The following is a 117,626-nucleotide window of genomic DNA, read 5'->3' as shown; positions in this document are numbered from 1 at the left end:
CTCGTGTCTTGAGACATTCGAGTGGGTTCCTAACGTATCTTTAGCTAATAAATCTGTTACATTGTTGTCATTGGGGATTAGTGACTCAACATTACAGGTGTCAAACTGATATCATGAAAATGACTTAAAAATTAAATATTTTGTTATTATTCTTATTATATTATTTTTCTCTTTATTTTATACCTGTTCTCATTCTTTTATATAGCTTCAATTATTTTATAATAAGCGTTTAAGGTACACATAGTAAGAAATATAATATATATTTTTATTTTTTATATAATAATTTTGATGTTTTTTATTATGCCTTTTTTTATTTTTGTTTTATAATAAATATATACTAATTATCTTGTAAATTAATTAAAAGTTAAAATTAAAGGTATAATTGATAATGTAGGAATTAATGTTATCTTGAAACTTAAAAATAACAAGTATATAAAGATAATTTTATTAAAAATCTGCAAATAAAAAGGAACAGAGGGAGTATCTATTTTTCAAAATTTATAAGACTTTTTACATGTTAAAATGTTGTTTTAAAATCTCAATTTAATACACTCTTTTTTATTGTAATCTAATAAATTTTGAAAGAAAGTAGTGGATGAATTACTATTTTGACTATAAAATTAATTTGATAAATTAGAGCTAATTTATTATTATTATATTTTTGTAATAGATGGATTTTAATAAAATTACTTATTGATGATGTATAAGTAAATTAATTTTTCACCTCTGTTCAGCATGTCACATTTTTCAAAAGAATCTTGCAAATGTCACGTTTCATTATGCGTGTGTAAATACATTAAACTCCCGATTTTTTAAATTAAAAATACTTAAAAATATATTAATGTAAAATCTATGAATGTGGTGATTTATAGGCTCCAAAAAAAAATAATGTAAAATCTTTTTTCACAGTTGTTAAATGTCCTTGTTTTGGTATTGGGTCGGGTATCCTCCAATGTTGTATTTCTCTCAAAATTGCTTTCAGAAATGCTAATTGAAAAGAAATTATCATTAAAAATGTCCTTAGACAAATGAAGCCTGGTAATTCAGGAGAGAGGCTTATCAAGAGCCACAAATATACTGAACACGAATTTTCCTTTGATAGGAATTACCAATGTGGTGATTCTTATGTTGCAGTTACTTACAATTATAATTTTATGTTTTGCAAAATATAATATGAAGTGAGGATGAACAGTCACAGGAGTATGGGTAGGGAAGATTGTGGATGTAGATGGTTATAGTGGATTTTGACTTTTAAAAAAATTATTTATTTAAAACAGTTGGACTTAAATTTAAAAAAAATCTGTTAAATTTGATAACTCAACTTATTTATTTATATGATATAATTAAAAATAATATATATATATATATTATTAACAATATAGTAAAATAAATAAATTTATAATAAAAAATGTTTTACTTAAATATTTTATATGTTCTTTTCTTTCATCTTTATGTTTGATTATTTAAAATATTTTAAATAAGATATGAAATATTTAGAAAAATTTTTCTTTTGAATAAAATTGTGCATGGATGTACATTAATATATATATATATAGAGGTATGTATAAGTTGTTTTTTTCTTACTTTAGTTTTAATTTTTTATTTTAAATTCTAATTTTTAATTATAACAATAATAATATATAAAAAAATATCATAAATTTAAAAAGTTTCACACACGTAAATAATTTTGTTTATTTAGTTAAAAGAAAGTTTATTTACTTATTTAACATTTTAATGTAAAATTTGTTTTAAACGTCCCTTAAAAAAATAGGCTAATTAATTAAATTTATACTTTAATTTTATAAAATACATCGACTTATATATTTAAAATCTAACTTAGTCATTTTCATCTTTTAAGTAAAGAGAGGTACTTTTTACCACTTGAATTATTTTAATTATGTATTTTATAATTTAAAAATAAAATAAAATAATTCAACATTATTTCAACAAGATACAAATTAATGTGATGATGCAAAAATATCTGTTTATATAACAAACTTTCTTTTATACTATATTCTTTTTCAAGAACTCATTTTTATATTGTAAATTTTATTTATAAATATTTGATAAAAATTATTTTGACATATCATTTATCATTCAAAATTAATAAAATATATCATTTTAAAATTTTAAAAAAGATATGTAATTTTATTAACATTTTATCATTGTTTAATTTTGACAAAATTTACATCTAATTGTAATTCAATAATTAAATTAATAAAATTTAATAATTGATAGAATAATTAGTTGAGTTTAGGTTAAATCGTTTGAACATGGACTAAATTCAATCTTTGACAAATATAATTTTTAGTCAAAATTTTACTTACTTTTTTTTATCGAGATAGATTAGTTTAATTAATTACTATATAATTTAATATTTTAACATCATTAAATGTCATATATATTAAATGTTGAAAAATTTATGAAATATTAATGATTAGACCAATTTAACACATAATTTTAACATGTGTTAAAAAAAATAGATTTAATTTTTTTGCTGATATGACTTAAATGTTAGAGAATAATGCAAAAGATATTCAAAAGATTTTTTTATAATTTTTTTTTTATGAAAGGAAAAAATAGGGAAAAAAAAAAAGATTTTACCTTACTCAATTTTGACAGGCATCCAATGAAGAAATTTGGAGAAGAGAAAAACTTTTACATTAATTAAATTAATAAATTAATTATTATTAAATCTATTTATTTTCCCTTTTCTCTTGTTTCCTTTATCAAATTTTTTTAATTAAAAAAAACATTGCGATAATATAGAGTAGTTGTACGCTGACAACCAATTAATATAATATGTGATCAGTTCAGAGAAAATATAAAATATGTGTTGTATAAAATAATAATAAAAAAATAATGTAGATCCAAAAGGAAAGCAAAGTAGGGTTGGAGGAGGGCGTCTTTGAAGTGGCAAAGTCTTTTGTGACAATTAGCCGTTGCGTTGTTACCTTGTGTGTCCCTTCTCTTCTAACGTTCATATTATTTAAATCATTCAGCAATTTGAGTTGTTGATTTCCTCAACGGCTAGCACAACCTTTTAAGTCACACTTTTTCTCATTCTCATTCACCATTCTTCTTCTTCTCCACCTTTTGCAAAGAAGGAAGATTAAGATTAAAGATCACTTCCTTCTTCACATTCTCTCTGAAAATCAAATTTTTTTAATCATACCACATGGCCACCACTAATACCATTAATGGGAACACTACTGAAACTGCTCAACCCAATATCATTGCTTCCACAAAGCAGCCTCTCCCTCCTGCCAAGACTGTTGATTCTCAATCTGTTCTCAGAAGGTTTTTAATTCTTATAATCACATAGTTTTCTCTCTTTTATGATTTTTTTTTCATGTCTAATTCGTTTTTTGTTTTGTGTTGTTAAACAGGTTGCAATCTGAATTGATGGCTTTGATGGTAATTAAGAAAGATATACAATTGGCTTTAGCATATTCATTTCAATGAATGATTTAATTTGTTTTGTCTAATTGTAAGAAAAAAATTCATTTTTTTTAATTATTTTTTTTGTTTTGTGGGTTGATATTTAGATGAGTGGAGATTCTGGAATATCTGCATTTCCTGAGGAGGACAACATATTCTTCTGGAAAGGAACAATAACAGGAAGCAAAGATACAGTGTTTGAAGGCACAGAGTATAAGCTGTCCCTCTCATTTCCCAATGATTACCCTTTTAAGTCTCCAAAAGTCAAGTTTGAAACAACATGCTTCCACCCCAATGTGGATGTGCATGGCAATATATGCTTGGACATACTCCAGGTAATGTGATGTGATGTGACATTTTTATTTTGTTGATCATATATTAATTAATTTTGTTTTTAGTTCTTACATTGCCACACTGTAATATTCTGATATTAGGGATTTTCGTTTATTTATAGGATAAATGGTCATCTGCTTATGATGTCAGAACAATTCTTCTATCTATCCAAAGTCTGCTTGGAGGTAATAACTTGAAAATTCTCTTTATGAATAATGTTCTCCCCTGTTATTTTTTTGTTCTCACTTTTTTTTTTCTCTTCATAATTTAGAGCCAAACATTAGTTCACCACTAAATCCACAAGCAGCACAGCTTTGGAGCAATCAAGAAGGTAACACACATTAATACATGCTTCATCTTTAAAATATAATTGGTGAGGATTTTGAATTCTTAAAGGGCTAAAACTAATATAGGTTTGTGATGTGTTGTACAGAGTACAGGAAGATGGTGGAGAAGTTGTACAAATCTGCAAATTGATGAATGTTGAGAGAGATAAGGTCCATTCCTGTCTGCTTCGGAGAAGAGAAAGGATTGAAGCCATACTTATTTTTAGGTGTCCTTTTATGATGGGCCTGCTTTATTTTTTCTTACAATTACGAACCATTGTTTATCTTCTTTACAAATCAAAGTGAAAGTTAAAGGATTTGTTTTTCAGTCAATTCTCTTTGTGAATTTATGTTATTAATTTTCGTTCATCAGCCCAAACCAACTAGGTCTCTACCGGGTATAGGAGGGGTATTAAACATGAGTTTAACAATCATAAAAAAATACATAATTATTTATTTTCATAGAAGTTGTAAAATTATTTTCATAAACTATCATGAAAAACTTATTTAAAAATGCTAAAATTCTTTTACAATTACAAGCGATAATTGTAAAACTTTACTCATGACTATTAAACTATTACGATTTTCAAATTAAAAATCCTTCCAAAACTTGTTATAAGTTTATCTCAACCTTTGTACGATTTTTTTTTATTCATGGGAAGGTATTCACTAAATTGTCGTTGTATGTTTGAAAAGTTTTAAAACAGGAATAATTAAAAGTTTAAAACTTAAAATAGGATTTTTCTGTCATTTGCATATCCTCCAGTCTCCACGTTGTTGCCTAAATTAAATAGCTTCATTATCTTTTTTTATTCATACCATATTTCTTAATTATCATTTCTATTAACTTAACGTTATAATCTTTTCCCTCCTATTATTTTCACCCATGAATTCACTTTTTTCTATTAACTCAGAATTGACTTAGATTTTGTGAGCAACACTCTAAAATCATGAAAAGACCAGCACACTAAATTTTAGAGCAAAATTCAAAAGATAGCTATATGTATCATTAAAAGAAAGTTTAGAAAAATAAGGTCATAAAAAAATAAAAAACAGCTTTTTTTTGAAAATTCGAGCGTGGCCAATAGACTCTATTAATTGGCAGGCACACTGAAAAAATTGCGAGGCCATTGCCATTGCTTGCACCACCAAACGCATCAAGCATTAATATTATACAATCACATTCTAGGAGAAATTATTCTAAAAAGTCACATTCTATGACAAACATGACGGTTTCAAAAAATTAATTGAAAAAGTAGAAGAAAATGATGTTTTTTAGGCTTAAAACATGAATGGATCTTCCTCAGTATGTGCTGAGAGGATATTTAGAAAAATGCGATATATTTTCTAACAAATTATTATTAGTTAAAATTCATGAAAAATTACATAATTATGTAAGTTTTAGTGATATAAATTTCAACTAATAATAATATAAAAATGTTATTAGAACTAAGGTCAGATTAATGGTAGAAATCACGTAATTTTAGGTTCAAATTTTGATACGGTTAATATGATTTTGATGAATAAAAAAATACCTTTAAAATTTAACTAAAATTGTGGATGCAGATATACTTAATGAAATAATAAGTATGAAGAGATACTAAATCAAAAGAGAAAAAATAATTGAGAACAAAAATTAATAAAAGGCTAAAAATTAAAGAAACTCTTACATATAATTAATTATGGTTTTTATATTAATAATTAATTACTGACGGATTTTAGCTCAGAAGATAATTTGATTACGATTTTTTAAAGATTACACGTCCAATATATAAACCAATTATTTGTTATTAAAAATTAATTAACCAAACTAAATTAACTAAAATGTTTTGCAATATTACATTAATCAGAAATATAGTTAATGCCCTCGTAACTAAGCTAGTTTTGAAGTTAAATTCGGCCAAACTCTAATATGATACGATATAGCCTATTAGTTCCTAGACATGAGTTTTTCTTATTGTGTAAAACATGATATGATGGGGATGTTGTAGACATCAATGCATGCAAAATAGATTTTCATTCAAGTAAAAGTGCATGTTATGTTTGGTAACTTGCAGAATAGATTTTTAAAGCAATAATTAATTGTTTTTGAGTTGATTTCACCATTATTTGCACTCGCTGTAATCTTTTACCTCTGATCCAAATAATGTAATAATCTACTATCATTCAATGTGTCCCTTATTTCGTGTCAAACTCAAATTCAGCTGTTTATCTTGTTTCGAAAATCGAATCGAGTTTCATTTCCATAATGGAGAGACAAACATGCTGTTGGAATTTGTTTATTGGAAGAATTTCTCAAGTCAATGCATTTTCTCTTGAAAATTTGACGAAAATGGTGGCAATGGGAGAGGATCCATTTTCGAAAAATAGATGAAAGGAAAACGATCCAAAGTTCAAACATTACCTTTCGTAGCATGCAGATAAAAATGAACACAAGGTCAGATGGACTAACTAGGATGGTTATGTTCGTGTCACAAAAAATTGATTCATATTCTTATTCAAAAAATGGATCAAAAAATCATTTTAAAATACATTATAAGTACTATATTATTTTGATCAATTTTTAATTTTCAAAATATAAACAAATTTTTTTCACCAGTCTCATTATTTTTTTTTTTAAGAAGATAATGCACACTACTTAAAGAATAATAATTACACAAAGTACTGTAATAAATAATTTTCTTTAACCAAATTAAAGATTTCTTAATCCAATTGTGTCATGTCCAAACTTGACAAGAAATTAATACATTGAAGACTTCCTAATACTATTCAGTGAATAAAAAAATTGACAAGAATAATATTAATATTAATGATCTTAACAAAGAATAGACAACCTCCTTTATACAGAATACAGATATTGAAAAGAGGGAAATATTCCTTTCTGATTTACAGGATTATACGTATACATATAAAATATATATATACTTATAGCATCTTTGCTGTATCCACATTATAAGATGAATGCGAGGCAGCAAGCAGTGCTGCTCCAATGCCCGATCCATCTTCAGTGACCTTAAGTATCACATGCTTAGCAATATCTTCCCCCAATATTTCATTCAAAGCTTCATGCAAGTACTCTCTAAACAATGTGTAGCCAGAATATAAACCTCCTTCAACTGCCACAACTGTTCTTTTCATTTTCACATCACTTCGACGTCCACCACCTGTAATGCCACCACTTCCATCCCTACCAATCTTCTTCAAGATGCCAACAATACCAGCAGCTGCCAATCGCGCAGCTCTGCGAGTCACCACGTCACACACCTTCACCACAACTTTTCTTAACTTCAAAGGAACTTGAGGAATCTGAGACAGCACAAGCCAAACATAAGGGATGGTTGTTAGACTTAACAGGCATTTGAGGACAAAAGATATGGGGTCAGACTTTTTTTACCTCAAGGATGTCTTTAAGGATCCTTGCTACTTCTCTCAAGTCAGGAGAATCATCCTCGTGCATGGCTGCCATCATAGGAGTCCTGAAATATGACACAAGGAAATAATTGATCAACCATGTATGAGGCACTAAAATTGGTTATAAATAAATGAAATCCTAACTTCTAATAGAAAATCAAAATAGGATTCATTTATAATCAGCATAGTTGATCAAACAAAGATGGATATCCATAGCAATGTTGAATAATATATACATTCCTGTTCGGCTGTTAGTCTGTCTACATATTCACAGTGCATGACTGAGATTCAGTACACACCTCAGTATGAAAGGCATTGAAAGCTTGGAAGAAATAGGTCCAAGAATATCTGACTCTAGCAACATCCTGAGAATGACTCTCCTCACAATGTCACCAAGATACATTCCTGATATCATTTTCTCAAAACCCTACATCAAGATCTCCAAAATCTGAGTCATCTTAAATCAAGCAACAGGATTAATGAACAGCAGAACCTAACCTGATCATTTGGATTAGGGCTTTCGGAATCTAAATCAATATCATAGGATGTTCTTGGCAAATGAGACGACCAAAAGTTTCCCCATTCCATATTTACAACCTAATAAACAGGAGTTATAATCAGTTCTCAACAATAGACAATAACTAAAAGTGAAAAGAAAAAACAGGAGCAATACCATGTATCCTGAGGTTGTAAGAAGACCTTGACACTTGATGATACCATCAACCCTTTCCAAATAGCAAGCATTGGTACCAGTGCCAATTATTACAGAAGCAACAGTATCTGAGTCATGATAGTGGCCGAGAGCTAATGTTCCAACAGTGTCATTGACCTGATTAAAATTATCATAAAATCATGTTTTAAGCAATGCAATGAAACCTAAAGGATTTATTATACATGACAGTACTCTCTGTTCCTAATATAAAATTAGGGACTTAAAAATCATATCCTCTAAATTAAAACAGAATGCTTGGTGTTTAGAAAAAAAAGAGTGGTGTTTAGGAAGAAAAAAAAGAGTAAATGCAACAATAGAAAGCAGTACAATAACGACAATAACAACTTTGAGATGCAATAATATATAATTTCCTCATCACTAAACAAAGTCATGCAGGAATAGTTAGTAAAACTTCCAGAAGAGAGGCAGCATGGAGATAAACATAATGGTAACAGTTTGCAAAATTCTGACATTCTATAAGAATATATCATAGAACAATCTAAATTATTAAAGGAAGAATGATATGGGAAATTGACCCCACTTGCATGACAATGACAACAAATAGAAGCATAAATTTTGATGGTAACAAAGCAGAAAAATGCAAAATGAATCATAGCCTTAAGACAAAGAAAGAACGTCCTTACCAGGGCAGCCACCCTCATGTCTAGTCCTTTTCGTGCCAATGCTTCCTGCAAACATGCAGGAACATCTATTCCTTCCTGACAACAAACAGTTTTTGCACTCAATATTTGTCATATTATTCAAATATATACCTTTGCTATTTACTTCACTGATACCGAAAGACCAAATGCAACTTGAATAATTTTTTTCCTATTTATGTTGTAACTTATGGAAGGAATAGATACACAAGTAACAATTTTTAAAGAGTAATGGAGCTAGGAGAATTTACCCTAAATCAATAACTAATTGCTACCACTTAAAAAATTGAGTATTTTGAACCTAGAAAATAAATACAAGAATATATATATATATATATATATATATATATATATATATATATATATAAAGTAAAAAAAGATACTAATTCAAGATCAAGCCCACAAATCACCATACAAGTTCGTGACCGAGATCGATCATGAAAAATATACAAGAATTGTTTCTTATACACAAGATCCATATGAATAGAACTTTTCATAATGAAAGTGCTCGAAAGCCAACTGACTAACCATATCTACAATTGAAAACCCTTTCGTCCATTTTATTAAAATGCCCGAGGAAACAGACATTTGTTTCACAGGGAAAGAAAATGTGAATCCCAGTTCCCTTCTTCTGTCCGGTGAAAGCTCAGAACCATTGCCTTCTTTCTCAATGAATTCCTTTAATGAAGAAGCAATGAAATCAAAGAGATCCTGCAAGCAGCAAAATCAATTATATTCTACTGCACTAAAAGAAGACACACACACACAAAAGAGAGAGAGCAAGTCACCTTGCTTGTGCTGGTCATGAGATGTTGGGGAATAGGCTGTTGCTCTACTTCATGTTCCAAGACAGAAGATTGTTGACCATGTAAATGAACCCGCAAAGCCCTAAAATCTGTACTCCCAAGATGAAGTGCATAATATGTTCCTTTCTCAGTCCTAATCAAAGAATAATACGTACATAGTACATTAGTATTTAATCCATGCAGCCATCAAACGTGTACGTGGATACAAACAAATCAACCAGATTCCTTAATCAGTTAAAAAGGCATGCTAAAACATGTTGATAAGATGCAAACATTTCCTTCATTTAACTAAATGCTCATACAGTCATACTTATAGCAGCATATCTCTAGATTCCACCGGGTGAATCTTGACCCAGATTCCCAGTAAAGCACAAGAACTTAGGAACCATTTCTAAAGTTTTAAAACTATCTGGTATATTATATGAACTATGCGTCACATGTCAAATTCTCAAAACAGTACAGTACTAAACCATACATATGGTGTCGAATACAGAGAATGTTCTGTTTAAAAACAAAAAATCCCAGTAGACCAATCAATTCTAACTAAGAATGAATACCCAAGGAATAATGCCAAAAAAAAAAAAAACGGTCAGAATATACGAACAATGTCAAAGGATACTCGAAAGCTTCCACACAAACAACAAAAGGATACACGAAACACATAAAGTCAAAGGAACAAATTGACAAATGTTAAATATTTCAAAACAATATAACAACGAAACATAATAGGACCGGAAACAGAAAAAAAACAAATATATTTTTTAAAAAATATACTTTTAGTCGCTGAAAATATCATAACTCTTTAATTTAGTCCCTAAAGATATTCATTTTCAATTTCTATTTCTATATTTAACAATTAGTCATTACACATGTTTTTAGTCCTAAGGAGAGGGATTATTAAAACTGTATTGTTTCTTTAAAATACAAAGACCAAAAATAAAATCAAAAATTAGAAAAACATTTTTTACAGGCAAAAAAACGAAAATTTTATTTAACTTAAAAATAAGTAATTATGCTATAATATATATATTCTTCCATCGTATACAAAAAAAAAAAAAAAAGAGAGAATACGCAGTGGCTTTGGTGATCATATATTTTAATTCTATTTTATCTATGTAATCATTTATATTTTTCGATTAAAATCACTGACTATTATTAAATATCTATTATTTCTATTTTGGAATTTTATTTTTTAAAAAAAATATTTAGTTAATTATTAATATTAACTAATAAAAAGGTACGCGAAAGGAAGCCGAAAACATTATACTATTGTAGAAATCTAAATGCTCCAATCAAAGATTGACAAGTTAGCAAAATCCCAGTGGCAAGAAAGAAAAGACGAGTGAATGAGTGTGTAAGAATGATTAAACGGCAACGAAGAAAAGAAAGGATTAAAATGAATTAGATTACCCATTAGGGAGAGTATGAACATATGTGAGAAGCATTTTGAGCTTAGAACCACCTTCAGAAGCCAACCCTGCGTGCATCTCAACAGCCATAGCATCCACCACCTGCCTCAGCCTCCCAACCGAACCCTCGCACCCTTCCTCAACTTCCCTCAACACTCTCGCCACTCTCTTCCACTTCCCCCTGCTCCTTATTCTCCGCCCCACTGCCACCGCCGCCACCGCGCACGCCACCGCCGCCACCCCCACCGCCACTCCCACCGCCGCTCTCCCCATTCCCCCCGACCGATCCAACCAGCCAAAACTACATCCCACCGCGCCGCAATCGATGCGAAGGAAGCTCCGCAGATGATAGCATTACGCGCCGGTGACGGTTACCGGAAAAGTGGAGAATGAAAAAAAAAAAAAAAAAGAGAAGAGAGACGCGGCGGCTTCGCAGCAGTATTTAAGCACTTGGAATGAAGCGATGTGGAGATGAAAAGACGGATATGTCCCCGACAGCTTGCAAAATTTCGGATTTCTCCTCCTTTCTCTTTACCGTTTGTTTGCGACTTCCAACTTTGACTTCCGCTCTCTCTCTTCTTTCTTTCTATTTCTAACCTCTTTTTTATTTATTTATTTATTTTTATTTATATATATATACTAATAATAATGACATTAACCATGTAGTTATATTTAATTTTGAAAGACAAAGTTAACTTCAATAGGAGTACAATGCTAATGTAATGATAGTAATTAATAACCACTCAAAATAAATAATAAATATTCACACGATAAATAATAAATTACATTTAAGAATTACTACTCCATGCTATAACCAACAATTGACTTTTAGTATGCATTTTTATTTATATTAATATATAAAGAGGTATCCTTTTTGGTAATTATTTTGATCTTTACTTTTTTTTTGTCTATTATACCCTTTTATTTTAAAAATATTTTAAAAATATTTTTTAATCAATTTTAAGAACTTGAAACTAATAAATATATACTAATATATAAAGAAGATACCACTTTTAATAATTATTTTTGTTTTTCATTTTTACATGAACCATTTTATCCTTTATTTATTTTTTAATAATTATTTTTTATGAGTAATTTCTTATTTTTCTTTTTTTTTTATTTATTTATTTTAATATAATGCAGGTACTAAGTACCTTTTTCTTGTTAATAATTTATAATATTTCTAACATTTCTAATCAGTTGTTTTGACACACTAAGTTTACTTTTTAAAACTAAATTATGTATGCTATTGCTATATATATATATATATATATATATATATATATATATATATATATATATATATATTACTTAAACATTTGTGAATTAAATAGATGTAGTAGAATAATATTTCACGGAATTTATTGATTATATTCTTTTCTTCTTAGATGGAAAATAAAAATAGATATCACTATCACACATTTCTTAATTTTTTTTATTTTTATATGTTTTTCCTTCGCCAATTTAAGCGTAGAAATAAAATCGTTCATGTTTTATTAAATGATGCCAGACACAAATAAAAACGATAATAATAATTTATTTACCCCTTTCTTTCCTTTTAATTAATTTTTCTCCCTTTCCTTTTATAGTTATGTTATTGTTCCATGTTCCAAGTACCAAGAAGAGCCTTTGACGGAAAATGATCGTCAACCAACGTTCAAAAGAAAAGGAAGTCTGAAGGGTAAGACTGTAAATCCAGAACGATATTAGGGCATTTGGGTCTGCGTAGTGCATTAGTACACTCGTGTTATGGTTCCATGTATGGGGTACCAAACCAAACCATTAATTTATAATTTGGTTAAATTCGATTTTTCCCATTTTAAAAATTTGTTATTTAAAAATTATTTTAAAATATATAATATTACCTTTTTTATTTAGGAATATATATTGAAAAATAAAATAAAAATATATAAATATTAAAATATTTCAATGTAAGTATTCAATACTAATATTTATCTTATTATTTTAATAAAAATATTTATTTAATACAATTTAGTTATTACAATAAGTATTTTTTCATATATAGAATTTATCACTTAAAAATCTACTTTTAAACATTATAAATAAATCATAATTTACTATTCTAGAATTCAGTTAAATAACTTATATTTTATAAAATATTTTTTAAATAATATTACGTAAATTTGGAGAGAAAAACAATTCTAACTATTTGCAATTTTATAAAATACTTTTTATTATATGTTTAAATTTTGTATATATATTGTGCATTTAGGAAAAAAAATATTTACAAAAAAGTATAATTTGATATGATTTTAAATTTTAATTAAAAAGCTGAATCAAATCATACAGTTTTAGAAATTTAAAAATTATACCGAATCACTAATTTACAATTTTTTTTTATCAATTTACAATTCTTTTTTGATGAATTTTATTCAATTTTAAATATCTTAGTTTTAATATCGAAGAGGAGAGATTTAATGGCCTTATTTAAAAAAGAATGTAAAAAAACAGAAGAAGTATTAGTGTGTATTTAGTTAAAATTTTGAACATGATTTATTACGTTAAAATAAAAATTATTAATTATAACTTTTATATTTTAAATATATATATTTTTTTTTTTACGAATCACGTTTTGGACGTGATATTGAACACTTAATTAATCGGTTAGTAGAGTACATAAGATTGAGAAAGATGTGGTTGTGTATTTGAAAAGGAAAAGATGAATTCCGTATTTGGATTCGTACGTGCCAGCTGGCCTCTGCTAAGTCCAGCTGTGTTGCTCAGCTGTCAGTGTTCACTGACGCACAACTACACGCACCGTACCCTCCACCCTACCTTTTTCTTTTTTTCTTTTTCTTCTCATTTTATTAATAAAAAAAACAGTAACATTATTGTCACGAATTTTTTACCTAAATATTATTTTTTTTTAAAAAAAATACCCAAATAACTACTGTGCAGGTTTATTTATTCTGAGCTTGAACAGTGAATAGTTCTATCTGTGTAAATAAACTTGCACAGTGGTTATTTGGGTTTTTTTTTTTTTAAATAATAATATTTAGGTAAAAAATTCTTATTGTCACTTCTGTCATATACTTTGTTTCTCAATCGATAATCATTATTAATTAGATTATATGTGAACAAATATCCTTTTGATCAGTAAGAAATAAATTCACATCTTAAAAAGAAAAATATTTTCAAACTTAAATTTTTTAACTAATAACTAATCATTTATATATATATATAAAAAAATCCTTTAACAAACATGGACTTAAATGAATTGGGTCTGAAAAAACGTAATTAGAAAAGGAGAATTTCGTTAAAGCTAACTAGTCGGATTCTCTTACATAAATTAGTCATAGACAAAATTATTAGATACATGATTAAAATAAATTGAAGCGGGTATAACTGTATAAGTGTATATTAATTCGGGAATTCAATGAACATAAATCTATTCGATCTAATAGGGTTGCTTCGGATCACTTTGTTGGTTCGTAAATTTAAATAGACCTCACCAAAAATATTTAGTTATAGTGTCAAGATTCGTGTACCAAATTAGTAAACCCAAACCCAATGGAGCATGTATCCGTGACTTATTTGAATCATGTTTTATTATCAACTAATGTATTCCAAATTCGTAGTTTTGATTTCCACCTGCATTCATTGTTTCTTTCATTCTTATAATTATTGTAGATCTAATGTCAACATCTCATGTTATCCGTTTGGTTGTTTGTCATCTCTTTTTTTCTTTTTTTTTTTTCCCTTACTTTTCTCAGCATGCTCAGCGGCATATGTTCTTTTCTTCTTTTTTTTTTTAATACAAAATGTATATATCATCCAATAGTTTCGAGTATTTTCTTTAATTTATATTACCTTTCTTTTAAAAATAAATTATAATATTATTAGTACGAAATATTTCTTGATTTTATTGATAATTAATATTTGTTAAAAAATTTATAATTAATCATCTTTAATAAAAAAAATTATTTCAACTACATTTTTTTCATCACAAAATAAATTTAATAAATGATAATTCTTCGCTCAATTATGTTTTTCTCACAAAATAATAGATTTAGAAAAATATATATCCCAAATCATATCTTTTCAATTTATTTTTTCCTTAAAATCAACGAAACTAATATTTATTATATTGTCTTCTCTATCATTTTATTGTTAAATAAATCAAATTCATCTAAGTTATAATTGGCTTATTCATTGAACAACTTCATTTATATTACACAATTATATCACTTATCTTATCTACGACATCCATCTCACTTGTAGTCATCTCCACACTTGGATCACTGGCTTGTTCACTAACATTAGATTGCACAATTGGATCACTAGTCTCATTTGACTCATCTTTCTCGTATGGATCAGGTTCCACACTATTCATCAACCTAAGTCTACTCGTGTGTGTCACCATACACATTTACTTCATCAAGTGGTCCATTAAAAATTACAAAATACTTATGAATTTGATCCAAAACAACCATGTGTTCCTTTTCCAATGTTCCTATTAGTCTTTGCCAAATCAACTGTATGCATTGCTCTCTTATCATCAACCAACAACATAAGTCCCTAGCTCAAGTCTAGCAACTCATGTGATTCACTTGGATCATGGTATCAAATGCTATAACTTCAATATAGCTTATTCCTTTTAAAAAGTCTGAAATTTCATAATAACTTCACCTATATAGGTCACATTTCCATGTTCTCACAATTCATAAGTAGTCTAAGGTCTCTTTGTAAACAAGTTTTATTCCATGATAACATAAAAGAAGTTAACAATTACAACAAATAGTCTATTTCCAAATTATTATAATGAGTTCAACACATTAAGACTAAAATACTAAAATAATCCCTAACACACATAGATTAAATTCACAATCCCTAAACCAATCACAATCAATTAACACATCAAGGTCAACATACTTAAAAACTTCATAAGCAAGTTGCATTAATAAAAATAAAAAACTTAATCCATATCAAACAATTTAATTAAAGATAGTATGTTCATAAAATTTGGGGTACGAATGAGTGGAATCAAAATTAATTAGATCAATTTGTGGGTTTTGTGGGTTTTGCTTTACAAAAACATTGTTAGGATAGGAGGAAAAATAAAACCCATTAATTTTGTTTCAGGTCAAAATAGTCATATAGAAATAAATCATGAAAAAATTAGTGAGTTATTATTTATGAATACAAATATATTGCTTTAAACACACGTGATAAAAAATAAAAGAAATGACAAAAAAATAATAACATGCAAAACATGACAACAATAAAAAATGCAAATTCTAGCTCAAAGACAATCTCAAACGCCACAATATGCCCAAGAATATTGATATAACTCTAATCACGTACCAGACACAACTATGTCATGAAACCACAATAAAAACAAAACAAATGTACCATTTTTACCCACCGTGTGCAAGGCCACAAACTTAAACACCAGTATCAAATACGATAACAATGTCTGAGTACAAATCCTAAAACATTAGAATATAATATAAATAAAAATCTTACCTTTAAAAGTTATAACTTTGATCATAAATAGTTGTTGTTTTATTAAGGCTCAACACTCATAATCCTTAATTTTATAAGATTTAATGATAACAAATCTTATATTTAATAAAATTTAACAATTATAACCTTAATAATTCTATTTTATTATTTACATAAAACAAAATTGTTTTGATCGACTAAAATAACATCATTTTAAAATTATAAGACATGTGGACACTATTAATGAAATTATGCTTCATGTCATTCTTATAAGAAATTTCCATCTATTTTCATATATAAGAGTTCATAATTAAAAGACATACATTCTATTCAATAAATTATTTAAAAAACCATTTTACAACTTTTAATAATTAGAAAACTAAGAAGAAACCTTAAATTAAATTAAGTACCAAAGATATATTTTAACCTCAATAATATTATAGTTTATAATTAAAAAAATCTAACGAAATCTTTTGGTGTAATAATTATAAAATCTCTTTAAAAAAAAAAAAACTGAAAAAATTCAATGATGGTTGAGAAATTGGGAACGGCGAAGAGACGACACCGTTTTTGAACTGTGATAGTCATACGCATTGGTTTTGTAACGTTCTCTGCCCTTCCTGGTGAAGGCATTAGAGGGACACAGGGAAGAGGAAGCAGAAGGGCGCAAATTGAGAGAAGAATATGAGTAGGAACGATTCCAAGTACTTCTCTACCACCAAGAAGGGTGAAATCCCCGAGCTCAAAGAGGAGCTCAATTCTCAGTACAAGGTTTCCTTTCCATCCCCCAGATCCATACACATTCTCCTTTTCTCATTTCTCGATCCCAACATTCTCTCTTTTCATTATCAGACAATTCGCCAATGCCTAAATAATAACTGAACGAATAAGAATATCCCGATTTATACGACGGTCGATTGAGATTTTAATTTTAATCGCCTTATCTTATGCTTTCATTTTGATCCCCGCGGATTTAGTGCCTCAATCTCAACTTGGAACTTTCACTATCGTGATATTCACTTAATGACCTATGGAGCCCTCTGCAATGTTCCCGTTTTCGTTTTACTAATTTGATTGTTAGCGTGAGTGAATTTTGTATCATTCTATAGGTTGATGTCACTGAGCAGGCGATTGTTTATTACATTACTGTGTTGATAGGATTTGTTGATGTTCTGATTAACAACTCACCATATGGGAATTGCTGTTTCACTGTTTTTGAATTGGTGGACATCTTTTCTTGGACGTCTTTGTCTTGCATTTTATTGCCATTGTCGAAAACAGAAATGCCAAGTTGAGAATTGGATGCTAGAAGGCATGGGATGAGAATCTCACTTCTCTATTTTCATGTTTTGCAGGATAAAAGAAAAGATGCTGTAAAAAAAGTGATTGCCGCTATGACTGTTGGGAAGGACGTCTCGTCATTGTTCACAGATGTCGTGAATTGCATGCAAACAGAAAATTTGGAGCTGAAGAAGTTGGTTTACTTATACCTGATAAATTATGCTAAGAGCCAGCCTGATCTTGCAATACTTGCTGTAAATACATTTGTGAAGGTAAAAGCTGGAAGTAACATTATTTTTGTTTGTTTTCCATTCTTTTGTTCCTAATGTATTGGTTCTTCTGTTATTCTTTTGTACTTCTATTTACTATTTTATTTGTTTCCTGGCTTATCTTCACTATATATTCCCTTCCCCCTCCCCACCTTGTGCTCCCAACTTTTATATTGTAATAATTTAATCAAATTTTTATTCATTAACCCTCAGGGGCAGTTCCCCTTCCCCCCATAGAGATGTTTATCTGAAGACTGAAATCATAAATTAATACTCATGAACTGAATATTGTTCCCTGATGGAAGGGAATCTGAATTTGAATGTTGCATTTTTTTTTTAAACGATGCACAGGATTCACAAGATCCAAATCCTTTAATTCGCGCCTTAGCCGTACGGACAATGGGCTGCATTCGTGTTGATAAAATTACTGAGTATCTATGTGATCCCCTTCAAAGATGCCTAAAGGTACTCAAATTTTGCATGTGTCTAATATTAAGTTTGAAAATGACACTACTTTAAATTTTTTAGCGGCCACCTATTTGTAACTCTTACTTGTATGTGATATGTTGACAGGATGATGATCCATATGTTCGTAAGACAGCAGCCATTTGTGTTGCAAAGCTTTATGATATAAACGCAGAGTTAGTTGAGGACAGGGGCTTTTTGGATTCTCTGAAGGACTTGATATCTGATAATAATCCAATGGTTGTAGCTAATGCAGTAGCAGCACTTGCTGAAATTCAGGAAAGTAGTAGCAGACCCATCTTTGAGATCACTAGCAGCATACTCGCAAAGCTCCTCACTGCTTTAAATGAATGTACAGAGTAAGTTTATATTTTATATGTTTGATATTGTAATTGAAATTGAAATTTTTTTGATTTTAGCTATCTCTTCCTCTAAGATAAAAGATGCAATAATAGTTGGTAGATTCCGATGCTATCTTGAGCAGCTGATTAAGTTATGATTTTGTTGCTTCAGGGCAATATATGTTAATAAACCATCCGCTGTAGAGATTATAATTAATAGTAAACGGGGTGACAGTCTGGAGGAAGTCGCTAGGGAGTCTATTCATAAGACCAAAAAGTCTCACTGCATTATTTTGTCTAGTTGATTACTTGATTGTGCAATTTATTAGTAATTGCTTTCATCTTTGAATTTTGATCACATATTGCTCCATTCAATAAAAAATAACTTGCTTTTACTTAATGTACCAGATGGGGCCAAGTTTTTATACTGGATGCTCTTTCTAGATACAAGGCAGCTGATGCTCGTGAGGCAGAAAACATAGTAGAAAGAGTTACACCGCGGCTACAGCATGCCAACTGTGCAGTTGTACTATCAGCTGTTAAGGTGATTTTTTTTTCTGCAACTTTTTATGTTACCATGTGTTGGTGTTAATGCTTGAGGAACAATTTTGCATTTTGCCTGGTTTGCTAACCACAATATATAATAACATGTAGATGATCCTTCAACAAATGGAGCTCATCATCAGTACTGATGTGGTTCGGAATCTTTGCAAAAAGATGGCTCCTCCTCTTGTGACATTACTCTCAGCAGAACCTGAGATACAATATGTTGCTCTGCGGAATATCAATCTTATAGTACAAAGAAGACCAACAATTCTTGCACATGAAATTAAGGTAGCGGTCTAAATTTTAGTTTGTGAACTTGTCAGTTGTCACCGAGTTATAAATTTATAATATAATACACTTGGGCACTTGTGAAGAACTTTTGTACTCCATTGCAAAAGATAGAGTGATTATGGATCTTTTATTCTGTCAGGTGTTCTTCTGCAAGTACAATGATCCCATCTATGTGAAAATGGAAAAGTTAGAAATTATGATAAAACTTGCTTCAGACCGAAATATAGATCAGGCAAGCTTTACTTTCTTTCAGTTCGTATTTCCTTTCCCCTCCGCATTTTTTTTATATGGTAAAAACTGATTTTAGCTTAAACTGCACAAAATGTGTTTGACCAAAGACGTCTTAACCATTTTATCCTATTCCATGGAAAGGACTTATCCTTTAGCCATTTTAGCTCTTTTTTTTGTTATGGTTCTGTTTTCTAGGATAATTTATCCTTGTACTTTTTCTCTGCTCTCTAATGAAATTTCTTCGTCTATTGAAAAAAAGTTATCCTATTACATGAATGAAACTCACATTTCTTTTATTCATTTGATACAGAATCGCAGCTTTATCATTTGCATATCCATTTAATATAGTAGAACATTTTTTCCCTTCTAAAACTTTTGGTCCCTGCAACTTCACTCTATTTTGTATATTAAGTATGGGGTCAGTTTTGATTTTTGTTGACCTCTTGATTATGATATTGGCAGGTTTTATTGGAGTTTAAGGAATATGCTACTGAAGTTGATGTAGAGTTTGTTAGAAAAGCTGTTCGTGCAATTGGTCGTTGTGCCATCAAATTAGAAAGAGCGGCTGAAAGATGTATTAGTGTTTTGCTTGAATTGATCAAGATAAAAGTAAATTATGTGGTTCAAGAGGCAATCATTGTTATCAAAGATATATTTAGAAGATACCCCAACACGTACTATATTCTCTTATCTTTTATTTTTTTTTGGGGGGGTGGGGGACAAAAGATTGCTTAGTTTGTTTATTATCATATTCAAACTTTATTTGAACCTTTGTTTCACTTTTGCAGATACGAGTCCATAATTGCAACACTTTGTGAGAGCTTAGACACCTTAGACGAGCCTGAAGCCAAGGTATCAGTTTCTCTGTATGTCCTTGTAATTGTCATTTTGCATTAGTATGAATGCTTACCTTTTCATTCCCTTTCCTCTGTGGCCAGGCATCAATGATATGGATAATTGGAGAATATGCGGAAAGAATTGACAATGCTGATGAGCTTCTTGAAAGTTTCTTGGAAAGTTTCCCTGAAGAACCTGCACAAGTCCAATTGCAATTGTTGACAGCTACTGTAAAACTTTTCCTTAAGAAGCCAACTGAAGGCCCACAGCAGATGATTCAGGTCCAGCCACATAAATCATGTTTTATTCACACTTGTGTGTGGCTTGTTTTCTTGTATTTTTCAATTCAAAGGATATCTTTGGCATTTTTTCTGTTAGTATTTCTCTACCTTGAATTTCCTCAAACACCCATCTGTGAATTATAGATAGGGTTAACATGCGAGATGGTACTGATCTTTCTCTAGCAAAATCAAGTTGGAATACCCTTTACTAAGCATGCAAATCTATTCACTCCTTTCCTTCTTGCTTAGGATTTTTTTTAACAGAAATACGAGTCCTAGCATTACTTGAGAGTGAATATTTGAGATTTATATCTAAAACAATTCCCAAAATTATTGTAACAAATCCATAAGACAAATCCGCCATTCTATCATCACTCATCTAAGTTGGTTTTAAGAGTCTCCTTTATATTGTTCCTTAAAAATGGTGGAAGTTATTTCATGTTCATTCTTCATATGCTGCTATACTAAGTTTCACTTTATAGTTAATCATCACAGGTTGTTTTGAACAATGCTACTGTGGAAACAGATAATCCTGATTTGCGAGACCGGGCATACATATATTGGCGTCTCCTCTCAACTGATCCCGAGGTTTGATTGCTTGAATTAGAATTTTCTTCTTTGTCTGTGATCTTCTCCAAAATGTGGTCAATCTGTTGAGGTGCATACCCGACTGAAGATTGGATAGTCATGATGAACTTTTTTTTTTATCAACTATAAACTCTTTACAGAGAAGTTATTCATTTGTTTTATCATTCTATGCTAAGGATTAGGTGTACACACCATGACTGACCATTTGTAATTAATTAGAATTTAGTGCCTAACCGCATGCAAATGATAGTTTTTCCCCTCAGATTATTATTTTTTAATTTCCTTTTTGGACACCAATTTCGAGTTTTAGATTTGATGTACATGTACCTTGTTTATCTTCCCCAGGCAGCTAAGGATGTGGTGTTAGCCGAGAAGCCTGTTATAACTGATGACTCAAACCAACTCGATCCTTCTCTACTTGACGAGCTTCTGGTCAACATTGCTACAGTATCTTCTGTTTATCACAAGCCGCCAGATGCATTTGTAACCCGAACACTCTCGTCTGCCCAGAAAACCGAAGATGATGACTATCCTGAGGGAAGTGAAATAGGGTATTCTGAGTCACCTGCAAACCCTGCTAATGGTTTCACTTCACCACCAAGTGCCAGCTTTACAGCACGTGCATCTGTTGCACCAGCTTCACCACCACCTACTCCACCTGTTCCAGATTTACTTGGCGATTTGATGGGCACGGATAATGGTTCTATTGTTCCCGTTGATCAGCCAGCTACTCCTACCGGGTGAGTGAAACTAGGAAGTAAATTGTGGTTTACTTGTATGAAATTTCCGACTGTAATCTGCTATGCCCTTTAGAAGTGTTGCATTTAATTTTTTTTAAAGATTTTTCTTTTTAATAGAAATAGAGATTAATGACAATTTTTGCAATGCCACATTTTATTATTAAATATTAAAACTATTTCACTTGAATTTGGGAAATCCTATCAACACTCGTAATGGTTGAGCTGTTTCTAAAACCTTCATTACTTTGCATTTAATGAAATTATGCTTAATTAGTTTTTCTGCCCGGCATGCAGACCTCCATTGCCTATTGTACTTCCTGCTTCAACTGGTCAGGGTTTACAAATCAGTGCCCAGCTGACCAGGCAAGATGGTCAAATATTTTACAGTATGTTGTTTGAGAACAACACTCAAGTTCCACTTGATGGCTTCATGATTCAATTTAACAAGAACACGTTTGGTCTAGCAGCTGCTGGAACCCTCCAGGTTATTATTACACGTATGGTTTTATTTGGAGATATCTATCAAAATAAGTTCTAATAGATGGCTAGTTGCTTTTCAGGTCCCACAAGTGCAACCTGGAACATCAGTCAGGACACTCCTTCCTATGGTTATGTTCCAGAATATGTCCCAAGGTCCTCCCAGCTCAGTTTTGCAGGTGGCTGTAAAAAACAGCCAACAGCCTGTGTGGTATTTTAACGATAAAATCTCATTCCATGTATTTTTCACCGAGGACGGTAGAATGGAACGTCCCACTTTCTTAGAGGTATACTTTTTCATTCGTTTTATCCTTTTACACTGCAATAAAGTTTGATTCTTTGATGTGTAAAATTTCCAAGTTTTTCTTCAGTGAGCCTATTTTTATACATGTTACAAAGAAGGCTGAGGACAATGAGAAATTTATACAAATTCAATAACTTTGCCCCCTTTTATGATCAATACTTGAATGCAGAAATTGAAAACTGATCATTATCTGTGTTACAGACTTGGAGGTCCCTACCTGATTCAAACGAGGTTTCCAGGGACTTCCCAGGCATTGTGATTGGCAGTGTGGACGCGACACTGGACCGACTAGCTGCAGCAAACGTGTTCTTTATTGCAAAGCGCAAGAATGCGAACCAGGATGTGTTTTACCTCTCAGCTAAGATCCCTCGAGGGATACCATTATTAATTGAACTAACCACAGTGGTCGGAAGTCCTGGTGTCAAATGTGCAATCAAGACCCCAAGCTCTGAACTGTCACCATTTTTCTTTGAAGCCATCGAGACTCTTCTCAGGAGCTAATATTATGATGATTATTATTATTATTTATGTTGTTATTTTTTCATTTAATTTTGTTTATACATTGTTTTCATTAGCATCTTTGATAGATATTTTTCATTATTTTGGACACGGGTGGTATCTTCGAAATTTTTTTTACCCGCTTATATATAGCTGTGGGGTCTTGTGGACAGCGTTTGTTACAAGGTTGGATGGTTTGTAATATTCTGCTTTATTTGTAAAAACAATGATTACCTGGATGCTATTAACATTTTGTATCAAATTTTAGGTTCTTTACATAATCATCTCATTATAAAATTAGCTTGATCAAGAGGTGGAAACTGGTAACAAATTCATGTTAACAAATATAGTGTAAACTATAATCTCTTGCTTAAATTACATTGCTCTCCATTTTCATTTTAAAATCTTTTATTTTATCTTTCAAGGTCAAAGTTGATAATAAATATTTAAAATCAGCTACTAATTATGTTGAGAATTACCATAAAAGAAAAATTAAATTAAACGCTTATGCATTAAAATGATTTAAATATTAACGTTTTTAATTAAAGATTTAACATATATTGATATTTAGAAGAGAATAAAGGAGTAAATATTAGGCATCTCTCAAATGAAGGGAATGTAATATACTCATAAATATAATGAGTATTTTTGTGATGGGAAATTACTAAATCAACATTTATTAGTCTGACGGACATGAATAATTTTGTCATGGGAAACTAATAAATCAACATTTTCGTAGTCGAGGGTATAAGATATTGCTAAAATTTAATGAATTACGTTGAGATTTAGGGGTTAGTCATTTGAAATTAATTACTATTTTTTAGATGGGTTGGGTCACACTTATGAATGTAAGACATGGGTATCTGTGTGTTGATTACATCATGGAAATAAGACATGTACTGTTTGAATTAGTGGTTTATTCTTTGCATAATTTTGATTTTAGCTATTGTTTGTGATAATTTTTAAATAATATAACTTTTTTCCACACATAATCTTATTTAGAGACAATTATATTCAAAACATGATCAAACACTAAATGTAAACACTTATTTCAACAACCAAGATTCAAATCTTGGTTTGTTTTATTATGAGAGATTAATTTCTTCTATTAAATCTAACTTCTATTGATTTTTTATTCTTTATTTTCATATTAAATGAAGTTAATGTTTTTTTTGTTGCACAATGAAGTTAATTTTTACTTTTTTTATTCTTTATTTTCATATCAAATGAAGTTAATTTTTACTTTTGAATGTGATACATGGACTCATAATTTTCTACTTTTGCATTTTTATTAATTTGTTTTGGGGTTAAAATTTAAAATTAAATTTACTTGGGTTAGACCTTGCAAGCTTTAAGTTGTGTTGGTTTCCAAATCTAAGACGTGAAGTTGATTTATTTACTTGAAATAGATCAAGACTTGATTTGTTCCTTTAAAGTTTAAATAGTCTTACTTAATTTTAAGTTTTAACTTGACTATTTATTATTTAATGTCTTAGATATGATGAACGTTTTTTTTTTTTTTTTTTTTTTTTTTACTGGGAGATACGATGAAAGTTATTAGACGGTAAGGTTGCATTGAGTAAGCAAGCCAATTTTTATCTTTGACGATTAGAACATTTTTTTTGGTATATTTTAATATTTTATTATAAAAATCAAAATTAATTATAGTTTTTAGTGTGTTTGTTCTTATTAAATTAAAAATTTATACCGATTTCATTAATAGAAGTGAATTTAGATTATTTAATAAAAAGAATACATACTTGGTATGGAGTTATGGACGTATGTGGTATCGTTACTTCCTCATTTCTTTCTTAGGAAAGTATATAATTAATTTAGATATTTTAAAATATGCTGTGGTTGTGGCGTGGATTTTGCCAAGTATTGAGCAGAACAGGGATAAAGTGTGTTGTGATAACGGACGCACCGCGCGCGAAGTGTTGTAGAAAGAGAAAGAAGAGGAAACTCAATTGAATTCAATGCCGCCACTTTCACTGCCTCTGAATTTGAAATGGACGCCGTTGAATATCAAAGCCACCGCCACCGCTCCCGCCACCAGCAAGGTCCCTGAGCTGCCGCTGCCGGAGAAGATCCGAAACTCCAGAATATTGGTCCTCGGAGGAACGGGTCGGGTCGGAGGATCCACCGCCGTTGCACTCTCCAACTTCTGTCCCGACCTTCAAATCCTCGTCGCCGGCCGAAACAGGTCAGTCACGGCGAACGTGCGTCCTCTAAAATTGCGTTTGCGAGTTATTCTACATTTCTAATTCGTTGCACGTGCGACAGGGAGAAAGCCGAAGCTCTCACTGCAAAACTTGGCGGTAATTCAAGTTTTGCTCGTGTTGACATCGACGACGTGAATTCGCTGGAAACCGCGTTGAAGAGTAAAATTGCACTCGCTTCCAATCACCGTTCGTTGTCTTATGCTTGTGAATTGAAATCGATTGTTAATATTGTGAATGCGATCTGTGCAGGTGTAGATCTCGTAGTTCATGCCGCTGGACCCTTCCAATGTGCAGAGAGGTGTAGCGTGCTTGAAGCTGCAATAAATACTAAGGTTACTATTATTTTCAATCATCGTTTCTGAATTATTTTGTTTATGCTATGTGTGCATGCATCTTCACTTATACGCATGCATATATTTAATGTATATTTTTCCGCAGACAGCGTATGTTGATGTTTGTGATGACACAAGCTATTCATGTCGTGCGAAGTCCTTGATGAATAGAGCGATAGCTGCAAATGTTCCGGCTATAACAACTGGAGGAATATACCCTGGAGTTAGCAATGGTGCTTTTACCTATCTATCTTCATTGTTCTTTCGTTTCCAAATCAGAATCGGAATTAATGTGAAAATTATTTGATCATCAATTTATGTTAAACTGACGTGGATAGTACTTGATTATCAAAAGTAACACAGCTGTTCAGATGAGTATGAAAAATTGTATAACTGTTGATTCTAGTTTTATTCTTATCCGTACTCAATGTGAGGTAAAACATGTGTTTGGAATTTTGATTGACTGACTGATCCATGCTGTTTATATGGTGTGACTCAGTTCATAATTATTGGATTTCTTCTAGTATTCATGACTAAAGTTTCAAAAATATTTGAGGTGCATAGGTTAATTTCAACTTATGAGAGTAATTTGATTCAAATTGACCATATGTTGCTGAATATACAAGACAAAAAGTTCATGCAGATTGACAGTAATTTTGTTTGTAGATTAGTGTGAAGTTAGGGCAGATCACGATTTAGGGTGAACCGATCTTTTCTGTGTCTGCTGTATTTTGGTAGCTAACATTTCCTACAATTTTGTCAGTCATGGCAGCAGAGCTAGTCCGTGCTGCAAACGAAAGTAACGATAAGCCAGAGAGGCTAAGGTTGGTGGATCCTTTCATATAATTCCAAAGTTTATGATTCCTTTTTTTAAATGTAAATGTATTTTGGTTGATATGTCATTACTTATCTTACCGGTTGGATTTGTCATCGTATGTTGAATTCCTCGACATATTATGCCTAGACATTTAAGATAATTGAGAATGTAATGTAACATAGTGCACATCAAATGCATCCTTAAAGTCCTTCTATGTTATTAAATTTTACATTATCTTCTGAGGTGAAATAAGCATAGCAGAAAAATGACAAAAAAAATAATCCAAAAAGGACATGGGGAATATTCTTGTTTATTTATTTTCTGAGTTTCATGTTGATTTAGCAACTTATAAGCTACTATCGCCAACTCAGATTCTACTACTACACAGCTGGAACTGGTGGTGCTGGCCCAACCATATTAGCTACAAGCTTCTTTCTGTTGGGAGAGGAAGTAGTTGCATATAACAAAGGTTGTTTTCTAAGAGTTTATACAAGTTATTTATTTTATCTAGATTAAATTACCATTTTGTTTGTAGGATTAAATGATGATGCTGGAATGTTCAACTAGGAGAAAAGATCAGAATGAAGCCATATAGTGGAATGCTCAACGTCGACTTTGGAAAAGGAATTGGCAAAAGAGATGTTTATCTATTGTAAGTTTGTCGATATATAGAAACTTAGAAAGCATTGCAAGTCAGAATACCCCTTGCAACCTGATTCAAAACCAAAATAAAAAATACAAAATCTTCATTGAATCTGGTACTGTTTCAGTCATATCTCATATGATATCCAGTCCACAACAAATTGATTTAATTACCCCTATATATTTGCTTTCTTCAGAAATTAGGATCCCACTTCAATACATGGTTTTCAGGAATTTACCAGAGGTTAGAAGTGCTCATGAGATTCTAGGAGTGCCAACTGTAAGTGCTCGATTCGGAACAGCACCATTTTTCTGGAATTGGGGAATGGAAGCTATGACAAACCTTCTTCCTCCGGTATGCTCTTGAATCACTTGGAATGACTTGGTTGCAGATAAGTGCAATTGCTAATAATATGCATGGAAATATTATATCAAATACAATATTGACTTTAATAGGTTACTCGCTATATTATGAAATGTTACAGCAAATTTCTGCGTATCAAATCAGATAGCAAGTATTTCCTTTATACTTATTATGACATCCACGATGTCGTAAAATCCGATGTTATGATGCAAACAAGTAGGATAAGTAATAACAAAGTCAAGAATTAGTTTTGTAGGTTATATGAGCATTATACTAACCTTAGTTGATCTTTGGAAGGTTTGATTCAATTAATGAGCTGCATCTGATCTCGCACCTCCTTTGGTAATACACTAATTAATATTTTTGAGCCTATGCTTCGCAAATACGAACTTCTTACTATAATATGAATTTTACTAATATTTAGGTTTTGTAAATAATAAAATGAAAAAGGATGTTAGATTTTTTTCTTTTGAGTGTTTTGGTTTTTAAAATTAGGTTTAAATATGATTTTAGTCCCTTAAATTAAGGATGAATTTATTTTTGATTCCTCAAATTTAAAACAATTGTTTTTAGTTCTAAATATTTTTAATTCTCTAACAAAATTTGAATATAAAGACTAAAATCAGATTTTTTTTAAAATTATAGGAATTAAAAAGACCAGTTTTAAATTTGAGAGATTAAAAATAAATTTATCTTAAATTTGAGAAACTAAATACATTTTTAAACCTTAAAATTATATTGCAAAATCTTTTTTAGAAGGAAATCTTTTTTTTGAAAATTTGATTTTAAACTTTTATTGGAATGGCTTAGAAGAAAACTGAAAATAAAAAATTGGAACGGTCTAGAGTTTTTAATTTTAATAACTTAAAAAGAGATTGTTTTTAAAAATAGATTTCAAAATTTACTTCGATCAAGCATTTTTTTATTTATAAAACAAACAATTTTTTAAAAACAAGAAACAAACTAACCCTAATATTCTCACGTGATTTGTTTTAAAGATTTTATTTTAAAAATTGAATTTGTGCATGCTAAATTCTTTGACAATGATATCTGAAGAGCTATAACGGCATAACCCGAAATATCAATGTACAATATTTCATCTCTCCCTACCAATAGTAATTTATATAGGATTGTTATTTACTTTCATGAAAAGGGAAATTAAAGTATATATAGTTGATTATTCTGCCAATGATCTGTGACTAAACATGCAGGAGTTTCTGAGAGACAGAAACAGAGTCCGAAGTTTGGTTCAGTTGTTTGATCCTTTTGTTAGAGCAATTGATGGGATTGCTGGAGAACGCGTATCAATGAGGGTGAGGGGAGTGGAAAGGGTTAAACTAGTACTGGTTTAGCTATTTCTTTCTTCTAGAAGTTACTAGTTGTTATGATGTTTGTAAAGTGCGTAAATAAACTAATTATTTACGTAAAAAAAAAATCTTTTTCTTATCTAATGGACAGGTTGATTTGGATTGCGCAAGTGGACGCAACACTGTTGGTATATTCAGTCATAGGAGACTTTCAGTGTAAGTTTTCCTTTTCTCTAATTTTTGGGTGAAATTTTGAGTAAGTTTTAACCATGCTTTTATTAGGCTAGCTTTTGTTGCCTAAATTATCAAAAACAAAATGTATTTGTCACTAAATTTAAGGGTTAATTTTTTTTAAATACATAATATCAAATCATTAAATATATATATATATATAGTGACAAAACTTGGATAAAAAATTTAGAGGTACTAAATTAATTTTCTTATATATAAATTAAATTTTTTATTAATTAAAAATAAATAGAACTTCTCATTTTTTTACTTAATTTTTAATTTTATTATAATTAATAATATAATAATATACAAATATGATATTAATATATATATATATATATATATATATGAGTATATATAAAAAAAAATTTAATTTTTAATAAGTATTAATTTTATATTAATTGTGAATTATGTAAATTCTTACTTGCCAAATTCTTACTGCCTTTTTATTTGATAAATAGTAAAGGGTAAAAGGTTTTTACACATTCATCTAATTATAAACTGCAACCGTGTGTAAAATATATTTATTGATTTTTATAATGATCATCTTAAAAATTATACCAAGATTTTTAACTGATTGACAGTTTAAAAACTTTTACATGCCTTTTAAAATTTATTTATTTTGGTCTACCGCATTTCTACAATTTTACCGCACGAACAACTAACTGTCAGGAGAACTAGACACTTTAGCTTAACTGACCAAACGAAGACGAAATTGTGGAAACGCAGACGTGATGTAGGCTAACAACGGGGAAACCACACAATTTAGCATTTTTGCCAATAAATTGTGCATGCTATGAGATATTAATTTGATAAAGCCGGAATATAGTTGCTTTTTATTAGTAATGACGATTGACGAATGCAGTGGGCACGTTTTTCAGATCTGTAGGAATTGCAACAGCTGCTTTTGCACTTGCAGTTCTTGAAGGAAACACGCAGCCAGGAGTTTGGTTTCCGGAAGAGGTAAGTGTATCCAATTCACATTTTTTATGCAATTTTAAAGTGTAATGTTGAACATTTCGCAAACAAATTTTGCTTTCTGCTATATAATAATTTCATCGAATTCTAAATGCAGCCCCAAGGACTTCCAATTGAAGCCAGAGAAGTTCTTCTAAGGCGTGCTAGCCAGGGAACGTTTAACTTTGTGATGAACAGGTTAACTTTCTAATCTTAGTGCTGGTGTTCTGTATTATTGGCGACTTATTTTGGAAATTTATGACCATGTTTTTCTTTGTTTTATCGTCTTTCTTTCTGAAAATAAACAGGTCACCATGGATGGTTGAAACAGATCCAAAGGAGTTTGGGTTAGGAATATACCTTTAAGTCTTTCCGTACCAAAGCAAAAGTGAAATTCGGTAAAATTCTTTCTATTGTACTTCAAGGCTGTGTATAGTTCAGTTCTTGAGACAGCGTTCATTTTCATTCATGTACGGGCTTAATCGATGAGATGCTCATAAGAACAAGGCACTGTGCCTATCTATTTGGATTTGCTTAATGAAAATGAGCTATATCTTTCTCCGGTAGAAGAAAAACAAAAATCACATAATTTTGTTATTTGTGATTAGGATTTTGTAAGAGTTTCTTAAGTTGCTTCTAAAATTTCCTTCTTTTTTTTTTTTTTTTTCATAGAAAGCAACCCAAGTAATGTAAATGTTTTTTTTTTAAACTGCTATAACAATAAACTTAAGGTGAAAAATAGGGAATCTTAACTATTAATTAAAAGATCAAAGTTAAAATCTACTAATTATTTTTTTTCAGTTAAGGGTTATATATTATATTCTTAATTTGAAGCAAAGCTGTTATGAAACAAGTACATTTTGGATGATAAAAAAAATAAACTAGTACTTTTTGTACTACCACAGGTTATGAAACTAATATAAAATGTGTAGACACATATTCAACATAATAATATTATTGTTATTAATTTATGGATTACTTAATTTTTTAATCTTATAATTTCATAAGCTTTACACATTAGTTCCTATTTAAAAAAAATTAATTTTTATAATTTCATAAACTTTACACATTAGTTTCCATTTTTTTCGGTCTTTATGGTTACATAAGCTCTCTTTTATTTCTTATAGTTGTATAATTTTTCTTTAGTCCTTGCAGTTATATATATTTTTTTCTTTTATTTCTTATAAAAATAAACGACAAAAATTAAAGAACAAAAATAATAAATATAAAAATTAAAATAAGATATTTTTAGCTATAAGAATTAAAGAGCAAAATTTATAAAATTATAAAGACTAAAAGAATAATTAAACCTTAATTTACTTATTTATTTTTAGGACTGGTTCAATTAATTGCCTAAATTTATGTTGAAGTTTTGTTTGTTTTTAGTCCCAAGTTTCCCAGATGACATAGGTTGGATTACTTCTAGCTCGCAAGTGCCAAGTTGGCTTAGTTATGACTCGTCAAAAAATGAATTATTTTTACACAAGCCCAACTGTGTTTTGTTAATTACAATCGTTGTGGTATAGCAATTTAATTTCGTCTGTACATCTCAACATCAACTTATGTCGATAAACTTTACATATCTAAAAAAATCAGAGCCCTCACTCAACCACTGCAAAATTTTCAAGCTTCTTTTTCCTGTGCTGGGTTTTAGCAGCCAAGTTAAAACACCAAGTCCTCGCTCAAAGTCGTGGTCAGCTGTAAAAGAAGACAAAATTCTTATGCAGTCTTTCTCTTGCCAAGAGAAAAATTCTAACTGGATGCATTGACCAGCTAAGCTTCTTCTCCAACCGCTATGTCATCAGTTGCAGAATTGTGTACCTGTTGGACCTCTCCTAACTCGAAGGATGGAAGCCGCGTAACAGCTGGATCAATGCAGCACCGAACTCAGCATAATGCCGAAATTCAGAAGGCCAATTGCAGCGGATAACTTAAAAGGCACCATCTAACTAGGCCACATTTAAAGAGTCAAACAGGATTAACATTTCATGCAGATTTTCTTATTTCCTACTTGATCGGCCAGGTTCAGAACCTCGATATGATGGATTACCATATGATCTATAAACCTCTCTCCACTGTCTTCTGCTGCTTTGTTCAAACGGGTAATAATACTGAGCATCCACATTATTTCTAGCCATAGGTCCATACCGTTTCTTTTGGGAATTCCTCATTTCTTCTTCTGCATCATAACGTGCCCGCTGCATAAATGGAATAATGACCAAATGAATACGCAGCATAATATGCTTAAGCTTAAAAATTTAAACGACTTCCCAGAAGCATGGTTGTTTGGCTAAACACCGCAAGAAGTAAAAAGCTCACAAGCATTGTTAAATCCTGCTGCTTTACATAGCGACTCTTCTCTAAATGGAGCAGCAAAGAAGTCCTTTTTTTATTTTTATTTTTATTTTTATTTTTTTATTTTATTGCAAGATTTTCTCATTTACTGCTATTATTGATGCACATTTATTATTTGACAATTTCACGGCTCTAGTATTGTACTATCCACAACATCCAGCATCAAGTTTTATTAAGCAATATGGTCTTTGGCTAGAAATTAAATAAAAAGTGAAGTAATTTGGTATTAGTGAACAAGGAAGGAAACACATCAAAATTTATACCATTGATACTTTGCTAAGTGTTTAAAACACTAGTAAAAATTTGGTTTCCGACTAAGGAAAGAAACTTTTCTAATTCCCGTATGCTAGATATAAGCTACTGACCATTTGTAGTTGTTACTTCCCTTATTTTAAGACAAAGGAACTTCGGACATTACATGTTAATTGTCAATAACAAATCCTTATCCCACTAGGTGGGCTTCGACTACATGGTTAACTGACATGCCATCGGAGTCCACAAAAAACCAATTTTCCTACAGCAAGCCTTTCAGCAACATTGATTAGTTGAAAATATAGAAAATACCTTGTCAGGGTCTGACAGGATGGCATATGCCTCCCCAATTATTTTGAAAAGCCTATCAGCATCTCTGTGTGCTTCTTCAGCAATAACCTTCCATATCTGATCATCTCCATTGTCACTTCTGGTCAACGACTGGCCAGCCTACAGAATAAGATAAAATGTTAACAGTGATTACTGTTGGTATGAGCATCAAACCAAGTGCCCAATCAAACAACCTTGTCTGGATGGTGTCTAAGTGCAGCTTTCCGATAGGCCTTCTTGATTTCAGATATCGAAACAGATGGTTCAACTCCCCTGCCATCATAATGTCAGTTAGTTGATAGTCCTAAATGAATGATAATATCTCCCTCGAATAACAACAAACAGGTATTTTAGCCGCATTAAACACAACTTGCACACAGAATGATGACAATTATAAAAGAACTTGAGTCTCTTTCTTGCATAGCATTTTTTTTATTCTGGACACATTTTTAAAGAATTAATACCTAGATGCATTCTTTAAATGGTTATAAATCTATTCTTCTGTGTAAGCCTGTATTCCTCGGGATTCAGGATACATTATTGTTATCTATCTATCCTCATTCAGTTGCAAATCATAAATGAATTTTATTTATTTTCTAATTCTGGATACTGACAATTGGATCTCTAAAGCTATTATTTCATACGAAGAAGGAAGATTCTAAAATCTTCCCTTTATGTCTAGAATTTTCCCATTTCATCCTCGTAAATGGAATGATATATCTCGTAGCTTTGACTTGAAAAACATGCAAAAGTAGAAGTTATGTTTTCTTTAGAAAGGTGATTTAGACTACAAGAAAAATGGAGTTAATTAAATTAAGGTTTAAATATGTTTTTAGTCTCTCAATTTTAAGACAAATTTATTTTTGGTGCCTCAAATTTAAAACTGTTGTTTTTAGTTCTTGTAATTTTCAAAAATCTTGTTTTAGTTCCTCAGATCACTAATAACATATATGAAAGTGACAAATTAAGACGGTTATACAATAACAATTGAATTTAATCACTATCAGGGATACCAATAAGTAGATTTTATGCAATAATATTTAATAAATTTCTTAACAAAATTTGAATATAAGGACTAAAACAAGATTTTTTGAAATTATAGAGACTAAAACAACAATTTTAAATTTGAAGGATCAAAAATAAATTTACTATAAATTTGAGAGACTAAAAACATATTTAAGCTTTAAACTAATATCAATGATATGATGAAGAAGTGTCGATTATTAGTAAATAACTTACAAAATGAGGTACATATCAAGAGGGATCTCCTTTCTGGCTTCTTCTTCCATATCAGAAAGACGAATGCGATTTTGCTTCAAATCATAAGCATAATTAATTGATTTATCAGTTATTCCAAGTTTATTGTCCTCCACATCCTTGCTGAGAAGAGAGACAAGCCTCCTAAGATCACTGGCTGCTTGAGCATAATCTCTGATCATCTCGTACAGAGTTGCACGTCTAGAAAGTGCCTGCAAGTGTATGAAAGCATTTTTGTCATACTATCATATAAATTGAAATCCTAAATAAATTCCTTTAAAAAGTTAAAAATAGATATATATTTGAAAATGCAAAAAATCAATGCACGTTACAGTCGTTACTACTCTATAGCATGTCGTAACACCAAAGTTATCGTTAATGATAGCGGTCTATGGTGGTGAGCCAAAAATCCGTTATAAGCATATGACGGACAAAAATAATAATAATATACATATACCAAAAAAACTGCAAAAAATAAATTGCAAACAGCAAAAATTAATTAAAAACAAAATATCAACTTAAATAGTTTAATATAAAATTAAAAATTAAAAAAACAAACAAACAAACAAAGCATAATAAAGGATAAGGAACAAAATATAATTTTCAATATTTGAACAAACTAGGAACTCAAACTAGACCCAACATGAAGGAGATGAATATTAGATGAAGAGGAATAGAAGAATAAAATATGAATAACACGAACTCAAACAAAACAAAATAGATGAAAAATCATTGGATAGAAGAGGAAGAAGTAGAAAAAAAACACTAAAATACAGAATTTGTTTTGAACCACACTCCAAGGTTCGTTGGAGTGAGGGACCGCTTCCATTAAGGTCGCCAGAGTTAAATGAAGGTTTAGAGAACCCTAGGGTGGCATCAACGTTTAGGGTTGGCAGCAACAACTTCCACATTTGGGACATAAGTGTTTTGGATTTTTCTTTAGAATGGGTTGAGCTTGGGTCAGAAACTGTAAAATGGGGTTTTTTATAGTAAAAAAGCGCCATATCTGCCATGACCATTATAAACCTTTAGTCCTTTACGGCATGACGGCCATGGCAGGTGCCATGGCAGATATGGCGGACGCTGTCATATAACACCAAATAACGGATGGTGAATGAAGATTTGGCAGGAGACCTTTATGCTATTTCGTATAACGGTTATTTGATAATATTGCGTAACACCCACTAAGACTTTGACAGAAACTCATTCAGGCTTTCTAATATAATTATACAACTACAACACATACGAAAGCTACACAGATAGGAAAATTGTAATGCCACGTTTAAATTGCTTCATTTTCTCTCCTATGGGTTAAACAATTCAAAATTATTATTATTGGTGACCCATTTCAAATAGTTTGGTTCTTGTGTTCATGTTTGGATGTAAAGAATAACAAATAACTTAAATGCTACAGGTTTTTAACTGATTAATCCCTATGGTTATGATCCACAGGAAAAAGGAGGTCAATTATATGTTGGATTTCTGTTTGGGCTATTGAAGATTATACAACCGTAGCCTGGGCAACATAACAGTTTTTTATGTTATAATTTTTTGTTTTTGTATCTTTTACTTAATTTTTATTCAAGTTAGTTTACATGGATAACATTAGGATATTTTTACGGTTAGGATTTTTAAGCTATAAAAAGGGGTATAAATATAATGGTTATAACAAGGATACCTCATTTTTCCTGAATAACAAAAGTTTTCTTCTAGTTGTCAAAGAGAATAAAGCTCTGTATTGGCTATTTGGCTGCGTGCCAGATCCTTTCACTACTTGACCCATTCCTTCTCCCTGTATTTCTCATGTGCTATAATTTACCCTAGGTGTTTTTATCATATGTCAGGTTAACCTCCCTTCTGATTATTAAATTATAACAATTCCAAGAAAAAAAAATGAAGTTACAGCTGAAGAGAGAAACCTTCAAATAATTTCCATCAAGAGCTATAGATAGACTGCAATCTGCAATAGCATCGGTAATTTGACCTAAAGCTTTATATGCAGTGGCACGATTACAATAACAGACAGCTGCAAATGGACGAGACTCCACATTATATGACAAAGCAGTTGTATAGTGTTCAACAGCTTCTGCATGCCTTCCAGACTGAAATGCTGAATTTCCTGCAGTCTACAAATGAATAGATTTATACCAATCCTAATCAAAAGCAATTTTCTTGTCACAGGAAAAGGACAGAAGGATTTAAACTAATAGAAACTAATTAGAATACAACATCAGTGTGGCACTTAAATTGTTTTCTTCAGTCATTTAATGTTGGAAGAATTGTATTAGAGAAGAGCATAGAAACACAAACAAAGAGGATAAATTATCAAGTTAAAGGAAATTAGGGCAGTGTCCGTGCATGTGATGGGTATTCAGATGGGCTTGCACAAAATATAGGTGGACTATAGTTGTGTTAATCCACATTCCACAGTATATGAACATAAATACGCACACAGGGAGCCTAAGGGTCTGTTTGTGGTCTTAGAATTTGGATCTTACAAAACTGACGTGTAAGATGCAAACTATGCAAGCCTTGTATCTATGATGCTTAATTCAACCTTTCTGGTCAGCTCCTCTGTAGGAAGCCCCTTTCTGGCCTAGGGGTGGCCGCAATTGAGGTGGTTTTCCAACATGTGTGTCTGTGCTTTAAATAAAAGACACAAAAATCTTAAATAAAGCAGTTTTTATGCTTTCCTTAAAATGTGAAAAAAAAAATTGATATCATAATAGCACTTTTATCAAAGCTTATCCAAATGCACCCTAAATCAATCTAGTGTCTTGGTGATTTCCATTCTATAATATAGAGCAATTTTCACCCTTTTTTATTTCTTTCTATAAATAAAAACAAGAACATGTGCAGAATGAGTCAACGACTGTCACCTTGGGCAACAGCAAGCACAATTAGTGGAACTGTAGAAATAAATGATTGCAGATAAAAGGATTTACACTGATAAATGCTAATCCAAAAGTTCATTTTAAAAGCTCAAAATATTGTTCAAAGAAAGTATATTAGAAACAAAATAATATAGTCAAATCAAATAGCTAAAATAACAATTAGCTCCCAGGACCAAAAAAACAATAGGTGTTACTTTGAAACAGTGAAAATGTTCTAGGAAATCAAGGTATTTATTATTTAACAAACAATATCAATAATAATATAAATAATCAACATAACGATATAATGAAACACAGCATAAGCTAACCTTATGATGCAAGAGCTCACGTATGATGGCAGCCAGTGGTATGAGTGAATCCAAAACCTTGCTTCCGCTCCTGCAGGAACAGAATCTAAGCTGATGATAAAAAGGATCATAGCTTTCAAATATTCACATTTCACTTTGCCCTTTTCTTTTCTGTTTACACTTGAGGAGGGGCAGAGTAGGGTGGATGAGCCAGAGGTTAGTAATACTTACTTGTTTATGCCAGACACCTTTTCCACTAATTGCTCCAGCAAAGAAAGACCTTCTTCAAATTTCCCTAGGTAAAAGTGGGCTTTAAGCATCATTGAGCATCGCCACACTCTGAAGTAGAAGCCTTTTGAGAGTTGTGAATTATCCAGATCTGTGATTTGGCAACCAGCATCCAATGGACAGGCATTCTTCTCAGCAGAATCAAGGGTCTTGTCACACAGCTGAATCACCTCCTCATATCTACAAAGCTGATATGTGTGGCAAAAGTTATCCAACAGACATAAATTATTGTACAAATAGACTTAAAGCTGAATTTTGAGATAGTCATAAATCATGATCTAAGCTTTAGTGAAATTCCAGTATATTATAAGAAAGAGCACTAACCATAAGCAGAGCCTCCGCTTTCATTTCAAGCAATTTTTCAGAGTATGAACTTATCATTAACGCCTCATTAATATGTTCTAATGCTCTCTCTGCATCAGAGGATGTTCTTCTTTGCAAAAGTTGAGCAGAATGATTGATGACATCTGATACTTTCTGTTAAATCCATTGAAAACTAGTCAGTTCAGGAAGTTGGGGACACACCTTCACACCACAGCCACTTAGAGAAATATAAATTCAAAAACACTGGGATCTTATTAAAGAGAATGGAAACAAAATGCAAAATTTGCAATCCATAAAGTGGCAGAATATAATTGAACAAAACAACGGTAACATACAATCTGTCTTCTTTACCATCTATTTCTACATGTCTAGTCATCACCACTTTACAAAAAATATTTTAATATTTAAATCATTAACAAAAGGTTTAAATATCTTTTTGGTCCCTATACATATTCCCTTTTTTATTTGATCCCCACATGAAAAATTAGTAAACAAGTTCCTTGATGAAAAAATGTTTTCAAAATGGTCCCTGCCATTTTCTCAGGTTCTACTGCTGTTAGAGCAAGTCTGATGTGGCTAACAGATTTCTGACATAGTTTATGATGTGTGAGAAAGCTTTACACAATTTTTTCCTTGTACATAACACATTTTGTCATCTTGGTCCCCCTATATGAAAAAAAAAATAAAAATAGTCCCTATTTCCTGTACATACCAAAGCATAATGTGAAGGCAAAGAAAAAGAGCAATACAACAAAACAAAAACAAACAACCCATTACAATTATACATAAAAATTATGAACAAATTTGACCATGTGTTTCGGACTAAGAAGGAACACAGCTAAAGAGAGGCTTTCCACTACTCTCCAACAACAAAAAAATAATAATGGCTTAGGTCCACAAAAGTCAGACCACATTCACTCCTTTCGATCCTCCATAATGAGCAAAACATTACCCAACTCTCAAACACCATCTTCTCGTCACAATCTCCATACCCACCTCAAGCTACAACAACCTTGTTCAAAGTCTGTACACTAGCTTTTGGTTGTCAAAGCCATTAATTTCTGTGTATGTGCGTGTTGGGGAGAGTAGTGAAAGCTCTCTTAAGTTATGCTCCTTCACTTAATAAGCTCTCTCTTAAGGTCAAATTTCCTCAAGACTTTTGATATACAATTGTACTTTTTTTTGGTTGCGTTGTGCTTTATATTTGCCTTTGCATTGTATGACACGTATATGTATATGTATGTATAGAGGCTAATTTAAAAAACATTTTCATACAGGGATCAAGATGAAAAAATGTGTTATGTACAAGGACCAAAATAAATGTGTAAAGTGTCCTCACATGCCGCTAGAAGCCATGTCAGAAATTCTTGTGCACTATGTCAGACTTACTCTAAATGTTATAACTATATAATGACAGGGACCATTTAAAATATTTTTTTATTTTTCATCAAGGGACTCCCTTACAAACTATTTTGGCCCAAATAAAACAATGGGTTTTGTATAGGGATCAAAAATGTATTTAAACCTTAACAAAATATTTCTAAATTCTAAAAAATATATCAGATACATGTTCTGTAGAAGGGCAATATAGTACAATGTCAAACCAGTTCAGTGTAAGAAGCTTTTAATGTAAACTCATTGCATGTGCAGCCTGTAGCAAATTAAAAATCTTAAACCAAAAGGAAAATCTTTAAAATATTGTAATTTTTTGCCTGCCTTCACATTATATATATACACACACATATATATAGGGATTGATTTGAAAAATTCCATCTTTTTATTTAGGTGCCAAAATGAAAAGATATGTTTATATATAGGGAGCAAAACAAAGAAATGTGTACAGATTTCTCACACGTCAAAAGCTACCTCATAAATTCTTTAACCATGTCAAACTTGTTCTAACGGCCTTATAATGTCAGATAACAGCAGGGACCATTTTAAAAATATATTTTGTCAAGATTGACTTGTTTACAAACTTTTTTTTTTATGTAGGAATCAAATATAAAAAATGAGTTTTGTATAGGTATCAAAAAGGTATTCCAACAAAATATTTATAATTCTAAAAACATATATATCAGATAGATGTTTCAAAAGTAATAGTAACCCTCAAAATGTCCAATTAATTATCTCTTCAAAAGCCAACATCCAAATAAATATTGGAAGAAAAAAAAACTTGTATTGAATTTATTATATGCACTTTAAACCCTTGGAATGAAGTCTACCCCTAGAAGGGTAATATAGTAAAATATCAAAACAGTTCAGAGTGAGAGCCTAAGAGACTTCTATTTAACTCATTTACACGTACAGCCTGTAGCTAATTAAAAATCTTTAACCAAAAGGAAATGCTAATAACCAAAGCCTCCACAATATATCAAGTTATCTATAAAATATTATAAATAATCAAACCTGTGCCTTTTGTAAGCCATCAGAGGCTTCCACGGCAATTTTTCGATCCACACAAACATCAGTTCCTGATTGCAAGCACCTTTTAAAATATTGTGATGCGCCTTCAACTTCTCCCAGAGCAAGGCAACAACTTAAACAAGAATGAAAAACAAAAGGACTTGAGGGACACAATCAACTATCTCGACACTTGCAACTTTAGACATGAAGCACAAGCATGCATGGTGCTAGACACTTTTATATTTCCATGTTATTAACTAAATGTGTTTCCAAACTTTAAATAACAATCAAGCATTTGGTACTAAATACTAAGGGGCTGTTTGGTTTTGAGAAACATTCTTTGTTATCACTTTTATTTACAAAAATACTGCCTTGATTTAACTTGTTTCCTGTTTTCAATAATTTGCATAGGAAAGAATGAAAACAATTTTTTATCGTTTTAAAAACAGGAAATAAAGTGAAAACATTTTGTAATTAAAAGTGAAAATAAAAAGCATTTTCTCAAACCAAATGTCACATTAATGTACTTGCACTTTCATAGGGTTCCCTCATTAGATCCATTCTTTTTACATCATGAATCATTACTCCCACTAGATGTATCCTGAGGTTTCATTCATCTGACATGAAACTTAAAATTCATACAACTTAAATCATACAGTACAAAGTGATTAAGAAGAAACAATGGTAACTTACTTTGCAGCTCTAAGTTGCACCCTTAGGAAATTTTGATCTATTTCAGCAGCCATCTTACAATCTTCTAGTGCATCTCTCATCCTACCAAGAGACATGTGTGTGGCAGCAAGGTTGCTGTAACATAGCAGCAAAGCCCTGAGACAGGTACGGGATGCTTCTTCTTTAGATACACAACTAAGTCCTTGTTTGTAACAATTCTCAGCCGTAGACAGATCCCCATTTTTATAGGCTTGGTTTCCTCTGATATAAAGCATATTCAGTCAGTATTGTGAATAATGGTTGCAATGTTGGTAAAGTATGATGCCAAAATCAAAGGAACCATTTCAAAGTTACTTAGCAAAATCTATTTGTCTGTGTTTAAAATAAACACTGATATATTGTATTCTATTTCAATATACAAATCAGAAGCAGTCGTAGAAAGCCAGGCTTTGTATCCAGAATAACAAAAATAAATATATTACAAGCAAGTGACTGGATATTAATAGAACTATCAAATATATACATATACTCACCGGAGCCTCCACTTTTCACATGCTTCCTGAACAGCAATGGTTGTAACAGAAATAGAAGCAGAAGCCTTCTTTGCCCCCTGCTCCTCATTCTCATCAAAATCCCTTGTTTTGGGTTGAGAAGATACCTTGGGTTTTAAACCTTGCCCTGATGTGAAAAGAGATGGAGTTCCAGAAAACGGAGAAAATGCCACAGACGATGACGAACAAGGAACCTTTATGCTTGGTAAGTGGTTATAAGAATCGTGACCAACATTTGCCCAGTTTTTCTTTTTGTGAGGACGTTTTGGACTACATGATTGAGCCTCAGCCGAAGAAGAAGCAGCAAATGTGAAGGCAGACCCACTTACGTTTGTTGAACTCAAAGCACTACCAAGATGCAACATTCCATCACTGCTATGTGCTTCAGTTTCTACTGATACACCAGCCGCATCACTAGTTATGTCCACTTCATCATTGGCAGACTTAAAGCTTTCAGTTTCAACCCCAGAAATCGACTCATCCTTTGGGTCTTCAACACAAGTATTTTCACGTATTTGATACTCTAAACTTTCCTCCTTTGTGTCTCTGCTTGCACCATCACCCCCATTTATATTCAAGCTCTCTGCCGCAGTAATCAAATCTTCATCAATGGGATCAATAGAAGTGGTCGGTACCGAATCATTAACTACAGGGTTGTTATCAACACTGAATGACTCATTGGATGTCAAAGAACTTTCCCTTGACCTTTCATTTTCAGCCAGTTTTTCCCGATAGGGAGACACATCCATTGGTGAAAAACTCTCAAAAGAACCCTGCGGTTCCTCTTGCGAAACGCTTCCTTTAAAAATAAAACCCTGTCCACGCCATGGCTGGGCCGAGGTATAATGCTTCAGTTTTTCCCTACTTTTACTCGTTCTCATTTTGCTACCTTTTTCCTTAAGTTTCCCTTCTTTGCCAATTTTTGGTGCAGGTGTTTTAAACTCAACAAAAGATGAACCTGAACTATCTTGTTTACCAGTGAACACAAATTCCTCCCTCTTGCCAACTCCAACAGGTTGAAAGAACACAGAGGATGAAGCTGATGCAGCACTTTGCGACATTCCAATGTCTTCAGAAACTCGAGCGGAATCTCCACTCGCATCTCTTCGGTGAATTCCCTCTCTAAAAGGATTGCACAAATTCGGCTCAACACAATCCTCCTTCTTCTCCTTAACTAGGTTTAACTTCTCCAACTTCCTCAACAAAATTCCCTCCGCTTCCGTTTCACATTTTCCAAACAGAGTCGCGTTACCTTCACTCTTAGAGGCATTACTACCGATAGAGTCATTCACATTCAGATTCTTCATTTGGTATATAAAATCATTCGCCGAGCTCTCAGCAACTGCATTGCTACCTCCTCCTTCTTTAATACTCAATTTCTTCTTCAGCTCATCGCGTAGGTCCGATACGTTAAAACCTGTTCCGTCTTCGGTTGCAATCTTCAATTTGTTCATCTGTTGGGAGACCGAGTTTTCGTCAACACGGGAAGAAGCAGAGGACGTAAATACGAACTCGGCGTGGCGTGTGGCGTCGAAAGGCTCACCGATATTGAGATTCCCGAATCGATCGGCGATTTCAGGTTCGGGATGCGGAGGAGCGAATGCGGCATTGGCAGCGGCACCGTTGCGATATGGATTGAAAGCGGGGGCGTTGTTGGGCTTGCGAACCTTGACGAATCTGGGCCTGGACAGGCCCGAAACGGAAGGGGAGCTGAAAGTGAAGGTTGAGGTTGAGGTCGTGGCGGTTGCGTTTGGATTCGAAAACCTATCGTCACTAGTGGCGCCGGGAGTGGGAGGTTCCATGTGTCGTTTTTTGAATTTTCGACAAGCTGAATCGAAGGAGAGAGGCGACGGAGCTACAGCGACTAGCGACGCCGGAGACGCGGAGGAATCATCGGAGTGGTGATTGAATCAACGATTGTTCTTTGGGTTTCTGCAATCATTGGAAACCAACGCAACAGAATGCAACTATTACAAGGATGTGATTTTAGTTTTACTTTTACTTCACTTTTTTTTCTCTCTCTCTTTTTTTTTTTTTTTTTTTTTTTTTTTTTTTTTAGTTTTTAGTTTTTACGACTTTCTAAAGCCTTCATTTTTTTTTTCAAATTATTTTAAATACAAACTTTTTATTAGATAAAATATATTTTTAGTTATTTGTTTTAATATTAATTTTAGTTTTTACGATTTTTTTTCATTTTATTCAAATCATAAAATTTATATATTAAATTTTATTAAAAAATATATAATTAACTAATATTAAAAAAAACTCATAAACATTATAAAAATTACATGAAAATTGAATTTTGTATGCAACTAAAAAATTGTAGAATCTAATATTATATTTTTTTTCAATGCTCACTTTTTGTGAAATTTTCACAATAATTATGATGTTTTTTTATATCATCACTAGTTGAATTTTATAATTTTTATTTAATAAATTTAATCAATCAAATTTTACGCTTTAAATATTTATGTCCTAAAATTGAATATGATCATTAGTTTAGAGGAATAACATTAACTTAAAATTGAATGTTAAAGGACTAAAATAATTTTTTTAAAAATAAAATATTAAAATAAATTTTAATAATAAAATAAAGGATAAAAGCATTTTTTAGATTTTTTAATAAAATTTATTAAAAATTAAAAACATAAAATTTTGTTACTGTTATTTCTTGTTTAATAAGTCTCTCATGATTTAAAAATTTATAAATAAAAAAAATAAAACAAAATAAAAAAAACTATAAAGTGTGTGTTACATGAAGTAATATAACGTAGGCTACATTTAGAGTCCAAGCTTAGTTTTTGGAGAGTAAACTCAATTTTATTATATGTTTAGATACCTACGGAAATATATTTGCAAACTTATATTTTGACTGGAAATTTGGTTTCATAAAAACAAGATCAAGGTTTATTTTGCAAACTCAATTTGCAAAAATGAAAAACTACTCAAACTTAGGTCAGCAAACTTTAACCCAGACACATGCACATAGTGTTTGGATGGAATAATCGGACAGGAGGGGCAGGAACGAATTTTTATATACTTTTATTATTTTATTTAATTTTATCTCTGTCCAATATTATTGGGGTTGGAGAGAAAGAAAAAAAGATTTTAAATATTGAGTATAATGTCTAAAATATTTTGACTTATATTTTTAATTTTAAAATTATAAAAATATAAGGGTAAATTTATTTTTAACATGTCATCTTCCTTTGTGAACGGAGCAAGAAAAGTTTAGAGGTTGTGTCATTTTACGTACATTTACCAGGCACTCACAAAGATTTCACAAGGAGCATACACGCGTTTAAGGTGATTGCAAAAATTTGTATGAGGTACGCATTCGGGACAAACATTTAAAATATGCGATAAGAGTTTTTCTTATGCATTTGGTGGGTCCCACCATCTTTGGTGACAAGAGTGACACATGTGCTAATGTAGCCTTCTTGAACCTCTAAATGTGTGACATGTATGCATGGGGTGTATTTGTCTTAGTATATATGTACAAGCACCTTGATGATGCTAGTATACAACTTGCGTGTTAGATATAAGAGGTATAATTCTTCTATAGATATTAAAGTTTGTATTTACTCATGTTAATTTAATTAATTATGTTAATGTTATTACAAACATCTATATTTATATGCATCTTTAGCCATTAACTCTCAATTAATGCTAAGAGAATTTTCAGTGGGAGTTGCTTATAAGTAACTCCTTGTGTCACATCATGTCACATCAACACTTTTTTATTTTATGGATTGCTTAAATTTTAGCACTTGTAATTTTTAACTAAAAATTAGAATTCAATTTTTAATTTAAATGTATAAATTACAATCGAAAAATTTGACAAAAACAATACCAAGCTAAGGGTGTCAATACGATGATAAATTAATGAGAGTTGTTACGGTACCCATGAAAATTGAAGAGTTTTGGTACATTAAATTATGTGAACAAATAAATTTTAAAAAATAAATTCAAAATAACACAAATTTTAGATTAAAAATTTGTATAAGATGAATCAATCAAAAAGACTAATTTTAAAAAAAATAATTAAAAGGTCAATTTTCATAACAAATTTTGTTTATATATGATAAAATTAAAAAATTAAAAACAAAAAATTATAATAATATTATAAAAACATTAAAATAAAAAAAACAAATAATACAATTGAAAAACTAATTTATACTATAAATTCAAAAAAATTATCACAAAAAAAAACTAAAACATATTAACAAAATATTAATATTAAATTTTTTAATTATAATAGATACTACATTAAGATATAAATTAAAAAAATAAAAAAATAATATAAAGATATAAAAAAATTTATACAGATAAATTATTAAAAATATTAAATTAAAATAAAAATAAAACAAGTAATTACAATAAAAAAAATAAAAATAAAATAATTGTTCCGATACTCCCATAATTATAGTGGTTATCGTAAAATTTTTCTAAATTAATAAGGGAATTGCTATGGTACCCATGATAATTGAAAAGTTTTGGTACCTCAAACTATGTGAATAAATAAATTTTAAAAAATAAATTTAAAATAACATAAATTTTAGATAAAAAATTTGTAAAAGATGAATCAATCAAAAAGACTAATTCAAAAAAAAATAATCAAAAGTTAATTTTCATAACAAATTTTATTTATATGTAAAAATTAAAAAATTAAAAACAAAAAATATAATAATATTATAAAAATATTAAAATAAGAAAAATAATAAATAATATAATTGAAAAACTAATTTATACTATAAATTAAAAAAATTAACACTAAAAAAAATTAAAACGTATTAACAAAATATTAATATTAAATTATTTAATTATAATAGATGTTACATTAAGATAAAATTTAAAAAATATAAAAATAATTTAAAGATATAAAAAATTTTATAAAGATAAATGATTAAAAATAATAAATAAAAATAAAAATAAAACAAATAATTACAATAAAAAAAATATTATATATATATGCGACTGTTCCGGTACTCATGGTACCGTATTGTTTTCCAATTAATAATACTTACATAACAGAGGCTAGGTACGTGGCTTCAACACAAGTGCTATGCGCGTATGCTACTTTAGCTGATAACATACGCATGCGACTATTCAACGACGTCGTGCATTAACAGTATGAATCATGATGAATGCAAAGTGTTCTGGTAAGGAAGCAACAAAGCGAGTGACGTTTGTTTGGGGTATATAGGAACGTTTCCGGCACGTTAGGGTGCATGGCTTAGTGGACTTCTCAGACTCTTGACTCTTGAGGTTGTCGTTTCTTATTCAAAGCCATCGCCAACTCGGTCTAGTTATAATTATAATATCCATCTTACAGGAAATTGAACTGAATCAATGAACATTATTCAAGCTGAACGACAAATTATTGTGTATACTGTGGAGTGATTGACGGACGAAGGGGCCAAAAAAGTCTTTGCAATCTACTAATCCTAGTCTTGCCCACTCTCCACCACTTGGCCTAATTAAATAGGTGATGATTGTGTGGAGAAAAATATAGATACCACGTACTTACCAGTTGGTGTTATAGTTCTGTTCTGTATAATCAATATGATCTTCTCAAGAGGCAACACTGCCATGTCTGCCATATTGCTGCTTCTTGGAATATTATCTTCCATTGTAATAGGTCTGTACATATTACTCTCTCTCTCTCTCTCCCAATCAATTCAATGATATATACATGACACTCTCTCTTTATTGCTCTATGTCCCATTTAATTTCCTTTAGTTCAATTCATATGCTCAGTTACTTACATGCAGGTGCACAATCCGTGGGTGTGTGTTATGGAGGAAATGGAAACAATCTACCTACAAAGCAAGGAGTGGTGGATCTATACAAATCAAACAGAATTGGCAAAATCCGCTTATACTATCCAGATGAAGGAGCCCTTCAAGCCCTCAGAGGTTCAAACATAGAAGTGATCCTTGGGGTCCCTAATGACCAACTTCAATCTCTCACCAACGCTGCAGCTGCAACGAATTGGGTCAACAAGTACGTCAAACCCTACTCTCAAGCCGTCAAATTCAAGTACATCGCAGTTGGTAACGAAGTTCACCCTGGTGATGCTGCATCAGGCTCTGTCCTTCCCGCACTTCAAAACATTCATAACGCAATTTCTTCTGCCAACTTAGGCCAAATCAAGGCCTCAACCGCAATAGACACAACTCTACTAGGCAAGTCTTACCCACCCAAAGATGGCGTTTTCAGCGACAGTGCAAGTCCATATATAAGGCCAATTATCGACTTTTTAAACAAAAACGGAGCCCCACTTCTTGCAAACGTGTACCCATACTTCGCCTACGCTAACGACCAACAAAACATTAAACTTGACTATGCCTTGTTCACGAAACAAGGTAAAAACGAGGTTGGCTACCAAAACCTGTTTGATGCATTGTTGGATTCCCTATACGCTGCTCTCGAGAAAGTTGGGGCACCCAATGTGAAAGTTGTCGTGTCGGAGAGTGGGTGGCCATCTCAAGGTGGAGTTGGCGCCACTGTTGAAAACGCAGGAACGTATTATCGCAATTTGATTGCTCACGCCAAAGGTGGCACTCCCAAGAGGCCTAATGGACCCATAGAGACTTACCTCTTTGCCATGTTCGATGAAAATCAGAAGCAGGGTCCAGAAATTGAGCGACACTTTGGTCTCTTCAGGCCTGACAAATCACCTAAGTACCAACTCAGTTACGTTTGAAATTCCAAACAGTGTGTTGATCATGTATAAGTTCGGTGTCGCTAAGAATAAGGGCCTGGGCCTGTGGTTTTAGTTTAAGGTGCACCGAGATAATGTACTAGTATGCATGTGATGCTAGCTTCTAAATTTATAATTAATAAATGCATCTCCAGTCTCTACCACTACCACTTTCTATCTAAAATTAAATGTTTTAATTCAATTCCTTGCGTGTTTTCTTTGTCATCAACATCGTAAATGCATGAGAGAACGACAATAGACGGTGATCATAGAGTTGGTCAACGGTTAAGTCGGGGATGGGTGGAATGGAATTAGATTTTTAAGTAAGTTACTGTGAATGGAAACTGTTCCGGCTAAAGGGTGTACTAGGGTTTTTTCCTAGGTCAAGCCTCAAAGCCAGAGCATTCAAAAGTGTAATTTGCCTCCTCAACTCTAGGGTTTTGGGTTTTATGGTACCTCGTTCATGGGCCTCTTGGGCCCCGAGAATGATGGGATTTCCTTAATCGTTGTTATCACGAGGGTGGAGGGTGAGTGAGGACAAGTCGAGTCGGGTTCTGACCGACTGGGTTATCACGAGGGTGCAGGGTGAGTGAGGACAAGTCGAGTCGGGTTCTGACCGACTTGGTTATCACGAGGGTGCAGGGTGAGTGAGGACAAGTCGAGTCGAGTTCTGGCCGATTAGACCCGCACTGAGGGTGCAGGGTGAGTGAGGACAAGTCGAGTCGGGTTCTGGCCGATTAGACCCGCACTGAGGGTCCAGTCGGGTGAATGCCGAGAAGCCCCCCCTTTATAGGCGAGAGGAAGTCGAGTTACGACCGAGTAGAGGGTCAAGGTCGCCCTACTGCCGTTAGGAAGATCAGGTCGGATTACGACCTGGACGATACACTTGCCTTCCAGCCCTGAGCCTATACGGCGAGAGGGCTTTGGGCCTGGCAACCTAGTCGGGTATTGGCCGAGTAGAGGGTCATGGTCTCCCTATTGCCAATAAGGAGATCAGGTCGGATTACGACCTGGACGGTACATTTGCCTTCCAGCCCTGAGCCTATAAGGCGAGAGGGCTTTGGGCCTAGCAACCTAGTCGGGTATTGACCAAGTAGAGGGTCATGGTCTCCCTATTGCCGATAAGGAGATCAGGTCGGATTACGACCTGGACGGTACAGAAACATAAAGTTAAGAATTAAAAAAAAATCAGAGAAAATTTCTACTTATTTAGATAAATGAAAAAGTAGCAAATTTGTTCCGGCCAAAGGGTGGACTAGGGTTTTTTCCTAGATCGTGCCTTAGAGCCAGAATATTCAAAAGTGTAATCTACCCTCTCAACTCTAGGGTTTTGGGGTTTTATAGTTTCTTGTTCACGGGCTTTATGGGCCCCGAGAATGTAGGGATCTCTTTAGCCGTTCCAATCTGGAAATACTTGGTGAGTGAAGGTGGGACCTCTCCATTGCCGAGTGTCCAATCAGATAATGACCGAGTAGGCCTTTGTGGGTGAGTGAGATCAGTATCTGGTTGACGTGGCCCAAATTGGTTATATGCCGATTGACTCTAAGAGGGTGAGTTGGCCAAGGTTACAGTCGGGTGATCAAATGAGGGGAGATCAGGTCGTGAATCGACCTGGGCAGTGCTCGGGTTTATAGTCGACCTCACATGCATAGTAGCCCTTATAGTCCGAGATACCAATCGGCCTACGGCCGAGTCAGCGATACCAATCGGCCTGCGGCCGAGACAGTCCACTTGCCTTCCAGCCTTGAGCCTATAAGGCGAAAAGGCTTAAGGTGTAGTCTTTATAGTCGATGATACCAATCGGCCTACGGCCAAGTCGGTGATACCAATCGGCCTACGGCCGAGACGATCCACTTGTCTTCCAGCCTTGAGCCTATAAGGCGAAAAGGCTTAAGGTGTAGTCTTTGGGGCGTCTGTCGCTTCGATTCTTGATCCCTCGAGACTTGACAAGAGATGTCCTTTCGTTTTAGCAATCATCTATTTACCGATCAGAATGACGTGACATTAACTTAGTAAAGGATGAAAGATTTTCTAAGTTAAACCTTTAAGTTTTGACAATCAAATCGCCCCAATTCCGATTTAAAGAAAGAGATAATACCGAGCGCACTTGATCCATGAGAAAAATTCTAAGTTATGAAACTTGAGGATTTTTTGAAGACCATTTAGTCGCCTAAACACCGAGCTCGAATGGCCAGTGGGAAGAATTCTAAGTTACAAGCTTAATTGTTTTCGAAAACCGTTGTTTAGTTGCCCAAATACCGAGAGCACACGACAAATAGAAAAAATTCTAAGTTAAAAATGGGGATTTTTAAACCAAAGATAATCATTTAATTTCCGATTGCAATGACCAATGACCCCAAAATATATTGTAACATTTGAGGTTTTCAAACAAAAAGTGATCACCACAATTCCGGGTTACGCAATGAAAATCTTCCAAGTTTTAAAACGTATTTTTCCCAAATACAATTGGCCATATGCCGATTTTTAAACAAAATTTTTCTAAGTTTAAAAACTAAGTTTTCCATAGACAATCGGTCAAACACCGAGTTCTGTACTCAAAATTGTATTAGTTTTCCAAGTAAACTCGGCCAAATGCCGAGTCCCGTACTTGCAGTCGCTCGAATCCCGATTCCGTTTTGGTGAGAAAATTCATCTTTGATTGCTAGGACTCCGACTCAAGGACGTAAATGCACTATTCCAAGTTAAAATCAATAACGTAGGAGGCGCCCAATTTCCAATTCATTTTGGTAATAAAAATTCTCCTTTGATCATCCAAATTCCGACTTAAACAAGATAAGGGAAAAATTCAAGCATAAAATCAATTAAATGAATTCGTCCAAAATCCGACTGAATTAAGCAACAAGTTTCATATTTAGTCGCCAAAATACCGACTTGAAAGAGGTAAAGAAAATCATCTAAGTTTAAAAATCAATCATATGAGAGGGTCGTCCGATATCTGACTGTGTATGAGTAACCAAGTTCATATTTTGTCGTCAATATACCGATTGAAAGGGTTGAATGGGGACAAGCCGACCCTCCAGATTTATACCCACCAAGTCGGCATTTTACCGATCAATCGCGAGTTTTGTCTGTCTTCGAGTTATTTATACTTGCCCAGTCGGATTTTTACCGATCAATCACGAGTTTGGTCTTTGAGTTATTTACTCGCCCAGTCGAATTTTTACCGATCAATCACAAGTTTGGTCTTCAAGTTATTTATACTCGCCCAGTCGGATTTTTACCGATCAATAACGAGTTTGGTCTTCGAGTTATTTATACTCGCCCAGTCGGATTTTTACCGATCAATCACGAGTTTGGTCTTCGAGTTATTTATACTCGCCCATTCGGATTTTTACCGATCAATTACGAGTTTGGTCTTCGAGTTATTTATACTCGCCCAGTCGGATTTTTACCGATCAATCACGAGTTTGGTCTTCGAGTTATTTATACTCGCCCAGTCAGTATTTTGCCGACAATCACGAGTTTGGTCTTCGAGTTATTTATACTCGCCCAGTCGGACTTTTGACGACAATCACGAGTTTGGTCTTCGAGTTATTTATACTCGCCCAGTCGGACTTTTGCCGACAATCACGAGTTTGGTGCCTTTAAATAACACACCTGTCGATCATGGAAAGATAAAAGAGATGGTATTTAATAAAGTTGGAATTATTGGTTAGTGGTGCCTCGTTAAAAACCTTATAGGCAAAAAACCTTTTCACATTTTTATATGGAATAAAAATCTCTTGGGACGACCCCAGCTTCTCGGCTTTCAGCTGCCCTTTTGTTGATTTGTCCCTCCTCCGTCTTGATGTGACTCAGGGCGAAAGCTCTCACCTTTGACATCGTTTGACAATTCACTTTCTCCAGCGCGATGTCGAAAGCTCCAGACCTTAAGCCCTTCTGGAACGCGATGACTGCCATCCTTTCCTCCAAGGACGCTATCCTCAAGGCGACCTCATTAAACCTTTGCAGAAAGTCCTTCAACGACTCCTCCCGCTGCTGTTTGAGATCGAACAAGTACGATGTGATCGGTGGCTTCTTCTTGTTAGCGGCGAACTGTGTCATGAAGAGCCGACTAAAGACATCAAAGTCGGTGATTGATCGGTCAGGGAGACCACTAAACCAATCCAGTGCTATTTTTTTGAGTGTACCCATGAATAGTTTGTAGTGGACTTCCATACTTCCTCCACAAATCAACATTTGAGCGCGGAAATTCGTCAAGTGCTGACTGGGATCCTGAGTTTCATCAAAAGGTTCGACTTAAGGAATCCAATGATCCCTCGGGATGGTCTCGGCCTCTATGGCCTCCGAAAAAGGTTAAAAATCCATGGGGACTTCCATCATGACATCTTCCTCCACCGTCCTGGCGTTGGCCGTTATCATAGCTTGCATCTCGTCCGCCCGCCTCCTAATCTCCTCGTTTTCTCGTTGAATAGCCTCCTCTCTCTCTCTGGATCGCGCATTCTCCTCCCTCAAACCGTTGATCAATGCCATCATCTCCTCCATGGTAGGGTGTTGTGAGTCGCTGTTGGATGTGCCGCCTCTCGCCATGGTAAAGTGCGGGTTCTCCTGTGTTACTTGGGGCGTAGGAAAAGTTTCACCGTAGCCCCACGGTGGGCGCCAAAATGTTCCGGCCAAAGGGTGGACTAGGGTTTTTTCCTAGATCGTGCCTTAGAGCCAGAGCATTCAAAAATGTAATCTGCCCTCTCAACTCTAGGGTTTTTGGGTTTTATAGTTTCTTGTTCACGGGCCTTATGGGCCCCGAGAATGTAGGGATCTCTTTAGCCGTTCCAATATGGAAATACTTGGTGAGTGAAGGTTGGACCTCTCCATTGCCGAGTGTCCAATCGGATAATGACTGAGTAGGCCTTTATGGGTGAGTGAGATCAGTATCTGGTTGACGTGGCCCAAATTGGTTATATGCCGATTGACTCTAAGAGGGTGAGTCGACCAAGGTTACAATCGGGTGATCAAATGAGGGGAGATCAGGTCGTGAATCGACCTGGGCAGTGCACAGGTTTATAGTCGACCTCACATGCATAGTAACCCTTATAGTCTGAGATACCAATCGGCCTACAGCCGAGTTGGCGATACCAATCGGCCTACGGCCGAGTCGGCGATACCAATCGGTCTGCGGCCGAGTCGGTGATCTCATTTGGTTTATTTTACTTAATTTTTTGTCCCTTCAAGCATCGGTCGATAGCCCTTGTGTTCAGTTCCGCGCGCCCTCTAGCTAGGGCAGCACCATGTCCATGATGCAACTTCTTATTCCCTTCTACAATGCTTTAATTTGCAACTCAAAAATCCCATCAGAGAAAGTAACTAGCTAACGGAGCTTCGCATGCTAGAAAAAAAATGGAAAAAAATAACAACTCAAGGGGCTAAACAAATATCCATGCAACCTGGAATGGCCAAAATTGCAATAAAAAATTTTAGGAATCAAAAGCGTACAATTTTATAACTATAAGGACCAAGAGTCTATATATTAATACACAAACTTGGTACCCCTCCATGTATGGATATAATAATTTTTATTATATTTATTTTATAATATTATATAATAAAACCAAAACGTGCCACTAAAATCAAAGGATACATCTTAGATTCAACTAACTGCCGTATCGGTTACCCTTGGACACCAAGGCACTTGATGCTCAGTACAGAAGGTCGTCAACGGATGGGATTGCAGGTTCAAGCTGGCCACATTAGTAGGCCCTAGATTGGATTAGAGGTTGATCTCAAGTCATCTAGTCGTGCTAAGGGTTAACTTTGAACAATCAAATTGACTTAGTCGACCTTAAATCATCGGAGGATACAATATTTAATTGAAATTTTTTATGACTTATTGTCTTATTTTATTAAAAAAAATACAAAAAATAATGAAATTAATATTTTTGAAACGATTTTTGTGTAATTTTTTAGTAGAACTTATAAATATCTCACTCAACTTCTTCGGACTTTTCTACTCATTCCTCTTTCTTTTCTTTTTTTCTGCTGTTACTTTTCTTTCTTCCATAGTTCCATCGCACATGAGTCCTTCTCTTTTCATTAAATGCAGAATACATTGGTACAATAGTTGGTCATTTATTTCTTTTTTAATCTACGCGCCTTCTCTACAACTAAGTGAGAGGCCTAATAAAGGACCCATAAAGACTTACCTCTGCCATATAATCTTTGATGAAAACAGGTCCAGGAATTAAGCCACACGTTGGTCGCTTTAGATACCAGACAAATCACCAAGTACTAACTCAATATCAATTGAAAAGGAAGTATTATATAATTTTTAAATATCTTTCAAAAATAGACTTAATTTATATATTAAGAATTTTAAATTTAATGATTGGATTATTGAAATTTAATGTAAATATGAGTTATTAGGTAGAACAAATTTATTAAAATTTATTTTTGGAATAAATATATTGTTCATATTTGTACGGATGATATCAAATGATATTGATATAACTTTCTATATATATATATAAGAAGGGATCAAATGACATAGATATAACTTTTACTAACTATTATACCGTTTTATAACTTTATATTAAATGTGAATTTTTTTTCTTATTATTATATTGCAAATATCTTACAAATCATATATACAAAATTTTATATTAATTCAAGATGATTTGATACCTCATTCATATAAATTAAAATTAACATAATATATTATATATTTCAAAACATTCAAAAATATAAAGTTATTAAGTAGCCTTGTAAAAAAATATAAAGTTATTAAGTGATGTAATGATTGATAAAAGTTACATCGATGTCATTTGATTTCCTACACACATATATGAAAAGGAATCTACTTTTTCCAAGAGTAAGTCTTTGTAAACTTACTTTACTCAATAATTCACGTTCTACATCAAATTTCATTAATCCAATCGTTAAATTAAAAGTTCTTAATACATAAATAAAGTTAATAAATTTTTAAAAATTTTGAAAACTATTTGATATTTCATTTCTTTAATTCAAATTGACGAAATAAAACATTTTATTTGTTAATTTGAATTAATTAAATGGAGTATCAAATAGTTTCAAAAAAAATTTTAAGTTTTGATAAATTTTCCTCACCCAATAACTTATATATATTCTACATTAAATTTAAATGATTCAATCATTATGATACTTAAGTATTAGTTAAAATATTTATACGTACTACCAATCAATAAAAAATATCACAAATACGACTTTTAAAATAATTGTTTTAAAATTTAATAATTATACCTTAAATGACAATTAATTCTTGATAATGCAATATTTAAAAACTTAATTTTATCCTTTCAATGATCTTTCAAACTAAATTCATATTTTTTTATATATACAAACGGATTCTACAAAATTATTTTTTAATAAATTGTATTCTGAAATTAAAATTGATCACATATGTACTCCATAGGACCATAGGTACTATAGTTTTTCAGAATGGTTCTTTTTTTTTTGTAGCCGCCATTATGAATAATAAGTAGAGATACGATTTTAAAAGAAATTAAAAATTGGTGACGCTTGTGTGGTGCATATAAGTTTGAAGGAGTCTCGGACTCTTGGGATGCCAAACAAGTGGGTAACGAACTTCTGTTCTGACTTATCAACAAAGGTTCAACTAATGTTCGAATTTGTAAAAGTGTTCACAACTTCATATATGTATTTAGTGTCTCATTGTAAGAAAATCTACATATTCGAAAGAAAAAAAATCTTCTCACTCTAACCTGTTGCAAAATGGTATGAATTCAGATTTGAGTCAGTTTAGTTGCATAGACTTTTCATGAGAATGTACTTAATATATGTGACGTATTATACAGGTTTAAACTTTCCTTCACATTACTTAGGCCATGGATGAATATTCTATGCTCCTTCACCGAAATATGCGGTTGGAACTGAGTGTTGGAATTCAAATTCAAAATTATTAACTCCTAATAGTGATTGACGGGGCAAAAATCAAAGTCTTTGTTTTCGAAGATGTACCGTGCTTGCTATGCAAAACATATGAGGATCTTTCTGCATATAAATAGAGGTTAGCTGCATGAGTAAAAAATATAAGATCCAGTTTTAAGTTGAAGATTTAACGATATGTTTGTCAAAAATAGCACTGCAATGTCTGCCATATTGTTCTTTGTTGGAATATTATCTTCCATTACAGGTATATATATAGTTCTCTTCCTTTTTAAGTAATGCACATATTTTTTTTTTTCATAGCCTTCGCTTCTTATGTTAACATTTGAGTCACTTTATTGGATATATTTACATTATATTGGGATGTATATTAAACAATTGTGAGAAATTATTTCTCACAAGGATATTCCTGCCTTTACATTTATAACTTATAAAAAAATTGGAGTAGAAATTTTTTCATATATGATAATTATAATTTCTAATAATTACAAATTCCGATAATCATAATTTTTAGTGATAATTAAAATTTATTTAATTACTCATCAAAGTTTTTGAAAATATCGATATAAATTTCCTGAAAAATAAATATTTTTATGTTTAGTTACAATATTATTTTATTAACTATATAAATATTTTTTCTAGAATTATTTTTTACCAAAAAAAAATTTGAGTTTCTCCTTCCTTATAGTGTATAATCTTACCATAATATCTAATATAAAAAAATTATCATATTTAGCTTAAAATAACAAATCAATAATTTACATATGATTAACTATACATAAATTAAATCACAATAAATCAAAGTATAGAATATGGTTTTTATGATTTATCATAATAAGAAAATAAATTAAATTAATAATTAAAATTAAAATATAAGTAAACTAGAAAATAAATAAATATATATAGTGTTATTTTGCTTAAATAATTTATTAAATTTGGAAGCTAAAAATTGTAATAAAAAGTTAGTAATTAAGTTTTACAATTTATAAACTTTAAATAATTATAAAATATCATATCTTAAGAAAATTACATAATTATTATAATTTTTATTATTAGATTAACGAGAAAAGTGATTAAAAAACAAATAGTTCCTATCAACAATAAAATATTTTGTAATAAAAAAAATGCAATAAAGTAATTTATTAGAAATTTATACATGAAACATTGGATTTTTTTTCTTAGAAAGTAATATTATATTTTTAAAAGGGATAAAAATAATATGTCTAATAAATTATTTAACAATTTATATTTTAATTATTTAATAAAATTATTATATTTTCGTGTTTTTTATTCAAATGATAATGGATAAAAAAATATTACTTAATTTTTATATTTTAAAAAGATGCTGTAATATTTTTATATACATAAAATTTTCTCATTAACTAAAAAAAGTTGTGATATAAATTTATTTTTAATTATTTATAATTATTATTTCAGTATATATAATATATATAATTATTTATTTTATACGACAAAAGTTTATAATAAATATATATTTTTGAATATATAATTTATCTTACAATTAATAATCATAATAAATAAATATTTTTAAAATATAAAATATATTTAAAATTTATAATAAATAATTTATATTATGAAAAAATATTAACTATTGATAATTTTTTAAAAATTTAATTTAGAAATGACGAAGAAAAATGATATATTAAGATAGATAAAAAATAAAGAAAAGTCTCTAAAAACTTTATCGTCGAATAAATGTCTTTAAAAGCAGTAATAGTATTTAAAAGTACTTGAACATAAAATAATTATTTTAGAGTTTTTTTAATTAAAATTAATTTTAATTTTAAAATAAAGATTAAAAAGTTAAATCGAAAATTTATGAGTGGGTGAGAAAATCCTTAAAAAACTCTCGTTAAAAATCGAGTTATTTATACATACAAAAATTTATTAATATATTCATTTTTACTTTCACGCGATGAAGCTGCTCTCAATTAAATGGTCATACACGTATTTAACTTTATAATATATTTTATCCTTTGTAAAATTAATGTCTTTATTGTTAGAAAATCCACTCAATATATAGAATTACTTGCATGCCTAAGGATTTCAAATGGAACGCATGCACACTAGGGTGAGTCGTATGTCTTGGTTCTATATAGAGTTAAATTATAATATAAAATTAAAATATATCATTATGCTAATTTTAAAAAAGGAAATAAAAATAAAACAATTTGATAAAATATGTAAATTGAATAATATTTTAAAGATTACAAACTCTTAAAATAATTGATCCTCTCCATTTATTTTGATATTTGAATTGCTTTGACAGTGTTTATATATCCCAACATAATTACTTAAATATTTATAAATTTGATGTAGTTGCACAATCGATCGGAGTTTGCTATGGTGTAATTGGTGGAAATCTACCATCAAGGCAAGAAGTTGTGGATTTATATAAAACGAATGGCATAGGTAGAATGCGTATATACTACCCAGATGAAGAAGCACTACAGGCCCTTAAAGGTTCAAACATTGAGTTGATCATGGACGTGGCTAAGGAAACCCTCCAATCTCTAGCAGACTCCAATGTCGCCAAAGATTGGGTCAATAAGTATGTGATACCTTATTCACAAGATGTCAAATTCAAGTACATCGCTGTTGGAAATGAGATTCACCCCAATGACAATGAGGCCCAGTACATACTAAGTGCCATGACCAACGTTCAAAACGCAATTTCATCAGCCAATTTACAAGGTCAAATCAAGGTGTCAACAGCAATAAAGTTCGATTTGATTATGAACTCGTATCCACCCAATGATGGTGCTTTCACTGACGAGGCAAAGTCATACATAACACCAATTATCAACTTCCTAGTGAGCAATGGGGCCCCACTTCTTGCCAACGTGTACCCGTATTTTGCTTACGCTGGTGACCAAAGCATTCCACTTGCCTATGCTCTTTTTACTCAACAAGGAAACAACGATGTTGGGTACCAAAACCTTTTTGATGCTATGTTGGATGCAGTATATGCTGCTCTTGAGAAACTTGGTGCCTCCAATTTGCAAGTAGTTGTTTCTGAGAGTGGGTGGCCATCAGAAGGAGGGAATGGGGCCACTACTGATAATGCAGCCACTTATTATGGTAATTTGATTAGCCATGCCTCTAGTGGGAGTGGAACTCCAAAGAGACCTGGTGGACCTATAGAGACTTACTTGTTTGCTATGTTTGACGAAAATCAAAAGACTGGTGAAGATTCTGAGCGTCATTTTGGTCTCTTCACTCCTGATAAATCACCCAAATACCAACTCACTTTCAATTAATTCAATTCAAACTTATGCTATTTCAATTAAATAAGTGTGCGTGCTGCTGCTGCTTCTGCTTCTGCCCACCCATCAAAAACTTATATTACAATAATTATGGAACATCTTACGTTTTATTTTGTAATATTTTCACCTTGTTTCAATAAATACAAACCAACTTTCTATTACATTAATTATTTACTCTCGGATTGATGCCTTATTTACTCATTTTATAATATGGTTTAAGTTATGCAAATATGACTTTTCCATTCATGGCTTACGTACGGTGGTGATGTATAGACATGTTTCTTGTGCCTAATTTAGTTCATCCCCAGATGAGTGAGAAAGAAAGAGTGTAAAGAGAAGAGAAAAAATAAATTTGATCGAGTCATTGATTAAAAGCAAAAAAAAAAAAAAAAATCTAATCGTGTAAATATTAATATAATTCCGATGGAGGAGACATGTTATTAAGCTCTCCCACTATAACCCCTACTCTTACATATTTTTATTTCTTTATATCAAAATGTATATTTTTTTGGTTGAAGGTAAGTTTAAACTGATAATTATTTACTTACAATTCGTCGTTTCTTGTTCAAACTTTCAAAGCCATCGCAGACTCAGCCCTGTTATAATTGTAGTATGGAAACTGGATCAATGAAGGAATGAATAACTTCCAAAGGGAACGACACATTATCGAATGTTTTTTTGTAGAGTGATTGACGGAGCCAAAAAGTCTTTATTGTCATGTACTAATCCTAGTCTTGCTGACTCTTTACTATGGATGTGCATGGTTCAGTTTTTTTTTTTTTTATTTTATTTTAAATCATATTGAATTATATTATACTATTTTGATGAACTAAATTAATTTATGAATCATTTGAATCAAATTAATAAATTAGTTTAAAACTAAATATTTTTATACACAGATTTATAATAGATTTCATAACCAAATCAATTTTAAATTGATTTTAAGAACCGAATCAATTTTAAACTATTTATAATCAGATTTAAACAAAGTCACTGGTCTGCACTCTAGATTTTGAGTATGAATTAAATCTAGACTATGTTACTTGATTTGAGTTTAAATCACAAAATTTAGTATAAATTGGATTTTCTTTTTGTTTGAAACTTATTTTATGAGGCTTGAATTGATTTTTATTTTATTTTATCACAATTGTTATAACCCCTAATCGATTCAACTCAAACCCATTGGCTTAAATGTTAGGACTTGTACAAATGAAATTTGAGTTTTTCTTCAATCCTATAATTTATGTTTAGCAAGAAAAAAGCTCATGTAAAATTAAACTTGCTTGTATTGTATTTTTAATCTCTTTATTTATTTTAAAATTTAATTTAATCTTATTATTTTAAAAAGGTTCGAGTCAATTATTTAATTTTTAAAGAATATTTAATGTTGTCCTTTCATCTAAATTGACACTAATAACATTGGTTAAATTAGATGAAAAGATAATATTAAACATGTTTTGTAAATTGAAGGATCAAATTAAACATTTAAAAAATAATGAAACCAAATTGGATATTTTAAAAATAGTAAAATCAAATCAAATAAAAATATATTTAACATTTTTTGTCCAAATAAATTTGAATTTTCTTTTACATACTTAATATGATCATGAATGATAACAAATTGAGTATTTTAAATTAAAAAAATTCACAAAATGAAGAAGTTGTCTAATAAAATAAGTTATTAAATAGGTAAAAAAAAATTTAAATTTATCTAGACAAAACAAATGTTAGATAAATTTTATTCAATTTAATCTCTCTATTTTTAAAATGTTCAATGTGATTTTACTATTTTTAAATAATTTAATTTGGTCATAATTTTCAAAAGATATTTAATATTACACTTTTGTCCAATTTCATTAACACTATTAGTACTAATTTATATGAAAGGATAACATTAAACATTTTTTTTAAAAAAAATTAAAGTATCAAATTGAATCATTAAAAGATCGTAAGACCAAATTAAATTTTGAAAAATAAATAAAAAAGATTTAAAAATAATAATTTAACCATTAAACTTTTATTGAATTTTAACCTCGTTTTAGAAGTTTAAAATTATTTTGAGCTTTTGAACTTGAACTCGTGAATAGCCCAACCAAATATCCCTAATTTTTATAATTTATAATTTTATATTCCTAATATTTGATTTAACATTTTTTCTTCTTTTTCACACCTCCTTTTCTCATCTTTTCAATTTTTACATGCACATCTTTATCTTTCCTTCACCTCCACCTATTTTAGTAGGTAGTTTTAATTATTTCAATTTTACATTACTTTCTTCCCCTCTCATCATTTAATTTTCTCACTATTATATTATCTCTTTCCTCTTTTAGTTTTTACATGTACCAAAACGTATAACTATTTTTCCAGTATCGAAAGTGTCAAACCAAATGTACATTTTTTATTTAAATACTTTCCCCATTTATACATCTAAAAAATACAATTTCAAATAATTTCAACATTTTAGAAAGTACTTTTTTGAAATAGTAAAATTAGTGTCACTAAAAGCATTTTTTGAAATTGGATTATACTTCTGGAAAGTGCATTCTTAAATTATGTAAAACAAATACTTTCGAAAAGGACTTTCTAGAACATTAATTTTACTATTATAGAATGTACTTTTCGAAAGTGTATTATTTTACATAATTTTTGAAAGGTTTTTGCAGAATAATAAATTTAACATTCCGAAAAATACTTTCCATAAGTGTGTTATTTTCCATACTTCTAAATAGTACTTTATGAACACTAAATTTATTATTCTATAAAGTACTTTTTAGAAATATATAAAAAAAATACACTCTGAATAATGGTTTTTTGAAACACTATCAGAAAGTACTTCAGAATAGTAAAATTAATGTTCCAAAAATGTCCTTTTTATAAAACTAAATTTAATGTTAAGATTTTTTTGGAGAAGTTAAAGGAGAGGAAGGGATAGAAGAAAAAAAAAGTGTATCTAGTTCGACAGAAACTATCGAGAAAGTCGCACATTTCTAAAATGTTGTCACATATCAGTTCTACGGTCTTAGTGCATGTGAAAAAAGTGGAGGTAAAAGGAAAAGAGAGTAATGCAAAAATTGAGAACTAAAATTACATATTAAAATAAGTGAAAATTTGGAAAAAAGAAAAAAAAATGTTTGTGAAAAATAAAAAGAAAACAATAAATTAAAAATTCAAGGTGTAAAATTTAAAAATAAGAAATATAAATATTTTAGAAATTATATAATAATAATAAATAAATAAAAAAAGATGTATACATAATGAGCCAATAATAAATTCATAAAATTTTAATAAAAATAAATAAATTCATAAAATCCGGCCCAACCCAATTCTATTTCACCTAGTTGGATTCAATGCACGCTCCATTCGAGAAGTGGGAGCGTCGAAATTGAATGTAATCCTTGAGGCCTGGTGGGCCTATAGAAACTTTTATGTTTGCCTTATTTGATGAAAATCACAAGCGCCTGGTGCAAAAATAGAAAAACATCCTGGTCTCTTCAATCACGATATATGGGATTCAAATAACCTGTTTCCTCCTTGTATTTCATTTGGTATCTCATCAATTAAAAAAATAAAATTAAAACGCTATTTAAAATATTTACTTATATTTTTATTTTTTAATATTATTTTATTTATCCTTATTTTATCTCTAAATTAAGAGAAGAAAACAAGAAATAGTAATGATTATATTTAAAATAATTAAATTACTCTAATTTGAAATTTCATCAAAAAAGATGTTTACTCTTTTTCAGTGAGATTTTAAGCTTCAATTTATCTATTTTTTGTTCACTCAAATCAAGTTGCATCCCAGTAATTTCTTTTATCTTTTCATATCTATCCACAAATATATCACTCCACAATTATGACAAGTAATATACATGTTTATAAACAAAAACTCAGGACACAGATGAAAAGAATGACTAACCAAATTTTATCAAGATAGACAAAAACATGAAACAATACATTTTATATAAATAACTGACAATTTTTTTTTTTTTTGTTAATTGATTCGAGTTCCTTAAATTATTCTTGACACTTCTATCACAGAGATGAACAATAACTTGAAATTAAGTCAAAGAAGATTTTAATGAAATTGATACATTTAAAAAAAAAAAAGATATTCCTTCATATGTGATAAAAAAAATAAATACAAATAAAATAATGTAAAAAGTGATGAAAATATAAGTATATTTTAAATAACATTAAATTTTTTTTATCGGTGGAACGTCAATTAAGACATAATGAGAAAACTGCAAATTTGAATCCGTCAGACACCACCGAGATCTAATTAATTAAAAACTCCTAAATCTTATTTACTTCGAATCAGTTTGCTGAGTCTATTAAAAGCTTATTTCTGGAAATTAAAAATATGGAAGAACAAATTAATTAGTTTTGTAATATTTCCACTTTGAAGTCAATACAAACCAGTTTTCAAAATCTGGGACAAAAATATCTATGATAATATCTCTTATTAAAATTATATTTATATCAATACATAATAAAAGAGTAATAATTATTAAAAATATATCTTAAAAGTTTCACCTAATATACCTAAATAAAATATATGTGCCGAAACTTAAGTTTAATTTCCGTTACTTTGCTTATAATATTTTTTATTGATAAAAAAAAGTTTAATTATATTTTTAGTCTCTTAGATTTGAGATATATATTTTAGTTTCTCACATTTAAAGTAATTTTTTTTTCAAATTAAAAATTTATCTTTCTAGTCTTCATAACTAAAAACGTTTTTTCACACAGATTTCGCTAATAAAAACATGGCTCTCGCTTAATTGTATATTTATTAATGATCAATCTATTGGTGTGGCTCAAGTTTGACTGCAATTTTAAGTACTCCATACTAATCATCTGATTATGTTTTTATGTCAAGGGAGAACTGTCCCTCTTTTCTTGAAACAGAAAATACAAGTGACATTGAAAAACAATACTAAAAAACTTGGATTTATTCATAATCATAGTTTTGATTAGATATATCCGAAACTAATAGGCCTAATAATTTGAAAGTTACTTTGATTCCCTTAATTTCTCAGCTAACATTGCATTGTATTCCTCTCTCAGGCTGTTGTATTTCTTGCTTAGGGTATTGAAACCTCCCATTTGCTCCTCTGTCAACTCTTTCTTTTTCTTTTCCAACCGATGCTTTGTCAATTCAATCTGCTTCTTCAGCTCTTGAATTTTCATATTTTTCTCTTCATGCTCTTTCTGTAACACTTCCAGCTCTGACGCTGTCCTTCCTAATTAATTTTCCAATAGAATCACACATTTTCATTTCACCACACACTGCCATACCATGTCATGCTAAAATGATACTAACTTACTACATTTTAATGTATAGTTTTCTGAAAGAGAATTTATATTTGTATTGTAAAATTCGTCTAATTTTTTAAAATGGTATTGTGCCAATCACAAAACTTGCTTTCTATTTTTTGGTTCACACATGAAGATTTATCTTAAACAAATGCTACAGGTAATGACAAACAAATGTCACCACAAGAAACCATTCACTGCAAAAGGTGATACAATTTGTCAAAACTATGCCTGTGAATATGCCTTGGTTAGCTATTTAACTTTTCGAGTGTTTCTCTTTTACTTCATATACATAATACATATCATGTGAAAGATTTTTAATCTTCTCGCCTTTAAGAAAACATATTCAAGAGAGTAAAAACATTGTAGTAGATTATTTGTTTGTGTGTATGTGTCAATATATATATATATATAGAAACTTATAAAAAATCAAAAGAAATGAATACCTGTAGCTGTACTATTCCATCTACCACCTTCCATGGCTTCCCTGCTGCATATTAGAACATCAATTTCATTGTATATATGTTGCATTATTCTATCTAGAATAAGGGTGGGCTAATAGTGACCAAGAATAACAGTTAACATAAAGTGTTTAAACTGAAACCCAGTGACTCTGCCTCCAAGTCATCCATAATCAAAGACTAATATGCTAAACATGACAAACTTCGAAGTTTGTATAGTGTATAAATAAATGATGTGTCAAATGTAGACTGAGACGTGTGTATCTCCCTTAGACTTTTCTCAACTTTCTCTTCCACGTGGAGACAAACCAACCCAGAATTGTTTTTCAAGAGATCACAAGGAAACAATGAAGAACAAGGGAGCAAATTAATCACAGTAAAGGAACAAAGATAAAACATGAAACTGCACCGGTGAGAGTTCTGTTCTGTCTTAAAATTGATCCATCAATTGCATGCATAAAGGCTCTAATTCATTTCGTTTTCTTTCCAGAAAAAGAAGAGACTTTCGAGATTTTGGACAAACATTTGCACCAGTGAGAGTTCTGTCTTAAAATTGATCCATCAATTACATGCATAAGGGGTCTAATTCATTTCATCTTCTTTCCAAAATAGAAGAAAAGACTTTCGAGACTTTGGACAAGCATTTTTCTCTCTATGATGAGGATAGAAACCGGAAATTAAACCATGAAAATGGATGAAGCAGTAAAATGAATCTCACCAAGAAGCAGATAAATAAACCAGGTTTACCTTTATGCACTTAGGCTTCCAAGGACTTCACTTTATCTTCAGTTCACACACTAAAATGAGTCTTTTTTTCTCTGTGGCCCCTTCACTTGAATCTGCTTGTGACTCATGGTTTTTGCAACTATATATAATTACAAAATACAAAGCAATGACGGTACCCTTGCCCCTTTAACTCTTGTCTTGAACTGCTGACTCGCCAACTTTAAACACACTTTCATTTATTTCTATGAAACAAAACAAGGTGTGATGGCCATTTGGCTGGTGTAAGCTTACACATTCTTTAAAAGGGCCTTTTGAATGATAGGTGTGGATGGTGGAGGCACATGACTTGCAGGTATCTAGCCAGCAATGTCACTATTCTGGATGGCCATCATTTGGACCATCTTCCTTTCAGGGAAACTAAATCTGCAAGATTAAGTAAAGTACAGAGATTTGCTGAACCATTGATGTGAAACTTTCTGTTTGTACTTACCTTGGGAATCAGATTATCTGTCTAGAGTGCTTACATACAAAAACCAAAGTTTCTACCATTCCATCTTTGTCTACTTTGACTTTGCAAGAAATAGAGGCCTCATGCGCCCACATTGGAAGGTACAAAGGGAAAAAGAATCCTTTCTTTGGACCGATCGTAGTGTAAAGTATCATGCAAATTCAATGGGGCATGTTATTTCAGATTTTCTATATCTGTGTAAAGTAATTTTATACGGTTAATTAATCAGAAATTATCATTAATATGATTTTTAAAATAATTGTTAAAAAATTAATAAATTTATAATACATATAACTAGTGATTAGATGTTATATTGATAGTGCATAGTCTATTGTTTTAAATAAAGTTGACAATTTTGCTTAGCATGCAGTTTATTATAATTTTTTTATTTGGTTGTCAAATTATGTAGGGTCACACATGACTTGGGAAAATTATGATCTTACCTTTCGAGTAATATGTTTTTCCTGATTAGGATTTCATTTAAGAATTGTGGGGATTTTTTTTTTCTTTCCAAAATGGACATTCATTGAAGGTAAAGAAGAGATGCCCGAAGTAGCAAAAACCAGTGTAATGCTTGTTACTTGAGCTTAACTTTATGAGGGTGGTTGGGTTGGGTTTGATACAGTTGGGGTTCAATTTTCAATATCAACATAGAAAAATAAATAAATAAAAAAAGACTTTCCCGTTTCCAATACACCTCAGAATTTTTGCGTATGCTGTTGGGGTTTCCTTTGTCTCCTTTGACTTAATGGTTGCTAAGTTCAATTAAGATTTACTATGATCCAACGGTGTAAAATGGTTCTGTCGGACCATCTTGCTAATGTTTGTAAAAAGTGGGTTGTCATGCTCTGCCATTAATTTCTTATGGTCACTTATTACGTGGCCTCATCCGTAGGCCGGGACAAATCAGCTACTCCTCTCTATTTTCTATTATAATTAAAAAAGAATAATTTTATGTATACTAAAAAATCAGTTATTTGTATTAAATTTGATTAGTTTTATAATATTTTTCTTAACTTATCATTATTAAAAAAATAATATTTTTAGGAGAATAAAATTAATTGAGATAAAAGTAATTGAAATTTATTTATATTTAAACAAAAGATATGTGTACTTTTTTTTGTTTATAATAAAAATATATATATTTTTTCTTTAAATTTTAAAAAAGTAATAAATAATACTCACTAAATTTACAAACAAATTTCTTTTTGGATTACTATTTTTAGAGTATGGCTTGATCAGTGGGTTGAATCTTATTTTTACTACCCAAGTAGCTTATAAATAATAAAGTGTATAAACGCTTTTTACAATAATAGAATTTATTACATCTTTTTAATTTGGATATATATTTTTTAAATCACATTTGGCAGAATATTTTCACTTTTAAATTTATTGTGATTTAACATCTATCAAATAAATATTGACGAATTTTAATTTTCTAGTAGTGTCAAAGAAAATTTTTCATGTAATAGTTACACAAATATTAAGCATAAGGATAAAAAGTTAACAACGGAATGAGATTCTGTCACGTAAAGGAGTGGTATAAGGTCTACTTTGGATCTTGTTTGTTATTTTTTTTAAAATTATACAATTGTGTTATAACTTTTATATTATTTTAAAAAAATCATCATCTTTAATAAATATATTTTTTTATATTAAAATAAAAAATGATACAATTACAATGTCTTATTATCTATATTGTTAATTTTCATCTTGTACTTACTGGAAATCTGCTGTAGAGCTGATCTGCCAGGTAAGATCGGTGAGCCTCCTTCACGGGTACGCTGATGCTCCAAGATGGGGGTGGTACCTGCAAAAGAGACTCTGATGTTAAAGTTAGGGTTTGCATGAGTAGTAGTCTCGTATATGTAATGCACGTACCTTGTTGTGATTTAGGGTTACTTTGGGCCTTGGGCCTGAGATGAAGTGTAACATGATTAGATAACGGATCTTATCTGGGACGAGATCCTCGGGGATCAGTTATGATTGGCTTAAATACCGAGCCGATGTTACCCGGTGCGTGTCCGAGGTCGGTTCGCGTTGTGACGTCGAGCTCGGAGCTCAGCTACGCAGTACGGATAGTACACATCTATTACATTTATAAAAGGGTAAAATATATTTTTGATCTTTCTAATTTTTTTAAGTTTATTTATATAATCTCTCAATTTATTTTTGTCCTTCTAATTTGAAGATGATTACTTTTGATCCTTAAAGTTATTTATATAATATTTTGTAATAAATGATAGCATAAAAGCAAATTGAATGAAAAATATAATATGTCTATTCTAGATTTGTTAACATTGTTATTTTTTAATGTAATAAAATATTTTTTTTTAATTGAAGTTTTAATACATTGTTTGTTTTATGAACCTTTTGAAAATTTTAATTAAGTCTCTAAACTAAAAAAAAATTGTAATCAAGTCATTCTTTTTTTTTTGGTAATTTACTCTTTAGGATTAGAAATTTGTTTACATTTCATGAAATGTTTTTTTTTACATCTTTATACCGTAGAGTTACTTTAAATTATTGTTTCATATATCATCGTATATGTCTAGGAAACTTTAATTTATCTATAAAAAAAATTATAATCTCCATAATTATAACAATTATAGAATAGTAAGAAATTTTAACCAATAAATTTTAAAATTTAATTCACATAAATATGGTGACATTGAATAGTTATTTAATATAATTATCTGAACATAAAAAAATATAAAATATTATATCAAATTAAAATATTATAATTATAAATGAATCTCTAACCGTAATAAGTAAATTATAAAAAAGATGAAAGACTAAATTATTATTATTATTTTTAGTTTAAGACCTAATTAAAAATTATTATAAAATTATAAATCAAATGATATATTAAATCTTAATTAAATTATGTATTTATTTTTATATTATAAATGTTTATATTTAAAATTATCTATACATATAATAAGAGTCTTTACGTAATATTTTATCTAAAATCCATAAAATCTCAAGACTGTAATAACATAAATTGGTATAAACTTACAATGGATAACAAGTTAAAAAATTCATGCAACTTCATAATTTAAGTATCTAATTGATTATAAGTCAAGAAAAAGATGCAAGTCATTTTGGATTTGACTATTCTAATAAAGTGAACTTTAAAGAATAAAATACAATAATAACTATTAATTAAAAAATAAACGATGAAAAATTATAATAAAAATAATTATATAAATATATATATATATAAATTAAAATTAACTATAATATTTAATATTAATTTTTTAATCACTAGTATTATCACACTTTGTTTTTTAATGTAAAATCTCCTCGTCTTATAAGAGTCAAATTCCACCACTTTAAAGTATTTTTTAAGTAGTTTCAACGTATTATTCACAATTTAACGGAAATTTATGGTGAAACATTCATAATAAAAGTCGATCCAAACACACACCAAGTTCATGGTAGGACACGAGGTTATATTACTATCTTTAAAACAAAACAATTGCTCTCTTGTAATGCCAGTACAAAAGAACAATACAAGACAATATCATAATTTAATTTGTTGACGGTTAAATTTAATTTCATAACTGGCTAACAATGAATCCGAACAAGGACAAAACTGGTCATGTCCCACAACCACAAATGAAAAATGCTCCTGAATCCTCGAAGACATAGGCATAGCTCAACGCATGGAAGAGTACTCAAGTGTCCAACATTCCTCGTAGATTTACAAAGAAAATAGTTTCAAACTACTTAGGCATGTTGCATTATTACATATGAATCTGTTTATTTTACACATGAAATCAATTCCTTCCCTCGAATGCATCTTTCCACAAAAATTCTGATTAAGATTTATTTAACAGAAATCTCAAATAACAATGACCAAATCAACTTTGGTTCAAGAGAAAGTTTTCCTATCCTCAAAAGAGGAAAGCAAATTGGAAATTTATGATTGGTAAAATAGACAAATACATGTGTACATTACAGTGACTAAAATCCACCTTCTGTATGTTTAGTTGTTTACATAAATCTACATAAAAACATACTAGCAAAAGCAGAAAATTTCTAAAAGAGGCACTAATTTAGTAGACCATATATAAAAAATTCTGAGATGATTTTTTACTTGTAAAGAAATTTTAAAGGAAAAGGAAAAATTACCCTTGAAATATCCCCCAATCCCCTGTCCCCACCTCTACTTCTATTGCCTACGGTTCAAACTATAAACATGCAGAGGCTGAAAACCGGACCAGGATCATCTACAGTCTCAAAAGAAACTGCATAAGGTGCAGTTTTAAATCACACCGTTAAATTTAATAAATTTAATTTCAAATTTTAATCTATGATGTAGTAAAAAAAACTGTTAACAGGCCAGATTCGTGCAGTTTCATGATTTCATCCATAACTACAGAGGATCAAAATCCCTGAAAACCATACTTCAATTGTCACCTCAACAATACTATGGCAGTGAAGTACAGCGTACAACTGCAATTGGTACGTAGTACCTTTGAATCTTGATATCAAACAAAATTAATGAGAAGTTATGTCATTAGAAGTGCTAACTTGTTGAGAGATGCCAAACATATTCTGTCCTCTGCCAATATACAGAAGAGAGACCAATTATCTCCAACAACTTTAATTTGATGACAAAGCAAAGAGCTTATCAGTAAGGGTCTCCTTAAATTTTGATTGTTAATCATGTAATTTTTTTTATACACATTGTATATCTATTAAATAATATTTATCTAACAAAAATCTATTAATATAATATTACGACTTTATATCAATGATATATACTTCAATGACATACATCAATTTTTACACCAAACAAATAAATATATAAATACGATTTAAATATGTTGAGATGTGATGTTTATCTATAAAAAAAAATGGTTCAATTAATTTTACTGAGTTTGTTGCTACTCGAATATAGTTCAGTTAAAATCAGAGTCAATGTAAAATGCCAAGGCTGCAGCTTGACAGATACAAAAAATAATTATTTAATTTAGCTTCTCTTTTATTAAAAAGGTATAATTTAGTTGTTTGATTTTCTAAAATGATGCAATCGATCTTTCTATTCATTTGAGATTAACGATGTTACATTTTCATATGTTATTCTTTTTTATTTTGCCATATTCATTTGAGATTAACGATGTTACATTTTCATATGTTATTCTTTTTTATTTTGCCATATGAGCTGAGTGATCAATTTGGAGTAATTTCTAAAATTATTTACGTAAATGGAACTGTTTTCAAATTATTTATATCTTTGGAGCAGTTTACTACAGTGTTATTATGGGTCATAGCGACACCAGTGTCACGTGTATTTTTTTTTTTATAACCGCAAACAGCTTAAATTTAGTCAATAAAAGTCGTTATAGGCTATAGTGATTTTTGCAGAGTCGTTATGAATCCTCATTTTAAAAATATAATAAATATATATTTTATTATTAAAAACATATATTATCTAAAGGCGCTAAGGCCCATAGCGACACAATGTCACTATGGGCCATAACGACCTTATTTAGTATTTTATTTTTTATTTTTTATATTTTTATTTACAATTAAATTAAAAATATTTATTTGCGTTGTTATTTTTTTACTTTAATTAAATATGGAAAATTAAAGATTAAATTATTTATTTTTGTACTTTTAATTATTTTTTTAAAGTTTTTTCAGATTTTTTATATATTAATTTAAAAAAAAACTGACCAAAAAAAGAAGTTTTAAAAATTAATTTTACACATAGTCGCTATGGCTCATAATGCCTTTAAGTCGCTATGGTTCATATCAACAATTTTTTTTATTTTAAACTTTTTAATTTTTAACATTTAAATTATCATTTTTTAACAATATTTATTTATTTTACTTCTTTTATTATTTCTGTTATTTATATAAAGTTTTCCTTCACATAATTTTTTCTTTTTTATTATATATATTTTTAAAATTACATTTATATTTTTTTTTAATGTACAACAGAGGCGCTATGGCCCATAGCGACAGTGTGACGCTATGGCCCATAGCGACCTCATTTTTTTAATTTTTTTTTCAAAAATTATTTTATCAATTTTGTTAAATATTTTTTCTTTATCCTTCTTTTTTTTCTCTCGTTTTTTTACACTTTTTTTCGTTCACTTATTTTTATCTTTTATATTTTTCCTGTTTTTTCCTTCTCAACATCTATTTTTCTCCACATTTATTTTATCAGTTTTCAAAAATTTTTTTTAATAAAAGTAAATTAAATTGTGTCGCTATAGGCTATAACAACTTTATTTGAAGTCGTTTGTGTCGCTATATATTAGATTATATAATTGTATTTATGCTGTAAATATATATTTTAGTTAGTTTTATTTTTCGGTTAGTCATTGCTTAGTTTGTTAGTCAATTCTCTTTAGTCTCATGTATTTAAGGGGTAGCCTAGTATTTTCATTATCAGGTTTTTCTCATTCTCTAGATAAAATTGCAACAGTATTTTGTTTTCTCTCTTCTTCATTAGCTTGGTCAATAGTATAGGCTATAGCGACTTTATTTGAAGCGATACCGGCTACAGCGACTTTAGTAATATAACGTTCATGGCTTGTAGAAAAAAGAAAATTTACACGTATCACCGGTGTCGTTATGGTCCATAGCGAAACCTTTGTAAACAGCCCCAAAGATGTAAATAGTTTCAAAACAGCCCTATTTACGTAAAATATTTTAAAAACGACACTACAATGACCAATCACCCTACCATATGTATAAAAGGTTAATGTTATTTATTTCGATTTTAAACAAAAATACCACGCTGCATTGTTTTAAGAATTCAAACATGAATTATGTTTTTACCATCATCAACATCGCCATACCTACACTAGTTTCTGTAATACCCATTTTATTATTATGACATTTTCGTAAATTTTCAAAGGTATAGGGGTATTTTTGTAATCTTACTATTGGATGGCATTTTAGTAATTATCGGTGGCATTTTCGTAATTTTTATTAAAATTTTTGGGGCATTTTCGGATTTTGGAACGGGCTGTTCCAAAAGCGGAACGGGCCGTTCCAAAAGAGAAAAATACGTGTTCTGGATTTGTGCAGAACAGGGCCGGAACGGGCCGTTCTCCAAAGGAGAACGGGCCGTTCTGCTTGGAGAACGGGGCGTTCCCCTTGCAGAACGGGCCGTTCTACTTGGAGAACAGGGCGTTCTCCTTGCAGAACGGGCCGTTCCGAAAGGAGAACGGGCCGTTCTGCTGGGTTTCGAAACGGGCCGTTCCGGGGCCGTTCCAGTCGAAAATTTTACGTTGTTCTGAAGGATTCAGAACGGGCGTTCCGTTTTCGGAACGGGCCGTTCTGGTTAGGTGGCGAAAATTTGCTATAAATAGGGGCCTTGGGGTGTTGGGAATGTATGCCTTGAGAGAGAAAATTCCTAGAGAGAGAAAGGGAGAAAGAGAGAGGAAAGAGAGGAAGAGGAATCCAGTAGAGGAGATTCTGCCCGAGTTTCGGTTCCTGTTTAAGGAGAGAGGTGGAGGTTCTGCCCGAGTTTCAGTTCAGGATTATCCAAGTAAGGGTGGCATTTATAAAATTAATCTAGTATGCTAAGTAAGGGTAGTGCTTATAAGACTTAATCTAGTATACATGAGCATGATAGGAGTAGTATAACTTTTAATATGCTATTTTGTTTGTATGAAGGTTGTTATTTATTTAAATTGATGGTTGTTATTTATTCAAGTTGGTGATTGTTTTGGATATTTAATTTGGCATGGTTATGATTATGTTTATATATATAATTATGAAGTATGTGTATGTGGTTTGGAAAAGTAAATAGGACTTAAAGGAGTAAGGTTATGGCATGGATTAGATCTCTTGGTGAGATCAGGATATAATCTTTGGAAAAATATGATATTGGGAATCCCATGGTGAGGATTCCAATGTGGAACTTTTCCAAAGGTTATATGATAAACCACTTCAGATGTTAGGTGGATTCTGAAGTACTCCTTTAAGTATTCTATTTGCTACCGGTATGGGGGCCAGGCCGAGTCATACCGATGGATGAAGTGGCCATGATCACCAGGGTTACGTGACGACGTAATCCAGCTGTATATTTTCCATGAGAGGTCAGGTGTGATTCCTGGGTTGCTGATATGTTTCAGCGTGCGTGTCAACACTTGGTGGATGGTGTTGAGGCCAACATTGTGAGTATATGTTGGTGTGAGATCATGGAATAATTATACAGTGGTGTGACTTTGTTTCTGGATGTGGAATATGTATACAAATGGTGTGGATTGTATGCATTGGATTTTAGATTTGATTTATATTTGGCATGGAAATAACTATTTATAAGGTTTATTTCCTTAGTGCGGATATATATATATATATTATGGATAAATATCTGTTTAATGATATTTCATTTTATTGTACTATGGTTGGTTTTATATGTGCTAACCCTTGCATGTTTTCCATGTGGTTTGGACTGTGATGATCTCACTTTGTGGGGGAGCAGATCAGGTGTGAGGCTTGGGATAGCAAGAAGTCTTCTGATAGCTGCTTTGAGTAGTAGCAAGGTTTAGAGCTTGACCAGCACCTAGGGTGTCTATATTATATTATCTTTTGGATTACTGTATGACTTTACTAAGGATGATGACTCTGCTATAGCAGATTATATTATATATTTTGGAAACAATTCATATGTTATTGTATAATTACACTCTAGCGTAGCTGGCTTTTGCTCTATTTTCTTTATTTTATATATTTTATTTTGGTTGGTTATTGATGTGACGGCCTAGGGTGGGTCGTTACAATTTTGGTATCAGAGCTGGTCAAGTCTCTTTAGGGTTTGTGGGAAATGGTCTTGTTGCATTTCCGTTGTGTGGAAATGAAAGGAACTTCATGAGTAACTCATGAGTTTCTTAATCTTGATTAGGAATTTCTTATTGAGTTTCGTGTAAACTCATAAAGTTCTTTGACCTTTTTAGGATGGCTGGTAGGGGAAATCATTCTAATTCTTCTTCAAGCATGGATGGGCGGCAAATTGCTCAAGCTATGGAGTTAATTGCTGCTGCTATTGGACAACAGAATACCTTGTTGGCTCAGATGGAGACTAACCGGGCTGCAGCTGAAGCAGCTAGGACTGAAGTACCTGATGAATATAGGGGCTTGTCAGAATTCAGAAAAGGGAATCCTCCTCAATTTACAGGTGTTAATGGACCTGAAGTTGCTGATCAATGGATTGAGGAGATGGAGAAAATTTTCATGGTGATGCAGTGTCCCGAGGAGAGGAAGCTAGTTTATGCTGTTTATATGTTGGTGGGTGAGGCTAGCTTCTGGTGGAAGGGTGCTCAAGCTATGATGGAGGCTAGAGGTGAAGCGGTAAATTGGGATAACTTTAAAAAGGTGTTTCTGGAGAAATATTTTCCAGATAGTGCTAGGTATGCTAAAGAAGCTGAATTTTTGAGACTGCAACAAGGAAATATGTCAGTACAAGAGTATGTGGTCAAGTTTGAACACTTGGCTAGGTATTATTCTCAAGCTATCACTGAAGCCTGGAGATGCAGGAAGTTTAGTGAGGGTTTAAGATTTGAGCTGAAAAAGACTATTGTCCCTATGGAAATTATGGAGTTCCCAGTTCTAGTTGAAAAGGCAAAAACAGTTGAGAGATTTGAAGGAGGAAATAAAATGGCAAAGGGTCCAGAGGGATCATCTGGATTTGGTAGGGGGAAACATCTTCAAAAGAGACCGTCTCAGTTTCAAATTGGGAATGCTAATAAGAAACCAATGGGGACTACTACAGGAGCTGTTAGATGTTATAGATGTGGAGGCCCACATATGATAAGGGATTGTCCTACAAAGAATTATGCTTGTTTTAAATGTGGCAAGGTGGGTCACATGGCTAAAGATTGCAATGTCAAAAATATTCCAGCTAGAGAGAACCAGAAAGTGGATCGGCCTACTGCAGCAGGTCGTGTCTTTGCTTTAACAGGTGCTGAAGCTGAAACGACATCTGAACTGGTAAAAGGAAAGGGCAAAGCTGATGGTAATGATATTTCTATTTTATTTGATTCTGGTGCTTCACATTCTTTTATTTCTTATGAATGCGTGGCAAGGTTAAATTTAGTAGTGAGTTCCTTGTGTGTGGATCTAGTTGTTTCTACCCCAGCTTCAGGGTCTGTTTTAACTTCTGAAGTTTGTTTGAGATGTCCAGTGGAGGTGGAAGGGCGTTGTTATAAAGTGAATTTGTTTTGTTTACCTCTATCCGATTTGGATGTGATTTTAGGGATGGATTGGCTTTCTGCCAATAGGGTTTTGATAGATTGTTCAGAGAAGAAATTAATCTTTCCTACTGATGAACAGGAGAGATTTATTTCTAATAGACAGGTGGATGGGTTGTTGAAGAATGGAGCTCTTGGGTTTATGATCTTATCTTTTATTAGTATAGAGAATGAAAAGTTGTTGAATGATATTGATGTTGTTAGAGAATTTCCAGAGGTTTTTCCGGATGATGTTCCGGGATTACCACCAAAGCAAGAGTTAGAGTTTAGTATTGATCTTATACCAGGGGCGGGACCAGTGTCCATTTCTCCTTATAGAATGGCACCAGCGGAGTTGTTTGAATTGAAAAAGCAGGTTGAGGAGCTTTTGGAGAAGCAGATGATCAGACCTAGTGTATCTCCGTGGGGAGCACCAGTGTTATTGGTAAAGAAGAAGGATGGTGGTGTGAGGTTATGTGTGGATTACAGGCAGTTAAATAAATTGACAATCAAGAATAAGTATCCTTTGCCAAGGATAGATGATTTGATGGACCAATTGAGGGGAGCTTCTGTTTTCTCCAAGATTGATTTGAGATCTGGGTATCACCAGATTCGGGTAAAGGAAGAGGACATACCAAAGACTGCTTTCAGGACTCGATATGGCCATTATGAGTATGTTGTCATGCCTTTTGGAGTGACGAATGCTCCAGCTATTTTCATGGATTATATGAACAGGATTTTCAGACCCTTTCTGGATAAGTTTGTGGTGGTGTTCATTGATGATATCCTGGTTTATTCTAAATCTATGGAAGAACATAGAGAACATCTGAGGATAGTTTTGCAGGTATTGAAGGAGAAACAGTTATTTGCAAAGTTGTCAAAATGTGAGTTTTGGTTATCTGAAGTTAAGTTCTTGGGTCATGTGATTTCTGCACAAGGAATTGCAGTTGATCCTACTAAGGTGGAAGCGATTTTGAGGTGGGAGCGTCCAAAGTCAGTTACTGAAATTAGAGGTTTTGTGGGATTGGCTGGCTATTATAGAAGATTTATAGAAGGATTTTCTAAAATAGTTATGCCTTTGACACAGCTGACCAGGAAGGATCATCCTTTTATATGGACGGAGGAGTGTGAAAGGAGTTTTCAAGAGTTAAAGGAAAAGTTGACTTCGTCTCCAGTGTTGATTCTGCCAGATCCTAATAAATCTTTTGAGGTTTATTGTGATGCATCTCATCAAGGTTTAGGATGTGTTCTTATGCAAGATAGGCAGGTTGTGGCCTATGCATCTAGGCAGTTAAAGACTCATGAACGAAATTATCCTACGCATGATCTAGAGTTGGCTGCGGTGGTTTTTGCTTTGAAGATTTGGAGACATTATCTCTATGGAGCAAAGTTTGATGTGTTCAGTGATCATAAGAGTTTGAAATATTTGTTTGATCAGAAAGAGTTAAATATGAGGCAAAGGAGGTGGATTGAATTTTTGAAAGATTATGATTTTCAGTTAATGTACCATCCAGGTAAAGCAAATGTGGTGGCAGATGCTTTGAGTAGAAAATCTCTTCATATGTCTTACATGATGGTTAAAGAGATGGAGTTAGTAGAGAAATTCAGGGATATGGATCTTAATGTTGTGATTGCCTCAAATTTTATTAGTTGTGGTATGACTACCATTACTAGTGATTTCTTAGAGATGGTGAAACAAAAACAAGTTCAGGATGCGAGTTTGAACAAGGTTAAGGAGTTGATGAGTTCTGGGAAAGCTGAAGGATTTGAACAAGATATGGATGGAATCTTGAGGTATAAGGGTAGAATTTGTATTCCACAAGATGAGGAGTTGAAGAAGTTGATACTTGAGGAAGGTCATAAAAGTAAGTTGAGTGTACATCCGGGTATGACAAAAATGTATCAAGATTTGAAGAAAATGTTCTGGTGGAATGGTATGAAGAGGGAGATAGCTGAGTATGTTGCATCTTGCATTGTGTGTCAAAAAGCTAAAGTGGAACATCAAAAACCAGGAGGTTTGTTACAAATGATGGAGATCCCAGAATGGAAATGGGATAGTATAACCATGGATTTTGTTGTTGGATTACCAAGGTCTGCTAAGAATTGTGATTCTATTTGGGTGATCGTGGATAGATTAACTAAGTGTGCTCATTTTCTTCCGGTGAATATAAAGTGGTCCTTAGAAAAGTTAACTCAATTGTATATTAAGGAGATTGTTAGATTACATGGTGTGCCCTCCAGTATCATCTCTGATAGGGATCCTCGTTTTACATCCCGATTTTGGCAAAGTTTGCATCAAGCGTTAGGGACTAAGTTGAGGCTGAGTTCTGCTTATCACCCACAAACTGATGGGCAGTCTGAGAGGACTATTCAATCTTTGGAGGACTTGTTGAGGGCTTGTATTTTGGATCATCTAGGGAATTGGGAAGAGATGTTGCCTTTGGTCGAGTTCACTTATAATAACAGTTTTCATGCAAGTATAGGAATGGCACCGTTTGAGGCTCTGTATGGGAGGAAATGTCGAACACCTTTGTGTTGGTTTAAAGAGGGAGAATCAATGATGGTAGGGCCAGAGATCATCTTACAGACTACTGAAAAGGTGAAACAAATTCAGGAAAGAATGAGAGCTGCTCAGAATCGGCAAAAGTCTTATGCAGACAAAAGGAGGAAACCTTTGGAGTTTTCAGAAGGAGAACATGTGTTTTTGAAAGTAACTCCTACCACAGGTGTGGGAAGAGCTATCAAAGCTAAGAAGTTGAATCCTAAGTTTATTGGACCGTATCAAATTCTCAAGAGGATTGGACCAGTGGCATATCAGATTGCATTACCTCCATTCCTTTCTAATCTACATGATGTGTTCCATGTTTCACAACTGAGGAAATATATTCACGATCCAAGTCATGTCTTGGAATTAGAGGCAGTACAAGTTAAGGAAAATTTAACTTTTGAGAAACAGCCAGTTTCAGTGGCAGATAAGAAAGTTAAACAGTTGCGAGGTAAATCTATCAATTTGGTGAAAGTTATTTGGGATGAGATTACTAATGAAGCTACTTGGGAGTTGGAGGAAAGGATGAAGGATCAATACCCATATCTCTTTTAGAGTAAGTGAATTTTCGAGGACGAAAATTTTTGTTGTTGGAGAGAATTGTAATACCCATTTTATTATTATGGCATTTTCGTAAATTTTCAAAGGTATAGGGGTATTTTTGTAATCTTACTATTGGATGGCATTTTAGTAATTATCGGTGGCATTTTCGTAATTTTTATTAAAATTTTTGGGGCATTTTCGGATTTTGGAACGGGCTGTTCCAAAAGCGGAACGGGCCGTTCCAAAAGAGAAAAATACGTGTTCTGGATTTGTGCAGAACAGGGCCGGAACGGGCCGTTCTCCAAAGGAGAACGGGCCGTTCTGCTTGGAGAACGGGGCGTTCCCCTTGCAGAACGGGCCGTTCTACTTGGAGAACAGGGCGTTCTCCTTGCAGAACGGGCCGTTCCGAAAGGAGAACGGGCCGTTCTGCTGGGTTTCGAAACGGGCCGTTCCGGGGCCGTTCCAGTCGAAAATTTTACGTTGTTCTGAAGGATTCAGAACGGGCGTTCCGTTTTCGGAACGGGCCGTTCTGGTTAGGTGGCGAAAATTTGCTATAAATAGGGGCCTTGGGGTGTTGGGAATGTATGCCTTGAGAGAGAAAATTCCTAGAGAGAGAAAGGGAGAAAGAGAGAGGAAAGAGAGGAAGAGGAATCCAGTAGAGGAGATTCTGCCCGAGTTTCGGTTCCTGTTTAAGGAGAGAGGTGGAGGTTCTGCCCGAGTTTCAGTTCAGGATTATCCAAGTAAGGGTGGCATTTATAAAATTAATCTAGTATGCTAAGTAAGGGTAGTGCTTATAAGACTTAATCTAGTATACATGAGCATGATAGGAGTAGTATAACTTTTAATATGCTATTTTGTTTGTATGAAGGTTGTTATTTATTTAAATTGATGGTTGTTATTTATTCAAGTTGGTGATTGTTTTGGATATTTAATTTGGCATGGTTATGATTATGTTTATATATATAATTATGAAGTATGTGTATGTGGTTTGGAAAAGTAAATAGGACTTAAAGGAGTAAGGTTATGGCATGGATTAGATCTCTTGGTGAGATCAGGATATAATCTTTGGAAAAATATGATATTGGGAATCCCATGGTGAGGATTCCAATGTGGAACTTTTCCAAAGGTTATATGATAAACCACTTCAGATGTTAGGTGGATTCTGAAGTACTCCTTTAAGTATTCTATTTGCTACCGGTATGGGGGCCAGGCCGAGTCATACCGATGGATGAAGTGGCCATGATCACCAGGGTTACGTGACGACGTAATCCAGCTGTATATTTTCCATGAGAGGTCAGGTGTGATTCCTGGGTTGCTGATATGTTTCAGCGTGCGTGTCAACACTTGGTGGATGGTGTTGAGGCCAACATTGTGAGTATATGTTGGTGTGAGATCATGGAATAATTATACAGTGGTGTGACTTTGTTTCTGGATGTGGAATATGTATACAAATGGTGTGGATTGTATGCATTGGATTTTAGATTTGATTTATATTTGGCATGGAAATAACTATTTATAAGGTTTATTTCCTTAGTGCGGATATATATATATATTATGGATAAATATCTGTTTAATGATATTTCATTTTATTGTACTATGGTTGGTTTTATATGTGCTAACCCTTGCATGTTTTCCATGTGGTTTGGACTGTGATGATCTCACTTTGTGGGGGAGCAGATCAGGTGTGAGGCTTGGGATAGCAAGAAGTCTTCTGATAGCTGCTTTGAGTAGTAGCAAGGTTTAGAGCTTGACCAGCACCTAGGGTGTCTATATTATATTATCTTTTGGATTACTGTATGACTTTACTAAGGATGATGACTCTGCTATAGCAGATTATATTATATATTTTGGAAACAATTCATATGTTATTGTATAATTACACTCTAGCGTAGCTGGCTTTTGCTCTATTTTCTTTATTTTATATATTTTATTTTGGTTGGTTATTGATGTGACGGCCTAGGGTGGGTCGTTACAGTTTCCCTCTCTCAACACCTCTCGAAAACAACCCAACATCTAACTTTTTTTTTAATTTTCTGTAATTCTTTATATGTGCATGAATTACAACTATTCATAGTTTAAAAAATCGGACCGATCATCGAACCGGTTAAGGTACTGGATCAGTGAATCAGTGGGTCAAAAGTTAAATTGACGGGTCAAAGGTTGAACCGACAGGTCACTAATTAAACTGCATGACTCGATTTTTATTTATTTTTATTAAAAATATTCATATTAAATATATTTTATGTATCTAACATGATATTCTTTAATAGAAATAAAAAATATGTCATATCTTATTTTAAACTTAAAAAAGAAAAATTAGACTTAACTTATAAAAAGCTTAATATGTTTGATAAGCCAACATATTTATATATAATCTATTAAAAAGTAAAAAAAATAAAATGATCATTGTCATCCATAATCATTTTGATAATTTTTATTTTATTTTTAAATGTAAGCCTCGGAAGCGACACAACACAACAGTTAGACATTTATTTAATTTAATGTGTCATTTCTCATTTATCCCATTACTAGTATATGACGAATAGAATTAAATTAATTTGGGTAGGGTAGGACCGTATCATCATATCTTATAGATCATGAAATCACATCGCATTGAAGTTGAAGTTGATTGTATGTGTTGTGTGCGCGCGAGAAATGGAGTCCCTCTGCTTCTCTGCGTTGGCGTTCCCATCTTTGACTGTCAGAACTTCACCTTTCTCCAAATGTCGCATCAGGGCTTCGCTTGCCGTTGAGCAACAAACATCGCCGACCAAGGTTGCTCTTCTCAGAATTGGTACCAGAGGAAGGTTCTCCACTCTTCTTATTCGCATTTTCTTTTTAAGTTTAAAGGAATTTTTCTATATCATACAATAACTAGTCATTCAAATTATTCAGTCCCCAAAACTTGCCCTCGCATGTTCATTTAACTTTAAAAATGCTTGTATTGTGACATAAATGATGGCAGATCCTGTTCCTTGATGTAAATTTCTGATTGCCGTAATTCAAATGGGCTTTGTTTTAGAGCAGGATTGTTCAGAATCACTTTTAATTATCGGGTAATGTGATTTTAGGTAAATATGTTTTCAGGTTGAGGAAGTAAGTGTTGGTTCAAAATTGAGTTGAAACTACTTTATATAGCTTTTATGTTGCACACAAAATTATACCGAGTTTTATCTCCGTTTGCAAAACTGATTTTAATTAAAATTATTTTTGAAGTAGCGCGATTTATCTTTTGGTGTTTTTATTCTGAAAACAACTCAAAATTAATTCTTTAATATGGAAATAAAATGTGGAGACATGTACTTCAAATTATGTTAGGTGATATTTCAATGTGATTCTAGATAGTCTAATATGAATTCAAACACACATAAATTACTTCACTTCAAGATTGTCACACTATCCTTGATTACACCTTTCCTGAAAAGAGAATTTCAGAAAAAAGATTTAGTGATCAAAATGCTTGTAGTCCTCTCGGTAGATTTAAGTGGACTTCATGCCCATTTAAACTCCAGAGATTGAATTAGATTGTTTGAAAGGAAGGCAATCTCATCTTTGTTTCCTCTGCAATGATTTTTTTTTTATCATTACTAACCCAATTATTACTAGCTACTTGATTCTGCATGCTTCCATGACTGGTTTGACAAATGGTCTTGGACTCCCTTGTTTATTTGGGTTTATTTATAATTTTGGTTATATTTAGAGCAGTCCACTAGCTCTGGCTCAGGCATACGAGACCAGAGACAAACTCATGGCATCACATCCAGAGCTAGCGGAAGAAGGGGCTATTCAGATTGTGATAATAAAAACAACTGGTGACAAAATACTATCACAACCGCTTGCAGACATTGGTGGGAAGGGCCTGTTCACAAAAGAAATAGACGAGGCACTCATAAACGGTGACGTTGACATTGCCGTCCACTCAATGAAAGATGTTCCTACTTACTTACCTGATAAAACAATTCTACCATGCAATCTTCCACGTGAGGATGTCAGAGATGCATTTATATCCTTGACTGCAGCTTCACTGGCTGATCTACCCTCTGGAAGTGTTGTTGGTACTGCTTCACTCAGACGAAAGTCACAGATACTTCACAGATATCCATCTCTAAATGTAACCTTGCATTATCATGATTTTTTCCCCTATATAATGTTTCCATTCATATTAAACTCAGTTCTCTCTAGTCTCTTGACATTATCTTTTATTTTTCTCATTATTATCATTAGGGCCTGAAACACAATTATGATTTCCAATGCCTTTTCCTAGTGACTACTGACTAGTGAGAGAATGGGTAGTAATATCACCAACTTATTATCATTGCTGTTTCTTTGTGAGATGGCTTCTAGCTCTAGAGCATCTGTTTGGTGACTTTAGTACTTTACATATTTGAGGTCATCTATTGGAGGCATTCAATTTTTTATCTGGGGAGGGGGATGGTTAATATTTTGATTATAACCAATTGTAATTTAGATAAATTGTCGTGGATCTGGGATTCTGTATGTTACTTATGGTTAAAAATCATCCCTAGATTGGATGGTTTCTTTCTAAGGATCATACAATGGTAGCCTTGGTGTGTGTACAGAACGGAATGGCATGGTTTTGTTCTATTCTGCCTTTTCGGTTCCACTTCTTAACTGAACTCCTTTTTAGCCTCATTTTTGTTCTTTAAAATACATCAAACATAGAACAAAATTCATGTTATGTTCCACCAATCCATCCTATTTTAACATGTCTACCAAGTGCTATCAATGGATTTCTGAAGACATGAAATGGGACTGGTCCTGATTCATACCATTATGGTTTAATTATAGGTGGCTTCGATTATGGTAAAAGCATTTAATACAATCATACATGAATGTTTGGTTCCGGAGAAATCAGCAGACATTAGTTAGTATACCCTTGTTACCTTTAACAGCAAGATAAGGGCAATAAGTGTAAAGTAATAGACAGTGTCATGGTTGAGACTCTTATTCTAGGATAAGGAACATTACCTATGTCATCTTAAAAGTATAGCCTTCTTATATGATTTCCATATGTATGAACGTTGTGTTTCTTCAATATTTCCTATTTCTGGTTTGTCATTGAATTGTTCTCAAGTTACTTCTTTAGCGACAATTCAGTTTTCTGGACCACTAAAAGATTCTTAGATTTTTATTTACCTATAATTTTAATCTCAGGTAGAGGAAAATTTCCGTGGCAATGTCCAAACAAGGCTGAGAAAACTCAGTGAGGGCATTGTCCAAGCTACCCTATTGGCATTAGCTGGACTCAAGCGATTAAATATGACAGAAAATGTGTCTTCAATCCTATCAATCGATGATATGCTTCCAGCTGTTGCCCAAGGTGCAATTGGAATAGCTTGCAGAAGTAATGATGATAAAATGGTGAGTATTTAACTATAGTGCATTATTTGCTCGATCTTGCCTCTTGGACCTGCTTAAAAGATGTTTCCTTAGATGATAGCAAGTTAATGTTAGATTATATTTTGTAAGCTATAGTATCATGCCTTCTGGGTACATTTATGGTTTTTGTCTGCTGTCAATCAAGTGAGAAACTATATCAGAGATAAAAACTTGTGTTTTCATCTAATAGCATACATTTGAAGAAATAATACTTGATAGTTTCTGGCCAATAATTGGGATAATATGGCTTGTGGATGTAGACCTATCTTGTGAGAAACTATATCAGCTGATTCAGCTAGTTGAGACTTAAAAAGTACTTGGGGAATAGCTCAAAATAGCTGTCACAACGATGACATTTGATGAACTTCGGTTCTGATGTAATTATTGAATTATAGTGCTTAGGTAGGGATGGAAGCAAAGAAAGAATAGACTTTGAATAATAGGACGTTAGATTGATATATGTATAATGATGTCATACAAAATTCTAATAAATCCTGCTCAAACATAAAATGACCGCCTCCCCTCCCCCCTCCCCCAATCTTTTTCCAGTCCCCCTTGTCCTATATAAGAGAATTTATAGTGAGGGTTGAAGAACTCTTTCATCATAAATAGTGAAATACTTCAAGGAGAAAAGATTTTGTGCTGGAAACAATTGCGTAGTTAGTTTCTGTAAATGTGGTTGGCTGATTTATGCAGTCAGAATACATTGCTTCACTGAATCATGAAGAAACAAGACTAGCAGTTTCCTGCGAAAGAGCCTTCCTTGAAACTTTGGAAGGGTCTTGCCGCACTCCTATTGCAGGCTATGCTTGCAGAAAAGAGGATGGCAATTGCTTGTTTAGAGGATTAGTTGCTTCCCCTGATGGAACCCGTGGTATGAACTTCAATTATATGACTATTGAGACTTCTAGCTTAGTTACTATTCTCTAAGTTTGTCTTTAACTCCGTTTAAGCAGTGCTTGAAACTTCCAGAATTGGTCCATATACTGTTGAAGATATGATAAAGATGGGTAAAGATGCTGGGGAGGAGCTTCTTTCTCGAGCTGGACCTGGCTTTTTCAGTCGTTGACAACCCAAATTAGAGGCCCAACAACACAATACCTGATCAGGGTACGTAGCTATGGGAGGTGGGAGGTCGTATGGTCAGCATTTTTAGTTTACTACATCCCAGGTTCGTCTAGCCTTCAACCGTGTTGTAAACTTGTAAAGACTAAAATATTCAGCTGAGTTAGAAAAGTGTTAGTGAGCCATTCATCCTGGTCAAATTATTGTATCTTTTGGTGATTAGAAAGCCAATTTTTTTATAGTGTAGTGTGTATTATTCCCACAATAGTGTAATGGGAGAGTTTGGTGGAGTGATTGTTTTGTCCTTTCTTCCCGGAATGGAAATCTTTACATTACACGGGGTAATATTCACATCTAAAATTAATTTTCAGCTATTTTGGGTGACTTTTGCCATTGCTGTTGAAATGTAGCTACTTTCTACCTCAGTGGCGACGGCGTTAATGGGGGTATAGCCTATTAACTTTTCCTCATGTTTGGCGTTAATGGGGGTATAGCCTATTAACTTTTCCTCATGTTTATCTTTGCTTGCTATTTTAATTATTCTTCCTCATGTATTCTTTCACAGAATAAAATAAAATACTATTAATATGTATTCATAAATAAAGTTCTTAATTAAAAATTTAAAAATATTAAAGTTAAAAAAAATAAAAATTTATTAATATAATTTTTTGGAAATTTAATTTAGAATTTAAATTTGATCTAATCCAGTATAAAATAGGTTTTGTAGGATTGATTTCTAATTTATTTTTTTTACAAATTTTTTTTTTGAAGTTTTAAGATTTGTTTAAAAAGTACTCATTTCTGCACCTAAGCTTGACAATTGAACTCATAATCACATATTTTTAAGGATAAAATCACCTGATAATCATGTCACATTATGTTGATTCTCATGTATATTCCATGTTTAACGTTATAAGAATTTATTTTTTTAATTTGATTGTTGTTTTATAATATCAATAACATTAAATAATTTTTCTATTATATCATTAACTATTATTAATTTCCTTCTTTAATTGTTGGTAGAAATTCAAAAAGTTTAAGAGTATATTAGAAAATTATATCATTTAATTTATGAAATCAGATATATTAATTGTATTTCTTAAGTCATGTACCAAAATCTTAAATGTCAAATATAATGGAACAAAGAAAGTAATTCCTAATAATAGAAGTGAGAATAGGTCAAACTTTAAACTAAAATATGTATAAAAATTAAAAATAATATTTACAAATTTAACAAAAACAAGTATTTTAATTTGTGCAATGCACAAACTAAATACTTAATATATATAATAAATTTTATAATAAATAAAATATATAAATAAATATTATGTTTAGATATATAAATTATATTTAAATTTGTATAAATAGATAATTTTAAATATATAAATTATATTTAAGATTTATGATAAATAATTTATATTATACCATATATTATTTTTTATTTATTGATAATTTATTTTAAAAATATTAAAATCTAATTCATAAATAATTAAAATAAATAAAAATAGAATTAGATAATAAATTTATTTTTTTTAAATTCTCTCGTCAAAGAAAAATCCTCTTAAAATGTCTTAGAGCTTCATGTTTAATATATAAGAGTTGTTTAAAATTTATAATAAATTATATATATATATATAAATATTATCTTTGAATATATAAATTATATTTAAAATTAAATATATAAATAAATATAATTTTTTTTATAACTTTTTAAAATTATTATATTTAATTTATAAATAATTATGATAAATAAAAATTAAATTAGATGAGAAGTTAAATTTTTTTCTAAAAATCCTCTAGTTAAAGAAAAGATCATAAAAATACTATTATATAAAATATAAATTCATGTTTAATATACAGAAGTTAATTATATTATATAAACTATAAAGGTCGAGGTATTTTGTGTCTCTTATAGTTATATACAAATAAATTTAAAAATTATAAAAGATATAATAATTTTTTTTACATCCAAGAATATAAAGGTCCACTAAAAAGTGGAGATCAAAATGATGATTAGTAAAATGTTCCTTTATAATATGTATAGATATTATTAAAAATAATATTTATAAATTTTATAAATACTAAATATGTTTTATAAAAACTAAAAGTAATATTTACAAATTTTTAAAATATGAAAAATAAAGAAGAATTTTGAGACTTGCATCAAAACTCGCTATATATTACATGTACTTAAATAGACATTTAAGTCTATATTTTATCTAGGCTAAAAACTCATTTTGGTCTCTTATAATAATTGTTTTAATTTAGTCCCACTTTTATTTTTGGTTTCAATTTGGTCCCAAATTAATTAATTGGTTTCAATTTGGTCTCAAATAAATTAATTGGTTTCAATTTGAGACTTCTGTCCAAATTATTTAAACGGAGTTAACTGTTGGTCACGTGAATGCCACGTAGATGCATAAGTGGAGGCCACGTAGATGCCACGTGGATGCCAATTTTTTTCAAAACACTTTGAACCAGAACTTCCCGCTCTAAAACCAGAACAGACCGTTCTGGTTGCACTTTTGGTATGTTAATTTTGCATCCAGAACGGCCCGTTCCAGGTGCAAAATTAACACACTAAAAGTGAAACTAGAACGGGCCATTTTGGTTCCAGACTGCTAAACATAAACTATCAATGATTATAGTTCACGGTTGTGAATCATCATGGAAGGAAAAAGACCCAAGGTACAAAGCATTTCAAACATTACCCCCACTAACCATATGCAGGGACAGATCTAAGTTAATCATAGTGGGGGCACTTGCCTCAACTAAAATTTTTTTCATTCTTTTTTTATATATAAAATATTAATAATTTTATAAAATATATATTATTAATTATATTTTAATTATGTTGTTATATCTAATATAATAAATATATTAATATTTTTTTATATTTTATTTTATTATTTAATTGTTTTTTATTTTATGGTAAAATTATCTTTATTTTTAATGAAGAAAAAATTTACTTACTTCAAGAATAAGTCTTGATAGATTTATTTTATTTAATAATTAATGTTCTATATCAAATTTTTAAGAATTTAATTGTTAAATTAAAAAGTTTTTCATGTATAGATCAAATTTATAAAATTTTTAAAAAAATTAAAAATCATATGATATTTCGTTAAATTAATTTAAATTAACATATAAAATATTTTTTGTTTTAAATGAATGTAAAAATTTAGAGGACACTAAAAGAAAATAAATTAATAATTTTTTTATTATGATTCAGGTATTTTCACAAAATTTGGCGTCCACGTGATATCCACATATGCATTTACATGACATCCACGTGGCCAACAGTTAATTCCGATTAAATAATTTGGACGGAAGTCCTAAATTGAAACCAATTAATTTATGTAGGACCAAATTGAAACCAATTAATTAATTTAAAATTAAATTGAAACTAAAAATAAAAATAAGATTAAATTAAAATAAATAATTATTATAAGGGACTAAAATAAGTTTTTAACCTTTTATATATTAGTTGTTGAGCAGCCAAATGCCCAATTTCTGTTGGAAAAAAAAAAAAATACAGCATTCACACACATTCAAAAGCATAGAGTTGTGTTGTGGGTTCGTCTTCCTTCTCCAAATCCGCATTCTTCAAATGACGATTGCGTGGTTATGGAACCTGTGGCCCTTCAGAGTGGACGAGTTGAGAGGCTCGAAGCAATTGGTGAGCAAACTGAATTTACCCGAAGACACCAAGCAATTCGTCTTGGTTCTCCGCGACCCCCAAACCCAATCCCTAATTTACATTCTCTCCTCTCTCAACCTATCGGAGCGATCGGCCTCTGATGCCGAGTGCCTCATCCGGGAGATCAAACCCGACGCTGTTTTGGTGCAGGCAGCAGTTTCCGCCTTCTCCGAGGAAGAAGACTCCCTTCCGTTGCCGACTTCTTCTTTCGGGGTAATCAAACGCTGTTTTCTTGATAAAATTGGCAGGGACGTGTATGAGAGTGTTGCAGGTAACTTGGTGCTGAGGGAGATTTTCGGGACCAGTTTTCATGGCCCCTTGTTGGCTGCTAAGAGAGCTGCTGAGGATGTTGGATCATCGTTTCTTGTTATTGAATCTCCCTCTAGTTGGGGTGATAGTAATAGTAATAGTAGTGGTGATGATAATTGTGGTGTGATTGATAGGAGTAGTAGTTTTCGAAGTCTTGTTCATAGTTTGGTTCCTCAGCAGCAGCAGCATGCTGCATCTTTGGCCCCTCCGGCTTTGAAGAGGTTTTCTCTTGATAAGGAACTTAGGGTGATGTTGGCTAGGGCTTTATCTGGTTATTTGGATCCACTTTTGCTTAGTGGTAACAATGGTGGTGTTAGTTCTGTTTTGGAGATTCAGCCATCAACTAGTTTTGAGACTCCGGGTTTTGCTAGGTCGATTTATCCGTTGCTTGAGGATTTGTATGAAATATTTGGCGATCTTCCGTCGATTGGGAAGGCGCTTGCGCATGTGCAGAAGATGTTGTTGGATGTGAATAGAGGGGAGGTTCTTGACAAAAGAACTGTTTCTGAGGTGTATACTTTCCGAATTGCTGTTGAGGGACTTAGAATTGCTCTGAATAATAAGGGGTTAAGGCCGATTAACAGGAAGGGTGGTGCCAAGTCAGATAAGGTCGAGTTCTCGGAGCTTCCGGCTGATGACAAGTTGCATGCGCTCTTTGCTCACGCTATCCGGAGCCAGACTGAGAAGTTTACGACAATTGTGGCGGTGGTAGATGCTAGTGCCTTGGCTGGTATTAGGAAATACTGGGATACTCCTCTTCCTGTTGAAGTTAAAGAGCTGGTTGGACAACTGATCACGAATTCTGAAGGTAAAGGGGTTATGTTAAATCATGGTGACAAGAAAAGGTTGTTAACGGATAAACCTATGGTGGCAGTTGGGGCTGGAGCGACAGCAGTTTTAGGAGCTTCATCACTGACCAAAGTGGTCCCTGCATCAACACTGGTGAAGGTTCTTTCTTTCAAAACTCCAGCTTCGCTCAAATTCGGTCTAAGCCAGATACAGAAAGTGCTGGCTTTTGCCTTAGGCCCTTCTAAAGTTGTTGCTCCAGGGGTTGCAACTTCAGGAGCCAAAACGTCGGGCATCATGAAGGTGGCAGTATCTGCTGAAAAAATTCGAGCTGTTACTCACAGTGTTATAGCTTCTGCTGAAAAAACCAGTATTTCAGTCATGAGAACAGCTTTCTATGAAATAATGAGGAAGCGAAAGTTGCGGCCTGTTGGGTTCTTGCCTTGGGCTACATTTGCTGGCAGTATTGGAACTTGTTCAGGCCTGCTTTTATATGGTGATGGAATTGAGTGCGCTGTTGAGTCTCTCCCTGCAGCTCCCTCAATTGCCAGTTTGGGTCGTGGAATTCAACATCTACGGGAGGCGTCTGAAGCAGTGATGCGAACAGAAGGAAGTAGAATCCAAACATCAATAGAATCTCTAATAAAAAGAATAAAGAACGCAAAGGATTGATAGAGATAATATAGTATTTTTTTTGCTGTACAGTTGTGATTTTCTTCATAAAGTGATGAAAAATTGATTGGTAAGAGTTCAAGAAATTCTTCTGTATATATTTTTCTCTTTATAGAAAAGATCGTATTTTAGACTGCTTAAAATACTGCTTAGTTTTGTATATATGATAAAGCATATATACATTTTTTTTTCATTTAGAGTGGACAATGGACATTACTAAACTAATTTTATTTATCTTTTCCAACATTTATATTGCATATCGTATTTTATTTATCTTTCTTGTTTTCTGAAAAAAAAAAAAAAAAAAAAAAAGAATCACGCATCTTGTTGCTCATGTGGTGCTATGTTTTTTCTTGAATGGAGAATCCTTCTCATGTTGACAAAAGAAGCCAGGAGCACTCGCTTTTGTATGGGTGTGTGTCGAAGGATACTCTAGGAAGATAGACCAACTTCAACCAGATCCTTGAATATGTGAAAGACATAAGGTAATGCGACATCATTTTATTTGTCAGATTTATCAAGTAGTACTGTCGAGTCTTAGGAAGATAAGTCTTCTTATTCAGATTTGTTTGCTAAATATAATAATACATAATAAAAGGTTGGTGGTGAGTGAAAAATACGCTGAATGTTTTATTTATTACCTTTCAAATGAAACAAGTATAACTCTTCGGTAAAAATGAGAACACTTATAGTGTGTTTGTAGGGATATAGGGATGGAGGTTTTTTGCACCCTCAGAAACAGTGTTGAATTCAAGAAGGCAGGTCTCACTGCCTATAATCACAACCTAGACACTTTTGAAGGGAATATTATCCCAACATCATCACAACAAAGACTTATGATGAGGGCCTAAAAACCCTTGAGTTTGTTTGTAATGCAGGGATCGATGTTTGTTTTGGTAATTATATTAACTTAAAATACAATGAAACTTATTAGTAATTTGCTATGGCTCATAGTCAGTCAAGTTCATCAAGATGAATATAATATAGCTTATGTAAAATATTTTCTAGATTAGAAGCTCGTCCATGTTATTCATCAGCAGTTATTATTTCTTTATTTCACTGATTTTCTTTGCTTTGGACAGAGTTTGCGTGTCACATGTAGGAGATCTTGGCCTCTATGATCATAAAGTGATTAAGGAATGTTTGGGCATAGCCAGTCTGCATATGGATATTTACTTAATATTTTGAAGAAATAATTGAAATTTTGAGTGGGAAATATGTGGCGTTTTATTATTATCCTTTAAGATCAAAGGCTTGTTCCAAGATGTTAAGACATGTAGTGATTGTTGAGAAACAATGCAGGCTGAGTTATTTATTTTAAGGCTTTCTCAAAATAGTGGTGTGCTTGGACTTGCAGGCATGCCTTTCACCTCCCAGATTTTCCCTACATATATGCATTCCAACCGCAAAATTCAAGCACACCAGGGAATCCTTCTTGTGCAGCCTCTTTTGGAATTTTCAAAGGAGGATATGTACAAGGTTTGTGCTAGATATTTTATTTATGCATTGTTCCTTCTTTTTCTCCTTTGCCTTCCATCTGAGTTCTTGGTAATTTTGATCATTTCTTTTCATCTGTACAGATATGCCTAGGAGGTAGTGAGGATTGGGTAGAAGACCCAACAAATCAAAGCCAATTATATGCACATAATAGGATACGACTGGTGCTTAATAATTTGTCATCTTGTAAGTTGTGATAATGAGATTCATGATTATTATTCTGAGAAATTGTTAAGTTCTTCTAGCCATCATTTATTTTGGGTTGAAAACATTCATTCTGGTTCATCTCAAACTCATTGAATTGTTTGTAAACATGGTTCTTATACAATATAGTGCACATGCAATTGAAAAAAAAAATTAAATAAGTGGAGTAAAGGGAAGAAACTGGTTTTGGTTATCATCCTTAGACTTTAACTAACCTTAAAAATAAGATGACGTCCATAAATTACTATTCCAATATCTTGTTATGACTTTAATAGAACTGGTTCAAAATAAATAAGAAAAATTTGAAAATATATTAAAGATAAACCTCAGACTCTAACTCAATATCAGATTGATATATGAACCAAGATAGAGATGATGAATACAGAAAAATAGGAAGTATCCCTCCCAGCTATTTGAGAGACCTGGACTCTCCTGCCACTGAAATTTCCAATCCAAATTTGAAGTACCTCACTAACTCTCCTTCCTTTCTATTTATGTAAGTTCCCCCCTTATAATAATTTATTGCCTTATAGACAATTACAATCTCTGCCCCTTCCCTATTGATTCTTGCCCCCCACTATCTCAATTAATTATCCACCGTGTAACCACTATTATTAACAACTTCGGGTGGTCATAATATTCTGTTACAGTACTCTTCCCCTACCACTTTTTATGGTGGTACACCAACAAACTCCTTTCAATAGGGGTTTTTTCGGCTTTGGTTGGTGGGAACTAATTTCTTAAAGGATTATTTTAGATAGATTCGCTGTCTTCACTGTTCATACATTTAAAGCCTCCTGCCATGTCTTGGGGCAAGCACAACATTTTCTATTTCTGAGAAGTTATCCTCTGCATTGTGTGCTAAAAATTGAGTTGGTGTTTATATATCATAGAAACTTTCAGTAACATTTTGTATGGTCTTGAAGATCAGGTGGTATAGTCATGATTTATGTATGGTCTTCTGCTGTAATGATGACCGTGGTTTGCCTTTAAAGATGGAATCTTTTGAGTCGCACCCTTATGGACAACAAGGGAATTTTGTTGCCAAAGAGTTAGAAAAAAGTATAGAGGATGAGAACTCATACGCAAATCACTTGGTTCCAAATGCAACAGTTGTCCACTTTTTGGATGTGAATCCTGAGTAGTTTTGACTGAAGCCAAAAGGCTTAATATAATTGGTGAATGAACCTACAATAGCATTATTGTATTGCAAAAGCAAGAAACCACTCGCTTCAGGTCTAAAACCGAGGCCATTTCTGACTCTGGTTCAAAGCATGGAGTTGAAATGTTACACCTATTGGCAAATCACTTCAGCCAGGATAGTTCTGATACTTCATGGATAGATTCACCCTCACATGGAAGTTGAACAATAAAATTGATAAAGATGCACTTTCTGATTTAGTTGATTACGACATGGATTTATTATATCTCTAGCATTAGTTTATTCTTTACAAAAATATTTTTATTAAATACATTCATTGAGATAAAAAAAAAAAAAAAAAAAAAAGTTAGTGAAATTCATTTAAGTGAAGTACAAATAATCTCATTTTTTGTATTGGAATACAAAAACTTTAAAAACATATATTAGGTGTATTATTAATTTAGGGATAATTTTGGAAAGAATAAAAAATTTAAGTCATACTTATTGATCTTAACTAATAAAACAATTTTTCTTAATCTTGATGAATTAGTTATTTGAGTCCAGCACGGGAGAGTAAAATTAAATATTATAAGGTACTATCTTGGTAGTCCATAGGCTACTTATAAGGTACTAGTTGACTTTGGTTGATTGGGTCATAATTAAATTTTCTTTTCTTATTTTGGTTAATTGAATTTCTGCCTTAATTGGTAGGTAATGTATTTCTTGTATTTCTATCATTTTCTCATTTTCATTATAAAAATTATTTTTTGCCATTCCATATTTATCAACTAATTTAAAAAAAAATTCAATTCAACAAGGTAAATTTATAATTTCTCATTTTCAACTCCTAATTTATAAGTTTTCACTTTGTTTTTAAGTTTTTAATTAGTTTATAAGTTAATGTTCTTGTGTTAGGATATACACTTCACTTATTCTTGTTGTAGCGGGTCTGATCCTAGGTCTCAGTTTTCTCGTTCCTATCCAGGTAGTTTGATGTGAGAGGGGGTGTGCCTGCAAAAACACTCCAACGCTCAAGTAAGTGCTCGGCGTAATAAATGTGGTAGTTGAAAGTTAGTTACGTACCTCGCTAGGGTCCTATTTATAGTGATTCTTATTGGGCCGCGATTAAGAACTGGGCTCCGGGAAATTAGGGGGCTAATCCGGTGCATTACATAAATTAACCTCTCCATAATTATCCTGACATAAATCCGTGACTTGGCCGAGCACACCGACAGGTTCCGTTCAGATTGTGAGTGGTCGGTGGGCTCGGGTATTCGACATGGTCGTCCACGAACTCGGGTATTCGACCTAGTCGGCCACGAACTCAGGTATTCGGCCTAGTTGGCCATGAACTCGGGTATTCGGCCTAGTCGGCCACGAACTCGGGTATTCGGTCTAGTCAACCACCATACGGTATAGTTAATATTGCAGCATTGCCAAATACACCCCATATTTATAATAATAAAAAATTAATTTATGTGCATTAATATTAAAGGATTGAAGATTTGAATTGGAAGAATAAATAAAATTAAAAGAAAAAAGTATCTTAAATACATGGTGTGAAGGAATTATTGTTGCCACTTGGCAATTTAATGACTCAGCGTCCTGGGCAACTAAACATTTGTTATGCAGTGAATATAATTAATGATTTATCAAAATTTTACAAGGACTCATTGCCAATTAATTGACTAGGCCGACCTAGTAATAGGGCGTTTATGAATTATCATGTTACATTAATTTGGGTTGTCTTCAACTTAATTTGCCCAAGGAATTTAAGAATTAAGATCCAATGAAGCTTGGAAATACGATTTTTTCAGATATTAAAAAAAAAAATATTGCGAAATTAAATATAAATAAATCGTAACTATTTTTACTTTATCTAATAATGTTATTTATTTAATTAAAATTTTATTTTTAATGACATTTTTATATTTTTTATATCAAGTTTTAATGAAGGGTAGTAGAGTAAAAAAAAAAAATTTAAAATTGAGATTTAACAAAATTAAATGATATTAACTAATTTTTTTTAATTAACATATAATTTTGTTTATAATTGAATATGGAAGGAGTATATATTTATATATATTTTTTAAAAAATACTCTATATTTATTTTTATAAGAATTAATTGCCAAATTTATTAGGATTAAAAAATTAATTTATTTAATTAATAACATTAAGTTTGTGTTAAATATATATATTTTTTTAAAATTACTCTTAATATTAATTACACTGTTAAGTTACCATTTACTCCATTTCTTCTCCATCCATCTGTTCTCCATTATAAGGAAAAATTTTGATTTTATGTATATTAAAGAAATTAGTTTTATATATTAAATTTTATAACATTTTTCTTAAATTAATCTTGTTATAAATGAAAAAAAGTAGTATAATCAAAAGAATGTGAATTAAATGAGAGATATTTTAAAAGAGATCATTAAATGAAGTAGAAGTAGTTAAAATTTACTTATATTTAAAATAATTTTTTTAATAAAGAACAGAAGGAATAGTTAGTAAGAGCAACTTAGTTGTTTGACCATTTTTTAATGAAAATCAATCTAAAATGTCTCTTGCATGAATTATTTTTAATTAAAGTTATTTTTTTAATTGAATTAGTATTTAGTGGAGTAAGTATTTTATTAATACTAGGGATAATTTTGTTAATATATATATATATATATATAATTTAATTTTGATGAATTAAGTAATTTAATTTTATAAGATAAAAAAATTTATCCTGTAAAATACAGGTTATAAAATATTAGTTATAACAAAAATCGATTTTCAATCTCTAAAAACATTTCGATCAAAAGACATATCTAGGAATCAGAATTTGACACTAGAATGTTACGGGAAAGAAGACATGGCAATTAAATCAATTTCACAGATATTAATCCGTTCGCAACCCAATTTTGACGGGAATTGTTTGCTCAAAGCATATTATAAGTTACTTATTTTTGTGTTTTTATTTTTATATCTATTAAAAACTTAAATTAATTATTTTAATATTTGAATAATTTTATTATAATAATAATTAAATAATAAACTTAAAATTATACATTTAACTAAAAGATAGTTGTTATTTATTAATTTTTATACATTGCGTAAATTGAAATGTAATTAATGAATTATAGTTCATTTAATATTATAGAATAAAATTAAATTTTAAAAAATATGACAGTTTCCTGAACTATATAATTTGACAAAGATGGACATGAATTAAAATTTTTAGACTTGCCTTTCGTAAGCTCATTACACTGTAGGATAAGAGAGTCAAATTCCACCATGTTATCATGCATACCCAACAATGATTTAGAAATTAAGATGTAAGGAAAATATTTATACATATAATCTTTTGGCTTAAATAATATTTTTAGTCTTTCAAATTTAAAATAAATTTATTTTTGATTTCTTAAATTTAAAATTATTATTTTTAATTTATGTAATTTTAAAAAATCTTATTTTACCTCCTCATATTACCAATGATATATCTGAAAGTGATAGATTGAGATAGTTATGCAATATTAATTAAGTTTAAAATGATATTTTTATTAATAAAAATACCAGAAGATAAATTTTATATAATAATATTCGATAGATTCTCTAACAAAATTTGAGTATAACGACCAACACAAGATTTTTTAAAAATTTCAAAGACTAAAAATATTATTTTTAAATATAAGAAATTAAAAACAAATTTAGCTTAAGTTTAAGAAACTAAAAATATATTTATTTAATTTTTTTTAACTATCTGAATTATAATGAAAATCAATGTTATTAGAATAAGGCTAATCATCGCTTCGGTTAGAATATTGAGTTAGTAAATGACTAGTTGAATGCTACTTGTTAAAGTGCATATTTATTAAATATATTAAAGCTTATACTAATATTATAATAGAAAAAAATAATGATAATAATAAAAGGGTTTAATTGAGATTCGAGAAAATGAGAATAATGAGTAAATTTACGTAGGCAGACAGTAAGACTTTATGTATTCCGACCCCCAATAGATCATAGTGATTATGGAATTAAATTATAGAGAAAATTATCTATATGCTAAATTTTTTTTACATTTGCAACTAATTATATTTTTTAATTATGTCAAAGTAAATGTGTTTACAGTAACATGACATAATTAAAATATATAATTAGTTGTCATTGCCAATGTAAAAAAATTTTATACCGGTAATATATAAGGTGATTAACTCTAAATTATAAATAAATTGATTATTTACCATATTTTAAGTTATAAAGACAATTTATAAATTATATATATATATATAATATTTAAAAATATTAAAAATACTTGTCCTTGTGAAAGTCTACTGGAAAAGGTAGTTCTTAAGAGCTTGTATGGTTTAAAAGAAAACAGAAAGAGAAAAATTCCAATGAAAGGGAAGAGAAGGAAATCAAAAAGGGGAAGAGAGAGATTATAAAATTTTATTTGATTAAGAAAATGTCAGTAAAAATGTTTTAATGAAAAGGAGGAAATGTAACTTTATTGTTGTTTGGTTTATAAGGGAGAAATTTTAAAAATCACTACTTATAATTTTGAATTTAAAAATAGAAGTACACGTTACTCTGGAAATGTTTTAAAATATTTTAGTTCTCCTCAAATTTCCAAATATAAAAAATCTGAACAAAACAAAAAAATAATAATAATAAAAATTCTCCTCTCACTTCTATTTATCTCTAACTAAAAAATATGTAAGTGAACAAGTTATAGCCCTCGTTTTTATAGCATGTTTGGTATTGCTTCGTTTCTGTGTAAGCCCGTCTTCGCATCCAAAAATTAAATTGACGTGCTTTTATTAGTGAGACGCGCGTATTGGATGCAATTCCATCCAAACAAAGTATAAGTTGAGGATAAACAATTATTAGCACGTTTTCTTGCAAAAGGAAAAGATAAAGGGTGGGGTCCATGTGGCTGCGGGAATCTCAAATTCCTCACATATTATATTATACAATCTCTATTGCTTTTTTTTTTATTTTTGAGTAAATAGTGTCTACACTATTTAGTATTTACTCAAAAAAAAAACTATTGAATATATGAATATTTTTATTTTGCACCCTCTTTATTGTATAAATAATTGCACATGTAATAGTGCTGGAATTACGTACGCAATAGGCAACAAGTACTTGAGCATCGTTCTCGACAGCTTGACTATATTTTTTAATAAAATTTATGAGGAGTTATGAATAATAATATGGTGTTACGTTCAGTTGAGTTCAGTTTTGAGCATGATTAAGCACAATTATTTTTTTTCTACCTAAGAGTAAATTCATGGGTACAATATGTAGATTAGTAAATGGCTTAGTTAGGCCAACCACTTCCAGCTGCTGATGTGTTCAACGTCCCTTTCATCACTAAATGTCTTCAAAAGAAAATCAATGGTATCTGAGGTCATCCATGTATCTCTCGCTCTCATAAACCCGTGTGATACGAAACTTGCAAGATTTTCTAATGACATAGTCAAAGTGCAAAAGAATATCAGAGCCATTGGTTGGTTGGTAGGCTTCTGATGATCGTGATCCAATGACAGTTACCACATATCATGATGTTCACAAGTAGTTGCAGCATCCATGTCTCGGTAGGGGAATCTGTATTCCTAGTCGTAAAAGTCGACGCTAGAATCTTTATAACGTTTCTTTACAAACACAAACCAACAATTGTTCAAGACCTGTCCGTGAATATCACTGTAATGATAAAATCAAGGGCGGGAAGTAAAATATCCTAGGATTGTTGTTTTGCTTATTGAGTTAGCTGCTATCGAACCAACAGCAGAGGTGTCTCCTTACATCGAGTGATGATATGAAAAAAATAAATGCTTGAGATGGCCTGTGTCGAAGATGTCTCACATACCATTGATATGGTTAAAATAAAGTATATAATTAAGGGTATTTCTCACCTAGGTTGAGTTAGGCCAAAGAGTCAGATAAAGCAGCTACTTAGAACCAACGAGGATTCAACAACTTACCTTTATGATGCAGAAGCCAAGTAAATCGGTAGTTAAACTGGTGCGTGAAAAACAGGTTGTTTCATTTGATTTTATCTAATAATATTTAACTTCAAAGTTGACGAAAAAAGAAGCCATCTGAGGTAGTTATTAGTCTGAGAATCAATACCTGCTGCTACCACATGGTAGGTACCCCACAAAACCTGCCCTTCTTTTCATCACTATATTCATATCTACAATAGTGAATTCCCTTTTACTTGGAGGCTGTGAAAAAACCGTTTATCCAATAAATTTGAGATCTTTGATCAGATGATCGCAGCCTTTATATCCATGGTGGGGTACCCTCATACGGCACACACCTACCTGTCCTTAGAATAACTTACAAATTCTCAATTTTTGGAGTTTCTGTTTTATCTGGCTCCCCATGCCACCATGTCAATGTTTCATTTGATATGTGGCCTCTGGGGGCTCTTGTCTCTGAGCTTTTGTGAAGTTGTGGGGTGTGCTTCATGCTGTCCATACCAGTTTTTTCAGCAAAGCAATCGAACGTTTGAGCAGAAAACTGATAGGTTTTGGAAGTTCAGTGAAGAAGCTGATAGGTGGGTTGAAGTGCAACTTCCTTGTGATCTGATATCCGGTGGTGATAGTGATTGTGGTAAAATGAACAAAAGGGAAGAAAGCATGGATCAAGAACATGGATTTGATGACAAAAAGATGAAGGTGGGTAGAAAGGAGGGTAAAATTAGAGTAGTGGAGCCCTTGGATGTGGTTTTGATGCCTCTGAGAAAGAGAATTTCATTGACCAAAATGTCTGAGACATCTGTGTGGGTCACTGGTGAAAGTGGGTCTATCTATGAGAGGTTTTGGAATGGACTAGAATGGGTGACTGCCCCTCATGACTTGCCAATATCAGCAGGACGTGCAGTTGCAGTTTTTATCATCAATCACATGATTCTTGCTCTATCTGAAGCAGGAAATCTATATCAGGTCATACATATTACTTCTCTAAATTCCATTTCATTCAAAATATCCACTCTTCAATTCAGATACTATTGAAAAAAAACATAAATTTCACATCAACTATATATAAGAACAAGATAGAATATACAAGTGGAGACTAATATATTTTATTTTGACCTTTATCTTTGTTCAACGTTGTAGTTGGATTTTTCCCAATAGATACATGTTAAACAATACATGCATATACCTTGGCAGAGTTAGCATGTAATTTAAATCAACTAATATGATTTGATTCTGCACTTGATTGGTATTGTGCAAGTTTTTACTGATTATGTTTTTCTTAGCAGATGCATCTGCAACTTGGAGAAACTCAACAACCTATTTGGGTTGAATTCTCACCTACACTCAATCAAATCACAGATAATGATCAGGAGAACAATCCTTTGATATTAATGAAGTCTGGCGTGGTGTCAGATGATGGCCAGTGAGTACACATTTAAATTTTAGTTTCTGAGATGAAACATGTATGATATATAACACAAGGGTATATTTGAGTTCCATGATTACTCAAACCTATCAAGATCTCTTAATGCCTCGTCTGTGTTGTTGAATTGTCCCCAGAAGAGGTTACTTCTGTACAAAGAATGGAACACTGGTAGAACTTGCTGTGGTTGAGTCTCCAAGGTAAAACTCAAGTTTTGGAGCACATATTCGTATTTAAGAAGTTCAATCCTAAGCAAATATTACTAATTTCGGTCATATTTTGCCAATATATATAGAACAGATGGACAAATCATGGCCAACCAGCTGGAGCAAATGTTGCAGCAATAGCTGCTGTTGCTTCTACACGAGAAGTAGTATACACCATAAGGTGTGTGATATGTATTTTGCTTCAAACACGTTGATCGCCAATAAAACACTAAAGAAAGCATACAAAACAAGGTTAAAATGTATTTTTTCTTCACCTTCTTATAGTCTAACAAGTTCAAGTTATGATGTGATGATGTAGTTCTGCTGGAGATCTTTATGAATATGATCGAAAATCTAAACCGTCGTGGAAGAGGCACATATGGAAAGAAAAAAAAGCACAAGTTGCACCTTTGGTACCATCTAAAGGGTGCATTTTACATGGATTAAGTGGTGATCATTCTGAATCTCTGTTTCTTTTAACCAAGGTATGTAAATAAAAGTATCTTAATTTTTATAAGCATATCTACCATTGTCATAATGAGTGCAAATCTTTTTTAGCTCAGTAAGGGTAGTAATTAGGAAGCTAGTGGTGAATGATAACTCTCAAGTTGATGATCCAATGAAATGATGTCAAAGGAGAAAGTGATTGAGGGAGAAACTAGTTTTTTTTTAATAAACCATGGTTCCAATCAACTTTGTAAAACACTTGAGCTTGTGTAACTTGGCAAAGGCTGTTTCAGAAATTATTCTTGTCTTGGAAATCACATTTTTCAAAATTATTTGATACAGCACTCGTATGCTTTTAGCCGGAATATTATTAAAAATGGGAGCATATGAGTTGCTTATACAGGAAGGCACTTTGGTTGAAAGAAGATTACATCAAAGGAAGTGGAAATGGGTAGTTCATGGAAGTCCTGAACATCAAAATTTGACGTCTACTACACCTGCTTTGCAAGATGAATCAAGTGAAACATTCATTTCTTTATTCTTTACTACTTCAGCTGGATCTGTTTTTGAATATCAAATGCCCAAACAATTAGGTCAGTCATCCAATTGTGCTAAATATATTTAACTTTATCAATTATTGTTATTTGCTTTTAGCCTTTTATGATGTTATGAATATCTTGCTTTCACTGCATATGAACTTTACCATTACGAATTTTCAGTTTCGTTCTTTATCTATCAATACATAATAAGAGTTTGTGAGACATAATGTTCTAATTTTGTCCTACATGCATGCCCTCTTTACTAGGAAGCATCTTAAATATTTATTACTCATAACAGTACATTACTTTCCAAAAAGTTATATAACTAAGGACTAACATTTTATCGAACTGAAATGTTATTTATGTATGATCAAAGTGAAAAACTGAAATGTCACGACTCACGAGTTAGTAAAAGCAAAAGTGTAGATTAGTGAAAGACTGTTTCTCCTTTTACTAAATACAAATACACAATTATCATTTCCTGCCATCTTTAATAGTGTCTCTTACGCTACGCTCCTGTTGTTTGATAATTAAGAACCAAGAGTAATAAATTAATAGTTAACTCTTATCATAATTCTTAATCTGTCAATAAAATGAAAGATTATTCCAGGATATACACAAGCAGCTCAAAAGACTAACGAGATTATTTGTGGATCAGATTCTTTACTTGAACATCAGTAAACACTATTCTTGATATTTCCTACTCACAAGAATAACTAGTATTTGCAATTATATTCTCTCATTGAAAGCCATATATGTAATTGTAGAATAAAGTGATAATAGAGAATAAGATATAGAATACTATTTCTATATGACTCAAACTATTCATGTACCAAGTACTTGCCAACAATAGAGTTCTCAATCTGAATACTCCATTCTAGACATTGAATTCTCACATGAAAACAGGCACTGTTCCGAATAATCAGTTTCCAGGAGCATGGGGAAGTCATGAGAATCCCTTACATGCAAAAGCAGCAAGAGGTGTAGCTGGCTTACCATTACAAGTTGGGAGGATACTGTTTGCACTAGACGATGGTAGACTGGCAGAATTGCATCTAGTAGGACTAGGTGGTGAAAGTTCAGGACCAACAGCACCACAAAACTTCAGAAGGAAAGCATCAACTAAATATGTTTGGACTATATTAGATGTTCCAGAGAGTGAAGGATGGAATGCAGAATATTGCACAGAAGAACGCGGCCCCCGGAATTGCATGACAGGCACAAAAGATGACTCAACTGATTCAGGAATAAGTTCAGCAACAGGTAGGAGAAAGCAAAGCCAAGCACAGCATTATTACTTGTCTCTAGGCACAGGTGGTGAACTGAACAAGTCTTCAGAAGAATATAATATGCCAGATGACTGGATTAGTAGAAACTTCCGCTTACGGTTGATGTATGAAGGCAAGTCACTTTTCTTAATAAACGATGATGGTTTGGTTTTTGAATACGTTTGTATTGAGAGTGTATGGGTATGGTTGAGGCATGATAGCTCCACTGCTATGAATGGTATAGTGGGGAACTATAATGGAAGTTTATTCATGGTTAATACATTTGGGAGTTTGCTCCTTAGAGAATGGAGTGATAATGAGATAGCATGGAGGAATTGTACTGCTATGAGGAAAGGAAGAAACATTGTTGCAGGTCAGCCATGGGATAGATTACCAGGTAAAGCAAAGAGGGTTACAACCGAAGACTCAATCTTCTTTGTGAGCCAAAGTGGCAGATTAATGCAGTTCATGGTAGGTATAACCTATCTACTTTTTAGTTGCTTAGAAGTTAGAATACTTAAGAGACAAGGCTTGCTAAAAATGTGAAGGAATAACACATCAAAACGCTTAAGGTGTTAGGTAAAGACACATCAATGATTTTATGCCTCTTAACAAATAGATGATAATACTTCCTTAATTTCTGAAGTTTGTGTCTTAACATTGGTAATTCTGTCCTTTGAACCTTTGAGAATTTGTCCTTTAGAAACTTATCACTTTACAAAAGAAAGCAACAAACATAAATGAAATAGTTACTTAAATTAAGTGACATTCATCTCATCATCAACTTCATGTATTCATATATATTTAGTTGAATATAATGTTTTATTTACCAAACGCACATGCATACAATATGAATAAACTATTTAGACATCAACTACTGCTACACGAGCTAAGATATGATGTAAATATTTACATGTTCCACCCAGGTGTACATGAGGAAGTTTAAATGGAAAGATTGCAAAAATCCTCAAAATGTTAAAGTTGCAAGTATAGTTGACCAGGAATTGTTCAGGGAAAATATAGTCTTCGTCACTGGAAGAAATGGTCGACTATACCAGTATAACAAAGTGACTGATTTGTGGCATGAGCATTACCAGTCTCAACATTTGATTTTATCACAGTTTCCTGGAACAATTATAAGGCCATCAACAAAGTCACTCTCAGGCTCTCTCTTCATGCTATCAACAGAAGGTGGCCTTGTTGAGTACCAGTGGAATACTTGGTACGGATGGAACTGGATAGAACATGGAACACCCTATAAAGGTGTAACACTGGTTGGTTCACCTGGTCCTAGCTTTGAAGGCAATCAACTACTTTTGATTGGTTCAGATGGAAAAGTATACCTGAGATACATGGACAAAAATGCATGGAAGTGGAAGGACTGTGGTTTCCCCTCTATGGGAGAAAAAAATGTTGAAACACATAGTGAAGGCAATGTGGAGAAAGCAGTTCAGATTGATGAAAATTGTGCATCTGGCTTGAATAAGGACCAAGATAACCTTGCTGACCATCACTTAAATTGTGAAACAAAGGTAAATATTAGTCTATAGTAACTGGTTGGTTAAAAATGACATAATTGTACTTGGAAAACAAAAAATAAATGACATAGAATTCACTTTGAATCTTATACAACACAGGTGGCATCCACGAGACCAATTCCATTTTCTGAAGGTTCTGTAATATTTGAGCTCAGAGATGGAAGGGTAAGTACCTTAGCTCACTGACATTTCCAATTATCTGATGGAAAACTTATTATATATATAACCACATGAACCATTCTTTTAAAAGTAATAAGAATCTTTGTTTAGAAGAAAAACTTGGAGGAAGGATGTGATCATTTGGATCCAATCCAGATGTAAAATATTAAATCTTATACTTGATCTGGAGTAAGCTGAAATTTAATTAAATACTACATTCGTTCTTATTTATATGAACTAACTTAGAATAATTGTTTTATATAAGATTTAATTCATATTATCTCATATATTAATTATTTTTATATTAAAATATTTTTAATTAAAGTGTGTTATCTTAATTTGATAAAATATATTAATTATAAATTATTTAAAGAGTATGCATTCTAATTAGTTAAAAAAAATAAATATTAAATAAGAGAAAGAAATAGTATGAGCCTCTAATTAGTTAAAAGATATTTGAATGTTAATTAAAAAAAATAGTATAAGAGTAATTTTAGAAGAAAAAAAATATAAATAAGATAAATTTATTATTATCAACTAAATTAATTATTTTTTTAATCTTAATGAAGTAGGTGATTGAATTTTGTATACAGGAATAAAGATACTATTTCTTACTGAACACTAAAACACCATTCCGTCAGTGCTACAAAGATTCAGTTAGGTCTATGCATTTTAAGTTAACATTTGTCAAACTTCTTTCATCACTGTCTGCTGGAAACTTGTAGCATACAATATAACTGGACTTCTTGAAATTCACCTCTTTTGCCAATGCCCTTTTCAAATTTGCTAATTCAAATTCTGCCAGAAGCAAAGATACTGAAAAGGAGTTGTGGTATGGTGCTAAAATTTATACACATAAACAGTTATATAGCTAACATCATGACTTATGGCAGTTAGCAGAATTGCAACTTGTAGAGGAGACAGAATGGACTTGGTCACGGATCATTGGCACTCCAAACAGTTTATGCTTGGAAAATTATTGGATTGCACTAGCATCATCATAATAGTATCTGCCAGAAGCACTTGATGTACATGTAGACATTCTAGTTAACAACTTACCTCCTCCTGAGGCTGAAATAGGTAGTGTAGATAATATAGGCCCGGGGAGATCAGATGAGCTGTTTGTAACATAACATTTAAAATAAATTAAAAGTATAGCTAATATAGCCTTAAATGCATGTTTAGATTTTTTTTTAGTGTGAATTATAATTACTACAAAATTTGAATCGAATAACCTATACATGTTATTTTAATTTTGACTAAATTACATTTTTAATCCTTCTATTTTTTGTCAAATAATAATTTTAATCTCTCTATTTTAAAATAGAAATATTTAATTTTCTAATTAAAAAAGAACAAAATTTTAGTCTTTCCGTTAAATTGATACCTATTAATTGTTAAGTTTACTTAAATGACGTATCATTTAGTAATATGACATTTGAAAATAAAGAAATATTAAAAATATCTTGCAAATAAAATTAATGAATAAAATAAATATTAATCACTTGTTAAAATATACATAAATTAATATTTTGTTATATGTTATTTATAATTTTTATCTTTGCATATCACGTCATTATATATCACATTACTTAATTGGTGATATATTATTAAATAATATCAAAATTTAACAATTAACAAACATTAAATTGATGATAAGACAAAAAATTTATATTTTTAAAAATATAGAACAAGATATCTTTATTTTAAAATGAAAGAACCAAAATTATAGATTAATAAAAATAAAAGATCAAAAGTACAATTTAGCCTTCAAATTTCAATTGCTAAACTATCTTGTGCATGTTTAGATTAACTATACATATTGACCCATGCAATGCACAGGTAAATAAAGTGATTAAGTGATTTGTCTAAATTTTATCTAATTAAAAAAGTATATTAAATATATAATTTTTTAATTTAATGTGTTAATTTAAATATAATTTTTCTATTAATATTTATTTTAAAAATTTTGCATTGAAAAGCTATTTAAAATAATAATCTAACATTTAATCTTTTTAGCATAATTATCAATATTATATTTCTTTTTTTAGATATTTTATATCTTTTAGAAAATTCTTTTTAAACATGTTTTTGTTATAAAAAGTTTTAATACATGAAAGAACATTATTCGTATAATTAAATTGATTGATATTTAATTATAGGATTTTTTAAATTAATTAGAATTAGGTTTTAACTTTATAATATAACAATTATTATTGTAATTAATTTTATTAAATTATATGCAGATTATTATACTAAAATATGTATAAAAAAAATTAGTTTGAATTTATCATTTATAAAATATGTAAAAAGAAAATAAGAATGAATAAGATAAAAAAAGGTTAATACTATTATAATATAATTATGTATAATGAATAATTGTTTATATCATTAATTAAAATTAAGTGTGAAATAAATATCACATATTATACAATCTAATAAAAGTACAATTATTTATAATTAAAACAAATTATATAATTATTTTTGGGATACATAGTATAAATTTAGTTAATTAATATTTAATTATAAATTTTGAATTTATAATTAACTATCATTGAGTGTTAATTTAATATGGATTATAATATAATTATTATTTTTGTACTAAATTTTATTGAACCAAACGTAAATGGTTGTACTTAAATATACAAAATTAGTTTAAATTTGTTAAGAATATGTAAGATAAAAAAAATTAAGTGATAAAAATATTATAATTCTACAATGAATTTTAAATAATAATTTTTAATATAATAGTTAAAAAAAATAAAATATATAATTTGTTAATATATCACTGATTATTTTTCAAATTAAATATAGTTAAAAGTAAACAATAATTAATTTTTTAGGTTAAATAGTATAATGATATAATTTAATTAATTATAAAATATAATTATATAAATCCCATTTATAATTAATTATTATTAACTGTAAATTGAATATTAGTTACAATATAATTGTTATTCTTGTAAAAAAATTTATTAAATTAATTAAGTGTGATTGATTGTAGATAATTATGTAAAAATAGTTTGAATTTGTTACGGATATGTAAGACAAAAATATTAAAGTAATAAAAAAATTGTAATTTTACTGTGAATTTCAAAAGTAATACATAATTCAAATGTAAGAAAAATATAAATTATTTATTAACATATCTATAGTATATTTTTGCAATGCAATAGAAAAATATAAAAATAATGTCTTTCTTCCTTTTCAATTTTTAAACAACTTTGTGTCTTTGATGATGATCGTGACAACAAATGAGAATAACAAATCAGATAATTAATGAGAAAGAAAAATAAATATTATTTATATTTTGACAAGTTAATCTTATGAAATAAAAAAAAAAGGAATGAAAATTAATTTTAATTTCTTATGAGAATTACTAAGTAAGATAAGAACTCCAATTTAAATTATTTATGAAAGAAGAAAAACTAATACTACTTGAGTACAATAAATATTAAGATTATGACAACAAACAATAATTATTATTCAAAACATTCATGAAAACGGATGACAAATATTATTTTTTGAAATAAGTAAAAGAATGAATATTATTTTCAATTTTTAATGAGAATTGCAACATAAGATGGGAATTGTGGTTTAGAATTAAATATGGAAGAAAATGAAAAATTAGAGAAAAGCAAAAGCAATGACACTTGTTCTCCCTTTAACTTTCCTCTCTTTTATTAGTTGGTGTTTTAGGATTCTTAGACTAAAAATGTAATTTTCTTTTATGACAATTTTTTTGACTTCTTCAATGAATTATCTTCTTCCTATGTAAATAAAATGACAAAAGGAAAAAAAATAAATTAATACATAGAGAAAGAAAGTTATGTATAAGAGTAAAAGGAAGTTAGATATATAAAGATAACTATAGAATAAGAATGAGGTGTCTATTAGTTTTGAAGTTTATATGAGAAATATGAGGAGATAAGAAATGATTGATACATGAACAAATACACTGATATGATATATAAAAAAGATTAGATATATAGAGGTGATTATGGAATAAGAATGAAGTGTCCCTTTATGTGATTATGGAATAAGAATGAAGTTTCTATTGGTTTTGAAGTTTATATAAGAAATGTGAAGAAATGTAGAAGAGTTAACACATAAGCAAATATGCTAATATAATAATGTGTATGATAAATTTTATAGTAACATCTCATCATAATAACTCGTAGTTTAACTTTTATACTATAATAATAAATAGATATTTTAGAGAAATACTTATATTTATAAACTTAACAATTTATAAATAAATAATTGCAAAAAAAAAGTGTTATTTACTACAAAGTGTACACGAGTATAGATTTTTTTATAAAGCTTCAAAACTATTCAACACTTAAAAAAAAAGCTATATATTACATTTTTGTCTAGTTTATGTCCAACCCACTTTGCGTGAGGGCTAACGGGTTGGTCTGTAGCCCAACAACAAAAAAGAAAATTAAAAAAATATTAAAAACTTGATTTCTCTTATAAAAATGAAAAAAATTGACATGAGATTAATGAAAAATATAATTAAATTTACATAGATTCAAAGAATAGTAAAATTTGAAAGAAAAGTTAATTTATGTCAGGCAAACATCAAATATATCATAAAAATCTAATATCTAATTTTTTTTATACCAATAAATTATAAATACTAAGAAATGTCTATATGTACTAAACACTTACATAAAGTACAAAAGACATTAGTTTCCACGCTTACCTGAGATATTTCTTAATAATAAAAAAAGTAATAATCTTTTAAGGTGTTAAAAGTATTTATAATCTTTCTAAATTTTTAAAATTTATTTTAGTTCTTTAGTTTTTTTATTATAAAATTGGTCTTAATAAAAATAAATTATTTTAATGTTAGTTCTTATTTGTACTTTTAAAAAAATTGACTTCGTACATATATTTTAACAAACAAAGATCAATATACTATAAGAAAATTATCATATAGTAACATATCTTATGATGATACTATACATGTTACTAAAAATTATTTTTATTCATATAATAAGTATAATATATATTGATATATTGTTAAAAAGTTGATATATAAACTATAATGACAGACAAAATATGTTATTAATTTTTTTTAAAAATTAACTCTAAAATTATGTATAATTATATATCAAATAGATATATATCTATATATATTGTATTTATAGTGACAATTTTTGTATGTCATTATATATAATATTTATTATAATAATATTAATATATTTCATTTTTAAGAAAAATAATTTAATAAAATAAATCGGAGGACTAAAAATGAGTTTAGAAGGACCAATGATAATTTCTACATGTTTTTTTTATTTAAATTTTAATAATTATGAACATGCTTGATTTCACATTTAGATATTTTAAAATAGATTTTTACACATTTTAATATGACAAAGCAACTATACTTATAAATTAAAAAAAAATGTAGATTAAATTGAAACCAACGTTTTTTCAAACACTATGGACATGTTTGGGATGACGTTAGAAGTCTTCCAAACCCATTTCAATTTAGAAATTACAAATTCTTGTTTCTTATTTTTGTGCTTTGAAAAGTGGGAATTCACTTTCGGAGTAAATAAAAAAAAATATAAAATAAAAGTATCTACTCATCAAATGTCTTAAGTAAAAAAAATATAAAATAAAAAAAACTTTTAATAAATATTTTTAACCCTTCTGTTTGAACAACAAAGCAATAAACCACTTTAACCATTTCATGAAACGACGACGTTTGGGCTCTGGTTCTGTAAACCTAATAAGCTTAGTAGCTTCTGCAGCCCCTGCCTGTTACATACTCACTCACTCTCCACAACCTCCGATCGCCACCGTCATCTCTCCGGCGACTCTAATATTTCGTAAAGCACGAATGAATGACACCATCACTCTATAAAACAACTTCACAGTCACCGTTTCGATCACCATGCTTTCTCGTCTAATCCCCAAACCCTATCATTTCCGTCGCTTCCTCTCCCTTCCGTTGAAGCCGCCCCAATTCCCCGCCGCGCCCCACTTCTCCGCCATCGTTCCGAAGCACTTCTCCACCGGCGGCGGCGACAGCGGCGATGGAAAGGACCCCTTTTCCTCCCGTGTGTGGAAGGATTTCCGGGAGAACGAGGAAAAGTTGGACGCTTTCTTCGAGGAGGAGGTGGAGGGCGGAAGCCTCGCCGGAGTGAAGGAAGACGGTGGGAGGAGGGAAGAACGGGGGTGGCTGGAAGAGGATCAGGGGTGGTTGCAAGAGAAGGGTCTCGATGACAAAGACGAGGATGCCATATTTAAAGGGATCGAAGAGGAAAGTGGAGACACGGTTGTTGGTGGTGGTGGTTTTGATGAGAGCAATTTTGGAGGGGATTTCAAACCTTGGAGCTTGAAGGGTGAGGAAGAGGAGAAGGAGGATGTGTTTAATTTCAAAGAGGAGGATGTGGGCCTTGAAGGGGACTTCACTGCTTTGGATATTAAGCCTAAAGTGGATGTTGAACAGCTTGAGAAGGAAGAGCAAGCTCTCACTGCTGTTGTTAAAGGTTAGCCTTTAACCCCCCTTTGTTTTGTTTCTCAATAACATTTAATCTGTATGTATATGCAGTGGCCAGTGAGCTCTAGCTGGGAGGAGATGTTCATCTATTTTATATCAGTGATACTTGGGAATTAGTTCCCGTGTTTGATGGAGATACTCCTTGTCAATGAACGAAAAAAAAAATAGAGTTCTTAGAACTTCTCTACTTAAAATAAAAGGTTCTTTTTTTTTTTTCGGTAGAGAAGCTATCAAAATAACTTATAGCTCAAGTTCCTTATCAATATAGTTCTTGCGAGGTTTGAACTGATATCATAATATATCATTGGTTTTTATGGATTTATTGGTGAGTGTTTAATAGGCATGTAGTTATGCACTATCGGTGTAAAAACCTTTATACTGACAATCAATCAAAAACTGTCTTTAGCATGAATTTTAAGATAATTATTGTTGGAGTCATGAAACTGATTATACATGTCTGTTTATGATTTGGTGACACTCATGACAGTGAAAAAGACCTTTAGATACCACAGCATGTGTTATCTATCCATGGCATTTTGAGCATGTTATATTTAATGCTATTTTTTGAATGCTAAGCCTGGGCATTTGATAAAAAGAGACTAGGGCACCAGGTTCTGATTTTTCTCATACGTTGGTCTTATATTCCAAGGGTGTATTCAGGATGTGTGTGTGTGGATGATTTACTTTGGAATGTTGACTATTTTTGTGTATTTGGAGTTTAGATCTCTATCAAGATAAGTGATGCTATTTCTCTATTGTCGTTGCAGGCCCAAAACGTGCATTTGGTGATTTGATTGCTGCATCTGGGATCACAGATGAAATGCTTGACAGTTTGATTGCGTTGAAAGACTTTGATGGGGTTGATGGGTTGCCCCCTCTTAGTGTAATTGAAGACATGCGATATGAGAAAAATACTAGAAAATCCACTAGAGCTGAAATGGAGCGTCTGAAGCAAGAGGAAGCTGCAAAAGCTAGAGTGAAGCAAGTTGATGAGAAAGGACGTGCTTACGGTACAGGAAGAAGAAAATGCAGTGTTGCACGAGTCTGGGTTCAGCCTGGTAATGGTAAATTTATAGTTAACGATAAAGAGTTTGATGTGTATTTCCCTATGCTTGATCATCGTGCCACTCTGCTTCGACCTTTCTCCGAGACAAAGACTTTGGGGCTGTGGGACGTCAATTGTACCGTGAAAGGAGGTGGTGTTTCAGGTGAGGTTAAAGTTAATTACTTTTAGTTAGTTTCTATATTTGAATTCCCATGATTAGCATCTTTCATTACATGATAATCTTAATTCTTTTAACTGAAGAATGTCTACTTTTAGTTTGCAAATGTTTGTTAGAGTTTGTGGAACATCTGGTGTCCTGTCTGCCTACAGGGCATGCATACTTTATGCTTAAAAATATTGTTTTTGAAATTTTCAAATACATATTTTATTATTAGATATAGAGAGCTTATCCACACTTATGTGTTGTAGCGATATACTGGTTTATGTCCAATAACACATGAGCCAACTTCTTAGCCATCTTCTTTTCTTTTAAATATTGGGATACTGTATAAAGAATCCCATGTATTTGTTAAAATGGACAAAGATGGTATGTGGAAAAAACCTATAATGTTCTAGGAAAGTAGATTAGATGGAGGGTAATCCAGTAGCTAGAGGCAAAGGGAGATAGAGAAAAATTATAGGTGAAATCATTAAGTTTTTTTTTAGAATCATTGGTTTGTCTATAAATATGATTTACAATAGAACATTATGGTGTTGTTTGATCCATGTAGCCGCCAACTTCACCTACTAAGAAAACTAAAGTGACCTTTGCAATATAAATTTTGAGCTTGCTTTAATTTTTGATTCGACCAGGCAGGAAGATGTGTGTTCTTTTTTTTGGTAAGTAATATCTGTGTTGATGCAAGTTATAAAGAAAAAAATGTTTATTAACTGAATTATTTGTATGTGCTACATGACTACACCTTTCACTAATACGAAAAGTAGGCAATTCTATAACATTGTTATATTTTCATTTCCATTTGTGTCTTTTTCTTTTCTGGTTTTATTTAGGGCAAAATGCATTCTGTTTTACTTTTGGTCCTTTAGCTAATCACAGCTTGAACCTTTAAGTTTGACAGTTAATGCTTGAACTTTGTTAAATCTCCCAATAGGCACTTCTATTCAACTTCCTCTGACAATCCTACATGGAGGAAATTGTGAGTAATGGAAGTTGGACAGAATCACTTGCCTTGTCAAAGTTCAATGTTTAGCTATCATTCATATTTGTATCAATGAAAGATGTTTCGTGACAACAGGGCAAGTTGGAGCTATACGATTGGGGATCAGCAAGGCTTTGCAAAACTGGGAACCAGATTTGCGGCCTGCACTTAGAAATGGTATAACCGTTTTTTCTCTGTTCATTTTCTTTGCTACAATTTTTTTGGCCTGCCATATTATGAAACTCTTGATTCATCATTTCTCATACCAAACTTCCCAAGTGGGGATCCATGTTAATTAGTCTTTTACTTGTGGCTGGATTTTATATCTGCTGCTATGATGATTTACTGATCTAGTTTTTTTCTTGAATCTTGATCAGCTGGTTTCCTGACAAGGGACTCACGAGTGGTAGAAAGGAAAAAGCCTGGAAAGGCCAAAGCAAGAAAAAGTTTCCAATGGGTCAAGCGTTGATACTACAACTATCTTTCTCTGGATGGTCATTTTTGTATGGAATTAAGCATTCCTCAATAACATGTTGAAATTCGTTTGTCTTGTACTGCATCACCTGTGATGTAATCAACGTTTGAATTTCAATGACTAATAGCTGTAGAAAATTTTGCTCACGGATGTTAGGATTCATCACTCCTTGGAGAGAGCTCCTGATTGCTATTTTTTTCCTTATCCTTACTTTTGCAAATGAATGTTGTATTGCAAGTTTGCAACTTTAGTTAGTTATTGCAGGGATGTGAAGTATGTTATATCCGTTCAGCATAATTTTGAAAATTCTTATTTTTTCAATTGTAGTTTTTCAACTTTTCAAAACCATCGTTCCTCATCATTGTCTCGCACTGTCTAATTTGAAGATTCCAAGCTTGTTTCCTCTATTTCTATACAAATCTTGAAAAACAAGAAACTTATTGAAAAACAAAATGACAATTTTGTTAATAAAAAGTGAAAATAAAAAATAAAAAAATAAAAAATTATAAATAAACACAATGCTTTATGAGTTTACTTTATATATATAATATTGTTTTGCATGTATTATTTTATTGATATGTACTATTTTTTATTTTGAATATAAATAAAAAATAATAATTCACTCTAATTAAAAAGTTAGTTACCATTATTTATTTATTATATAATTTTATTTAAAAAAGCATACTTTTACTTAAGTTATTTTTCATTAATAATGAAGTAGGTCATTAAAAATACAATTTCAATTAGACAATTGCTGATTTGGAAATAATTTTATTAAATGAGGTGAAATTAGTTAAGATTTAGTTATAAAGATCTTAATATTGACATCTAGTCATAATTTACCGTATATAATAAATTTGGTAACTTTAATAGTAGTTATTTTAAAAGCTATTGAAAATATATTTTTTAATTGATTAACATTGTAAAATCTTGTACACTCCATTAAATTTAGTTATACTTTTGATCACTTTACATATTTTTTTTAAGACAAATTATGTACGTATCTATGAATGTATACATATATCGTATCTCGTACCTGTTTTTTTGTCCGAATACACACTTTAATAGAAATGCCAATTTATTGTATGGGATAAAATATATTTTCAGTTTCTATAAATATTAAAATATTTTTATTCAGTCTTTTAAACTCAAAATTGTCTTCTTTTGATTCATTATTGATGAAAATATATTAAGTGTGATACTAGTAATTGTTTTTGTAATCCTAATGTATAAAAAAGATATGTATGTATCTATGAATGTATATATAAATTATAAACTGACTTTCGTTTAAATTTTTGTCCGGATTTTAGGAGTTAAATATATTTTCAGTTTCTATAAATATTGAAAGATCTATTTATAATTTCCTGAAACAAAATTTTCTTCTTTTGATCGATTATTTATGAAAATATAATAAGTGTGACTATTGTCTTTAAAAATAATTTTCCTGATTCCTTTGGATAAAAATAATAAAATTACATACGACATATTTCCATAAATAAAAATCTAAAACAAGACTTGGTAAATAAAATCGAAAAAACATTTCAGAAATAAAAATGTAAAATGATTAACTAGGGGTGAGCAACGGGTGGGTTTGGTCGGGTTCGGGTGAAAAATGTCCAACCCATTGTAAACCGACTTTGAAAAAATGTGACCCATATCCGACCGACTGAGCTTTCGATTTGAGGCGGTTCGGGTTGAAACGGATTCAGATT

General features: G+C 31.4%; 12 protein-coding genes and 2 long non-coding RNA genes across 20 annotated transcripts; 11 read left to right on the top strand and 3 right to left on the bottom strand.

The window, feature by feature from the left end:
* Positions 1–2,945: 2,945 nt before the first annotated feature.
* LOC109799012 (ubiquitin-conjugating enzyme E2 19) lies at positions 2,946–4,433 on the top strand. Its single transcript, XM_020359486.2, has 6 exons — positions 2,946–3,300; positions 3,390–3,417; positions 3,549–3,776; positions 3,896–3,959; positions 4,046–4,105; positions 4,208–4,433. Exons 1-6 carry the CDS (start codon positions 3,179–3,181, stop codon positions 4,249–4,251), a joined length of 546 nt encoding a protein of 181 aa, XP_020215075.1. The 5' UTR covers positions 2,946–3,178; the 3' UTR covers positions 4,252–4,433.
* Positions 4,434–6,873: 2,440 nt separating this feature from the next.
* LOC109798736 (hexokinase-3) lies at positions 6,874–11,606 on the bottom strand. The gene is made up of 9 exons (XM_020359115.3): positions 11,099–11,606; positions 9,671–9,821; positions 9,411–9,593; positions 8,868–8,942; positions 8,185–8,340; positions 8,010–8,108; positions 7,811–7,938; positions 7,495–7,576; positions 6,874–7,406 (listed from the first exon to the last, which is right to left on the bottom strand). Exons 1-9 carry the CDS (start codon positions 11,368–11,370, stop codon positions 7,026–7,028), a joined length of 1,527 nt encoding a protein of 508 aa, XP_020214704.2. The 5' UTR covers positions 11,371–11,606; the 3' UTR covers positions 6,874–7,025.
* A 5,506-nt stretch (positions 11,607–17,112) lies between these two features.
* On the top strand, positions 17,113–24,022 carry LOC109798989 (beta-adaptin-like protein C). Its single transcript, XM_020359451.3, has 15 exons — positions 17,113–17,334; positions 17,919–18,116; positions 18,465–18,578; positions 18,687–18,937; positions 19,328–19,463; positions 19,574–19,753; positions 19,896–19,988; positions 20,450–20,661; positions 20,776–20,839; positions 20,926–21,105; positions 21,601–21,693; positions 22,039–22,433; positions 22,728–22,917; positions 22,994–23,197; positions 23,416–24,022. Exons 1-15 carry the CDS (start codon positions 17,248–17,250, stop codon positions 23,713–23,715), a joined length of 2,697 nt encoding a protein of 898 aa, XP_020215040.2. The 5' UTR covers positions 17,113–17,247; the 3' UTR covers positions 23,716–24,022.
* A 1,559-nt stretch (positions 24,023–25,581) lies between these two features.
* On the top strand, positions 25,582–31,165 carry LOC109798797 (Saccharopine dehydrogenase). Its single transcript, XM_020359195.3, has 13 exons — positions 25,582–25,915; positions 25,996–26,093; positions 26,184–26,266; positions 26,373–26,499; positions 27,030–27,090; positions 27,455–27,552; positions 27,651–27,735; positions 27,957–28,080; positions 29,301–29,402; positions 29,548–29,612; positions 30,509–30,590; positions 30,703–30,782; positions 30,893–31,165. The coding sequence occupies exons 1-13, from the start codon at positions 25,689–25,691 to the stop codon at positions 30,948–30,950; spliced, it is 1,290 nt and encodes a 429-aa protein (XP_020214784.1). The 5' UTR covers positions 25,582–25,688; the 3' UTR covers positions 30,951–31,165.
* An 869-nt stretch (positions 31,166–32,034) lies between these two features.
* LOC109798420 (uncharacterized) lies at positions 32,035–44,159 on the bottom strand. Of its 2 annotated transcripts, XM_020358687.3 has the most exons (11): positions 42,180–44,159; positions 41,668–41,907; positions 40,978–41,107; positions 38,572–38,724; positions 38,191–38,435; positions 37,981–38,050; positions 36,698–36,904; positions 34,761–34,990; positions 33,716–33,794; positions 33,504–33,641; positions 32,035–32,782 (listed from the first exon to the last, which is right to left on the bottom strand). In XM_020358687.3, exons 1-11 carry the CDS (start codon positions 43,997–43,999, stop codon positions 32,585–32,587), a joined length of 3,510 nt encoding a protein of 1,169 aa, XP_020214276.2. In that variant the 5' UTR covers positions 44,000–44,159; the 3' UTR covers positions 32,035–32,584. The 2 variants fall into 2 exon arrangements, with proteins under 2 accessions (XP_020214276.2, XP_082917985.1); XM_083061859.1 differs by lacking the exons at positions 32,035–32,782; positions 33,504–33,641; positions 33,716–33,794; positions 34,761–34,990 and adding an exon at positions 36,462–36,598.
* Positions 44,160–47,534: 3,375 nt separating this feature from the next.
* On the top strand, positions 47,535–49,067 carry LOC109798812 (glucan endo-1,3-beta-glucosidase). The gene is made up of 2 exons (XM_020359210.3): positions 47,535–47,838; positions 47,972–49,067. The coding sequence occupies exons 1-2, from the start codon at positions 47,763–47,765 to the stop codon at positions 48,904–48,906; spliced, it is 1,011 nt and encodes a 336-aa protein (XP_020214799.1). The 5' UTR covers positions 47,535–47,762; the 3' UTR covers positions 48,907–49,067.
* Positions 49,068–56,894: 7,827 nt separating this feature from the next.
* Positions 56,895–60,253, top strand: LOC109799014 (glucan endo-1,3-beta-glucosidase). Its single transcript, XM_020359488.3, has 2 exons — positions 56,895–57,046; positions 59,140–60,253. Exons 1-2 carry the CDS (start codon positions 56,977–56,979, stop codon positions 60,078–60,080), a joined length of 1,011 nt encoding a protein of 336 aa, XP_020215077.1. The 5' UTR covers positions 56,895–56,976; the 3' UTR covers positions 60,081–60,253.
* Positions 60,254–65,012: 4,759 nt separating this feature from the next.
* LOC109799025 (uncharacterized) lies at positions 65,013–66,607 on the bottom strand. The gene is made up of 2 exons (XR_002239828.3): positions 65,852–66,607; positions 65,013–65,332 (listed from the first exon to the last, which is right to left on the bottom strand). It is a non-coding gene; the product is annotated as an uncharacterized LOC109799025 (long non-coding RNA).
* A 7,859-nt stretch (positions 66,608–74,466) lies between these two features.
* On the top strand, positions 74,467–77,233 carry LOC145950741 (uncharacterized). Its single transcript, XM_083062430.1, has 3 exons — positions 74,467–74,616; positions 75,556–76,789; positions 77,209–77,233. Exons 2-3 carry the CDS (start codon positions 76,029–76,031, stop codon positions 77,231–77,233), a joined length of 786 nt encoding a protein of 261 aa, XP_082918556.1. The 5' UTR covers positions 74,467–74,616; positions 75,556–76,028.
* Positions 77,234–80,977: 3,744 nt separating this feature from the next.
* On the top strand, positions 80,978–82,266 carry LOC145950598 (uncharacterized). Its single transcript, XR_014428390.1, has 2 exons — positions 80,978–81,127; positions 82,065–82,266. It is a non-coding gene; the product is annotated as an uncharacterized LOC145950598 (long non-coding RNA).
* Positions 82,267–82,939: 673 nt separating this feature from the next.
* On the top strand, positions 82,940–87,226 carry LOC109798748 (porphobilinogen deaminase, chloroplastic). Of its 3 annotated transcripts, none has more exons than XM_029271259.2 (5): positions 82,940–83,194; positions 84,093–84,498; positions 85,563–85,769; positions 86,484–86,661; positions 86,760–87,226. In XM_029271259.2, the coding sequence occupies exons 1-5, from the start codon at positions 83,043–83,045 to the stop codon at positions 86,786–86,788; spliced, it is 972 nt and encodes a 323-aa protein (XP_029127092.1). In that variant the 5' UTR covers positions 82,940–83,042; the 3' UTR covers positions 86,789–87,226. The 3 variants fall into 3 exon arrangements, with proteins under 3 accessions (XP_029127092.1, XP_020214719.1, XP_020214720.1); XM_020359130.3 differs by having other exon boundaries at positions 82,945–83,194; positions 86,744–87,226; XM_020359131.2 differs by having other exon boundaries at positions 83,053–83,194; positions 84,088–84,498; positions 86,744–87,226.
* Positions 87,227–90,353: 3,127 nt separating this feature from the next.
* LOC109798860 (uncharacterized) lies at positions 90,354–94,181 on the top strand. 3 transcript variants are annotated; one of them, XM_020359274.3, is made up of 4 exons: positions 90,354–92,389; positions 92,683–92,804; positions 93,677–93,798; positions 93,900–94,181. In XM_020359274.3, the coding sequence occupies exon 1, from the start codon at positions 90,355–90,357 to the stop codon at positions 92,317–92,319; it is 1,965 nt and encodes a 654-aa protein (XP_020214863.2). In that variant the 5' UTR covers position 90,354; the 3' UTR covers positions 92,320–92,389; positions 92,683–92,804; positions 93,677–93,798; positions 93,900–94,181. The 3 variants fall into 3 exon arrangements, with proteins under 3 accessions (XP_020214863.2, XP_020214862.2, XP_082918207.1); XM_020359273.3 differs by having other exon boundaries at positions 93,402–93,798; XM_083062081.1 differs by lacking the exon at positions 93,677–93,798.
* A 6,493-nt stretch (positions 94,182–100,674) lies between these two features.
* Positions 100,675–107,906, top strand: LOC109798904 (uncharacterized). 2 transcript variants are annotated; one of them, XM_020359337.3, is made up of 10 exons: positions 100,675–102,103; positions 102,424–102,560; positions 102,701–102,760; positions 102,861–102,947; positions 103,086–103,251; positions 103,617–103,806; positions 104,659–105,491; positions 105,947–106,552; positions 106,658–106,723; positions 107,611–107,906. In XM_020359337.3, the coding sequence occupies exons 1-10, from the start codon at positions 101,549–101,551 to the stop codon at positions 107,719–107,721; spliced, it is 2,811 nt and encodes a 936-aa protein (XP_020214926.1). In that variant the 5' UTR covers positions 100,675–101,548; the 3' UTR covers positions 107,722–107,906. The 2 variants fall into 2 exon arrangements, with proteins under 2 accessions (XP_020214926.1, XP_020214925.1); XM_020359336.3 differs by having other exon boundaries at positions 100,676–102,103; positions 102,698–102,760.
* A 4,523-nt stretch (positions 107,907–112,429) lies between these two features.
* On the top strand, positions 112,430–116,211 carry LOC109799293 (Ribosomal protein S5 domain 2-like superfamily protein). The gene is made up of 4 exons (XM_020359837.3): positions 112,430–113,223; positions 114,002–114,442; positions 115,536–115,616; positions 115,817–116,211. Exons 1-4 carry the CDS (start codon positions 112,626–112,628, stop codon positions 115,906–115,908), a joined length of 1,212 nt encoding a protein of 403 aa, XP_020215426.2. The 5' UTR covers positions 112,430–112,625; the 3' UTR covers positions 115,909–116,211.
* Positions 116,212–117,626: the final 1,415 nt, after the last annotated feature.

This window comes from Cajanus cajan, chromosome 8 (assembly GCF_000230855.2).
Source record: "Cajanus cajan strain Asha chromosome 8, NIPB_CcT2T_4, whole genome shotgun sequence".
In the NCBI taxonomy this organism is placed as follows: domain Eukaryota; kingdom Viridiplantae; phylum Streptophyta; class Magnoliopsida; order Fabales; family Fabaceae; genus Cajanus; species Cajanus cajan.
This window is presented reverse-complemented; position numbering and strand designations above follow the sequence as displayed.

Coding starts and splice junctions, on each gene's coding strand:
- LOC109799012 (XM_020359486.2), top strand. CDS start 3,179: ATGGCCACCACTAATACCATTAATGGGAACACTACTGAAACTGCTCAA. Junction 3,301..3,389: donor TCTCAATCTGTTCTCAGAAG/GTTTTTAATTCT, acceptor GTTGTTAAACAG/GTTGCAATCTGAATTGATGG. Junction 3,777..3,895: donor TATGCTTGGACATACTCCAG/GTAATGTGATGT, acceptor GTTTATTTATAG/GATAAATGGTCATCTGCTTA.
- LOC109798736 (XM_020359115.3), bottom strand. CDS start 11,370: ATGGGGAGAGCGGCGGTGGGAGTGGCGGTGGGGGTGGCGGCGGTGGCG. Junction 8,109..8,184: donor TTACAACCTCAGGATACATG/GTATTGCTCCTG, acceptor CCTGTTTATTAG/GTTGTAAATATGGAATGGGG. Junction 7,939..8,009: donor GCCCTAATCCAAATGATCAG/GTTAGGTTCTGC, acceptor ATCTTGATGTAG/GGTTTTGAGAAAATGATATC.
- LOC109798989 (XM_020359451.3), top strand. CDS start 17,248: ATGAGTAGGAACGATTCCAAGTACTTCTCTACCACCAAGAAGGGTGAA. Junction 18,579..18,686: donor CCCTTCAAAGATGCCTAAAG/GTACTCAAATTT, acceptor ATATGTTGACAG/GATGATGATCCATATGTTCG. Junction 19,464..19,573: donor TTGTACTATCAGCTGTTAAG/GTGATTTTTTTT, acceptor AATAACATGTAG/ATGATCCTTCAACAAATGGA.
- LOC109798797 (XM_020359195.3), top strand. CDS start 25,689: ATGCCGCCACTTTCACTGCCTCTGAATTTGAAATGGACGCCGTTGAAT. Junction 27,736..27,956: donor AAAAGAGATGTTTATCTATT/GTAAGTTTGTCG, acceptor CATGGTTTTCAG/GAATTTACCAGAGGTTAGAA. Junction 30,783..30,892: donor TTTAACTTTGTGATGAACAG/GTTAACTTTCTA, acceptor GAAAATAAACAG/GTCACCATGGATGGTTGAAA.
- LOC109798420 (XM_020358687.3), bottom strand. CDS start 43,999: ATGGAACCTCCCACTCCCGGCGCCACTAGTGACGATAGGTTTTCGAAT. Junction 41,908..42,179: donor TGTGAAAAGTGGAGGCTCCG/GTGAGTATATGT, acceptor GCTTTATATCAG/AGGAAACCAAGCCTATAAAA. Junction 36,905..37,980: donor GTGAGCTCTTGCATCATAAG/GTTAGCTTATGC, acceptor ATTCATTTGTAG/ACTGCAGGAAATTCAGCATT.
- LOC109798812 (XM_020359210.3), top strand. CDS start 47,763: ATGATCTTCTCAAGAGGCAACACTGCCATGTCTGCCATATTGCTGCTT. Junction 47,839..47,971: donor ATTATCTTCCATTGTAATAG/GTCTGTACATAT, acceptor ACTTACATGCAG/GTGCACAATCCGTGGGTGTG.
- LOC109799014 (XM_020359488.3), top strand. CDS start 56,977: ATGTTTGTCAAAAATAGCACTGCAATGTCTGCCATATTGTTCTTTGTT. Junction 57,047..59,139: donor AATATTATCTTCCATTACAG/GTATATATATAG, acceptor AATTTGATGTAG/TTGCACAATCGATCGGAGTT.
- LOC145950741 (XM_083062430.1), top strand. CDS start 76,029: ATGGCTGGTAGGGGAAATCATTCTAATTCTTCTTCAAGCATGGATGGG. Junction 76,790..77,208: donor AAACATCTTCAAAAGAGACC/GTCTCAGTTTCA, acceptor TTTCTACCCCAG/CTTCAGGGTCTGTTTTAACT.
- LOC109798748 (XM_020359130.3), top strand. CDS start 83,043: ATGGAGTCCCTCTGCTTCTCTGCGTTGGCGTTCCCATCTTTGACTGTC. Junction 83,195..84,092: donor AGAATTGGTACCAGAGGAAG/GTTCTCCACTCT, acceptor TATTTAGAGCAG/TCCACTAGCTCTGGCTCAGG. Junction 86,662..86,743: donor TTCCCCTGATGGAACCCGTG/GTATGAACTTCA, acceptor CCGTTTAAGCAG/TGCTTGAAACTTCCAGAATT.
- LOC109798860 (XM_083062081.1), top strand. CDS start 90,355: ATGCCCAATTTCTGTTGGAAAAAAAAAAAAATACAGCATTCACACACA.
- LOC109798904 (XM_020359336.3), top strand. CDS start 101,549: ATGTCAATGTTTCATTTGATATGTGGCCTCTGGGGGCTCTTGTCTCTG. Junction 102,761..102,860: donor GCTGTGGTTGAGTCTCCAAG/GTAAAACTCAAG, acceptor TATATAGAACAG/ATGGACAAATCATGGCCAAC. Junction 103,252..103,616: donor CTCTGTTTCTTTTAACCAAG/GTATGTAAATAA, acceptor TTGCTTATACAG/GAAGGCACTTTGGTTGAAAG.
- LOC109799293 (XM_020359837.3), top strand. CDS start 112,626: ATGCTTTCTCGTCTAATCCCCAAACCCTATCATTTCCGTCGCTTCCTC. Junction 113,224..114,001: donor TCTCACTGCTGTTGTTAAAG/GTTAGCCTTTAA, acceptor TTGTCGTTGCAG/GCCCAAAACGTGCATTTGGT. Junction 114,443..115,535: donor GAAAGGAGGTGGTGTTTCAG/GTGAGGTTAAAG, acceptor TCGTGACAACAG/GGCAAGTTGGAGCTATACGA.